The sequence below is a fragment of the Telopea speciosissima genome, chromosome 2 (assembly GCF_018873765.1).
Source record: "Telopea speciosissima isolate NSW1024214 ecotype Mountain lineage chromosome 2, Tspe_v1, whole genome shotgun sequence".
Lineage (NCBI taxonomy): Eukaryota > Viridiplantae > Streptophyta > Magnoliopsida > Proteales > Proteaceae > Telopea > Telopea speciosissima.
Window position 1 is genome coordinate 58,604,847 of NC_057917.1, and position 128,631 is coordinate 58,733,477.

The 128,631-nt window shown below is 38.2% G+C and overlaps 4 protein-coding genes and 1 long non-coding RNA gene across 11 annotated transcripts; 4 read left to right on the forward strand and 1 right to left on the reverse strand.

Moving 5' to 3' along the window:
* The first annotated feature begins 15,625 nt into the window (after positions 1-15,625).
* Positions 15,626-37,089, forward strand: LOC122651970 (NADP-dependent glyceraldehyde-3-phosphate dehydrogenase-like). 4 transcript variants are annotated; one of them, XM_043845562.1, is made up of 10 exons: positions 15,630-15,848; positions 16,386-16,579; positions 16,674-16,802; positions 21,669-21,788; positions 22,159-22,295; positions 22,401-22,556; positions 22,637-23,015; positions 23,398-23,514; positions 23,614-23,730; positions 23,790-23,909. In XM_043845562.1, exons 1-9 carry the CDS (start codon positions 15,701-15,703, stop codon positions 23,725-23,727), a joined length of 1,494 nt encoding a protein of 497 aa, XP_043701497.1. In that variant the 5' UTR covers positions 15,630-15,700; the 3' UTR covers positions 23,728-23,730; positions 23,790-23,909. The 4 variants fall into 4 exon arrangements, with proteins under 4 accessions (XP_043701499.1, XP_043701497.1, XP_043701498.1 ...); XM_043845563.1 differs by having other exon boundaries at positions 23,614-23,729; positions 23,786-23,909; XM_043845561.1 differs by having other exon boundaries at positions 23,614-23,728; positions 23,775-23,909.
* On the reverse strand, positions 22,211-22,480 carry LOC122651972. Its single transcript, XR_006331538.1, has 2 exons — positions 22,359-22,480; positions 22,211-22,317 (listed from the first exon to the last, which is right to left on the reverse strand). It is a non-coding gene; the product is annotated as an uncharacterized LOC122651972 (long non-coding RNA).
* Positions 37,090-37,104: 15 nt separating the features above from the next.
* LOC122650932 (muscle M-line assembly protein unc-89-like) lies at positions 37,105-74,496 on the forward strand. The gene is made up of 16 exons (XM_043844291.1): positions 37,105-37,239; positions 44,862-45,065; positions 45,202-45,383; positions 54,212-54,338; positions 54,421-54,576; positions 69,362-69,487; positions 69,612-70,043; positions 70,083-70,639; positions 70,725-70,847; positions 71,273-71,284; positions 71,367-71,435; positions 72,224-72,275; positions 72,376-72,462; positions 72,558-72,601; positions 73,528-73,602; positions 73,689-74,496. Exons 1-16 carry the CDS (start codon positions 37,135-37,137, stop codon positions 74,128-74,130), a joined length of 2,793 nt encoding a protein of 930 aa, XP_043700226.1. The 5' UTR covers positions 37,105-37,134; the 3' UTR covers positions 74,131-74,496.
* A 29,073-nt stretch (positions 74,497-103,569) lies between these two features.
* Positions 103,570-106,918, forward strand: LOC122652767 (bHLH transcription factor RHL1-like). Of its 4 annotated transcripts, none has more exons than XM_043846614.1 (8): positions 103,570-104,263; positions 104,356-104,454; positions 104,551-104,715; positions 104,848-104,913; positions 105,346-105,411; positions 105,559-105,627; positions 106,134-106,605; positions 106,707-106,918. In XM_043846614.1, the coding sequence occupies exons 1-7, from the start codon at positions 103,592-103,594 to the stop codon at positions 106,569-106,571; spliced, it is 1,575 nt and encodes a 524-aa protein (XP_043702549.1). In that variant the 5' UTR covers positions 103,570-103,591; the 3' UTR covers positions 106,572-106,605; positions 106,707-106,918. The 4 variants fall into 4 exon arrangements, with proteins under 4 accessions (XP_043702549.1, XP_043702550.1, XP_043702551.1 ...); XM_043846615.1 differs by lacking the exon at positions 106,707-106,918 and adding an exon at positions 106,686-106,697; XM_043846616.1 differs by lacking the exon at positions 106,707-106,918 and having other exon boundaries at positions 106,155-106,694.
* Positions 106,919-118,084: 11,166 nt separating this feature from the next.
* LOC122652554 (cinnamoyl-CoA reductase 1-like) lies at positions 118,085-121,599 on the forward strand. Its single transcript, XM_043846331.1, has 4 exons — positions 118,085-118,312; positions 118,407-118,561; positions 118,651-119,189; positions 121,394-121,599. The coding sequence occupies exons 1-4, from the start codon at positions 118,180-118,182 to the stop codon at positions 121,578-121,580; spliced, it is 1,014 nt and encodes a 337-aa protein (XP_043702266.1). The 5' UTR covers positions 118,085-118,179; the 3' UTR covers positions 121,581-121,599.
* The last annotated feature ends 7,032 nt before the right edge of the window (positions 121,600-128,631 follow it).

The following is a 128,631-nucleotide window of genomic DNA, read 5'->3' on the forward strand; positions in this document are numbered from 1 at the left end:
TTTTCTTTTCCTATATGTTCTGTAGGTGATGTTGCTCAATTATAGGACCAGTCCAGTTTTGGCTTGTTTGCCCATACCAAATCTTTTTCTTCATTACTTAGACCCACCAAAGAGGGGAGAGGCTAAGACAAACCCACAAAACCTGTATTACCTAGGGGAGTGGGGGAAGGGAGAAAGGGTGTCATTTAATGACAATAATATGATCAGGAAAATTAATCCCATGATCTCCTGGGAGGGCATGCATTTCAACTGCCAAGCCACCACCAATCAAGCAATTGGCTGTTCATATTTTGTGCCTCTATTAAGTATATTATATTACAGTAATCTTCCAGTCGGTCAAAGTTTCTCTGTTGTCGATTCTTTTTAATAAAAATCTTTGTTTATGAACAAAAAAAAAAACCTTTTATTTTATAAGTAGCATTTTGTTGTGGCCATACTAGGTTCCCCTGTAAAATCCCATGCTAGTATGGAAATCTGTAAAGTTCTTAAATCCCACTCACAAAAAAAAAAAAAAACCTCTAGAATTTATTCAATCCAAACCTAATCATGCTTCCTTATGTGATGAAGAACTTGAACTCAGTAAAAACCTTGAAACTCGTGCGATATATATATATTTTCACACTGCCACCTCTAGAAGAATGCACATAATCGTATTATTAAATGTATTATTTGGGTAATGATCGTCTTATTAAATTGAAGGGATATTTGGATGCATGGTTCCTAATCTCGGATCAGATCGATTGGATCGGATCGGTATCGGTCATGATCGATTCCAAGATTAGACCGATTCATCAAGATATTCCTGGATCGATCAATTCGATTGGATCGGTTGATCCTAACCGATCCAATCCAATACTTGCCTTTTTTTAAGGTTTTTTTACCGATATTTTTGGGTTTTTGACTTTTTACTTTTAAAATTTTTCACTGATTTTTTACCCATTTTTGACCGATCCAAACCTGATCCAGAAAAACCTGGATTTTGATCGTTTTTTATAGTTTTGATAATGATTCCCCTGTTAGAAGAGAGAGATAATGGAATGTGTCCATATTAACTTCTAGGGTGAAAGGATAATCTATTATCCCTAGCAGGCAAAGAGGTATTGATTAAAATTGTTGCCACTTGTCATCCGAGTTATGTTATGTCTATTTTTTCATTGCATGTATCCATTTGTAATTAGGGATGTAAACAGATTGGATTCGACTCGGATAGTGCTATATCCGTATCTGCATCCGATTAGATTTCAGACGGATTCGGATACTGCTAAACGGATACAAAAACGGATTTCAATTATTCATTTACATTCCTATTTGTAATGCTTCAAGTAAGGCTGTCTATCTTTTTGGGTGGAATGACAACTTTAATAAAGGCATCACTTGGATTAAATGGGAGCATTTATGCATAAGTAAACGGGATGGCGGTTTAGGATTTAGAGATTTTAAGTGTTTTAACATAACACTCTTGGCCAGACTATGTTGAAGGGGTTTAGGAAATAAGGATGCTTTGTTTTGAAGGAAAATTATTTTCCCACTTAAAATTTTCTAGAAGCCCCTAATACAAAATTTTGTTCTTGAACTTTAGTATAGCATTCTAAGGAGTAGAGACCTTCTCCTTAAGGGCATTCGAAGGAAGGTTGGGATTAATACTTCAATTTACATTTATAGCGAAGCTTGGGTTCCCACTCTTGGATCATTATCTTCTCATGTTCCATGTCTGGTACAGTGGTCCAGTTCCTCTCATAAAGGGCAGAAAATGACGACCTAACTCCCTACCCAAACACACTATCTGAGGGAAGGTTAAAACGTCATTTCCGCCTCCCTATGAGAGGAACTCGACCACTGTACCGAGCAAGAACAGGACAGGAAAAAAATTCCCCACTCTTCCAATTGGGAAAATTTCAAATCCTAGGATGGATGTTGTGACAACAGTGTCAAAATTAATTAATCAAGACCTTCTCCGATGGAATGTACCTCTTGTAGTCTTAAATTATTCTACTTTGGAGGCTTAAGTAGTTTTTAGTAGTTCCATTAGTCTGTTTTTAGTTTTTTCTAAAAATGATTATTAGATTTTGGGGCCCTCTAAGGATGGGATATTTTCTTAGTGAAAACTGCTTATCATTTTACCTTATCAGACTCTTATTTCCACCCTCATAGAAGCTCTTGACATTCTGATGATCCTTTTTAGGCACAATTTGTAGCAAGTTACTTTTTCTGTTGAAGCTCAAGCATTTTTTGTGTGGAGATGTTGTACGAATGCATTAGTAGTTAAACTTCTGCTAGTTAAAAGGCATGTATCCAAAGAAACTCTGTCCTTTATGTCTTCATACTAAGGAATCTATAATGCATGTTTTATTTCGTTGTGACTTGACAATATCTAGTTGTTAGTAGGGGATCGGGCTCTTCTCCAGCACACCCACGAGTTGGATGATGTCTGGTGCACTGGACAGGAAACCTGAGAGGATAAAGATCCTTGAGTTGAGCCCTATAATTTGTTTAAAGTGGGGTTCATTAGACCGGGAGGGGGGGCCTAGGGCTGAGCCGACTTTCGATGGGCTGGGCTGTGTTTAAGGTTGGGATGGACCCAAGCAAGCCCGAGATTGGTCCAAGAAGAGCTATTGCTAGGATTGAGCCCATCGACCCATCGAAAAATAAAGCAATATAGGCCCAGGCCTACAAGAAGTAGGGTTGATTCCACTACTAAAGCATAGTCACAGATTAAAAAACAAAGTGCACCTAATGCATATTTGGATCATAGTTGGAAACTGGATTTTGATTGGGGCGAGTCGTCCGAGTCGAGTAAAAAATTTTTGAAAATCTGGTTAAGAGTCATGTAGACTGAGTTGGGTAAAAAATGACAAGAATAAAAAATCCCATTAAATTATTCTACTTGAATAAAATGGTAAAAAACCTTGAGTCTTCCTATTTGATACTTTGTTGAGGGAAAATGAAACCTTAAGTCTCTTTGTACCTTATCGATGGCTAACAACCATGACTCTTTGCATTTGATTATTCCTAAACTAAATGGTCTACAAAATGGACACGTATAGAACTTGTACTACAAGAAGAATACGTATCTATTTAATCAATCACATTGGTGCTCATGAATGAATGTCCTCCCTTTTTTGGAGTGAGGGGGAGGGGATGATTTCATTTTTGTTTCTCTGTTGATGAACCACTATACATTTATAAACAAAAAAAAAATGATGAACGATAAATTCGTAACGTATACAATAGAAGCTTCCATAAATTTCTACCCAACTTTTCAATGAAAAACAATAAATTAATTGATAAAATTTTTTCTTGTATTTTTCTGATGTTTTCATATATTTTTTTTTTATTTTTACTAATTTATACATATTTATTATATTTAAAAATAAGAAAAATATGACTCGCCTTGACTAGGTTTGACTGGACCAAATCACCAGTTTTCTGAAAGGTGAGTCAAGACAGAAAACCGGCCTGATTTTTCAATTATGGTTTGGATAACCTTTTCAAGCTAACTCTATCCATCCAATGATTGTAATTGCCACATCATCCTACCATGTGGCATAAGTAGGTGGGTTGTCTAGGAACCCCTTCCAATGTGGGTTGTCCAAAGAGCATTTTCCCATGTGCCTTAATAAAAATGTCCTTTACTAAAAATTTTCCATGATTTGTATAATGATAAAAATACCCACTTTTATAGATAGGATAAAAAAGGGAAAAGGTTGGCACGCCGTCAGGCGGCCCAGCCATGTGTCTGTCTCTCTACCCACCCTTGTGAAATGATGCCCCTGCCTAGCCCATCCTGTGCTCCCCATTGGTGCATGTCCCTAGCTTGCGGAAAATGAGCGGCTTGCCCAACCCTCGTTCGATAAAAAATTACATTTAACAAATATCAATGTGAACTTAATTATGGGATGCACTTTTTTCTGATTAATTTTTTATATGCAATAAAAATACTTTTTGGTCCTTAGAAAATGTTTGAAACTCCCATCAAATAGGTTAAATCTATTAAGGGTAATTTTTGAATATTTAAGATGTTTACTTTTTTTTTTGTTTTGATAAAATATAGATTTATTTAGAAGAACATGTGGAGCTCATGGAAACCAAACATTGATCTTGGATCCATGGATTAGATAAAAGTCAAACTATCCTACATGTTACGGACAGGGCCCTCATTGCCAAGAAGTCAACGACAATATTAAGCATATTTAGAACAAATAGAAAATTACAGTACTCAAAGTAAGATTGGATATGGAGAATATCTTCTAAAATAGGCATAAGGAAGCGAAGTTGAAAAAACTCCAACCGTTGATCCAATCATGAAGGGTAACCTCCATACGTTCTGGGACTTTGTAGGAGAGACTACAACTCTACCAAACTGATTGAGTAAAATGGCAAGTTAGTAATATGTGGGAGATGGACTCCTTGAGTTACCACATCGGGCACAATTAGAGTCAATTGGAATATCTCAGTGACAACAATTCTCCCCTGCAGCTAATCCAGCCTCACACCCTCTCAATAAAAAAAAATTTTGATTTTTGAAAGAGTTACAATTTCAAATTCGTCTCCAAACTCGATCTAGAACTAGATCCCATGGTTTATGTGACGACAATGCTTGAGATGTTTACATGAGCATGTGCTAATGGAAAAATCTTGTTATAACCAAGGTTTGTCAAGAAAAAAAACCATAATCTTACTTTTTTTGCCCTTTTAGTATAACATATTATTTTTTTCAATGAGGATAAATCCTACCATTTCATTTACCAAAAAAACAAATTACTACCATTTCACATAAATAGTGTATTTTTTCTGTTCGGTTCCCTGTCTGGTACAGTAGTCCATTTCCTCCCATAGGGAGGCGGAAATGACATTTTAACCTCCCTCGGGCAGGGAGTTAGATCATCATTTCCGGCCCCCTATGAGAGGAATCGGACCACTGTATCGAGCAGGGGAACCGGAGACGATAATGATTCGTATTACATGCTACATTAAATAACTTTTAATTATTTAAAAATTCTCTTTTATCCCTTGCCTTAAGACAATTAAAAGAACGTTACAACTTCCTCGATCACCATTTTGGTGACAACAAGTTGCACCCTAAAACAATAATGAGGCGAAAAAAGACCATGTGTCGAAAACCACAGAGACACAAAAACGATTTCATAAAAGCTTTGGATGTAATGCACCCAAATGAAAAGCTCCAAATGGTAAAAGGCCAAAGGAAGCTGAGAGAAAGAGAGAGTTCATGGAGATAGAGCTCCACAGCTACCCATTGTTCTCTACCTGTTTTTCGGGTTAGCATTCCTCCAAAGTCCACACCAACCGCACATAGGTAATGTTTTGTTTTGTATGCAAGGTCTTACTCAATAATTATCGTCTCCAATTCGTAGGCACCTTCAATTCTTCCAATTCCTCTAATAGAGGGAGTAGACCCCACCTTAGGCAGTGTTTTGGCATGGGGTAAGGTGGTCATTTTTGCCACCGGTGAGAAATTGTAGGAATTGGAGGGGGCAGCGATTCGGTCTTACTCTTACCTAACTAGGTCACCTTTCAACAGTTCCCATGATGAGAAGGCGCCGAAGGCCTGAGGTTGGAGGAACAGCCAGCATTTGCCCGTTGGTAAAAAGGAAAAGATCCATACGACACAGAAGTCGTCCGACATTGCCTGATCACCCTCTAAATTGTAGGACGCTGGTACCCTTATGAGCCTCATCCAACTGGTCCCAGAACAAAAGATGGGAAACAGGTAAAGCTCTTGAAAAGACAGATTAGGTCCGTGGTCCTTAGTTGATGGATTAGTAGCCCAGGCAGAGTGAGCAAACCGTCAACAGCACGCTTGCCCACCCACCTGGTTTCCTGAGCAATTTTGCAAAAGAAAACATATATCATCGGGTGGGTGATCAGGATTGTTATTATGGGTTGCATATCTGAACCGCCGTTCGGCCTATGGGTGAGATTATGATAGTAACATAACCAACCATCTCCATCTGAGGTCATCAATTCAAGCAATGACCCACTACCCACCAAGTGTTTGATCTTTGGTCTCAGTGGTAATATCTGACGATGGATCAGTGTATGTTTTGGGGGTGAACGCAAGGCTCCTTTCAACTATGTGGCTCTCAAATAAAATGAAGTTTGTGGCGTACAGCGTTTCTATTCCCCAACCACCGCTGGTTTTTGAAAGATACATTCAAAGAGATTAGCTCGTTTTTGGAAGCATTTGACCTTGATCACTTCTAATCCTTCCAATGGGTATGGGTGGTTTCACTTTTACAACTGAAAATTATACTTAGCGAGTAATTTTTAGAAAAGTAATCCATGGGTTTAGTTGAGCAACTCTAAGAATATTCTAAATGGATCAAACACTGAACATGAAGCTCTATTTTTTTTTTTTTTTTTTTGGGGTCAAAGAAGATGAAGCTCAAGATCCATTAGTATGGACTTGTGTGCTATAGATTGAAATGCACTCTCTCTCACTGTGTTTTTTCGTAATTAAATTTTTTTTTTAGGTCTATCTTACTCAAGGGCCCAGAGGCCAACTACAAGCTAAGGGAAAGGCTAAGACAAGCCCACAATCTACAACTAAGGGGGGAGGGGGAGAAAGGTGCCTTTTTTTTGGGCACAAATGCAATCTAGAAGAGTCGAACCCTTGACCTCCTGGGGGGCATGCACCAACTTGCAATGCCTCCAGCCAACCAAGCTAGCGGTTGTTTGCTTTTTTGTAATTAATTAGGTTGTTCATCTCTTTTATAATCCAACTTAATTCAACTAAGCCTTATCACAACTAAATGGTTTGGCACACAAATCATGAATAACTCTCATTTGTAAATGAGAATTAGGACGACCCTCGAATTGGCTGTTGAAGATGCAATACATAGATGCTATGGAAATTCAAAATTAAACCACTTCACTCCGCATGGAAGCATATCGATGGGGCTGGCCCGGGTCCCAGATAATATATGGGTTTAAAAAAAAAAAAACTCCTCAAGAAAGCAAATGGTAAGGATATATTTTGAACATTTTCATTATGCTACATTTAAAGGGAAGAGAAGTAAAATTTTCACACTTAAAAAAGAAACTTTTGTAATGATTCACCCCTTTCAGTGTCAGCTACACCCCAACACCTAGCTCTCTCTCTCCACAAAAAAAAGGGTATGATGTAACTAAAATACTCTCACCCACGCCATAATTAACTCAAGACTTCAGTACCTTTTTTTTTTATTAAAAAAAAAATTTCTTTTTCCCCCTTGCAATGGATGGCAACATTAAAAAAAGAAGGGATACCTATCTTCTACTTTCCTAAACAAAACATGAAAAATCAATGTGACAACAGAATATTTGTGTAGAAATACAATTTCTTGTTAAAAATTCCTACCGTAAACACAAGGATAATAAAATAGTTAGGTCAACAACCTCATTTTCAAATAAAAATCTACCTTATAGATATCGTCGATTTCACTTTCAATGTAGTTATCATTGTTGTCGCTCTCTCTTTGCTTTATCTATTTGCGAGAATTGGATTATTTTATTATAGAATCTCTTCTATAAGTAGGTATTATTTGTTTCATTTAGGAATGATATGGGTAGCCGTTCCGTATGCAAGGCAAAAGTTTTCTTTCAACCATTCAATACTGAAGTGACCTCATGTTTAGGACTCTTAATTATCATTATACTCTTACCCCCTATCGACGAAGTCAAAACTATCCTCGCCTTTGACAACTTGATTGTACTGACACCCATGGGTGAAGGAAAACTTAGTCCATTATGCAATTATACACATCATTGTTTTTGGCAAGAGTGCCAATGTAATAAACAATGGACCAAGTTTCCTTTCACTCATTCTTTCACCATGACCTTCTATACTGGCAAATGGCCAAGAGGGAGGTTAGTTTTGACTTCGTTAATAGGAGGTGAGAATTTAATGATGACACATGAGTCCAATCATGAGGTCAATTAGCTAATGGAGAAGTTCGGGTGAAAGAAAACTTTCCTCATAAACAAATGAAGAATGTGCTAGAAAATTCATGTGATGTGATGTTTAAGACTTTTATGTTTTTGCTTCAAGGAAGAGAAAAAATTATATTATAGTAGGGAGAGGGGTTGGTATGACGCTAGAGTGTAGTTTCCCACCAATAAAGAGGTGGGAAATTGAATCGTCTAATTGGAGGTTCAATGAGGAGGGAGTGTAGGGTCCACAGGGGGATGTGAGAGGGTATATGCATGAATTAACACACTGATGTTGTGACAATCTTTTTGCCCATTATAGTACTTAGGGAAAATTACTAGATTAGCAAACATTGGGTTTTGGTTTTAATGACGTGGTCTGATAGGAGAGATCACTCTCACACGGACTCCTATATCCACATACCTGTTCCTATCCTTATCACATAAAATAATAGAATTCCAATTGAAATACAATTGCTATTATCGTATGTGATTAGAGATAGTTTCATTCCTTTTAGACTCATTTTTGTAATGCTATATAATAGCCACTTACTGTACCTCTCAATTCACGTGAACGTATTGTATTCAATTCCTCAAATTCCAGATTTATTATGGTATCAAAGCATTAGGATCGATCTTGGTCTCTTTGCATCTCTAAGAGTCCCACTTTCGGTTCTGTTTGTCTTCCTCAACTCATCATGCCGGACGTTTCTTCTCTCACCGTTGAACTCACCGGCGACATGCCTACTGAAACGATCACCACCTCTCCCTCCCTTGATCCGTCTTCTCCTTATCACCTTCACCACTCAGACAACCCTGGCACCATTCTTGTTTCTACACCCCTCAATTGTGACAACTACCCCTTTCTACCTTATTCGTTGTGATATTTGGGGGGGCTATCGGACTCCCTCCAATACTGGAGCTCATTATTTTTTGACAATTGTGGATGATTATTCCCGGTGTGTTTGGGTATATTTGATGCGATATAAATCTGAAACCTATGCTCTTTTGCTTTCCTTTTTTGCAATGGTAAAAACTCAACACAACACCACTGTTAAACAGATTCGGACTGATAATGGGTTGGAATTCCTTTCCACTCCCTTTCGTCAATTTCTCTCTCAAGAGGGTGTTCACCATCAACATTCTTGTGTTGGGACTCCCCAACAGAATGGTGTGGCCAAACGCAAGCATAGGCACCTTCTTGAGGTCGCCCGTGCACTGTGTTTTCAAGGCCACTTACCTCTCTCTTTTTGGGGGGATTGTGTACTCATCGTTGCCTAACTCATAAACCGTAGCCCCACACCTAATCTTGCAGGAAAAACTCTGCATGAGTTGTTATTTCACACCCCTCCCTCCTTTGACCATCTACGGGTTTTTGGTTTCCTTTGCTATGCTCACAATCATAGCCCCGATCGCACCAAATTCGACCCTCGTGCCACCCGTTGTGTTTTTGTGGGGTATCCTTATGGTCAGAAAGGCTATCGCGTCTATGACCTCACTACTCACTGTTATTTCATGTCACAGGATGTTATTTTTTATGAGAACATTTTTCCTTACAAGGTGTCATCCACTCCTCCCGATGCCACCTCCATCTTACCTCACCTCACCCCTGACATTCCCCTCTCTCTTCCACCACCGAGTTAAACCCCTCCCCCCCCCCCCGAGGCCCCTTCCCCTGCTGCCCCTTCCCCAATCCATCCTCCGGCACCTCCCTCCCCTCCTCGTCAGGCTACCCGGGTCCACACATGGCCAGTCCGTTTAGCGAACTACGTTTGTAATGCTGCTTCACCGGATTCCCGCCCCCATCACTTCGGGATTGCAAGGTACTACCCCATACCCCTTACATCATCACTTATGTTATTCTAAATTCACTGCCAAACATTTTGCATTTATTTCTACCATCACTGATGATCATGAGCCTACTTCATTTACTGAGGCTCTCAAGCATCCCCACTGGCGCCAAGCCATGAATGATGAACTTACTGCCCTGAAACAGAATGACACTTGGTCTTTACAGCCTTTGCCTGCAGGTAAGCGTCCCATTGGTTGTAAGTGGGTTTACAAAATCAAGCGCCACGCTGACGGCTCTCTAGAGCACTATAAAGTGCGCCTTATCGCTAAGGGGTATACACAGTAGGAGGGGTTGGATTACACTGGCACTTTTGCCCCTGTCGCCAAACTCATCACTGTCCGCAGTCTATTGGCTGTTGCTGCTATTCGTGGTTGGCATCTCTATCAGCTGGATGTCAACAACGCTTTTTTACATGGTGACCTTGATGAGGATGTTTACATGCGCCTCCCTCCGGGTTATGGCAAACAGGGGGAGACTCGTTTCTGCAAATTGCAGAAGTCCTTATATGGCCTCAAACAGGCTTCTCGTAACTGGTTTGCTACTCTCACCAGATCTCTCTTGGCTGTCGGCTTTCGACAATCTCAGGCTGATTATTCCCTATTTGTGAAGTCTACTTCCTCTATATATACGGTGGTCCTTGTGTATGTTGATGATATCATCGTAGCAGGCAGTGATTCCATGGCTATTCAGTCCCTCATTGCATTCTTGCAGACTCGTTTCCACCTCAAAGATCTTGGCACCCTCAAATATTTTTTGGGCATTGAAGTTGCCCGTACTAAGGATGGTCTCTTTCTCAATCAACGCAAGTATGCTTTGGATATCTTGACTGAAGTTGGCTTGTTGGGCGCCAAGCCTGCCTTATTTCCTATGGAGCAACACCATCACCTTGTTGTTGATGTTGGTGATCTCTTGGTTGATGCACCTCCTTATCGCCGGTTGGTTGGTCGCCTTATTTATTTGACCATTACGCTGCCTGACATTACTTACGCAGTGAACACGCTCAGCCAGTTTATGCACCAGCCCAGGCAGCCTCACTGGGAAGCAGCCCTGCACCTTGTTCGTTACATCAAGGGTTCCCCCGGTTCTGGCATTTTTTTCTCTGCAGCCAGTTCTCTCACCCTTACTGCGTTCTCTGACTCGGACTGGGCTGCCTGCCCCTCCACTCGACTGCCATCTTGTCCGTGAACGCATCCAATCCGGTTGCTTACAGACACCAAGCTGTAGCTGGCCGACATCTTCACCAAGGCCCTTGGTCGTGATCAGTTTTTCTTTCTCCTTTTCAAGCTGGGCGTTCGTAATCTACACGCTCCACCTTGAGGGGGAGTAATAACGTGGTCTAATAGGAGAGATCACTCTCACACAGACTTCTATATCCACATACCTGTTCCTATCCTTATCACATAAAATAATAGAATTCCAATTGAAATACAATTGCTATTATCGTATGTGTTTTAGAGATAGTTTCATTCCTTCTAGAACTCATTTTTGTAATGCTATATAATAGCCACTTACTGTACCTCTCAATTCATATTGAATTCAATTCCTCAAAATCCAGATTTATTAGGTTTACAAAATTAACCACCCAATGTTTATATTAACGGAACTACCCAGTTCGAGGTTGGGTATTACAAAAACAACCAAAACATTACCCCATCCTCACCCCACGCTTATCCGGTTGCCGTGGGTGATTCGAAGGTTCGACGGCGATGAAGACTCATTCCAATCTTTGGTCTCCATGAAATCCTTTGTCCCCAATTTTATCCCTGTTCTCTCTCTCTCTCTCTCTCTCTCTCCATCCCAGTAGAGCTTCTCCAACTCCCTCCAGCAACGGCTGGCTCTGGCTCAGGTGTCGGTGCATGTGGAGATTTTGATGGATCAGATTAAGGTGAAGCAATCTCAAGCACAACCTATTTGTGAGGATCGACAATGAGAGGCAGGGCAGCAGTGGGCGTACGCCGATAAATCCCCATGTTTCTCTTTCTTAAAAGGTGAGGATTTCGTTGGGTTGTGGCGGCATTTGAAGCATTTCACACCCAAAAGCGCAATGCAGATTGATTTGTTTCTCAGACAATAGAACTGGGGGAGGGACATCGGGAACTCTCAAATAGTTTCTCTCTCCATCTCCATCTTTGCTAAAAACTTCGGTTGGCTTCTGGGTTTTTTTCCGCATAAGTAGCCGATTTTGACTCCAGAACCTGCTAATATTCAATTTTCTATTGACTCACGTTTTTGGTTTCTCTGTTTGTCACATTTGGGTTCTCTTTCCTTCTCTTCCCCCTTTACCACTCTGTTCATATACTTTGTTTTTGGTTCTCATGTACAAAACTCAGAAAACAATTTACTTTTATATCTAAGGATTCTGATTATTTCCTGAATCTTCTGCATCTAGGTTCTTCATTTTCATTTTTATGCATCTGGGTCATCTTTATTTTCTTTTTTCATTCATCTATCTTATCGCTAGTGGTATTTGGGTAACCAGGTTTGAAGCTCCCAAGTTTTTTGAGATTTGCTTTGGTTTGCTCTCTCACGACAGGCATGAAGGGTTCCTTCTACATTTTAATAGAGAAAGAAATATTGTAGGAGTAGACAAACGATCTTGAGTTGATCGGAAAAGAGAGGCAAAAGAAAGCAAAGAGGGTTGGACTGAGAATGCGGTTATGAAGATCGAAGACTGCAATGAGTCTTCATCGTCGTCGATCCATGGAATCACCACGGCAACCGGATAAGGGTGGGGTACTGTTTTGGTTATTTTTGTAATACCCAAACTCGAACTGGCTAGTTTTGTTAACATAAATATTGGGTGATTAATTTTGTAAATCAAAATCCAATGTTAGCTAATCTTGTAATTTTCCCTAGTATTTATCCCCTATCTGGCAAGCGCCCAAAACACTATTGATGGAGACAAGGTCTAAGTTCGAGCAAGGCACTAAACTTGCGCTTACTTTACTATAAAGTATTTTAGGAAAAGTAATTATTATTTATAAATTTTTTATTCTATAATTTTTCACTTTTTAGATTTATTTGATTAATAAGCACATTTGAACAAGATTGAATGAGAGAAAGATTCCAACCCTATGATGGGTGGAGTCTTCCATGGATATCAAGAGTACTAATGATCCAATTACTATCACTATTTTAGGAAAACAACATCCTGAGTTTTTAAATGGATGTTGTTTTCCAACTTTTTGTATTACGTTTCAATAAAACATTTTTGGCACCTTTTAATATTTATATAATTTGTATTAATTTCCAACAAATCGCTTATAACATTTTATGGCAAAACAAAAGCCTAACTAACCACAAACTTACTTCAGCACTAGACCACAAATCACAATTCCCTCCCTTAAAAAGAAATATTATATTAGGAGAAAAGGTTATCACACCGCCTATGTGCAATTTTTCTCTCATATGATTTTTTTTTTATTAATTATTTTCTCTCATCTGTTCTGAAATTTTGAGTGCCATATGAATGACAAGATTCTAAAACTCAGATTTCGACTAGGTTTTGACCAGCTAGAAATCGAGTTTGTCTCGATTTTGACTATTTCTCGATCGAAACCTAGAACTTTCTTTAGGCTAACCCAAACCTTAGTTTCGAACCCAGAAGTTGTTTTTTGGTCCTGATTCTTGTTGTGTTGCCTATTTTTGATATTTTAAATCCAATCCATGCATTAGTTTCATATAGAAAACACTAAAAATAATACTTATGGTTTTGATCCAAGTTTAATACTGTATATTATTCTTGACCATGGTATCGAATAAGGTTTGACCGAAACATAGCACATTCAATATAAATCAGATTTAAGCAATCTTGGATTTGTTAGAAAACTTTGTTTTGACAGCTTTCCAACAAGTCCAAGATTGCTTAAATCTAGTTTATATTGAAGGAGTTATGTACCGATCAAACTTAATTTGATGTGTACAAATACTGTCAAAATCGCTCTAAATGAAAATATTTTTTGGACACCAAAACAAATGAATATTTTATTGCATTTTTTGGTTTAGCAATGTTTTACCATATTAAAATTTATGGTATATAAACATAAATTTGAGAAAACCCTCAACATTAGAAAATTGAAAATTGCACCTATCGTCAAAAATCCAGTTTTTTTTTCTTGAACTGGGGGGTTGACTTTTTTTCTTTTGGAATTTGATTTTTTTTAAACTATTTTTCTTGGATTCAGATAGGGTGGTATTTGCTTATTTATGAATAATATCTTAAGCAAATGTTACTTAACTGATATTAGGCATAAATGTCTGTCCTGATTTCTGGCCTAGTTACTGGCATATTTAAGTATTTATACTGGTTTCGAGCCAGGTTTCCCCAAGTTTGTCATAACTTACGAAACTACTAACATCCCGATCGAAACTGGTCGAAATCATCTAATTTCAATCAAAACCTTGGATTTTTTAAAATCACCCTTCAATTCGTTTCGAAAACCTGCGAAACCTCGTTAACTCGGTAGTTTTGACAGGCTTCGGTTGAGTTCTTCTTCCATGATGAATGATACCATTTTGGGACACTCATTGATGTGGTGTGTAGAGTCCTCCCCACACTGGCAGTATGGGGAACCTTCTCCCATTATATTATTAATGTAAATTTGTTGTTATTCGTAGATATACATTGTAAAGTTTCAGTTTTTATCAAACCAACAGACCGCCTATGTGCAATTTTCCTTTTAACAGGGTTCACTGGTAACAATCTGGAAAAACTATAATTCCCCCCTTATGGAACTCTCTGAGATTCTCAAATTTTTCGGATTAATAACTAACCCATTGGTTATATTCTCCTCCAAAAACTAAATTTTAATTCTTAATTTTTATATTTAATTAATGTATCACACAATTCTTGTATCTAGATTCTGTCAAAAATCTATGCACAGAACAAGATTGATATAGAAACGATACTAGTGGGCGTTCTTATTTATTCACAGAAGGCAATTCACTTTTGCTGGTTTTGGTTCAGCTGGGTGTGCAGGTGATTTTTATTGAAAATTATCATAAGACCATTTGATTCGGATCACTATCGTATCAGTATCGGTCATATCAATTACTAATCCCTACCTACCATTGGACGATGGATGGTTGGGGTAGATATCTTTCCTATTCCCCCATAAAAGGGCAAAAAAATATCAAGATGTTTATATACCGTATTTCAGTCTACACGATTGAATTGCATCGCACCACAGATAAATGATCCAATTTTGATTTCAAAGGTTTTCTTCCCGGTTCAATTAAATTCAAAATCGAAAAATCACGATTATAAACCGAATGGAATCAGTAAAATCGATATCTCTATTCGATACAATAGTCGTGTAAACTATAAGGGGGAGAGAGAAGCACTGTGGAATACTTAAGATACATTACTTAATAAAAGTTTTTGATTTGTTTAATAAATAATTCATGGTATGTTTGATTAAAACATTTCACATGACGAATATTAAATTCCGTAATACATAGTAAACTTAAATAAAGAACAAAGGATTAATATAATATTGAATGGGATTAGCATGTGGTTTGGGTGTGATTACAAAAAAAACCAATTCCGATGCAAAACAAATTTTAATTGGCGGGGATTGGGGAAACACTCGTTAACTAATGCTTAATCGAATGTGAAGTGGCAGTACGGTAAATTACTCCACAACGGGTGTCAAAGTGGGGAACCGGTGACGCTCAGCTCACTTGGCACGCTGAAGACCACCTAACTCCACTCCAGAGTCATTGGAGAAGCATGGCTCAACTCCCACTATAAATACACCAAACCCAAACCCACGGTTTCACCAGTCCCCCTCTGCTTCTTCCTCTTCTTCTTCCCTTCTCCTTATAACCCCCATAACCTAAAAGGAATATAAGAGAAGAGAAACCTCTCTGTTCCATTAAATCGTTTTATTTCTTCTATTGTTCTTCTCTGAACCATCGAGAATGACGGGAACTGGAGTGTTTTCAGATATCTTAGACGACGGTGATGTCTTCATGTACTACTCCGATGGTGAGTGGAAAAAATCATCTTCAGGGAAGTCTGTTTCGATTATCAATCCTACCACGAGAAAGACTCAGTACAAGGTTCAAGGTAATTTACTTGCCAAACTTTAATTTTGACCATTTTAGCTTGATTTTTTCATTTGAATTCTCTATTATTTGGTGCTGAGGTTTGATGGATTCTGGTAATGTGATGAACTTTCTCCTCTCTGAGTTTTCTTTTTTTTAGTTCTAATTGAAGAATTTGGGTTGTCGTTCAGGTTTGATTTGCATTTGTTCTTTCCTTTTTCAGTGACTGGAAGCTTAAGTTTGAGATTTTTACTTGAGTTCTTATGTGATTTTTGGACAATTAGGATCATTTATGGATTCTGTAGACGAACTAGATTTCAGCTTATATGTGACTCTACTTAATTGATCGTTGGTTTCTTTGGATTCGTAACTTGCTCCTTTTCACCTGATTCAGTTCAACTGATTTAAGAAAGAAAGATTGAAATTTCCTTCATGGAGACTCCGAGTCGACTAGCATTGCTAACTCGAAGAATCGGATCTGCCAATGAACCTATTCAACTCGTTCTGGTCTGCGAGTTTCCTAATCAAATCTTCCTTCTGGATTTTTTCCCCCTAACAGCTTGTACACAAGAAGAGGTAAACAAGGTCATGGAATCGGCGAAAAGCGCTCAAAAGGCCTGGGCGAAAACACCTTTATGGAAGAGGGCGGAGCTGCTTCACAAGGCGGCCTCGATCTTGAAAGAACACAAAGCCCCAATTGCAGAATGCCTCGTTAAAGAGATCGCAAAACCCGCTAAGGACGCTGTCACTGAGGTAACTGTTAAAGTTGAAACGATTCTTCAATTCTATTTCTACAATTCGATTTTTGAATTGACTCACTTGGAATTCGGAAATAATGATGATGAAGGTGGTGAGATCTGGAGATTTGGTGTCTTACTGCGCAGAAGAAGGGGTGAGGATTCTGGGTGAGGGGAAGTTCTTAGTCTCTGATAGCTTTCCTGGAAACGAGAGGACCAAATACTGTCTTTCATCCAAGGTATATTCTTATTCTCATTTTGATCCTCTCTCTCTCTCTGGTACTTCTTCGTTCCTTCCTCTTGGGCCTTTGGGGTTGTGGCCTGCAAATTTTATATGTGGTGCCAGCGTCACCTGAAATTGCTTAATTGCTAGATGGTGACGAGATAGCAACTGCTATCCGTTATACATGGGCCTGGCCCCATGATCCGGTGGGCAAGGGCAAGGGCAAGGGCAAGTAGAAATTGTACAAAACAATAAAAGAATTATGAAAAAAACCCAAAAATTAATTAATAAGAAAAAAGGAAGGAGGAGAGGAGACTGGAGAGAAAGAGCGTCTTTCTTACCCAAACCTGTCCGTGTCTATCTGCACCAGCAAGTTATACTTTTGGGGCCGCGTGCAATTATTTTTGGTCTACTATAGTCCGAATCTGCTACCCACTTGGGACGGTGGGGACAGATTTGAACACTCCGTGGGGCATGGGTCTCATAGTTCAACCGCTCCAGGATCAGGATCATCTCTAGGGAGTCCAGCACCCAGGGTGGTGCCAGGGTTATCCAGCGGCTAAGCTGGACCGCATATATCTTGGTACACACTTAGGGATGTGTGCGGCACAGCCCAACGGCTGGCAGCACCTTGGTGTGCTGGGCTCCCTGGAGACGAGCTAAATCGCTCCAAATATCGTACAAAGGCATCGGTTACATCTTCTCTATCTCTAATTCTCTATGTAGAGTTGGAGTGGATTTTTACCGTGTTTGTATTGCGAGAGGTTTTTACTGTTAAAAAAAATCAATGAAAGAGGTAGGGGTGTCAAATCCGTTTTGGTTGGGTTGAATTGGTTTTGGGCTATAAATGGGTGAAATCAAAGTCGACCCGATAAGGGGGCGATTTCAGTCTGGTTTGGGGTTTTTTTTTATCGAGCTGTTATTGGTTTGATATTAGGTTCGGTTCAATTTGGTTTACCATATATATAGATATTATGATAAATAAAAAAAAACACGTTTTATTATGATTTTTTGGGTTGGTATCTTTTAAGAGTTTTGATCTGGATTCTAGGTTGCAGTTGGTTTCATAGTACTTCAAATAAAAACCAATCTGATAGGAAATCAATTTGGTTAGGGTTTTTTGCTTGGGTTCGATCAGTTTGATCGGTTCGATTTAAGATTTGATACCTTTGCTTTAGGGAGAGGGTTCTATAAGAGGAGTACACCAAAGAGGTGCAACAAAACAGTGTCGTACATGGACAGGTAGCAAAGTCATTTCAGCCATGCTACTTGCTCGATGAACCTTCCTCCTTATAAAAAAGAAAAACAATGGGCTCCATGTCTACCACATATGTTAATTTTTGTTGGGATCAATGGGGGGGGGGGGATGGGGGATTGGGATCCTCTCCACTGAGTAGAGAGTCCAATGAGGCATTCGATAGCTGGGCTGTGTCACCCACATCCCGACAGCGCAATGGATGCCTTATTGGGCACTCATTGGGTCAGATAATCATTGGAAAGGATCCAAATCCAAGGGAAATAGCATCACAAGAGTTTGTCAAGATATATTAGTTATTTTGGGTAAACAGTTTGTCAAGAAAACGATCCTTTGTTAGTGTCAGAACAGAACACTAGGGTTATGTTTGGATGCCAAGAAAAGAAAAAATATAATAAGACAAAATTCATGATAACACAATGATTGTTTTATGTGTCTATCTATCTCCTGAAATTCAAAATTTTTTGAATCTTTTCTTTTTTTGGCATCCAAACATAGCCTAGAAGAATTAAAAATTCAGGATATACTGTGGACAGTATCATGTGGGTTTAACACAAAGAAACCAATAATAAAGAACATGTACAGAACTTAACCCCGTTGAGCTAATATAGCAGAAAGCGAGCCATGATAATAAACCACCATTTTTTTTTTTTGGACAGTTAAACTGAGCACCGAAAGTTTAAGCACACCTAATGGGGTGGGTTCAGTAAAACAGGATTATGCAAGTTCTAACTAGATTCGAAATTAAACCTGTCTAGGTACAATCAAATTTTTTTTAATATAGAACATGATTATACAAAATATTTAAATTTTTTATTATATTTATTAATGATACTTTTTAGATGTAATTTTTATTTCACTTTTCAAATCTAAGAGATATAGATGTAAAGTAAAATGAAATTTAATAACCAAATATGGAATGGTTTAGAGTTAGTAACACAATCATGTGGGATAATGATTATAAAAATTTATTTATTAAATTTACAAAATTTCACTTCTCTTCCTTTAATTTCCCTTGCAACCAAATAGAACATACAAATTTTCATCGTGTGACGCTGGGAATAATTCATGTATACATTTTAATTATGTGAAGATTGGATTTCTCATAATTTAGTTAACAGTACGTTTAACTCAAAAATAAGTTTGTGGTTTACAGCTATAATCAATGCGATCTATATTATAGATGGAGTATTTGAACCATTTATAGCTAGAGGAAGAATGGATGTTTTTAATTCGATCTTATAGCCCATTAACATGAGATTAGATTAGAGCTATACCAGTGGTTGGATTTTGTCGTGGCATTGACTTATTCTTTCTTCATTGGCCCAGCCAAACACATTAATTTGTCCAGTAAGCTTATATATCTTCAACGTGAACCACTAGAATAATTGTTACAGCCTAAGGCCAGGCCTAGATGTTAGCTCATGGTCTGGCCCTATAGAGTAGTTATGGTTACAACTGGTCTGCAGGCCTCCATGCACCATGGTTCTAAGTATCGGTACCGTATCGGATGATACGTACTAGTTTTGCTAGTCATCAATAGTAATACCGTATATCGTATTGATAGCATGATACGAAAAAGGGGTAAAATAGTTTAAAAAACTCATTTTTTAAGGAAATTCAGGGATAATTTTGTCTGATACAGCTGATCTAGGGTGATACCGTATCAGTATCATATCGGTTTTGTGGGTTGCCAATATCGAATACCGGATACCTGTTCCAATACCGTGTACTAAAGCCATGGCATGCATCCATCTACAGAAGAACGAAGCTAAAATGCCATCAGGGTTGCCTAGCTTTCATTGTTGTTGCTAGTCCAACTCTCCAACCCATGGTTTGTAATCTCGGATTGGATCGGCTGATACCAGCCGGATTGGATTGGTATCGGCCTTGACCGATCCGTCAAGATATTCCTGGATCGTTCCCTAGACCGGTCAACTCAATTGAATCGGTTACTTTCCATTTTTTGGGTTTTTTATCGATATTTTGGGTTTTTTAACCTTTTTTAGTATCGGTTTTTTATATTTTATTAATATTTTTGACCAATCTAAGCCCCATCAAAAAAAAAAATTTGGATTTTGGTCATTTTTTACCAATCCAAGCTGAGTTTGACCGATCCGGATCAGTATTGGCCGTGACAAATTTCGAGTCCGATATCTAGATTTTGAACCTTGCTCCAACTTGAATAAAGAAAAATGATGATGAATTACGTGTGGCGTATACTGGGGTAGACTTCGTCTCTAGATTTCAGAACCTTCTTCAATTCTTCAATACCAGGATGTAGGGATGTGAATGAATAGCTAAAATCCGTTTTCGTATCCGTGTCCGTATCCATTTAGCACTATCCGAATCAGTCTAAAAGCTAAACGGATATGGATACGGATAGGCTATAGTTATCCGAAAAGCTATATTTACATGTAAACGGATAAAAAATCCGATCCATATCGGCATCTGTATCTGTTTAGCACTATCCGAATCTGTCCGAAAACTAATCGGATGCGGATACGAATATAGCACTATCCGAGCCGAATCCGATCCATTTACATCCGACCAGGATGTCCACATCAGGTGTTCAGATTGACCAATATTTAGGAATTTTTAATAATCTAATCTGAAATGAAATTTCAGACAATTAACATGCATTTTTCCTTATTCCGAAGAACATAAATAATTCATATGTAATTTACATATAAAGTGCCCGAAAAAAATTTACATATGAAAATATTAATAAAATGATGATTTAACGAATAAATAAAATTAAATAATAAATGCAAAATTTTTAAAGCTAATAATAAAAATTAAATGGTGAGATGCGTTTTTCACCAAGCTAAGTGGAAAATTTATATAAAATAGGAATGGATAGTGGTAAAATAATATTATTGGCAACCTATTAAGATAAAAAGTTTATTAAAATCACTTCTTTTTTTTTGGATGAATAAAACATGGGTGGAAAAAAATCACATTTTTATCGATAAAAAATGTATTCCAAAAAATCCGAGAAAAAGAATGCATTAGTCATCCAAAATCTGGTATATTCCTTTAGACTTTATTTTCAGATAACTGGAGTGAAACCCTATAAAAAATATTTTTCATTGGATTGAAATGTTAGTAGTTCGGTGGAAAGACATCATTTTAGGGGAGGCAAGGTCTCCATAGAATAGACAAACAGAAAACAGTTGCAAATATTTTTATAACCAAAATTTGTTACACTTGAAACAATTTAGATGAGAAATAAACACATAACTATTACAAAATTTTCATTAGTATGTGGGATGCTCCAGAAATATCTTTTACTTATCCAATCAATTATCCTTCTTTTCATTTTTAATTCTATAGGGTCTTTTAGCTTACTGTTAGTAAGAATTTTCTAACCAAATCTGGTTGTTTATATATCCAGTGAAAACTTTCTATGAACTTTATTTATACATCAAAGATAACCATGGAACTGGAAGCTAGCATTTAGCTATTTATTTCACATTAATATTTTTCCGCCTTTTTTTGCATAAGATATGTCAATTAAAAATGAGAATTATTATCTTTCAAGCTCTAAGATCAGGAGGAAAGAAGTATTCAGATTGATTCCTTTACATTATGCCAAAGATTATGGATTTTGATTGCTTATTGCAGATTCCACTTGGGGTAATTTTAGCAATCCCACCTTTCAACTATCCTGTCAACCTAGCCGTCTCAAAAATTGCTCCTGCACTGATTGCTGGAAACTCCCTTGTGCTTAAGCCTCCAACTCAGGTATCCTACCATACAACTTCTCTTGGTCCTTGATAAGCATGCTCAAAGGTCATCTATGGGTGCACATGGGATCTAGATCTTCTATGGTGCGGTGCCCGTAGCGGGCTGAGTAGCGCAGACACATGGGCGCGTGCAATGACCGCCTTACCCCTGCCCGAGTGTCTTGCCCGAGCAGGGGTAAGGTGGTCATTGCGCTTGCCCATGTGTCTACGCCGCTCAGCCCGCTACAAGCAGTGCGACGCCGTAGAGGATCTGAATTGGTGCACATGTGCCTATATCAAAATCTTGACCCCATGATGGACTGTGTTATTGGTCCTTTGTTTTTTTTTCTTTTATAAGCTCAATTTCATATTTCCTTTGGTCTTTTCAGGGAGCTGTTGCTGCTCTCCACATGGTACATTGCTTTCACTTGGCTGGTTTTCCTAAAGGCCTTATTAGTTGTGTCACTGGGAAAGGTTCTGAGATTGGGGATTTTCTCACAATGCATCCTGGAGTTAACTGTATAAGGTAACCTCTTATGATCTATCAGCTCTTCAACACTCCATATGCTGGAGCATTACCCACTATGACTTTTACTATTAGTCACATTTTCGTGCCCTAAAATTCATTCAGCTTCACTGGTGGAGACACTGGAATTGCAATATCAAAGAAGTCAGGCATGATCCCTCTTCAAATGGAACTAGGAGGAAAAGATGCATGCATTGTGCTTGAAGATGCTGATTTGGATTTAGTAGCAGCAAACATCATAAAAGGAGGATTTTCTTACAGGTGAAGGAAAATCTCCATGCTTTTCCTCTGTTTTAAGTTTGCAGTTACCTAATGTCCTGATTGCTTTGCATCTGTAACAGTGGTCAAAGATGCACAGCTGTGAAGGTTGTTCTAGTAATGGAGTCTGTAGCTGATGCTCTTGTTGAGAAAGTGAAGGCCAAAGTAGCAAAATTAACTGTTGGACCACCAGAAGATAATTGCGACATCACCCCAGTTGTGTCAGAATCATCAGCAAATTTCATTGAGGGGTTGGTAATGGATGCCAAGAAGAAAGGAGTAACATTTTGCCAAGATTACAGGAGGGAAGGAAATCTTATCTGGCCCTTGTTGTTGGATAATGTTCGACCTGATATGAGGATTGCATGGGAGGAGCCATTTGGGCCTGTATTGCCAGTGATCAGGATCAACTCTGTTGAAGAAGGGATTCACCATTGCAATGCCAGCAATTTTGGCCTCCAGGTACAAAATGCATCCAATTGTTCATCATTTTCTGTTGAGAAATAAAGTGAAATTCCCAAGTTTATCACTAGATATGTTGTATTATTATTTTCCACGCTCCGGCTCTGATACCAATTTGTTGAGAACTTGGGTCTCATCCTCAAAAGCTAGCCATTAAGAAGAGAGTGTCCAAGTACCTATTAACCCACCCACATCCCCTTTCATGTTCGATGTGGGCACTATTCTCTTTGCCTTATGTGTGGATATCCCAACAGCAATATGATAGTATCACATTCACATGTGTTTGAGATGGTTTATTGGAATATATTTTCTAAATAACACTTGAATTGAAGGATAGAATTATTATTGATGTTCTTTTTTTCATGTCAATGATTAAACATAGGGTTGTGTTTTCACAAGAGACATCAACAAAGCAATGTTGATTAGCGACGCAATGGAGACAGGAACAGTTCAAATCAATTCAGCACCAGCTCGTGGACCAGACCATTTTCCTTTCCAGGTAAATTTACTATATAAACCCAATAATTAGTGTTTATGATTTTGGTTACTACTTTTAAGCCTTCATACTTAAGGTTACACCAAGCATTGCTTATGGCAGGGTCTGAGGGACAGCGGAATCGGTTCCCAAGGAATCACAAACAGTATTAACATGATGACCAAGATCAAGAGCACCGTGATCAATTTACCCACTCCTACATACACCATGGGTTAATATGTTGAGTTATTCAGAATTACCGTTAAGTTTTTTGGGTTTTACACTAGAAACTGGCATATGCTTATTAGGAAATTACAACTTCTATTGTAGTTAACTAGTAAAATCAGCAGAGAACCATTTCATTGTTTAGTTTACTTGTTCTCCTTGGGCTATAAACAATAAAGGAACACTTAGTTAAACCCTGGCCTTCTCATTGGCAGGAACTTCTCTTCGTTGTTTCTATAAATTCCTTTGGGCTGAAAAGCTTTTTAGTTGACTGGAAAAAAAAAATCTCAGCCAGGTTTAAATGAGCTGTTGTGACTTAACCATGATCATCTGCCAAAAACTTGAAGAATGCTTGCTTAGGAGGAAAATTACCAGAATTGTCTAGTTATAAAAGTACTTTCAAAACTGCAGCTACACAACAACAATAACTCAGCTTTATCCCAACTAAATGGGGTTAGCTCTTTTCAATCTAGGCGTTACTATGCCTAATGAATTATAACTCTTTACGATTTGCCACTTGACAGTACATGGGTTAGTCCATGTTATAGAGGATCTCACATACTTTTCAATGGGCAAATTTCAGTCTAAAGTAAGCAAGGAATATTGCTCAAAACTCTGATTTAAAGTTTTAATAAAATTACCAAAATATCATCAAATGGAGATGAATATAAAATACAAAAGGATCGAATTTTCCTGCATCTGCAGTGAATGGGATCCCATTCACTACGGAGTGGGAGAGGGCATCGGGAGGGTATTTAGGAAGATACTAAAATCCTATAGGGCTTTGTGAACCTTAGGATGGTGGGTGCACCGTCCTCTCTGGGTGGAGCCATGGAGGAAGACTTTCTCCAATGCAAAATGACCTCTTTTGTAATTATCTACTTTGTCTAAAATTATACCAATGAGATGTTTGCTTGGTCCTCTATTACATGGACTAATATGTACTGACATGTGGCTAATAGTGAAGCGTTATACTTCACTAGGCATAGTGATGGGGAAGAAAACCTTATTTTATTTATAGGAAAAGGGTTCATCATGACTACACTTGGAACCCTTTCCATCCTGCTTGCCACTTTTGAGCAATGTGGATTGATGACTTGATCGATAGGTTGACATATTAGGTGGTTACAAAAAATTTTCATAACAACAACTACAAAAGTTAAAAATGACTCTCAATTGATTCCTTTATTATTTTATAGGAGAGGGTTCTCTACCTGGCAGTGTGGCCCCTGCACCAACGTGGGAGCCAAACACAATGCACAGGAGCATCGATGGGGATGGGATTTTTGCATTTCATGAGGGTCACAACGGTCATTTCACCCTAGGCCGTGTCCGGGCATGACAACAATGATGCCAGGCAGTGTTCTTTTTTCTCTCATTTTATTTATGGGAAAAAGATTCATCATAACTGCAATTGGAACCTTCTCCATCACGCTTGCCAATTTAGAGCAATGTGGATTGATGACTTGGTAGGCTGACTATGTGTTTGATTTTAGATCCATGATAGGCCATATGTCAGGTGGTTAATATCAATTTTATAGCCTGACATGTATAGGTTTTACATCTTGGTTGTTCATGTGGAATTGATATTAAGTTTCACACTTGAGACTTGTCAAACTCTATGATGATACATGGGGAAGTTAGATTGATCTCAAATCTTCATCATAAATGATAATGATGTAACCACATCCACCAAACTTGGGCTCCGGCTTGAATTACCATATGGTAGCTATTAATGGCTTGATGGAATGTAGTTCAGGTCTAGGCGTACGCATTATAGTATTTTACTTTAAACTCTCATATTTTCACTCATACAAACCCCCCCCCCTAAAAAAAAAAAAAAACCCCATCTTTTTCCTTTATAAAAAACTCTTTGTAGGCACCACATTTTGTCACCCTAAGGGACACTCAGAGAGATGATGAACTTGAGTCTTGTAATGGTGGATTGAGGCCCAAGTTTAAGTGCAAAGACCCCCCATCTCAAAGTCCAACCAGTTTGGTACCCTCCTCGAATCAACGTCAGAAAAATTCCCTTAAAACGACCAAATTGCCATAGTAGGTGTACATCCATTGGGTGGAATATACTCGAGAGTGCCCCTCTTTCTTTTGGGAAAGAGAGGGGAGAAGGGTTTCTTTTGAGAGTCGCCACCTAGATAGGCATGTAGGGCCCATAAATGTTCCCCCCCCCCCCTGTTAGGGGAGAAAGTGAACTTTAAATGAATAGGCATTGGTCAGCCTAGAGGTTGGGAAAGTGTCAAGTTACGAATATGAGAAGGGGTTAGGCACCCAGTCTGCCCGGCCGAGGCTTGTCTTCCTAAACTTTATGCTCCTATAAATCTTAAGATATTTACAAATCTGAAGAGTATGCTCAACCTGTTAGATGTTTGAAAAGCTCCTATTTAAGGTTTTGAAACCATTTAAAAAGGAAAAATGATCTATGTCAGGATTTCCGAAAAATTTGGTAGCATAAAGGCATGTTAGGGAAAAGATAAGTAAAAAATCCAGCTGCATAATGATGCATTAAGAATGAATGAGTAGAAAATCCAACAACGTAATAGTCATTAAGAATGAATGAATGGAAAATCCGATAGCATATCGGCATATCGGGACAAAGTGAGGCGTTTCTGGAAATGACCAAAATACAAATATATAATATATTTGGAATGATTAATCAATGACATCATTGGATAGCGTGATGCCAGTGCCTCAGCTAGTCTGATTATATCGTTAGTCCATAAAAACACAAACATGCACTCTACATGGAAGTAAGGATCAACGATATCATTGGATAGCATAACGTCAGCACTCAGTCAGTCAGATCATACCATTACTACATAAAAAAAATCCAACACACGCACTCTACAGAAAAGTATTCATTGACTTACAACCCTGTCAAGTGCTAGGGAATACGATGAAAAGAAAGGAAAAATGCGTAATACACCCATCCATGTACATAAAAGTAAAACCCAACGCACACATTTTGCAGAAAAATAGACATCGACCTAAACCCTATCAGGTGGCAGGGAATGTGATGAAAAGAAAGAGAGAAAAAAATGCAAAGCGTGTGTTAAATAGTCATCAAATTACCATCGTCATGCCTCAATTGCTGCAAAGCTGAGCTACATATATAGACATGTTGAAATTGCAATGAAATGAAGTACAAATAGGTTTATGTATATATGTGTGAGTGATACACACACACACACATGCATTTTCAAATAAAAGGAAAAGAACTGTAAAATAAACAACAGGGTATTGCCTGATGTTTGTCAACTAATCCAGAATGTTGCTTGTACTGTACTAACCACTATACATTGGAGGTGTCCTGCTACACAAGTACACTATTGTACAGGCCTTTATTCACATCTGCCATCTTTACTGTTGTTATCTAGATTGTATGGCACCAAGATGCACTGTGTTGACAACAATGATAGCCAACACACAGACATTGCCATCGGTATTGTGTGTTCAACAATCTCCCCCTTTGGAATTGTTGTTAACACATCATGAGCAAAATATCATAAAAAATTATCAATGCTCATGAGTCTCTCTCTCCCCCTTGACAATAATTGCAAAGGGTTGAGAGAACTTTCTCCCCCTTTGACAAAGTAATCAAAGGGCTCATATTGGACTCCCCCTAACTCCAATATCTCCTCCTTGCACATGACCACATCAGCCTGAGAACTCTCCCCCTAACTGGAAGATCTACGTGCTCAACTGATGTCTCTCCTCAGTAATGTGAGAACACCCTCATCGCATTAGTACCAAAGAACCTATAAGGAAGATCTAAAATAACTAACTAGAAAAAAAAAAAAAAAAGTATCTGATAAATCCATAAGCTTTCATTGACCATAACATCTCTCTCTAGAGCGATCTCTCCCAGTGTGGAATACAAGCACTTATAGGAGTGCCCATCGCATCTTCCTATCCCATATGTGTGAATTCTCATACTACATAGGAGTGCAAGGATCACTAAACACCAAATATAAGGGAGTCTTGAAAATTTGCTCAACTTAAAATTGAAGGAAACAATCATAAACATTTAGCTATTATATAGTTTTGTTAACAAAACAAAGGAAAAGGCGTACATGTCAAATATGATTGTCCATCTCAATCGTATAGCACACCATGTATGTGTTGAACACATAGTACAAATAGCAGTGTCTGTGTGTTGGTTGTCATTGTTATCAACACATTGCATGTGTGTTGTTTGTTGTCAATATAATGTATCTTGGTGCAGTACAATCAACAAAGCAACAATACAAATGGCAGTTATGAGTACATGCATGTACAACAATGTAGTGGTATAGTAGGATACCTACAGTGTATAGTGGTCAATACAGTACAGACATCATTCTGGATGAGTAGGCAGACATCAAGTAGCATGATATGACAGTGTTCACAGGCTAAGATAGATATTACAAACTCAGTAGGTTTAGAACTCATGTGGCAGTATGTGTTAAGTGTAGTGTCAACAATTGTGGCCAAACAGTGCATATGACAACATTCTTAATAGTCTGGCATGATGGATGAGTTCCCATAGTATTAGGATCATGATTTGACATATGTATATATTGTATAGTATTCACATGTGATGTGACAGTGCTGGGAGTGTACTAGTGAGATGCTACAATTTTAGTGAGTGTTGTGGCAGTGCCAAATGTGTCAGGATTCATGTTTTAGTGTTTACATGTGTCAGGCAATGATTGGTATGGTCAGACAGCATGTTGGAGGAGTCGAATTAGCAAAATAGTGATTTGGTAGTGATGTGGAAAGTTAATAGTGATACAAGGATATCCAGGCTAATGTGGCAGCATGGGACACTTCATTTCAGGCTTATACAGTGTTTAGTAGCCTTTGGCAGCTTCAAATCAAGGCCAGAAGTTTCTAGAATTGAGATTTCATAGGTTCATGTGATGGCAAGGTGTTTGAGGGAAATTTTAGAAAGTGAAATAAAAATTTTGGAAGGAGGTGAAAACAAAAGAAACGTAGTTCTTCAAGTTACTGTTCTAGTGCATTTGGGTTTATGTCGTTTCGACACCGAACGGAGTAGATATAGTGATTCATGTGTGGTTGTGTTAAAAAGAATCAAATTTGAGAGGTTTTTAAAATTCTGAGAAGTATTATGGAAATCTTCTCTAAGATTGTAAATGTGGAGGATAGATCTCCTTGTCACGAGCACGATGCCACAAACCAAGTTGAAAAACTCCTTAAAATGAGTAAGATATGGCCTAGATATCCTTTTGGGTGTTCTGATTACGGTTGGTCGAAAGTCATTTAAACATAACTTCATCCGATGACATTTTGGAATCTTAGAGAGCTTTACACACAAAGAATAAAAAAAAAATATCAATGTAGCAAGGTAGTAGCCTCTGTGGTGTGGAGTTTCAAAAAACCCTCCCCTCGTGGTTGTGTGCATCAATCCTTGATTCCTACCGCCATTGAAAAGTGCAGCAAGGTAGGAAGGATTCCATTGTAACACTTATATTGTTTATTGCATACAAAGTGAAGAAAAAGAAAAGATAAGTAGAAGGAAGAAAGAGAAAGAAAGAGGAAGGAAGCAAGCTCCGGTTGTGGTAGCCAAGGAAAGGGAAGGGAAAAAGAAAATAAGAAAGAGAAGAAAAGAGAACGAAGAAGGAAAAAGAAAAGAAAAGGAGAGGAAGGAAAGAGCAAGAGAGAGAGTCTATGACATAGACCCATTGCCCGGGGGTTTCAGACATTGCCATATTCGGGTTCTACATTGCACTTGAAGATTCCAGTTCTCCATCAAATTAGGTGGAGTTGAAGATTGCAGTGAGCTACCAGAGTTCCTGGATTCCTAAAAGTTAGAGATCAAAGGCTCAACTTGTGAGATTCTCTATGCTTTATATCATGTTATATTTGATTCTATATTTACATTGCATGTGTTAGCTAGGTTATATTATCATAGACCTGTGCTATGTGGGATTGATTGTAGGGAATTTGTATAAACCCAATTTGACTTCATATTGGGGTGTTTCGTGGGTACTGGACATTGGTAGTGTAATCTACTTGAATCTACCGTGGGTGCAACCTCTTGGTTTTATGGTGGAAAATTACCGTGGGTCTGGCCTCTCAGTTCTATGCTGGGAAAATAATGATGAGTATTTGTTGAGCCCTCTTGGGCATTACTCCATGCATTTTAGTAATCTACTAAAGCACGCATATTCTGTGTTGTGGATGTATGGTTGTACATTTTAGAGTCATTGTCTGCAGGATGGGTGTGCACACCAGGTAGACCTTTCCACAAGAATTGTATACATGTTATAGATGTAAATGATGGTTAGAGGTATGTAGTAATGAGAGTGGTGGACAACAGTCAATATATATGCATCAGTATGAGTCAGAAGTTCAGTTGGTATCATTCTCAATTAGTGGTAGTTGTGTGAGTCCAACTTTTCAGTGAGTATGGTGATTATCTAACTTAGACAGAACTGGATGCTTCAACAGAGTGATATATTGTTTTGATTGAATGCATAGATTTATGATGGGCAGTTAGTGATTGTGTTGCAGTAGTAAGTTGCAGATGGTTTTAATGGTGAATATCTGCTTGGGACAACACTTTGCAATTGAGTAGTATTGAGTGGAAATTTGGTTTGAGTTTAGCAATTGAATTATTCAACTCATAGGGTAGGGAAGATGCATACGAGGAGATTTTCATGTGGAATGGTTAAAAAAAAAAACAATCTAGCACTGGATGCTGTCTTATTTATGTAGGAATACCAAGCAAGATGACAACACATTCATCTTCATTTTGTGTGTAATTTATGCCCCATTTGCAAAGAAGGAAATAATGAAAATAAAAGGTAAGAGAAGAAAAGACCAATCAATTGTTATATCATTGCACATATACCAATTAGAACACATGTTTATACCAATATATACTTGAGCAATGCTAGCCTAGCGATACAACCTAAAAGGGTCACAAGCACTCTCGACCTCTCAACAAAGTAGGTTATACTATTTTGCATAGCAGATGCGATATATTCGCAGGCTGAAAACACCCATAATCCTTTACAAATAGAAAATTTGGCATTTCCCAATATCCTTTATAACTAGTTGATAATCTCCCTTCACGTACACACACACATGAGCTAACAAAGAATTACTTGTCTTATCATTGAATTTAAAAATGTTACTTAATTGAGAAAAGATTTAGAGAGAGGTAACCAATTAAAAGGGACAAAAAGTATTTACCTAGTTTAAAGAGAGGAGGGAGAGATTTCAAAAGTTACCTAATTAAGAGAAGGAAGATTTTCAAAATTACTTGAGATAGGAGAAATTTTGAAACTTACCTAATTGAGAGGAGAGAGGAAAGGATTATAAAAATCACCTAATTGAGATTTTGGGAATAATGAGCTGTAATCATTCATGAATTTGAAAGGTAATTTAATTAAGAAAATATTGAGAAGACACAGTTGTACTATGTCAGAAGCGTTACTGCCTTGTTACCCAACAAAAAAAAAAAGCGTTACTGCCATCTAATGCAGAATTAATGACAATACTTAGGTGTAACGGTAGAATTATCTTAAATGGAAAATAATACCCTCTAGTGCTACATTTTTATAAAAAAATAATTTAAAAAAATATAAATCTCCTTCTTTTTTTTTATCTAGGGGTATATGTTGTCATTTTAGTTATTAAGAATAAAAACATTTGTATTTCCAACACTACCCTTCAAAATTTAATTTACATGAATTATAATAAAATATTTAGAAATTTTCAAAAGTAGTACAATTCAATATTAAATAAATTAGCATGAAAATTTTCAATTTAATACATATGGAAATAAACAAAATATATCTTTACCAAGAAAAAAAAGCATGAAATTTATATCGTCAAATAAGTAATAACTTGATAAGGCATGGCTATTACTTATTACATACATGGTGTTCTTCTCGCATTTTTCTCGTCCACCAATGTTTTTTGAGAGAAAAAAAAAATCTAGAAAATTGACAAAATAATCATGTGAACATACACATCCCTTCATCTTCTTCAATTTTTTTTCCTTTTGAATCCTACATGTGATATATGCAACAAGCCCAACCTGTTTTCTACTTATGTCTTAAAATTTCACCCTGCCCTTTCTCTGCCTCCCTCCCTCCCTCTGTCACTCTCCTTCCTCATATGTTTGATTTTCTTTCTCTGTATCTTGGAGTTCTCTGTTTTGAAAAAATTTTCATGGCTGGTTGAAAATGACGAAATCTTAATGCCACAATTTTGATCGAATCACAACCACCGACTGATAACATTCCTCCAACGATCTCCACACAATAGTCCAAGAGAAGTGATTAGAATTCGAGTTCATCTTTATGCTAGGTAATGTACTGAAACACTAATTTTCATCTCTTTGTTCTTTTGGATCTAAACTTATATCATTGTTTTTCGCAAAACTTTTTGTTTACGTTTTTCTCACAATTAGATGAAAATGATGGGACCCTCAAGCTAGAAATTTTAATTGAGAGAAAACCACAATATAGCAAGATTCCTTAAGTAAAACTCACATGAAGGTTCCAGTAATGGGATCCAAGTTCCAATTTTTGCTATGTCAGTAGTAGCCAAAGCCCTAATTTGTATCTTTGTTGTTTTATAAGGCTACACATCAATATTTTTCCTACTAAAGGACATGCATACTCCTTTACTATTAAAAAAACCCTAATTTTTTATCTTTTGCATATCATTGTGAACTTTGATCGAAGACCATTAACTTACCATAATCTTTATAGATCTTCTGAAGTATAACCTTAATTTCCTTCATAGCCTTTTTGAAGGTGGAAGCAAAACTTAACTCTGCTATCTAGAATAGTTTTGGTAAGAAATTGTGAATTGAAGAGACATTATCATATTGTGGTTCTATTTAAATTGTTCCAATCAATATCTAGTTGATAACTTAATAACATATATCCCTTTCTTATGTTTGATATATGGTTTATGAGATTAGACTATTTAAGCATTCTTATTGTTTTCTTAATGTATGTTGCTTTTCAACTTTACAAACTTCTTTAGGATCTAATTTGGTATAATGCGATTATAACTCTATCATTGCACTATATATATATTTTTTCATATGAGAATTATGATTGCGCTCTAACACTACATGTGTTCTTTAATAGGATTATCAATTGTTGGGTTGAGGATGTCGGTTTCAATCAACTTGGAAGCGTATGTGTTAGATGGTATGCTATTAGTCTCCTCATGAACCAATATTTTTTCTTATCCTTGTTTTCTCTTTTTATTTGTTGAATACTAAGTGATCATCGAAACTGGAAGTTGTGGTATTTGGGACCTCATATTTTAGTAGTACCAGGTTAACAAAAAGTAGGATGATAAATAAATGAATCAATAAACTTATTGGAATTCAGCTATGACTATTTTTAGGCATTTAATTATGTAATTTAGTTAGAGATTGTTTCATGATTCAAAATCTTCAAGGCACTAATACTTGAAAAATACTTGTTCTATATTATTCTATGCATTGGCTGATGTGTACATTTTCGTTTTTTCTTTTCATACTAAAAAGGTTTCCCCTACAACTTTTGCTTCTCATCTATAGCTTATGCTGAAACTTCTACTACAATGATATTTTTTGATATGTATAAAAGCGTAAACTTTCATCTCTCTCTCTCTCCACACACACACACCCCTCCACACCCTCCCACGCACATTAACTTTTTAATGTTTAACATAACTTATTTTTGTATACGAAATTTATAGTTTTTCGTACCGTTGTTGGACTTGATAGCATAATTAACAACCATTTGAGCAATTAACCTTCTCCACTCCCTATTTAATTTCAGTTATTGAGACATTTGATTTATTGGTAATACTTGCCTAACCAAATCCTTCGTTTTAAGTCAATGATGCTCATTCTTGCTCACTTACAAGAGCCTAATGATTTATACCTTTTGTACCTCAAAGTCTTCTGAAGTGTACAAACCAAAAATATTAAACTATAAATATTAGTATTAAAACACACTTTAATTACTGTAATAACAGTTGATCATAATTTGAGTAGTAGTATTATCCAACCTAGTTGTACTAATGTGGTTATGGTTGAACTAGTCATGGCACTATCTTCTTTATACTATCTACTTTGTAACTTACATACTATTATTTGTTGGTCTAATGTACTCAAATACTTATTCACTTTATGTTCTTTAGTTTTTAATGGCAGCTATTCCAAGGTGTTCCACTAAGGTTAGCTTTTGCAGCCCCCTCCCTCCCTTTTTTTTTTTCTAATGGCAGTGAAATTTTATAGATAGCATGTTCTCCACTTCATTAACTCAGTTCAAAACATTCTTGCCACATTGTCTTCTGAAGCTTTGGAAAATAGGGTTTAAAAGTTAGTCTTTTGTAAGTTGAGTGTATGGTTGGAAATACAAGTGAGAAATACCAAGACATGGGGAGACTGTATATGATTGGATAGGTTCAGAAAATTGTCATGTAGCTCAGAGGTATCCTATCTCTCCACTAGTTAAATGGGCCAGACCAATCGTCCATAGTGCAACCTAGGTAGGTCATCAAGGAAGGTATTTTAGCCTACAATTTTTTTTTTTGGTGAATAAAAAAAAATCACGTGTATTATGTATTTCTCTATTACCCATTGTTATATGTATTTTCTATTTAATGATAAAAATCATACGTTATAAACAGTTCATACCACAGTGAATACGGGCTATTAAGAGATAGAGGAGTCCATATATTGAGGGGATAACGACAAACTATATAGCAAGTTAATTGTTCTACATTCCTTTGGAGACAACAATGATCAAGGTATGTATATAAAGGGCCCTTTTTCTAGTTATTCCTTTATATTTACAATTTCAATTAGTTAATAACTCCAATAGATATTTGCCACATCTAATATTGACTGAATAACTAGTGCTTTTAGTGACATTGATAAAATTTATCTTGTTTTGTTTTATTTTTATTAAAAAATCTATCATAGAACTTACATGTATTTCACTTGAATTTTGCTATTTACACAAAAGGAGAAAAATGAATAAAAAACACATCGTTAATAAATTGACTGGGAATTTTGCATGTCCCTTCGAAGAAAAAATAATTAAATAGCCATTTTATTTTTAGGGCATAATCTAGTTATGCTTATTAATCTGCTTTTGGGGTTTTGAAAGCTAGCTTCTAAGAAGAAAAAAGGGCAAATCCATTGGAATTTTTTAGTTTGGCATTTTTTATTGCCTCTACTGCTAGAAGCCCTAAATCAGCATCTCCTAGCTTATTGGTTTAGTTATTTATTTATTTAAGCAATAATGATTCAAAACCGACAAATTCAATTGAATATTCTTTTTGCTCATAGAAATTGGCTTTTGAAGCTTGCCTAGACATGCATTTATGTGTTTGTTTCTTCAAATCCAAATTACCTATTTGATTCCTTTTCAATTTTGTTTTTTTTCCCCTGTATTTCTACTGAACTTCTTTACTTAATTAGTTTCTTAGCAAGTTATTTTTCTTATATATATATAATGCATTTAACTTAGATGCATTGAGCAAAATTTTCATTTTTAAGTATCCCTAGACTCTTCAATTTATTTTTCATAATAATACGAAAAGGGAAAATTCCAAAGGACAATGATTAACAAATAAAAAATATAGTTTTTAATCATCCTATTATTTATCAAAATGTTAGGTGTTGTTCAATGTGATCTCTTCTCTATTAGTCTTTTTGATAGAAAGAACATGTTGGTTCCTTTAAACATTTTACTTGTTCTATTTTGTAACATAAAAGAATGATAACACATTGTATACCTGCAATGATCTTGTTATTAACAATTTCATATTCACTTTTAGAGGTTTCTTTATCCTTTATTTGTTATAAAATGAACCTTCTAGGTTAACATTGATTATGTTATTTACTTCTAACATATATATGAATGGTTAATCTATTTGTAACCAAGGTGGTTACAACTTAAAGTTGTTACCTCTCTTTTATGTCCAATGTTAAACATCTATTACCTGAGCTATTTGGTGTTATATGCTTAATGAGGCTTGATCTAGTGTATGTGCATTATTAGATTGGGCCAACCCAGTATATGATAGGTTAAAGAGCTTGATTTAATGTGTTCCATTAGTTTAGTCAAATACATAATATTTAGTATTTGAGTCAAGAACCACATCACAGATTCGAGTCACAAAATGGGCAACCTAGGAGATGACTATCTGGAGTAGAGTGAAAGCTGTTACCAAACATGCTACTTACCGCCAGAGTGAGAGCTGCCTAGAGTTACTGTTGTATGTCTAATTGGGACTCGACCTAGTGTATGGGCGCTAGAATGGGCCAGCCTAGTATGTGATAAGTAAAATGGCTCGAGTTAACGTGTTCCATCAATTTTGGAACTTTTAAAGTATTATCGGTCAAGTTCCTACCTCTTTTATAATAACTGAATTAGATAATTAAAAAATTGAACTAAATCTAGGATGAGTATTGACATATACATAATGTTTCAATATTGGAAGTGCATGGATTTGCCCAGGCCAAACTGAACCCTGGTTGGCCCTTAAATTTTCTGACAGAGGCCAGGAGAATCAGTATAGACTGGCACCTGCAGCCAAACAGTTCACCCTGAAGGCCAGAGTAACATAGCAGGGGCATGCATGGACAAGAGTCGTAAAGTTTGAAAAGTGCAAAAAAGTACATAATCAATAATTAATAACAGAATTCAGTAAGAGAGGAGAAAAGAGAGAATGACATTTGAGTAATTTCACAGGGTTAGGACGACAGAATGGTTAGTTGGGTCTGGTCTTCACTGTACTACTATTATAGCGTGGAGTTGAACAACGCAGAGTCTAAAGGGTTACGAAAGCAGCAGAAGAGGCAAAAAAATTAAGTTGCGGATTCCAAAGCTAAAGTTTAGCCAAATTCCATAAACCGGGAGGATTCCAACCTTATTTAAATTCATTTTACCCTCTCATTTTTACATTATTTTTTTCTCATTTTTTCATTCCTTCTTTCATCTTTTAGAAGCCAAACCGTGAGAGAGAGAGAGAGAGAACGGGCCAGCAAGAGAGGGGGCTAGTGCCAAGTTTAAGCTAGAGACAGAGAGAGAGAGAGAGAAGGGCTTGGGAATAAAGAAAAAAAAAACTGTTTTTTCAGTTTACTGAGGAAAAAAAAAAAAAAAACAGGTACACACGAAACAGAGAAAATACTCGTCCCTTCTTCTTATTCTTCGTGTTTTTGGTTTTTAGATACCTGTAAAACCCTAGATTTTGGTTTGGATTCATTGTTACATAGGTTTTGTATCTGTAAAGCCCTAGCAGGGGTGGTTGTTGTTGTTTCGTTGTGGTTGTTCTTGTTTTGGATTCTAGGGTTTCATTTTTTTAGGGTTTCAAATGATGTGAGTTTGCAGTGAAGTTCGAAGCTTCGAGGATCTGGAACGGGAACAAATGGCGTCCTCGGAGAAAGACCTCGAAGAACAACTTAAGGAAGCTGGGGAGAGACTCCTCAATAGTCCTCCTTCTGATGTCGATGAACTCCTCCCACTTCTCGAGGTAAGCCCTGTTTTCTTTCTCTGTTTTATGTATATCTTTTAGTACCTTTGTCTTCTTTGTTCTGTTGGTTGGATCATTTTTGGGGTGGGTGGCATGCAGTTGGTGGCTTTGTTGTTGTATGCATGTGTTGTTTGTCTTCCTAGTTGTGAACTATGATGGTGATATTTGTTTGAATGTAATTTCTTTTTTTTTAATTTTCTCCTTCGAGGTTTCTAAATATGGCCTGACGAAGAGGTTATGATTATCTGAGTTCCTCTTTACGGTCAGCATCTTCACATGTATCTTGTTTGTGTCATTTTAAGCCGAGTTTAGGAGGAAAAATACTCACTTTTTGAGCTACAGTGATATGGAATATATTAACACATTGTGGACGATTAATCCTTGGATTTGCTGTTTGCGAGTTTTTCTCATTGTAGACGTGTGTTCTTGAGTTGACATACTCGGATTTTCAGTTTGAGAATCAGTAACTAGTTTAAAACAACTCTCTTGCCACCATAGTTCAAGATTATGGAATTGGGGACGGATCGGTACCAATCGGGATCAATTGGAATTGTCCCGGAATCGGTTAGAATTGTTTGAAACCCTAGAAATTGGATCAAGAAGAAGAACAAAAAAAGTCTCAAAATTTGAGTTTTTTGATTAAAAATCTTGTGGATCTTGCTATCAGAAATATTTTTCATTTATTTTATGCTATTTTACTGAGTAAAAGAAGAAAACAATGGAAAAAATTGAAGATCAACCATGAAACCAGGGAGATTCAAAAGAAGGTTGCAGAATTTTGATGACATTCAAGATGTCAAGAAAATAAAGAAGAATGACCGATCTTATAGGCCATTTGAACCAAGAACATGCGGAAAGCATATGAGTGAAAAGTGTAATGGGCCTTAAAGTCCAACCTAGATGCTTAGTCCTCCCAAAAGTGAAATTAGGTTTTCAATAAAGGAATTCCTGAGGCATTGTTCGGGATCGTCGGGACAATGCTTGGGATGCCTAAAGGTGGTTTTGGCCGTCCCAACATTTTTGGGTGATTGGGAATGGGACGGCAAAAACTGTTGATGGCCCCCCCTTGATTGTCCTGATTAAAAAAGCTTAGTGTTAAGTGAAGACGGTGATGCTAAGTTTTAAAAACTTGGAATTGGGTCATGTCGATTCTGATCCGATTTTGATTTGAATCAGTTGGAATCAATGGGAATTGGCCAATTCTGGCAACCGGTCCATAACCAAATGAAGTGTCTTTGAAATCGGTCAAAATTCATGTCTCTATGATCTCAAAGACGGCGGAGTTTTTCCAGCGAAGCACCCACCATGCATGCCAACTAGAAAGCTACTTTGCCTCCTCTTTCAATGTTCTATGAGCCCTCGAAACAAATAGCCATACACCATTTCGAGGACCTCTGTTTCAGCGGTGGAGGCTTGGCCTTTGCTTTGTTCCCTTCGGTTGAGAATGGAGGCATGGATGAAGAAAAAGAACAAGGAGGAGGAGGATATCAAAGAACTGGACTCGAATCGAGATGATGGAGCTTATCAGGCTTCGATTGGATATGGAACCAAGGTTTGTGAGGAGCAACAGAAAATCGGAGGTGTGGGAGGAGATCTTAGAAGCTCTGAGAAGGAAAGGAATTTGTAGAAGGTTCTTCTTTGGCTGACAGTGGGGGTGGTAATGTTGCAGCCTAATCCATCTGTGGCTTTAATTAATCGGGTATAATCGGAATTGGGGCTGGGCGATACTGATTCGAATCAGACATTTTGACTGATTTGGATCCTGTTTTTGAAACAATGGGTGGTGCTCAAACTCAATTGCAAAATGATAAGAGTTCTGTATGCTCCTATTTGGATAAAACTCAGAAACCCTTAATTATTCCACTAAGTAACACTCAGGCTGAACATCTTGTAAAATTAGATGACGAGCGGTAGTGCTGGGTGTCTTGTGTGCTGCTTTGGAGGTCCACCTTTTCTTTTTTTTGTTAGATCCGTATGTCATACATTGACTAATATCAATTTATGCTAGTTGCTTAGTAACTGTACCATAGTTTATTGCTAATTGTTAACTTTGTATGCTAACGTACTGGTCCATCTCTTGACTGTTTTGTCATTATTCTGCCACAATTGATTTACTGGTTAATTCCTAGCCTCATTATTCTGCGACAATGGATTTATTGGTTAAATCCTAGCCTTATATAGCTACCCTTGCTCCTAACACACAATTTGGTATGAGAATAACCATTCAATAATTGATCGTTTTGGCCACACTTTTGGGACACATTGTCTGAATCATAGTTGTCATGGCGTCTGGGCGACCCTAGGTGTTGGAGGAGGGAAACAATCAAAGGCGCTACCAGCAAGGCGACCAAGGCACCTGGAGACTAGGTGACGCCTTATCAACTATGGTCTGAATTGGCGTGATTCAGTCAGTTTACTTGGGTTTTACGGTTATACCTCCTCAAAGAGAGATTGGCCAACATATTTTGAGCAATTGTTCAATTGCCTTTATTGTTAGGATCTGCTGTAGAAAAGAATTAGTTGGCATATTGGAAAATAAAATAACTTTTATTCTTGGGTTTGGTGAAGTAAAATGTAATTGGTCTGCTACAGGTAGTTTTCTTATATTATCAAGGTTAGTGTAGTGAATTTTAAATAAATATTTGGTTACGTGGTACCCTTCAGAAAAAAGAGAGGTTAAAAATAGATAATTTGGCTCTCACTAATGTGTTTCTGCCAGGTATGCTTTTGGACGTCATTGGCGTAATAGTTTCCAGCGATCTTCTTGATATGCATTGAAGTTATCTTTACTACTCATGCTTTCTACAAATTTTGGATGATCTATTAAGTAAGCCCATCTTTTTTTATGGAGAGGCCCCTACTCACACCATGGATTGAACATACAATGGGACAAATCAGGTTGTTAATGTTAATAGTCAGGTTCTGGAACATGAGGAAATCAGATTTTGGCTTTTATCTGAAGTGCACTGATGCCGTTGCCTTAGCTTGGATAGACCAAATGACCCACTTTGGAGGCCCAAACCAAAGACTGGTTCTAAACCGGTTTTCTGATCTGGCAAAGGCTGGTAGTTTATTTAGGATGCAATATTTATTTTAGTTTATTTTTATTCGAAATGGGTAGATTACGTAGGAGCTTCTTAGGTAGTTTCCTTTCTTGAGCTATGGTTTATTTTAGTAGTTTCTCATTGTAATCGTAGTAGAACTCAGACATAAAGATTTGAAGTTTAGAAGAATTAAATGTTGAAAGTTGAAGCTTGTGCGTGTGTCTTTTCTCCTCTCTTTTCACCTGCAACTCTGATTCTCCTAGTTACCCTCTTCTCCTAACCGGCCCAACACCAAGTTGGTATTAAAGCCGAAGGATCCATCATCCTTCCCCATCAATCTCTTTCACTCCCTCCCTGTTAATCTCTCTCAACCCATTCTTCTTCTTCTTCTTCTCTATCCCTCTCTTCCGTTACTGTTCTTCGACCAGCAACAGTGAAAAAAAAATAATATATACATCCTTCGACTCCAACGACCACCCCTCCCCATTCCACTCTCTTTGCAAAACCCAACCCATCTTCCTTTTCCCTTTCCTTTCTTCCATGCTGTTATTAGCGAACCTAAAAAAAAAAATTGCCTCTGTTTAAACCCGAGCAGCCGAATCAACATTCCACCCCTGCGATTTCCATCGACAAAGCCCAAACCTCAACTCAAACCCAATCCCATCCCATTTGATTCCCTTACCAATTCCCCCAACCCACCATCACCCACCTTCTTGGTTCTGCCAGAACCTTAAAAAAATAAGGAAAAAAAAAGCAGAAGAGAGGCGAGAACAGAAGAGAAGGCAAGAGACAGAGATCAACAAAAAAAAAAGAACCCTTACCTGTTTCGAAGCTCTCGCCACCTCTTCCTTCGAAGTCGCAGCTCCATCACCCCGAGCTCTCCACTGACGAAGCTCTTAGACCCCTTTGAAGTTGCCGCAGCCTCCTTTGTCACAAGTTGCGACCCATAGCACCTTCGAGATTGCGAGTTCCCCTCCTTCTATGCTGTCCACATCTCTGCCATTTTTGCACTCTTCCTCTGGGTCGAGTGACAGAGTCCAAACTCCAACGGTAACCCCCAGTCCCCACCCCACGATCTTTCTTTTGTCCCTTTTCTTTCCTAAAATGCCCCTCAGTTTTATATTAATTCTGTTTTATCTTTTTTTTTTTCACCCACTTCTTAGTTTGCCCTTTACCTTATACGTGCTTCTCCATCGCCTTGTGTTACTTGCACTTCCCATAATTACAGTTCTGCCATTAATGTCATAAACTTCTTATTATTCACTGTTTTGCCATTATTCTTTTAAAATGTTTTGTTACTTACCTTCACCATGGTCGCCAATAGCGAGATTATCCAACAACTTAACTCATATAAAGGTGTGGCATCCTCACTGGACGTGTCAATACTCTCGTTATTGCTGTCAATTCCATCCAGTCAATGATGAAATCTTGCATGCTTCGATTGACCGACTGGTGGCTTCTGAGAAAGGAAAGAGTCCCATACTTTATGGAGATTCTTCCAACTCCACCCCACTACTACATTACACACTAGCACCATTATATGGGGTTGAGTGATATGAAGGAGTGGACGAGGCAGCAAGGGTGGGAGTCATTGATTTTTATGGGGACCATAACTTGGAGCAATATCTTGACTGGGTTCATAGTTTGGACATTTTCTTCATATGGTTCAACGTGACAGAGGCTAGGAAATTGATATTTGCAAAGGATAATTGAAAGGCACGACTCGGGTCTGGTGGATCAAACACCAGCAATAAAATCAGACTCGAGGTCTTGGGTAAGTTACTACATGGGCTGAGATGCAAAATGCAATGGACCGAAGATTCCAATTGACTGATTACAAGTAGCGTGAACACTTCAAATTTGTGCAGTTGAGACAGGATAGTTTGTCAGTTGAGGAGTACGTGGCCAAGTTCTATTACTTAGCCACTTGATCTGAGTTTGAGTGGAACGAGGAAATCTTAGTGGCTCAGTTCCGCAATGGCTTGCATCCACAGATTAGTGTCGTACTTGCCGTTAGTAGACTACCTACTATGGAGGAAGCAGTTCAGGTGGCATATCCGGTTGCGTAAAATTTGAGAAAACCTTACAATCAAAGAAATTTTATTGACACCTATTCTAGAGGTGATATAGCTTTCACCCACAACAATCCTCTTTTCAGCAGAAGTCAGTTTTGACTAGCAAACCACAGGCTAGTGGTTCCTTTATGGCACTTACATTACTGGTTCGTCCCTACCTCAGGGAGGTTCAGACAGACCTTATTCTCCACCTCGACGTGGATATGACAGAAATTCAGTGATGCCGAAAGCAGTTATTCAGTGTTTCACGTGCAAGGTGTATGGACATATGATTGCTCGGTGCCCTAACTTGTTGGTAAACCACTTTGATAAGGACAATTTCATACCATTTGAACTGAAGGAGCAACAGACAACATGGACAATCAATTTGGTGGCTGAGCATGAGTGTGAGCCTAGCGAGGTTGATGATGATGATGATGATAGTGGTGGCGAGCGACAATATTGTTATGTTATTTGCCCACTCTTGGCTATGCAGAAAGTTCCCAATGAGGAAGATAAAGATTGGCGTCAGACCAGGGTGCGATGTAATGACAACCTATGTGATATGGTGATTGACTCAGGCAGTTGTACCAACGTTGTCGCTGAAGATGCTGTTCGCAAGTTGGGTTTAAAGATGGGACCTCATCTGAATCCCTCAAGGTTGTGTGGGTGAACAACACAAACCTCAAGGTTAATGAACGGTGTTTGCTCACATATTCCATTGGTGACTGATTGATCAGGTGCAGTGTGATGTCCTCCCTTTGAAATTCTGCCACATTCTTTTGGGATGCCCATGGTTGTATGACAAGAAAGCCACAGACTCTGATTATGAGAATACTCCTTTTAGCATGGTGGACTTGAGATGAAATTCCTCCCAGTGAAGGATCTTCCATCTATCAAACTCAAGAAGACAGCATGTACATTTCTCGTACGACAAGTTAACTCGGACGAGATTCTTGGACCCTATTCTAACTCGTCGGAGTCGAGTTCTTTTCAGAGGAGGAAGCTGATGCAGTTGCCTTGGCCTAGCTGGACCAACATGACCCACTTTGGAGGCCCAAACCAAAGACTGGTCCTAAACCGGTTTTTGGGTCTGGCAATGGCTGGTAGTTTATTTAGGATGCAATATTTATTTTTGTTTGAAATTTGAAATGGGTAGTTCTGTAGGAGCTTCTTAGGTAGTTTCCTTTCCTTAGCTATGGTTTATTTTGGTAGTTTCCTCTGTGGGTTGTTTCTATTTAAGTTAGGTTTCTATTCCTATACAAAATTATTTTCTATTTATTCATTGTAATCGTAGTAGAACTCAGACATGACGGTTTGAAGTTTAGAAGACTTAAATGTTGAAAGTTGAAGCTTGTGCATGTGTCTCTTCTCCTCTCTCTTTTCCACTGCAACTCTGATTCTCCCAATTCCCCTCAGTTGTCAAGGCGTCGCTTAGGTGTCCAGGAGAATTTCTAGGTGCCTAGGCGGCTGTTGCCTTATTGTAGGGCGTCTTGCATTGGTTTAATTGTATCATTTAAGTAAATGTTTACTTGAGATATTATTCATAAATAAGCAAATACCCCCTATTTGAATCCAATAAAAATAGTTAAAAAAATCAAATTCCAAAAAGATAAAAAGTCAACCCCCCAGTTCAAGAACAAAAACGGATTTTTGACGACAGGTGAAATTTTCGACTTTCTAATGCTGGGGTTTTTCTCAAATCTAAAAATTCTATAAACCTTAATATGGATTGCTAAAAACCCAAAGTGCGGTAAAATATTTATTTGTTACGATATCTAAAAAATTATTTTCATTTAGAGCGATTTTGACAGCAGTCGCGGACTTCAAATAAGGTTTGACCGGAACATAACTCTTTCAATACAAATCAGATTTAAGCAATCTTGGATTTGTTGGAAAGCTGGTTTTGTGCTCTACCTAATTCAAAAAGTCTCATGTAAAAATAAAATCATTTGATCAATCAAAGTTCCTAGAGAACAAGAACATTTCTCTAAATCGAGAGCAGGTTAATTACTTATTGATAACATCATATTTTACAAGAATAGTATAAACCAAATGTGAGACTATGTATACTTGAAAATGACCAATGAACATATAAACCAAATGTGTGTTTTGATTGTTTCACACATATAATTAATATATTAAAAAAATAATATTGGAACGCGATTTAGGCCGCCTAAGCACTACTTAGGCGCCGCCTAAGCTCTTGGGGAGGGCCTCAAACGCCTTGGATCACCTAGCGACTTGACAACTATGCCATGCACCTTTGCCTCGTGCACTGGATGTGCCCCTTTTTTTTTTTGTGAACATATGATTTTGATCATAGACACTTATCTTTGATTGTGAATTCTATCTTGTTTTTCCAGGAGTAGCCTTTTCATCTGCTGTTTATCAAGTTTTCCTTATATTGCGGTCATCTTTCGTTTTGGGGTGGGGACTGGGAGGGATCCTTGTTCATAAAACAGGCTACTGCATTTGTATTTCCTCCTCTAACATTTGTATGAGATTTTTTTGAACTTTTCAGCAAGTTGAGACTTGCCTATCAAGGGTAGAGCAATCACCATCAAATTCAATGCAAGATGCAATTTGCTCCTCAATGAAGGCACTGGTTGCTGATGATCTTCTTAGGCATTCAGATATGGATGTTAAAGTTGCAGTTGCATCTTGCATCAGTGAAATCACTAGAATAACAGCACCAGAAGCTCCTTACGAAGATGAACAAATGAAGGTATTTTCAATATCTTAATGAATCTGAGATTCTGGTTGAGATTTTTTTTTTTTTCAGCTTTCTGTTGTAACAATGATGTAATGTTCTTATGACTGCTTCTACGAACTTAATCTGTTTCCTATTTGTTTCTATGCAGGAAATATTTCAGTTGATTGTTGGTGCATTTGAGAAATTGTTTGATACTGATAGTCATTTATATTCTAAGAGAGTTTCAATTCTTGAAACTGTGGCAAAGGTTCGATCATGTGTTGTGATGTTGGACCTTGAATGTGATGCTCTGATTCTTGAGATGTTCCAGCATTTCTTGAAAGCTATAAGGTAAGAGCTCCAACACTGGTGAGCTCGTCTCTTATTGCCTTGTTCATTTTTAGTTTAAAATTTTGGTCAATGAGAATGTAGTATGGATAAATTCCAGTGAAAATTTCAGGTGATGTAGAACAGGTTGGAATTGTTGGCTTAACTTTAACTTGTTGGTGACTGAAAATTGAAAGGCTAAGAAAGAAGAAAAAAACTGATTTGTTGTTGCATCTTTTTCCCCCTCCCCCTCTCTATGGTAGATATGTTCTTCAGTTGCATAGCTCAATTAGTGGAATCGTATGGTTTACTAACTCTGGGATTTAAAGCTCGATTCAAATGTCTCATCTCTTTCATTAACCTTCTCCTGAATGGTTCCTTATTCCATCATAGCCTTTAAAATTTTTAAATTGGCATGAACTGTTTATGGCATTCATCTCTTCCCTTAATGATTCCACCAGTCGTTTTGGACCTTTGGTCCTGCCATTTTCTGTCCTGAACTATTTGAATAATATTCTACTCAGTTTGGGTATTCATGACCTAGGCTAGGTGTTTTGAGTCATAATTCAATTATAAGTCTATAAGATTAAGTCTAAAGGGGGCTATGTGTCTTATACATGTATCACTGTAATTCTTAAGAATGGTATTTCAATGTTATGTAATGGAAATTATATGCTTTGAGGAGAGGGGAGTGGTTCCTCTCCTCTTTGGTTGATGGTTAACCTTTTTCATGCCTGTCATGGTCAATAATATTCTTTATTATTATTATTATTATTATTTGATATTAGGTATTTTTCTTTTTTTGGGTCTTTTTATAACAATCCAATTGGTTGGCATAAGGATTTGCTTCTTGTTCTGTTATTGCTTCTGATTTCAAATTTGTAAGTAGTTCTGGATTTCTTAAGTGATTCAAAACCCAAGAGTTGATTTTGTTTCCTATTTGGCCCATGCTATCAAATTGTCCTTCATCTTAGGGCTTCATAGCTCGTACTCACCAAGACAAATGTCGAATTCTTCAATCAATAAGCCAATTCTAGACTTTCTGCTTTGCTTTATTTTATATTTCAAGTATATTTGTTTGCAATTGTGTGGTTGTGAAGTTCTGTGTCCCACTAATTGAGAAAAGAGGGAAAGAAAAAAAACCAAGGCTGTGTATCATATTGATGGATCAAATTCGTTGAGATCTTATAGCTGTCATTAGCTTTTGGGTCTGACTTGTTTTTCTGCTCATGGTGTTTATAACAGCTGTTCTTTATGGTTAACCAAACAACAGATCCCATGGAGGGTCACTATATTTTCTCTACAGGGTTTGAAATTTTGGTTAGGCCATTTCGCCCTTTGCCGAAACCCAAATGTTTTGGCAAAGATTCATTAAATTTGGCGAAATTTTGAACATTGCATCTTATATGTCGTTAGTCATTTAATTTCAGTAATTTTGGAGCATTGTATGTGTGAGGCAAGCAAGATAACATCCACAACACAAGATAACATAAAGTATAATTAATTCGGCAAAAGTTCTTCAGAAGGCTTTCCTATATGCATGACCTACTTTTTGCTGCATGGAATTCCAACCGTTGGATGGATGGAACATGGTCCATGCATTCATGGTAGTTCATGTACCCTCTTGGTGGACTTAGATTTTCAAAGCATTATTTTTCCATTTGGCCAATTTCATTTGGGCTGACCATGATATGTGAGCAGGGGGGGCTTGGGGTCTATCCGTCCACAAAATTTGGGCTCCATCCAATGTGCCATGTGGAAGATATTTGGGCATACAACAAAGAACTAAAACTCGCAAGATCTCGATGTAAATCTCGCTTTTTCAAATGCTCGAGGCGAGATGAAGGGCGAAATGGAAAGTTACAATGTCTCGGCCAAGATCTCGGTGGTTTTGGACTTTTGGTCATCTCAGTGGGAAATTTTAGTAAACAGCCACCCATAGGTGTCACGGTGCCTAGGTGGCCCAAGGCGTTGAAGAGGGTCCAAAAACGAGGCGGTAACAAACAGGCGTCCAAGGCGCTTGGATGTTGCCTTGACAACCATGCAGACACCTATTTATGCAAACCTTGGTATATAGACACTTATTTATGCCAGAAACTAAGGCAAACACTTATTTATGCTTAATATCATTTAAGTAAATGTTTTTGTATTTCATTTAGTTAAGTTATTATTCATAAATAAGCAAATACCCCTTATTTGAATCCAATAAAAATAGTTAAAAACTTGAAAAATCAAATTCCAAAAGGATAAAAAGCATAGTTGTCACGGCGGCCTGGCGGTCCAAGGCGGTGGAGGCCTGTCTAAGCGCTTAGGCGGTAGAGCGGCTGCCTAAGCGGTAAAGGCGGTCTAGTGTTAGTTATCTCCCTCCCCTCCCCCCAAACACTCAATAGTCAATACATGATGGCATGATGCATCATAGTATCATACCTTATATCATTAAAAATTAAATTTAAGCCACCTCAAGTCATCAAAATGAAAAATCATACATGACACATAAAAATTCAAAATAATCAAACATCATAAATTAATTAAAAAACTAAAAGACAGCACAAAATCACAAATGACTAATGAACATTCTCTTAGTTAGTAATCACTAATCAATAATCACTAAGTCCTAGATAAAAAATGTGTTATTATCATCATTTTATAAAAGACATAGTTGCATAGCATACCTTAACCAAGATGCTACTAAGAAAATGAAAAAATTGAAGAGATGTCAATTGTCAAGACTCAAGACTCAAGAATCAGGATGTTCATGTTGTCCATGACTCCATGTATCAATCCTGAAAATTAACAATGCAAGTAAGCATGCTAATTGTTAAAAACAATTAATAGAGAAGAAAGAAGAAATAAATCAAATGAAGGTGGGGAAAAGGAAATAAGACGAAGAAATGAAGAATATGAAAGACTCAAATATCCTAGTTTAAGCAGTCAAATACTCAAATACTCAAGACTTCAAGAGTCAAGTTAAGTGTCAATGTTAAAGACTCAAAATATCCAAATACATATGTCAAATGATTTAATCAAAATCATCATCAAGTAAATTAGCAGCTGGTAGATGATCATGATCTTCTTCTTGTTGTTCCATGGAACCACGTGCCCTTTCTCCAAAATTATCTATGACATCCTCATCGTCATTCACATCTTCCTCTTCTACCATATCTCCATCTGATCCTGAATCATCTTCAACAATAGCCGTCTGGGCTATCCCTCGATTACGATGTGCGTAAGAGTTGATTGCTCCAGAGGTTGATGGTTGAGCTCTCCTTGCTCGGTTTTGGCCTTCAAATGATGTAGATGCCCCCATTGCTCTATCAGCAACGCCCCATGTGAGATCATCCTGGGGATGGACTAAATCATCCATTGGTTGGCTAACCATCCACTCACTAGTCCAGTCTAACTCATCAAGCAATAGGGGATCATAATTTCTATTCTCCTCACGCCTTTGTCGAAACCTTTCTTGAAGGCGGCGAATATATTGAACATAGACTAGATCATTCAAACGTTCATGTTCTAGTCTATTCTTCTTCTTGGTGTGAATCTGAATTCAATAGAGGATCCCAAGTCATTCTTCTATAAACTAATAACAAAATTAGAAGTCTAAAAATAAAAAAAATAAATGTAATCACAAAATACTTACAAAATCAAATGTGCTCCAGTTGCGCTCACAACCAGAAGAGGTACAACAAAGGCCCAGTAAACGCCGTGCAATCCTTGAAAGCTCAAAAGCATCACCTCCATGTGTATCCCACCAAAGAACTATAAAGTATAAATGTAATAAAAAAAAATTGGATTAATATATCATACAAAGTAGGTACAAACTACAAACAAAATAACTAAATAATATAAAATAATTAGGCAATTAGCTACTTACTAGGATTCATAGTTGTCCGTTGTCTAATGGCCATATTGCTCGAAAAAAGACCTCGAGCATTTCTATATTCACCAGCCTGATGTAATATCTTGTCTAGTAAAGATGGATCAGGCACTAATCTTGAGGTGACTTGATTAAAAGCCGTTTGTAAAGTTTGTCTCATTTGACAATCCTCAGCTTCTGAATACTGAAAAAACTTCCCAGGATTAAGAAACAATGCAGCAGCATACAATGGGCGCTCCATCTGACACTCCCATCGCCTATTAACAATATTTATGACTTTCTTCCACAACCTCTCTTTATCCCCAAAATTTTTCTTAATCATCTTTTTAGCCTCTACCATGGCAACATAGACTTCAAGCAAGGCAGGCTTCTCATCAACATCTACAATCCTCAAAACAACAATAAGTGGTTTTGATGCTCTGATACAGTCTTCCACACCATTCCAAAATGTAATAGCAAAGACCGTTTTAGCCACTTTCTTTCCTGCCTCTGTCTTTGCCAAATTAGAATGCTTCCAATCATCAGAAATAAATAAATGCCTCAAGTCATCCTTATGCCTCAATAAGCTCTGGAGTGTTAGAAATGAAGTTGCAAATCTTGTTACAGCAGCCCTCACAAGATCTCTCCCATTTGTTTTAGCTCTCATGGCATCTAGAAGGCGTGTGTGTCTGTAGATGAATGTTGTTATTTTCCTAGCCTTCACTATCACCTTTTTGTATGCCTTTAAGTTACCAATATCTTCCAACATAAGATCAATGGAGTGGGCTGCACAAGGAGTCCAATAGAGCCTTGTCCTCTTCTCCATCAACAATGCACCAGCTACTTTATAATTGACAGCATTATCTGTAACAACTTGCACAACATATTCTTCCCCAATTTCTTCTACCTTGCTATCAAGTAATTGAAACAAGGTATTTGCATCTTGTACATAACTTGATGCATCAACAGAACCCATAAAATAAGTCCCCTCCGGATAGTTGACAAGGAAGTTGATCAAATGTCTTCCCTTTTTATCTGTCCACCCATCAGACATGAGTGTACATCCAAACTGCTTCCAATACCCTTCATAGGTCTTTTTCATCTCTGCAGTTCTCTCCTTTGCTGACTTTAACAAAGGCACCCTCGCTTCATGGTAAGTAGGGGGCCTATATCTTGACCCATATTGTGCAACGGATTCAATCATCACTTCAAAGCTTCTTGACTTTAGTGCATTAAATGGAATCCCACACTCATAAAGCCAATCCACAATATGATTATCAACTCTCTTTTTCTCTTTAGCTGATCTCATCCGGTTCTCTATTGTAGTTTGGTTACGGCCTTTAAGCCTCCTATCGGCAACCACTTGTTCAGGTGTCCGTCTCACATGAGCATCCATGGGACCCCTTACTTGTGGCTGAATTATGACATTCCTCTTTCTCTTTGCAGCTGTACCAGAGCTTGGAATCACTTTGGAAGAAGATTGAGACCTACCAGTACTAGGACTAGATTGAGACTGTATCTGCTCAACCTGAAGAGATGTCTCTTCTCCTCCTCCTCCCTCATGATCATGATGATGATCATCATCATCCAATATATCTGCTGCCTTCTTCTTCCTATTGCGCATTAAAGCTTCATTCATCTCTTGAGCAATTGCTGTAGTTGTCTTGGTGCACTTCGCAACATCTCCATAGCCACCCACCAAATGTTGCTTTATCCTTTTAAGCCCACCTCTGAGATCTTTTTTGCACAGATTGCATTTGACAAGATTTTTGTCTGTAAAGTCAAGCCAATACCCATACTTCCACCCTAGGTCATTTGATTTGGCCTTCCTCTTTGGGTCTTTGAATGGATCATACCCGCAGTACTGCCATTATCAGCCCCACTACTAGCAACGCCAACATTACCACCCTCGCTGTTGCTATCCATTGTGTAATGAATCAATATTCAATACTTTGCAGGTTTGCAATGTGCCAACTGCCAAGGGATAAAAGTAACTACAAAAAAAGGAAAAGGAAAAACATAGAAGCAAGAAGGGTAAGAAAAAAAAAGGAAATCATGATTTTGATTCATCAATCATCATCATGATTCTGAAATCTGAATCTCTGATTCATACTTTCAAAGAAAAAAATGTTGCAAAGAAAAAAAGAAAAGAAGCAGCATCAGCATCCATTGCTCTAACATCAATTCATCATCACATCATGTCATTGCAAAGGGGACAAAAAAAATAGAGAAGCAGGGAAGCTACATCAGTGTCTAATATTCTAGATTTCTAGTATCTGACTAATCTATTTTAGTGATTCAGGTACTCTCCATTACAAAGAGAACATCAAAACAGAGAAGAAGAAGCAGCAGCAAGTGTTAGACTGTTAGTACTTAGTAGTAGTACAACAGAGAAGAAGAAGAAACAGCAGTAAGCAGTTAACCAATAAAAAAAACAGAGAAGACACAGCAGCAGTTAGAGGCTTAGAGCGTTACAGAGAAGCAGCAGGCAGCAGTTTACCAAGTTACTATAAGTCTATAATACCATTACCAAGCCAAAAAAAAAAAAAAAAGCAGCAGAGAAGAAGTAGCAGAACCAAATCTCTTGAGCAATTTCTGTAGTTGTTAGTACTACAGAGAAGAAGAAGAAGAAGAAGAAGCAACAGTCAACCAATAAAAAAACAAAAACAGAGAAGAAGGGGCAGAGCAGGAGGATGTTAATGCGTTAGAGAAGCAAGAGGTAGTTAACCATGTTACCAAGCCAAAAAGAAAAAGCAACATAGAAGAACCGGAAGAAGCTTAGAAGTTACGATTCTGGACTTAAAAATAAAAAAAAAAGAAGAGAGCATTACATGCTAGAGAAGAAGAAGGAAGAAGTAAAGAAGTTACCAAGCAAAAAAAAAGGAGAGTTACCGACTTCATCACATGTACTACGAGAAGAAGCATCGATAGAAGTTATCAAACAAAAAAAAAAAAAAAAAACAGGAGAAGAACTTACCGTTACTCTATAGAGAAGAAGAAGTATAGAAGTAGAACTATAGAAGTTGCAAAGCAATGAAGCCAAAAAAAAAAAAAGACAAGAAGTTACCGTTACAGACTATAGAGAAGAAGCATCATAGAACCATAGAAGTTACTAAGCAAAAAAAAGAAAGAGAAGATCAGAAGTTACCGTTACAGAGAAGAAGCATAGGGAGTAGAGACTTACCTTGCCGTAAACGTAGGAGGAGCCGAGGAGGAGGAAGCTTCGACTTTTGCGCAGAGGACTCGAGAGGTAGGAGGAAACTTTGCCTTCGCCTGAGTCGAGTTGCCGTAGCCGGAGCCGGAGCCGGAAAGGAAGGAGGAAGGTTGCAGTGTCGCACAACCTCTTGCGTAGAGGAGTCGAGGGTTTTACTTTTAATTTCTTAGAGAAGAAGTTAAAGGCTAAAAGCCTTTTACAGATTTACGTTTTGACCTTTAGGAATTTAGGGATTTTAGATTTTTAGTTGTAAAGGCTATTTATCGCATGTAGGAGTGTACGTGAGATAATTATGCACCAACCATTACCAATTAAACATAAAGAATAATATATAATTGCAGGAAAAATATAAAAAACAAATACAAACTCCATATTTGCGTCCGCCTTGCCCTCATGGCGTCCCAAGGCGTCGCTTTAACCGCCTTGGCGACGCCTAGATGGTCAAGTCGGCCGCCATTCACGAGTCTTGTTAAGCGTAGGCTCGCTTAGTACCTGGGTTTCCGCCTGGACGCCAAGGCGGCGCCTTGACAACTATGATAAAAAGTCAATCCCCAATACAAGAACAAAATTGGTTTTTCGGTGGTAGTGCAATTTTCAACTTTCTAATGTTGGGATTTTTCTAAAATCTAAATATTCCATAGATCTTAATATGGTAAAACATTGCTAAAAACCGAAAGTGCGGTAAAATATTCATTTGTTTTGATGTCAAAAAAAAAATTTCATTTAGAGCGATTTTGACAGCATTCCCGCACACAAAATTAAGTTTGACTAGTATATAATTCCTTCAATACAAAACAGATTTAAGCAATCTTGGACTTGCTGGAAAGCTTTCTAACAAGTCCAAGATTGCTTAAACTTGATTTATATTGAAGGAGTTATGTACTAGTCAAACTTAATTTGGTGTTCTCGAATGTTATCAAAATCGCGCTCTGAATGAGAATATTTTTTTGGACATCAAAATAATGAATAGTTTACCGTACTTTTGGTTTTTAGCAATGTTTTACCATATTAAGATTTATGAAATATTTAGATTTGAGAAAACCTCAACATTAGAAAGTTGAAAATTGCACCTACTTCCAAAAATCCAGTTTTGTGTTTAAACTGGGGGGGGGGGGGGGTTGACTTTTTATCATTTTGGAATTTGATTTTTAATTATTTTTATTGGATTCAAATAGGGGGTATTTGCTAATTTATGAATAATATCTTAAGTAAATGAGCATTTACTTAAATGATATTAGGCATAAATAAGTGTCTATCCTGGTTTCCTACTAAGTGAAACTCTTATTTGGATTTTGATTTTTCAAAATCTGATAGTGCCATTGTGTTTAAATGGCTCAAAATAGGATGTATACCAACTTTCATGACCAAACTAGGTCTAAAACCCACCCAAACTAGGCTATCAAGTTAAAAAAAAAAAATACCCTAACCTGTTGAGATCTCGACCCAACTCGAAACCTGTACTCAAGATGAGTTTTAGTACCTTGGTGGGATGTGCAGGAAACAATAGCCAATTAATTTAACCAGCAAATAATTGAAATACGGTCCTTTAATGAGATAATATTGTAAAAATTTGGGGAGGCATCTGGCATTAAAATTTTGATTGTAGTTGAGCTGAACACTGTTTTCACCATCGATCTTTTCTGTTGATGAGAATATTGTTTTTCATTTAATTTTCTTTCAAATAATGAATATGTACTTATTTACATATTCTTGAATTAGCCATACAGTTGTGTTACATTAATGAAATTTATAATTTTGTGAACATATTTGCTTAAATTTCAGGGATGATCACCCTGAAAATGTATTCTCCGCGATGGAGACAATTATGACCCTTGTATTAGAAGAAAGTGAAGATATCTCATTGGAGCTTCTTTCACCCCTCTTAAATAGTGTTAAAAAGGAGAATCAGGTAATTTGTTGTCTGCACATCTTTTTCGTTACTGTATTTTTTTTTCCATCTGTTTCTATCTTACTAGATTTTTCTGCATCAGGATGTTTTGCCTATTGCACAAAAACTTGGAAAGAAAGTAATTGAAAACTGTGCCGATAAGATTAAACCATACATGATTCAAGCAGTACAATCTTCGGGAATTTCTTTCAATGACTACTGTGACATTGTGGCCTCTATATGCCAAGAAACATTTCCGGTGCGCCTCTCCTTGTGATTGAGATCACTTATTTTATGGAATTATTGATTTTTGTGATTCTAATTGTTCTCCTTATAATCTTGCGGTAATATTTAGTTGGTTTAACTTTCTTGTTGCATCTGTTTGCATTCTGCCTGGGTTTATGTGGATATCGTCATCCTTTTTGCTTTAATCTAGCCTCTCCTTATGGTGTTTAGATAACTTATTTTGTAAATATTATTGGTGTCTGTTATTTTAATTGTTCTCCTGTTAGTCTTCCTGGCATGTTACTTGGTTCAAATCACCACCTTTCCTTAAACCTGTTTTTAAATTGAGGAGCCAGTGACTTCTTGCTTGGAAGCCTTATTTGAAATTGTTTCCTAATCTTGTAAGTTGTAACTAGGGTTCTTTCTTCGGATATGTGGTATTTATCTGCACAATTCCATGAGGGAATATAGAAAGAGATGATAAGAACTTCTTCTTGCCCGACACATTTTATTTTTCGTCCAGATCTTAGGCCAGAATGCTAATTTTTTTTTAGGCGGAATGAGTGGGTGTGTTGATGTCGTGACATGGGATAGTGATGTGGATTTGGTCAAACGATGGGGCTGCAAGATAGGCCAAAACCTGGCCCACTTTATGGGTTGTTTCAGCCCACCAGTTTTACCATGGACCAGGCCCATGGTTTGGACCACATTCAGCCCCTATCAGCCATATCGATTTGGGTTATCTTGTTTGTTTTTTAATTCAGTTATTTCTTATGCAATAGCTAATAGGTTAGGCTAGTTTCCAATTAAGAATAAGAGATCAATTTGATTTGAGTTTCCAAGTTGTAATGGGAAGATTCTAGTCCTATCGAATTAGGTTGTAATTGCATTATTATAAATAAATAACAAGGCTGATCTACACCCAAGTTGAGATTTGGAGGAAACACTGAGTTGGTTTTAAGAAACCCACAATGGCTGTGGGATACAGTTGAGGGGTGAGATACCTGTGCTATGAGAGGGTGAGAGGCCCAAGGGAGAGAGTGAGAGACTCAATCCTATTATCTTAGCTTCTACTTCCTTCTTTTCTCTGTTTTCTTTTATTTCCAGTTTTTCTTTTATAACCTGCAACTGTGCTACTGGGAGGATCTACCAACACACCCCTGAATACTCTTTGAAGTGCTGTTGAATTTCCATAGTCCAAATCCATCAAGTTCCTTAAGAGGTGGGTGGTTGGAGATTAGAATATACCTTGCGGCGTTCTTGATTGGATTCCCTGTTTCAGTCAATAACTTCAGATCAGGTCGGCAGTAGCTGAGCTTCTTCAAATTGGTTGCAAGATAATGATCATAGTGTCAAGGCGTCACCTTGGTGGATTTTTGGGGGCCTAGGCGACTGCCGCCTTAGTGGTATTGAGCAGCTTAGGCTTTTAGACCTTTATTTATGTCAAACATCATTTACGTAAATGTTTACTTAAGATATTATTCATAAATAAGCAAATATCCTCCTATTTGAATCCAATAAAAATAGTTAAAAAATAAAATTCTAAAAAGATAAAAAGTCAACACCCTAGTTCAAGAACAAAAACTGGATTTTTGGTGGTAGGTGGTGAAATTTTCAACTTTATAATGCTGGAGTTTTTCTCAACTCTAAAAATTCTATAAATCTTAATATGGTATAATATTCCTAAAAACCTAAACTGTTGTAAAATGCTCATTAGTTTTGATATATTAAAAAAAATTATCATTTAGAGCGATTTTGGCAGAATTCACACAGATCAAAGAGTGGTTGATCGGAACATAACTCCTTCAATATAAATCAGATTTAAGCAATCTTGGATTTGTTGGAAAGCTGGTTTTGTGTTATTCCTAATACAAAAAGTCTCATGTTAAAATAAAATCATTTGACTAGTCAAACTTCTCAAAGAACAAAAATAGTTCTCTAAATCTAGAGCATTGTAATTATTTATAGATAAGGTCATATTTTTTAAGAATAGTCTAAACCAACTGTGAGACTAGGGATACCAGGACAATGAGCAATTCCAAGAACAGTATAAATCAAATGTATGTTTTGATTGTTTTAAACTTCCAATAGCTTGCTTCTTCAGTACTGCTGTCTTCTTGTTCTATGTTGATTTTTGATGAGTTGGTGTGGCTTAATATTGATTTTTGATGACTTGATGTGACTTAATGTTTATTTTTGATGAGTTGATGTGGCTTAATGTTAATTTTTGATGGCTTGATGTGGCTTAATATTGATTTTTGATGATATAAGGTATATATTGTAGCATACTAAATAATGTTCGAAAAGAGGGGAAATAAAAAACAACACATGGGTCCCTTGGTTGCCTAAGCGCTTAGGCAGCTCTCCACCGTCGTGGGTATCCTTGCCGCCTTGACAATTATGATAATTATAACTATTGGGAGAGGTATTCTTATCATCTAAGAGTCCCTCTTGGGATCCGTTAGCAGAACAATTAGAGATGTAATGCTTGAATGATCTGATCACCCCAAGCCTCTTATTTACATTGAAGAAGAAATTACAAAGAACAGTAATATCCCTACTATAGTCGACTCTACTAGGAGAGTTGGCTACACAGAAAAATAAACCCCAAAAGACCAGAATACCCCCACGGTATTTTGGTGTACATAATTCAACACTCCCCCTCAAGTTGCAGCATAGATGTTTAACATGCCCAACTTGACCAGAATAGGTTGAAACAATCAGCTAGTCAGTCCTTTAGTGAAGATATTAGCTAGTTGGTCACCAGATTTTACAAACGGAACACAAACCAGTCCTGACGGAACACAAACCAGTCTTGCTTCTAATTTTTCCTTGATAAAATGCCCGTCATTCTCAATATGTTTGGTACGATCATGCTGTACCGGATTATGAGCAATGCTGGTCGCTGCCTTGTTGTCACAATACAAAATCATATGAAGATGAACGGGAACACCAAGGTCTTGTAGTATAACCTTGAGCCATAAAAACTCACAAATAACTTGTGCTATAACACGAAATTCTGCTTCAGCATTAGATGAGCAACTACATTATGTTTCTTACCGCGCTAGGTGACAAGATTCCCACCTACAAAGGTACAATACCTAGAGATAGACTTTCTGTCGGGAGAACCAGCTCAATCAGCATCTATATAGGCCTCTATCCGCAGCTGATCATGAGGAGATAAAAGAATCCCTTTCCTTGGAGTTGACTTCAAGTAATAAAGAATATAAAGAGCAGCCTCCATATGAGAAGAGTAAGGGTCATGCATAAATTGAACTCACCGCTATAGCAATGTCAGGACGCGTATGTGAAAGATAAATGAGCTTCCTTACCAAACGTTGATATCGACTCTTATCAGCAAGTTCACCCTCTTCCTTGAGCCGTACATTAACATCCATAGGTGTATCAGAAGGATGACATCCTAATAACCCAGTCTTGGACAGTAAATCCATGATATACTTTCTTTGAGAAAGAAAGATGCCCTTTGAAGATCAGACAACTTCAATTCCAAGGAAGTACCTTAGTTTTCCCAGATCCTTAATTTTGAACTCCTGTCCAAGAAACCTCTTCAGCCGACTGACTTCATCACCATCATTTCCTGTTACTACAATGTCATCGACATGAGAATGGTGATCTTATCACCCATCCTTTTGATAAACGAAGTATGATCAACATTACTTTGTTTACATCCCACAAAAATCATAGCCTTGTAAAACCTTCCAAACCACGCTCGAGGTGACTGTTTCAGTCCATAAAGTGCATACTTCAATTTGCAAACCTTGCCCTAGGTTTTGTCACATGAGAAACTTGGTGGAATATCCATGTATACCTCCTCATCAAGCTCACCATGGAGGAAGACATTCTTCACATCCAACTGTTGTAGATCCCATCCCAGATTTACAACACAAGACAATAATAGGTCTCCTGATAATCAATTCCATATGTTTGAGTGAACCCCTTGGCCACAAGTCATGCCTTATATCTATCCACAGTGCAATCCACTTTCGGCTTTTCCCTGGAGGAAGATCCATAAGCTCCCATGTATTGTTTTTTTTTTTGTAAGGCACGAAAAAATGGAGAAAGTGAGTCATAAGAGACAACGTGAGATGTGGGGAACTGAGTACAAGCCCTAGTACCTTTGCGAAGAAATCTTTCCAACAAGTCTAAGATTGCTTAAATCTGATTTATATTGAATGAATTATGTACCGATCAAGCTTAATTTGGTGTGCGCGAATGCTGTCAAAATCGCTTTGAATGAAAATATTTTTTTGGGTATAAAACAAATGAATATTTTACCATACTTTTGGTTTTTAACAATGTTTTACCATATTAAGAGTCATGGAATTTTTAGATTTGAGAAAAACCTTAGCATTAGAAAGTTGAAAATTGTACCTACCGTCGAAAATCCAGTTTTTGCTCTTGAACTGGTGGGGGTTTGACTTTTTATCCTTTTGGAATTTTATTTTTTGACTATTTTTATTGGATTCAAATAGGGGGGTATTTGCTTATTTATGAAAAATATCGTAAGTAAATGAAATACAAAAACATTTACTTAAATAATATTAGGCATAAATAAGTGTTTGTCCTGGTTTATGATGTAAATAAGTGTCTGTATATCAAGGTTTGCATAAATAAGTGTCTGTATACCAAGATTTCCCGCCAAGATGACGAAAACCGAGATTTCGCCTCTTGGTTGAGATCTGACACTTATATATTGGTGTTTGGGTCAAGATCTCAGTCAGGTTGAGATCTTGAATACTGGTGTTTGGGTCGAGATCTCGGTCGGGTTGAGATCTTGACCCGACCGAGATGGGGTAAAAAGAGATTTCACCCTTCATCTTGTCTCGAGGTCTTGAAAAAGTAAGATATTTGCGAGTTTTAGTTCCATGATGTGAGATGGTCAAGTCCTTCTGTGTAGTGTCGTGAAGCTTCTTACGTATTGCATATACTTGAGCATCATTCCCCACCTGCCCGTAGGTTTCCTTTGCAGCAGTCCATATTTGGGTGGCTGTATCAAGTAATAAACAGCCACTAGAAAGTTCCGGTTGCATGGAGTGCAGCAAAAAAGACATGACCATAGCATCGTTGGAAACCCATCGATCCTGAAGGGGACTATCATCATCTAGCTTCACAGTAGTTCCAGTGAGATGTCCAGTAAGACCACGACAAGCAATAGTCAAATATGTAGATCTGGACCACATCAGGTAATTAGTACCATTGAGTTTAATGGTAGCCGTGAAAGGGAGATGGTCATTCCTTGTCTGTCCTTCAACTTTGGAGGTAGCAGTAGTAAGATCAGACATTATCACACAATCGAATTACCAAAAAATGAAGTAGCAGATTTGTGGAGGAAGAAAACACCAAAATTCAGATCGATATCTGGGAAAAATCTATCCTGAAAGAGGTGGAAAAGCAATATCTTTGATGAAACAGGCTGAAATTCAGGTCGAGTTCTAATGTAATTCCAGATGGATGTCAATCCAACTAAAACCAGAACCAGAATCTGCTTGGGTATAATGCAATCGGTTAGGGCAGAATGGAGGATTAGATGAACTGAGGGTTAGGGTTTGATGGTACGGATAGGAGAAGAAGGGTTAGGGGGTTGGGATGAAAGCTTACTTGTGTTGGATGGATCCTTGGACTGAGAACAGATCTGAGTAACTAATCTTTGAACCTTCACACAATCGGCAGCAACAAACTTGACAAACTTGAATGCACTCGAAGGAGAGAAAACAGTGAACTAGTGAAGGCTATCTCAGCCTCACCTTCACAGCCTATCTCAAGACAGTGGAATGCATTAAAGCAATAATCTTCTTCTTTAAATCGTCAGGGGGCTCAATGGAGCTCTTTACATTATATAGCCTTCAAGGCTGGACATAAAATAAATCCTAACTATGACTAGGACTCAAAATAGAAATAGGAATGCCAACTAGGACTAGGACTCAAAATAGGAATGCTAACTAGGACTTGGGACTTCTAATTAGGATTCAGATTTGCACTAGGAATCCTAATTAGATTACAACTCAATAAAAATAAAACAAATACTAAAAATCCCCACGATTGTTGCTAGTGTAGGGACCTACCCGATGGTTACTTAGGCTGGTGTAGGGAAGAATCCCTACACCTGCGGCTGGTTTTAGACAGCCAGTTTACATCAACTCCCCCCTTCTCAAAAACATTCGTCTCCGACGAATGGATGAAAGACATGTAGCGCTCGTAGAGATCGGGATCAAGGCGCTGAAGTCGTCGGCGTGAATCCAGTCATCGTCACTATCGGGCGATCCTTCCATTTCACAAGGAAAGAGTAATAGCCACGGCCACCCCGCATAGTAGTAAACTTGTTATCAAGCACATTCTCAATGACATCAGCAGTCGGAGTGGTAAACTGTGGGAGGTGGAGAGCATGTGCAGTATCACCGTCGTCTGAATGGTGGCCGACATAAAGAGTGAGATCGGCCACATTGAAAACATTGTTAATCTTCATAGACGGAGGAAGCTCGAGCATATAGGCATTGGTCCCAATGCGTTGTTGCACCTTGGAAGGACCCATTTTGCGAGGGTGGAGCTTGTGATTGGTTCCAGGAGGAAGTCGCTCAGGAGAAATACGAACCATCACCAAATCACCAAGTTGGAATTCCACGTATCGGCGATGACGATCAGCTGCTGCCTTGTAACCTTCATTGTTAATAGCAATGCGTCGGCGAACGTCGGTATGGACCTCGGTGATGTAGCGGAGGAACTCATCAACGTCCACACTAACACGAACATGAGGAGGAAGAGGAAGCAAGTCCACGGGGCGCTTGGGTTGCAGACCCAAAACAATCTCAAATGGAGTACGACCAGTGGTCCGATTGACAGAACTATTGTACGCGAACTCGGCAATATCAAGGACGGAAGGCCAATCTTTCGCATGATCACGAACAAGACATCGGAGGAGATTGCCTAAACTGCGATTAACCACTTCAGTCTGCCCATCTGTCTGAGGATGAAAGGCTGTGGAGAACTTCAGCTTGGTATTGGTCTTCATCCATAAGGTCTTCCAAAAATAGCTAGTGAATTTGACATCACGATCAGAAACAATAGACTCGGGTAGCCCATGAATACGTACGACCTCTTTGAAGAAGAGCTTGGCGATGTGACTGGAATCAAATGTCATCCGACAGGGAATGAAATGAGCCATTTTCGAAAACCTGTCCACCACCACAAATATAGAGTCATGACGCTCCCGTGTAGATGGGAGGCCAAGAACGAAATCCATGCTGATATGTAACCAGGGTGCATGAGGCACTGGAAGAGGTGTGTAGAGGCCCGTGTTTTGCTTATCACCCTTGGCAAGCTGACAATCTCGACAACGCTGAATCACCTGTTGGACGTCACGCTGAAGATGTGGCCAATAATACAAATCAGCAACTGCAGCATATGTCTTGCTAATGCCAAAATGCCCTCCCATGCCACCGCCATGTAGTTCCCTAATGAGGTGCTGCCGAAAGGATGTGTTAGGGATACATAGGCGTGTCCCGAAGAAGAGATATCCATCACGTAGGGAGTATTTGGCATCAGTTCCGCCTTGCTGTAATGTAGTATGAATGGGGGAAAAATCAACATCAGCTGTGTACTCATCTCTGATATGTTCGATGCCTGTGCTGTGAGTAGAAGAGGTGGATAGGGTGAGAACTTTCCGACTTAGCGCATTAGCGACCTGGTTCTCTTTGCCTGCCTTGTACTTCAGAACGAAATAAAACTCCTGGAGATAGGCGATCCATTTAGCATGGCGGTTGCTTATGGATCGCTGAGAATGGAGATACTTAAGGGCCTCATGGTCAGAGTATAGAATAAATTCTTTGCCCACAAGGTAGTGTCTCCAATGCTTTATAATCTGGATCACTGCATAAAGCTCCAAATCATAGGTAGAATAACGCCGCTTAGCATCATTGAGTTTCTCACTATAGAAGGCAATGGGATGATTTGATTGCATGAGAACTCCTCCAATCCCAACTTGGGATGCATCTATAGCCACCTCAAATATGACATCAAAGTTTGGGAGCCGTAGAACAGGTGCCTCGGTCATCTTTTGCTTGATCAAGGAAAATGCTTTGGTAGCAGCCGGTGTCCACTGGAATTTGCCCTTACTTTCTCTCATGCACTCAGTAATGGGTGCCATGATGCCGCTGAAGTTCCGAATAAAACGCCGATAAAAAGATGCTAGGCCGTGGAAACTCCTAACCTCTGTCAAGGTGTGTGGCACTGGCCAATCGACTATGCTTTGCACTTTCTCCGGATCAGCTTCAACCCCGGCTGAAGATATAATAAACCCAAGGAAGATAACCTTAGGTAACATAAAAGAACACTTTTTGAGGTTGATGAAGAGTTTCTCTATACGTAACACTCTCATCACTTGCTTTAGATGATCGAGATGCTCCTCGGTGGTGTGGCTGTAGATAAGAATGTCATCAAAGTAAACCACAAGAAACTTACCGATGAATGGACGAAGTACTTGTGTCATTACACGCATGAAGGTGCTTGGAGCATTTGTAAGACCGAAAGGCATCATCTTCCATTCATATAGACCATCCTTTGTCTTGAAAGCAGTCTTCCACTCATCCCCTGGGCGGACCTGAATCTGATGATATCCGCTCTTTAAGTCAATCTTCGAAAAGATGGAAGCACCTGTGAGCATGTCTAACATGTCGTCAAGTCTTGGAATAGGAAACCTGTATTTGACGGTGATCTTGTTTATTGCCCTGCTATCAATACACATCCTCCATGTACCATCTTTCTTTGGAGTAAGTAATGCTGGAACAGCACATGGGCTCATGCTCTCAACAATAAACCCCTTGCGAATCAGGTCATCTACTTGTCTCTTGAGCTCGGCATGCTCGGTGAGGGCTGAGACGATAAGTGGGCAGATTTGGTAGCACCGAACCTGGTACTAGATCAATGGCATCTTGAATATCCCTCATAGGAGGTAGCTCATCCGGAAGATCGTCCGGTACTAGATCCGAGAAATCATCAAGCAGATCTTTTATGGATTTGGGATGAATGGTGGTAGGGGTTGGTGACACTGCTCTTGTGACCAGGGCTAGTATCAACCCTGTCTCTTCACTTGTAGTAAAAGGAATTCTCGGTGAGGCGGGGACAGAATTCGTTGCTCCATGGGTTGTGCTTTAGTAGTACTAGTACTAGCATGTGGTGCCTTCTTTGCTTGACCCTCCTTTCATTGGCTGTCTATTGTCAATAGTTTTCAAGACCTGTTGTCGCTCATGGGCAGCTCTAAGCCTTGGCCTCATCAATGGTTCATTGAGGGGGTTGAGAACCAGTGGTTTCCCTTTGAAGTCAAAGAAACACTGATTTTTTGTACCTCCTGTCAATACATTGTTATCATACATCCATGGTCTCCCAAGTAAGACATCGATCGGAATCATAGGAATTATATCGCACGACATTCTCCTCGTAACCAGAAATCTTGAGTGGCACTGAGCATCGCTGATTAACCTCTAAAGTATCATTATTAAGTAAGGATACCTTGTATGGTTGTGGGTGAGGTTCAGCTTTAAGCTTCTCTTCAATGACAAAAGCTTTGGAAACCACGTTGACACAACTACCGCTGTCCACGATCACTTGTGCTGTTGCTGTCCCGCTATCCATCAGTGTATAAAAGATGCAATGTCGACGCCAGTCCTCTCCTTTAGATTCGGCAACCAGAATGCGAGTTACTACATTTACCTCATAAATTTCGTTTTCCAAAGTATCATCATAGTCTTCTCCCTCAAGAGCAGCATTAACGCCCAATTGTCATTAAACTGCGGGTCACAAACTTGGACATCCGGACTAGTTTCCATGGCTGCAATCATCGAATTGGACTTCCCTCTTGGGGGCGTACCTTGCATAATGACCATCTTGTTGGCAATGGAAACACTTGTTAGGTGTTTGACTACCCATGGGGGCCTTACCCTTTTCCTCTGTAGTTGGTGGAGCTCGGGTAGGGAAACCACTAGATCGTAGGAGTAAAGGTTCTCCTAATATCACCTGGACTGCGGTGTGAATCTTCGGGGCAGCCTTGATTAAATCTTCAAGCATCCATGGCCTTTTCAAAACAATGATTCAAATTATATATTTCAACCACGCCTATCTTGTCTTTAATGTCAACCCTCAATCCCAACTTGAAACGGGATATAAGCTGGTCATCATTCTCATCGACACCCGTACGTGAGAGTAAGTCATTGAATTTATCAATATACTCCTCAACTGTTAAGGTACCTTGTCGTATAGTGTTCAGTTGATCATGCAAACGCCTCTAATAAGAAGGAGGTAAGTACTTCTCTTTGAGAATCTCTTTCATAGCTGCCCAAGTAATTGGTTCCATGTGACGACGGATCAACTTTGTCTTCATGTGTACGCCACCAATCTCCGGCTCCTCCAGTTAACTTAGTCGTGGCCAGCTGCATCTTTCGGTCTTGGACAACCGAAACCACTTGAAGTAGTCATCTAGAGCACTCAACCGGTCATGGAATGCAATAGGGTCATGTTTCCCGTTATATTCCTTCAGATCCAGTTTGACCTTATGCTTATCATCACGGTAATACTGATTTCCATCGTGATCTTCATCTTCTTCATAGGTAGAATTGTTATTGATCCTGTGTGTCTGTAGTGTGGGAACCCTCTGTGGTAACCTACGTGGATGTCGGTTGTTAGTGTATGAAGCAGCAGCTTCAGTTTGTGATATTTGCTGTGGAGGTGCAGTAGGACCTTGTTGTGACAGTACATCAACCTGTTGCTTGATGGTCTTCACATCTTCAGATAAAACCTTGACTATCTCAGCCAGTTGCTGTAGAGTGGTTGGATCACTTGATTTTGGAGAACCCATAGCTAGGCTTTGATACCAAATAATGTAATTCCAGATGGATGTCAATCCAACTAAAACCAGAACCAGAATCTGCTTGGGTATAATGCAATCGGTTAGGGCAGAATGGAGGATTAGATGAACTGAGGGTTAGGGTTTGATGGTACGGATAGGAGAACAAGGGTTAGGGGGTTGGGATGAAAGCTTGCTTGTGTTGGATGGATCCTTGGACTGAGAACATATCTGAGTAACTAATCTTTGAACCTTCACACAATCGGCAGCAACAAACTTGACAAACTTGAATGCACTCGAAGGAGAGAAAACAGTGAACTAGTGAAGGCTATCTCAGCCTCACCTTCACAGCCTATCTCAGGACAGTGGAATGCATTAAAACAATAATCTTCTTCATTAAATCGTCGGGGGGCTCAATGGAGCTCTTTACATTATATAGCCTTCAAGGCTGGACATAAAATAAATCCTAACTATGACTAGGACTCAAAATAGAAATAGGAATGCCAACTAGGACTAGGACTCAAAATAGGAATGCTAACTAGGACTTAGGACTTCTAATTAGGATTCAGATTTGCACTAGGAATCCTAATTAGATTACAACTCAATAAAATAAAACAAATACTAAAAATCCCCACGATTGTTGCTAGTGTAGGGATTCATCCCTACACCTACCCGATGGTTACTTAGGCTGGTGTAGGGAAGAATCCCTACACCTGCGGCTGGTTTTAGACAGCCAGTTTACATCAAGTTCTCCTCTAGGAAGGGCAGAACTTCCTTCAAAAAAGCAGAAACTTCTGACAAGTGCACCCCTAGAATCAATGTGTTAGGGTTTTGCAAAACCCTGATTGTTGAGATCGATATAGGGGAAAAATTCTGTTGGTGATGAAAGAAGACAATAGATGCTGTCCACGGTGCCTGATATGGATCTCCAACAAGAGAAGCCTCGATCTCCAATAGCAGAGCTTTGATCTCCAAAAAAAGTGAAGACTCCAAAAATCCCAGAAGAGGAACAGCATCTATCAATCCAAAAAAAATTCCTAAATCATTGAGGTAAGGTGGAGGGCAGCAACTAGATAAATTGATCACCTCATTAGTGCTGCCCTTTGAGAAGGTTGAGAACCAAGGGAAGGAAGGAGAGAATAAAACAAGAAAGGAGGAAGGAGAGAGAGACGATGGAAGGGGGTGACTGTTCTGGAACCTAGATTAGAAGTTTTGGCTCTGATGCCATGTTAGCAGAACAAGTAGAGATGTAATGCTTGAATGATCTTATGATCACCCCAAGCCTACAAATTACAAAGGACATCAATATCCCTACTATAGCCAACTCTACTAAGAGAGTCGCCTACACATAAAAATAAGCACCCAAAAGATAAATTCTTCTCAAATCATTTTCCTGTGATTCAACAGGATCAAATTGCTGACCCGTATTTTCTGTCAAAGCTTATTATCATATGGGAAGAGTCCAAGCGAACTTCCAAATTATGTGGATTGCTCTAACAGTTTCTGTTTGACTCAACCTTCCTGATCCCTGCCACATCAGACCAAGAAAAGGACCTGTCTGAAGCTGTTGTTAATTACCCAGCTTCTTTCCTCATGGATGCTCTGTTTTAAAACCTTTTTGGGCAGAATCAAGATCCAATTTTGAGGGAAATCTAACCGCCAAAACAGAGAGATATTGTGGAGCCTTGTGCACTGGGTATGCCTTTTGTGTTTTCTTTTATAAAGTGCAGTCGAAGACTGACCTTGGACCAATCCTACTTGTTCATCAAATCATCTGTTCTGATTTTATCAGAAATCTCCTGTTTGATCTCTGTTTTCTGGACCAGACCTGAAGATTCCTAAATTATTTCAAATCCGGCTATTGAATTTGAATCAGATTTTGAGATTTGGTAACATACCTAGAATGAGACTGGATCTGAGTTTGGGGCCATTCTGATTCTCGGATTTGGGTTAATTTGAAATCTATTTTTTCTGGAATTTCAATTTTGGGATTTGAATTTTCTTTAATTATTTTTAATCCCACCGTTGGATCTCCCTTATAGTCTGCAGGAACCTTATTCTACCTATTTGTGATTGATGTCTGAAGTTTGACCTTCATCTGAGATTGTTGACTTTTTGGGTGATTGGACTGTCATATTGGGATCCTGTGGTGAGACTAGGTCTACTGGGTTATTGTAGATCTTGTATTGTATTGGATAGGATGGTGACCCTGGCCATTTGGGTGTTTTGAGAGTTTTGCTGAAACTTGCAAACGCATTATAACACGGAAAACATGAACATGAGAGCCACAACATCAAGGGCCACTTCAATTTATCATGCCCTTACATGGAACCTTGGGATGTGATAAACAAAAAACCTGTCCCTCTCTATATAATTTATATTGACAGGGGAGGCTGCATTCTTGTTTGGGTTAAAGATGCACAAATATTGGAGGATGGGCCCAAGTTGTTAGTGGAGAAGAGGCTCCTAATTACAGGGGATTTCTTATATTACAAACTCAGATAAATTCTTCTCAAATCATTTTCCTGTATATGAAAAACTAGTTAGAGTAGTGTGTTTCGCACACATGGTTCTAAGTATCGGTATTGTATAGCCCGTATTGGGTGATATGTACTGGTTTTGCTAGTCACCGATATCGATATTGTGCCGATACCGTATTGGTACTCGGTAGCACGGTACGGACAAGGGGTAAAATGGTCAGAAAACTCATTTTAAAGGAAATTCAGGGGTAATTTTGTCCGACACAGCCGATGCAGGCCGATACCGTATCGGTTTTGCGTGTTGCCGATACCCGTTCCTATACCGTGCACTAAAACCATGTTCACACATGAACTTGAATTGGCATATGTGGCAATTTTATTGGAAACCATGTCCTTCATGCAAAGTTATAGAAGTGCTTATGGTGGGTATAATTGGTGTAATATTCACGAGGAAAAAAGGGTTTAGATGTGGTTGTAAGGAGCCCACATAAGCTTGTGTTATTTAATATTTTAATGGGTGGGAGGGGTAGAAAAAGAAAAGAAAGAGTGGTTAGTTATTAGTTATAATAGAGGTAATGGATAACATAATGTATTGTAGAATAATAAAAGCATGGTTATTAGGAATACACATGCAAAATATCTTTTTAATGAATGTCGGATCAAAAAAAGGAAAAAATGGACTGTAAAAACCAGGCAAACTTCTTTTTAGAATGTTTTGAGATACTGTAAAAACAAGGAAAGATTTACTGTGGCAGTGTTTCATGTCCTTGCATATGATAATGCATTTTTTTTTTAAAGTTTAATCATAGAAAATTTATAATAGAAGTATAATACAATACATTATTGGAGAACACAGCTGGGATTGTAACATTTGTCTTCTGTTTCAACCATTTACAGACAGTTAAAGTAGGTTTTGAAGTCATAATTTTTTTTAATGATTTTAGTCATTCCTAGATTCCAGTCCATGCAAAATAGAGCGTCTCCTCCCAGAGTGAAATTTCAAGCAGAACACATGATTTCCCTTTACTCAATGAAATTTCTCTGATTTGGCCATTTTTCGCTGATTTTGATGAAAGATTTTGGTTTTTTTTTTTTTTCTTTCCCATTTGGTGAAATCAGTCATTTTGGTAAAATTGGAACCGTGACTAAGAATTTTGATAGTTTTTACTTTTTACTCGACATTTTCTGGAAATATTTGTGAGATTTTTAGAGCTTCCTTCTTGGTGGGGCTTGTTTCTGTTTCTCTGGGTGTACAAATTTTTCTAGTTCCTTTAGGCTGCCATGTTTGGGTTGATGTGGATGATTTATGCTCAGCTAATATTATGATTGGTGCTACGTGTCCATTTGTCAATTTTCCTTCTAATTAGTTTCTCTAATTGAACTCCATTCTTGTTTAGTATGTTATCATTTTTACATGAGCATATTGCCAAAAGATTTGATGACTTATATTCTGTTGTTTTAGGTTACTCATATAGTGATATGCACAGCTGATATGGATATATTTTTGGTGGAGTTTTTTCCCATATTTATTTAATTTTAACTCGTTTATTGGCATGTTTCAGGTAGATGGGGGCGAATTGTCAGAGAAGACTAGTGTAGATGAGCCGCCCCAGGCATGTGATCCTATTCCACTGTATTTCCATTCTAGCATATTTTTTGCCATGCTCTTGTTCACATTTTGTTGAATATTTCAAGATTTTGTGTTGACCATGCGAACCTCAACTGCTTATATCTCAGGCGGCTAATGAACTCCCACCAGAAACGGCCGGTTCTGGATCAGTGGATCCTGCTGTGGATAAATCTCCCAAGTCAGTGATGAGCAATGGTAATGCTCAAACTGGAAATGAGGACTCTTTAATAGATCCAAGTTCCCCAAAAAAGAAGCCTGAGCGTTCTCGTCGTACTAATCAATCCAAAAGCACGGATGGAACAGCCAATACTGAACCTGATAGTTTGGAACCTGAGAAGGTAGTCAGACCAGAAAAAAAGCCAGATCAAGCTACAAAGAAAACAAGGGGTAGGAAACCTAATTCTTTGATGAATTCTACAGAAGGCTCTGACCGTTCTCGGATTGATCGTGAGAAAGGATCTGTAGAACAGCCTGACCGCAGGAAGAGTCGCACAAAGGAAGCTGATAGTGCAACTTCTGAAGGCCCTTCTACCAAGGAGGTCGCTGTGTCAACTTCTGAAGGCCCTTCTACCAAGGAGGTGACTGTTTCATCTGAACCAGAAAAGGAGAGTGAGGCACAGGCTTCCTCTCCAACAGCATCACCTAGTATGGCAATTAATGTTTCATCTCCAAAACCGACCCATACTGATGGAACTCCCTCCAAGAAGGGACGACGTGGGCCTAAGAAGAAAGGAAGCAGGAAACATGAAGCTGAGCATGGTTCATCACTGAAGGGAGCTTTATTGAGTGATCATGGTGAGGATGAAGCTCCACCTTCTGCAGCTGTTAGCTCCAAGAAGGAATCAGAGGGCATGAGTGATTCTGAAGCAAAGCCACATAAGCGCACAGGGAAAAAAACACTTACTGGGAATGCCAATGAGAAAACTCCAACTCAAGTTGATGTTCCAAAGAAGGAACCTGGAGCTGGAGCCACAAGTGATTCAGATGTGATGTCGCTGAGGAAGTCTGGCAAGAAGGTAGATGGCAAAAATGCCAATGAGGATGAGTCATCAGGAAAACAAGACGGTAAAAAAAGGAGAGGCAGGGGCAAAACTGACTCCGGTAAGAATGTGGTTGAAGAATCAAGTAAGAAGGTACTGTCATTCTGTTTTACCTTGTCATTTTGTGCTTGTTATGCTGTAAACTTCTTTTGAATCTGACAAGTTCTTTTTGTTGCTATGCATTGCAAAGGTCACAACTTCTTCACCTAAGTCTGCAACAAAGTCATCGAATAAAGATGAAAGTCAAGTCGAAAACACCCCTAAGATATCTTCCAAGAGAAAACGTACTCCAGGGAAGGAAGATGTATGTAATCTTAATCTGCTATTATTTGATGTGTATCTGAAATATAGTACTCCTTTCTGTTTTCTCTCTCTGTGTGCTTGTTAATAATTATACTACATTATATATGTCTCGTGATTGCTTGTATTGATGCTCGCGACCATGTCAACGTCTATTGGTTAAGAAAATTGCAAGTATTAGGTCCATTTAGTGTTGGTCTTTTGATTTTAGGATTCTATTTTTTTAAAGGAATTATGAAATGTAGTAATAAAATATAGTTGCTAATGGGGTTCATGCCAGTCTACAGGTGTTTCAATGCCGTTAGTAGTCATTCTCCTCAGGAGATCTAATGAGATCTGCTTTTCCTGGTTAATACAATATTTTAATTCTTGGATTGCATGGAATTCTTCACTTGTTCTGAACTCTTTTGCTTGCTTTCTTTCCAATCGTTAATCAGTAATTATTGTCTAGTATAATACTAGTTTTCTGTCTTTTGTCATTTAATCGCTTTCTGATCCAGAAGATCATTTTCCTTGTCAGACTTCTGAAACACTGCATGGTGAAAATCTGGTTGGTTCCAGGATTAAGGTTTATTGGCCAAAAGATCGTATGTAAGTATGGTTTTCTATCTCGTATTTTTTTTCTTACTGACACATGTTATTATGCAATTGTGTGGATTGATTTTGTTTATACTTGTTAGGGCAGTGGAATTTATTCTCTCATTTTCTACTTTTTTCTTGGTCATAGCAGCTTTTTTTCTACTGTCATGAGTCTCATGACCTTACTGATTGATTGCTTTTGGTAGTTTATTTTAATTCCATCTCTCTTTTTCCATTCAATAAGACAATGTTGTAATGAACTTAAGTTATTTTCATCTTACAGCACTTGTTAGAGTCAGGTCTGCCTTTTTACGATTTGATACAGGTGGAATTTAGTTTCCCCTAATTACCGATGTGTCTTGTCAAACATTCATGTGCATCCTAAAATGGTTCTCTTAGATTTGGTCTATACAATGGTATTATTCTGGTCAGCTGTCTATTCTATGTCTCTTCCTATGCCTTCAATTGACATACTTATGATTCAAGAGGTTTTCATTGAGTTGGTTAAGATGCCATACTTTATATATTCTTTTGTGGCCTGAAGCATATCTTATTCTGTGTAATTGGATACTCCCTGTACACATTTCTGCCCAAGATGTTTGGCAGAGGAACAAGTGAACAGTGTTTCATTAAACACAGACCTGGTATGAGTGGTAGGCCATGGGCTATCAGCATCTTACTGGGTTTCCGTTTGCTTTACAGTTTTCTCATTAGTTATGTACTTCGATATTCGTAATTTTGTTTCTGAGATGAAAGAATTTGATCCATCTTTGCTCATATTTCAAGTTGTTATCATGCAGTTATTATGCAGGTGTCGTATCATCTTTTGACCGTGGTAAAATGAAGCATAAGGTAAAATGGGCTTTCATGGATATATGAAAAAATATATTTTACTTTCTTTTCCTGCTTAATTCGCTTCTTCCTTACCTTAATGTTTGTTGCTTATACACAGGTTTCTTATGATGATGGAGATGTGGAGATATTGAAACTTAGTAGGGAGAAGTGGGAGTTTATTAAAGAAGATAATTTGGCAGATGGGGTAGGTGTGGTGTATTGTGTATTGAATTTTCTTAGCTTCATTATCTGTAATACTTGGCCTTATTGTGAAAATATTTTTTTTTCTTTACTGAACAGGAACAAGAAATTGATCTTCCTAGTCCTGATACTTCTTCTGACATGTAAGTATTAGTTGGTGGCTGTTAAATTTTTCTTTTTCAGCAGAATGTCAGTTGGCTGCTATTTTTCTCCGTTCATGAGATTGTCCCTTCTTTTTTGGATGAATTCAGGAGATTGTCCTGTCATACTTCGTTAGTGTCATACATTGAATCAATGTTCTAAACTTGATTTTGGACTCTGTCTTCTGAATTTTCCAATCTCATAGCTTGGAGTAGTGAGTGTGACTTTCTTCTTTTAAATTACAATTTTACACGTGGTGGAAGTAGTATATGGGGAAACCCTTGCTGGCTAGTGTTATCATGTAAATTTTGTACTCCCTCTGTCTCACAAAGATAGACCTGTTTGAGTTTTTTCACTGTCCCAAAATGTATGTTCATTTTAAATCTAGATGAAGTTTTTTGGATTCCCCATAATGTCCCTATTTAATCATCCACACAGTTGCTTGTCATAATTGTTTTCCTCTATTACATAAGCCAAACTAATAGGTGTAATGTTGGAAAGAGAGTTGTATTAGTGGGTGATTAATGCATGAACAATCCACCAACCTCCTTAAGATGATATTCACACCCCCCCCCTCCCCGAACAAGTCAGTCTTTCTGGGACAGATGAAGTAGTTGATTATATACTTACAATATGATAGTTGCTATCTTCTATGACATTGACTCTCTCTGATTGTGGGTTACAGTTTGTTTATTCTGGGTAATTCTTTATTATGTAATATTCTCTTTGTGTAGTTTGAGGTAGCTTGGTTCTTTAGTGGGATTTTTACTGCTGCTGATAATGCCTGCCCTTGAAACCACTTCATAGATGATGTAAAACCATTTTATTGTCACTTTGTTCTGTCTAGATTTCTTGAAGTGGGTAAGATAAAATTTAGTTTACTTGTGCCTAAAGCTGTACTTATGCTGAATGATGTTCATTTGATAAGGCACCGAAAGAAGAAAGCGAAAATGAATTCAGATTCAGAAACCAAGCAAGGAAAGCCAGATGCTTCTGCTAAAAGGTGACTGGATTATGCTTGCTTCCATCTATTTTCTATTTGGGCCCCTGCAACTCAGGGATTTACAAATTTTTGTTTTTTTTTGGCAGCACTGGTGGAGTTTCGACCAGCAAATTCAAAAGCGAAGTTTCAAAAACTGGTGGTAAATCCAAGGACGATGTTAAACTCAGCGGCAAGTCCAAAGATGACAACCCTAAAATTGTCAACAAATCGAAGGTTGAAACACCTAAAACTGGTAGCAAATCGAAAGATGATGTCCGGAAGTCAGGAATCAAATCGAAGGAGGACACATCCAAGATGAAGTCCAAGGATGAGACAACCAAAACAAGCACCAAATCTAAGGTTGCAACCCCAAAAACTGCCCCAAAAACTGGTGGCAAGACCAGTGCTAATGGTACTACTGCCAAAGGGAAATCCAGTTCATTGAAGCTACAAGAAAATGAAGATTCTGTGCAAGAGAAATCAGATTCTACAAAGGCACAAGAAAATGAGACAAAAAGTGGGAAGAAGCGAAGGAGGTCAAATGGTTGATGATGTAACTGAGACCGATCTGATTCTTGAGGGAAACTGATTATCTTTTCCCCAGTGTTTCCTAAGGTAAATATGATCTTATTCACTTTCAACTAGAGAGGAGTTCATCCCTCAGACTGCTTCTTCACTGCACTAGTTCCAGGTGCCGTGTGTATCTGGTAGTTTGTGATGTTTGGCATATCCCCATGCTGTTGTCAGTGGCATTGGATTTCGCTTTTGTAGGGTTTGGAGTAGCAGGGATGATTTAAGGGTTTGAGGGTTTCTTGTCTCTACAAAGAGGGGGGAAAAGTCTTGTAGTGCGTGGCTGTAGTGACTTTAGAGCCTTCGTTAAATTACTTTTTGCAGTTAGTGTATAAGTTAAACCAATTGTGGTGTTTACTATTTATCTTTTACATACCATAGGAGAATTGCAAACATCTCTTGTCTGCTGTTTGGTGAATTTTATTTTTGCTATGCGTCACAGAAATTTCTTAGTTATGTTTGGTTGCAATGGAAGTGGAGAACGGGTAGTGAAGGGAAATTTTTACATTTCCTTGCAACCGAAAACTTAGTGATTTTTCTAGTAAAATATATTTCACTTTCTTGGAAAATATTTGCATTTGCTTTGGAACCAAACGATGCCTGAGGCTTTGTTTCTTCAATGTTGAGGTTTCAATTGTTCCAGCATAAAATTGTAGGAAAAAAAATATTTGCTGTTAATTATGTTTCCAATGCTTGTTTTTAAACTTGTAACATTTTCATGGCCACACATTTTTTGAATTTTTCCCTTTGTTGCTTTGGATGGATCTTATGACTTATGTTTATGTGACATATCCATATATAGTTCTCACGAACATATGATAGTGTCTACATGAGTCAAATTTGGTTATAAAAACAATTTATGTAATCAAAATTTAAATTATTTTATCATTTAAAATAATGGCAAACAAGCATTGGAAATTTTTTTTACAATGACATCTATGTCGTATCTTACCTCATATAATCAAACAGTAGAAAAATTTCTAACATATAAAAATTTACTTGTGAAATACATGTAATATTTTACATCCAAACCCACGATTTAAAATTGTAAGACTAAACCTTGGTACTCCAAAATAATTAACTAGGACTCTACCCAAGGCAAAACAAAATAATCTCCACTCTCTTGCTAATTAATAAGCTCATCTTGGCTAGCCATTGAAGAGCTTGTATTCTAAAGAAAAGGATGTGGTGAAAAAGAATCAACACAAAATCGTAGATACTATTTTGCTTCTTTGTAGAATTCTGATTATTATCAGGAATAGGGAGATTTAGTCAATTATTTTTGTAGTATGGAGATGTGGCTAGTGTGGCACACTGATCAGATCTTGGATTATACGATAAGGTTGCCCATTCTCTGGGATGGGTAACCTATTTAGTACTGAGGGCTTTGTGGAAGGGATCCGGATCCTCTACTTCCAAAGCTTGTACTTCCATCCTACCTGTGTGAGCTCATAGTGGGCCACTTGGCCTGACAGGCATCCAATGGTTGAGATTAAAAAATTCAAAATATTTTGAAAATCTCATGACATCCTGTTTGAACCATGTTAAACTTCAAACCAAATGTACCTGATCGGTTCAACTCATCAACCCAAATCCATTTCACTCAAACTAAACCCAAACCTCTCATTTGCCTAGGATTTCAGAATCCCATGAAGAAGTAGAGATCACTGAAGCAATCATCGATGACGACGGCACCGAAGAGGATAATTGCAAATGGGTGGCACACTGTGTTTCATAATCTCATAATTTCCTTTACTGGTACGGCGTAATTTAATCTTTGTCTCTCATTCTGAAAATCCATTCCAAAATAAATTGCGATTTGTTGTCCTCCATGGTTACTGCAGTTCTCCGCTCATAGGATTGAGTTTGAGTCTATTGTAGTAGAGATCAAGAAAAAGATGATTTGGGGTTGATGAGTCTCAAACTAAACCCACCCATTTGGGAATCGACCTTTACAAGGAGTCTAATTAAATAACAAGAATTGGAAATCGACCTTTACAAGAAGAGATCTTGAGAAACTGTTTGATTACTTTTCGATCGACGAGACTATCGTCAACGGCAAGGACATTTAGTTCTTGAGAATCCGGTGAGGAAGGATCAAAGAACTCATTCATCTCCAGTACAGAAACCTGTGGAAGCACATCGCTGCTCGCCATTGCACTAAAAGTACTTTCTGAAACATAGTTTAATGACCTGATTCATGGTTTGGTCTTCCGTTTTCTTTTTGAAAGTGGAAGTAGAGGAGGAAGAACAACAAAGGGATCACAGCAGAGCATAACAGGTTAGGGTTTTAGTTGTGATTGGTTGTAATTAATTAACCTGCACTTTGGTTGTGGCGGTGGTGTTGGTGGTGGGAGCTCATGGAAGTGAAACCCTAGGCTGATGAGAGGTTTAGGTTTAGTTTGAGTGAAATGGGTTTGGGTTGATGAGCCAAACCGGTTGGGTGGGTTTGGTTTGGGGTCTAAGGTGGCTCAAACAGGATGTCATGAGGTTTTCAAAAAATTTTGAATATTTTTTAATCTCAACCATTGGATGCATGTCAGGCCAGGTGGCTCACTGGGAGCTCATGGAAGTAGGATGGAAGTACAAGCTTTGGAAGTAGAGGATCTGGATCCTTGTGGAAGCGGTTTCCCTGGTTGCAATATGGGATACTGTGGATTGGGGGAGAAGGAAATGTTGGTTGCTTTAGCTCAGCTTCTTGGAAGCAGATGTCACATAGGTTCCTATCCCAGAGTAGAACTAGATCTAGCAGATTTCCTTTCTTTGTATAACTGTTGTATTTTAAAGAGTTTGAAATGAATTTAAGATTCAAAACACTTATTGTTTTGTTTTTCAATTTCCACATGATACATGCATGTCTTTTCATCACATGCATAGTTTTAGTCTCCTGGTAGACCGGTTTGGATGGGTGGTTGATCGCCCGGTTGACCGGTGTATACTGATCAATGTTTCCTGAGAGCAATTTTTGTCAGATGATATGTCCATTATATGATCATTGGAACTTCCCAGTCGACCAACTTATCTAGGCGATCGACTACATTCGGCCAAGTCATAAATTATTATGGCGGGAGTCGCCTCCTTTGGGGTGTTTTGGACAGGTATGTCCAAGGGACACATCCCCTCTACATATAGAGGACAAATTGGGAGATATATTTTGAATTATTCTCTTGCTCTCTTATGCCCTTTTGTTCATTTATTCATTGTTCAAGATTTTCTTTGTTGTTTTCACTTTCATTGGAAATTTTACTGGTGTTGTTGAGCACAATCCTAGGAGTTCTGACAAGGTCTAGTTGTTGAGTACAATAAAACTGAAGGGGTTTTCTTGAGGCTTTTTATCTTGGGGATTGATTCAAAAGAATCCTTTGCACCATAAGGTGTAAATATAATCTTAAGGATAGTGAAAGGCGGTACGACTTAGCCCCACAATCACTTTGACGTTATGTGTTGCAGTGATGAATTGAAGTTCAAGTCCGATTGTACACTTGTACATCAAGTAGAGTCTTCACTCACATCCTGTAGTGAGTGTTTTAATTATTTTTTAGTCTTCTATTGTATTAAAGTCTCTCAAATCATCTATTTGTTTTTATCTTCAATTTTGAATACTTTGAAAGATATCATAGATGTGAATAATATCATTTGCGAATTGTTAAATAACAACCCACTTTCAAAGGAGGTCTCTCATGTGTCTTCAAAGGATAACAAATTGACGGATGATTTGTGCGACATAAACCTTGAAAATTGAAGATGAAACACTTCTCTTAAACCTTAACAAATTAAAGATGAAACACCTTCAAAGGAGGTCTCTTATTCTTCACCTATGAATAAGGGTAAGAATTGAAAATTTGTATATCCGAATTGTAACCCTTGGAGTGCTTATAGCAACTTACATTCACAAAATCCACTTTCTTACAAGCTAATTTTGGTGGTATTTTATAGGCTTAAAATAGCTTAAGAAAAAACAAATATGTCTTTCTAATCCAAGGGTTGAGATTTTCTCATAAAAAATGAAAAATATACTATAGTATTCTTCTCTTCAGGAGACCACAAAATCAGTCTTCCAAGGACTTGAATCTTGCTTTTATGTCTTGGGTAGTACTTCAAGGTCTTGGTTCTTGCATCATGTTTTGAGTCTAGCATCTAGGAGAATAATTGAATTGATTAAGAGAGTGTAGTTGAAGGAGTTTGGACCAATAGAATTTTTGGGAGAAAGGCTGTCACATCATCATCCACTAAGGAAGTTCTCCACATCATCAATTCACTAGGGTAACACAAAAGGCATTGTAGAGATTCTCCATTAGTAAGGCTCTTATTAATCTTGAGTTGGTTTTTGTCCAGTGGTGATGGAATTGAGTTGGTTTTAGCTAAGGGCCAGCCTCGTTTGGGCTTCAATTAATTTTATGATGCGGGATGAGCCTGCATCATATTCTCCTTGTTGAAAAAGAGTCCATTCTCGAACTCTTTGTCCGATCAATGAAGCTCATTCTTCACTAGGGTTGAATGGGAACCAAACAAAGTCATTGGTGATATATCCAATTGAATATAACAAAATTTGCATATCAATTTCATATTTGATAGTGATATTAAATGAGGTGCTCATGGCTTGAATAAATGATGCGTTCAAATATGGACTATAGGTAACGTAAATATTTCAAATAAATTGGAGTATAAATGGGTATGTACTAATGTTCAAAAGTAGATCATCATACGCACTGAAGGTACTGTTGTATAGCGCATGTGTACATCCGTCTTTTCTATTATACCCTCACCAAATATGAAAAGAATGCGACGCACATACAATGGCTCAAAATATGGATCTTGATATGATGTCGTGTTTGTTGTTTGCTATACGAAAAAAATCTCCTAAAATGAAAATGTGATGTGAGAATTGTTGCGAATTTGATGTTGAATTTAGTTTGATGCTTTCACATATGTTGTATTCATTTAACTTTTCATTCAAGTATTTGTCAAATATTGGAGGTGTGCTTCAATCGGCGAATGTGGTGCAGTGAAATAATTGGCTGAAATCTAGTTCATCCTCTTTTCCAAAGCTCTTATACGAAATGATGTAACCACCCCAAGTTGATGCAGGCACAACTTGCATCTTAAAGACCCCAATCAAACTCCATCGTGTGGGCCAATGTCATCCTATTCAATCTCATAAAACCCACAATTAGCTCAAGATCCAACATCAAGTCTTGGTCTAAAAGGAACCAAAGGCCAAGGCCAATAAATTGGCCACCCAAAGTTGACCAATGAACAATTTAGAATTGTGCCTGTGCACATGTCTTCACTTCAAGGGAAATTTCGAGTTATCTTCGTTGAGAATATGGAAAAACATAAAACATAAAAATTGTATCCCTTTTAGCCTTCATTAAAATGATTTTGAAATGAGGTTAATTTGCCCTAAAACAAAAGAGTTATGCATTTTATACTGCACATATATAGTCTATCTTACCCATGGCTTTCATTTTCCGTGTGTCTCTTCATTTCCACATAAAGCTCACATTCTTCATGAACTCTCTTAGGAAGCAAAAAAAACATCTTCTAAAGTCTTCCATATTGGGACACTCACTTTAACCTTTGAGCTTGCACCAAGGCACATTGGAGCAATTCCTTTGTTTTAGATTTTACTTTCATTTATTTAGTTTTTAGAGTTTTTCTTTTTTGAGGAACTAAGCATATAATCTCAACCTTTGACAGTTAATAATATAGTTCAACGGCTAAGATATCGTAAGAACTTTTAGGATTTTTTTTTTAATTTTTTATATTTTATCTATAAAAGGCCTACCTATCTTGGTTATAATAGATTGAGTTTGATGAATGAAAATTACTTTAGGAAGTATTTGGTTCAGTTAATTTGAAGAATTAGAATCTACGAAATCTTGATTCTTACAAACAAAGACCATTTGCTTGATTTTGAGATGGATTCTATGAAATCTACATGATTCTACATTTCAACGTCAAATTGATTTGCCTAGGAATTTACCTCATGAGGTGAATTCCAACGAGAAACTCACTTTTGAGGTACCTAGTATATAAATGGAAAATTTGAATGATTCTAACCCTAAATCTCAAATATTGATACGCTAATTCCAAAATCGCAAGACTATCAGTCGAAGGAAGAATCACTCGATCGCCTTCAACCTCCAGCACGCCACCGCCTTCAACCTCCAGCACACATCGCTTTCAACCTCCAACCCGCCATCTCGTCTGCAACCTCCTTTGTGTTCAAGGTCACCTGCGAGTTGAAGCCCTTTCTTCAACCTCTAGCCTGCCCGAAACAAGAAACTCTTGAAGAAGAGGAAGGAGAGGAACCCTACGGCTGAAGGAGGTACCCACTTCTCACTGTTCTCTGCTCTTTGCTATCTCTCTCTCGTGCTCTCTGCTGTTTCTCACTCTCTCTCTTTTTCTCTTTGTACTTCTCTGCTGTGTCTCACTCTCTCTGTTGCTCTCGCTCTTGTCTCACACTATCCTTCTCAGCTATTTCTCACTCTCCCTCGCTCTCTCTCTTCTCTCAGCTCAGACCACCGAGGTATATATTTCTTTTCACAAATCTATGCTTCTCTGTCCGAGTTAGGGTTTCTAGATATTGATTATAATTTTTGTTGTGTTTTTCTTCCAGGTGGTTTAAGGTGGACAGTGAAGACCATGTCAGGCAAGGTATTTGGTTAAGACTTCTTCCTGCTACTAGGGCATTTGGTTAAGGTGAGTTTCTTCTTCTCTTCTCTCTCTCTCTCTTCTGTTCTGATTTTTCCTCTTTGATTTGTTTTTGGATTTCAATTTCCAACTCCAATTCTTAAGAGCTAAAGGCATGCTCATGGCCAAAATTTATCCGAACTTACCATTAATCATTGGTACCTTGGCCCTCAGGGAAAAAGGTAAAAAATAATCCCTTATTCAAGATAGAAAGGATTTTTCATTGAAATAGAAAAAACAAGTAGAAGAAAATGGGAAGAGATGGGTAGTCTTTTGTTAATTTTTTTATGTATCTTATGAATTGATGACTTGTGCTTTGTGTGGATGAACCTGTTGAGATGTGTGATAGGCAAGACTAGGTTATGTATGATGATGACACTAAGCTCAAACAAGGATACATTTGGTTTTCAGTCAATGAGGGTTGATAGTAGAGAGTGAAGCTGTAAAACAACTTGACCTGAACAAGTAAAGAAGTGTGGGAAGAAGGAAGAGAAGATGAGAAGGACCATGTCTACCCTTGAATGCATTGCCTTGGAACTGTTAGATAAAAATTTATGAATATTTTATGTGATTGAATTTAATTATCATGTGAATGCTAGTGATGGAGACATTGAAACCAAATAGTTAAATGGGGTGTTTATGGTGACTTGGATTCATTATTTTGTTTTAACTTTGAAGCTTTATTAGCTAGAAAGTGAGCAACAGTGAGATTTTAAATCTTTGATGGTTCTAGTCTTTTTAAATCAAAGAAGTTATATCTAGAGACAAAAAAGATATATGGTATCTATAGTGGCACCAGATGTTTTGATTGGAACCCAAACCAAATACCTAACAAACATAATTCATATGGTAGGGAAATATGTGAGCAATACTGTTCCGAATTCACGAACCTTTGTTCAATTTGAGTTTAGCACAAAGGATGTTGGTTCCGTTAAAATACTTGGCCATGAGTAATTGACACCACCAGATATGCCAAATTTTAACCACAAAATTATTTTTACTAAGAATTAATAATTTGGCCAATATCATTTCCACATGATTAACTAGACATTCTTTTTTAGTTAGATTTAGGATGAATCCAATTGACAAACTCAGGGTAACCAAACAATTATTTAGATAGATTTAGGACAAATCCAACTCAGGCTCAGGGTAACCAAATGGTTTTCATATAGATTCAGGATGAATCCACATGACAGACTTAGGGTATCCAAACAGTTTTTCAGGAAGAATCAAGACATAGAATCAGGGTAGCCAAACAATCATTCAGGAGGATTCACGTTACAAAATCCGGATAACCAAACAGTTAAAACTCAAAGTTACGAATCCATAGAAACTGATTTCATGGAATCTGATTCAGAATCAGAATCTAATTCTTCAGAAGAACTGAACCAAACACTTCCTTAAGCATTTCTCAGAACCATGATGGGTTCTCTTTTTTGAACCTAGTAGAGGTCAACCTACAAACCCTTGAAGAAGTTTCTCTCATTCCTAGAAGAGTAGGAGTTTTTTTCTTCACCTACATACTAGAAGAGTTGTAGGTCACCCTTGGAGTTGATTTGCATCCTAGTAGCTAAGTAAATAACTCTACCCTTCGCTTCATCCAAGTTACTTTCTTGTTCCTGCATTTTGAAAATTTTCCACAATCTGTCCTTGCATATCCATCGACTTCAAGACAATTTTCGAGTGTATATTGAGAAAGATACACTTATTTTCTAAGGTCGCACAGAATTAAAAAAATTTATGTATCAACTTTTAAAGGAGAGAATTCATTTTTACCATGATAATAAATGAGACACATGCCAAAATAAGTTTTTAACCATGATGCACTTGGATTGTATTCTCATATACAACACAAGTGCATCAGATTGTTATACAAGAACCATTTAGGAGGTTAGATCGTATGAAGGCCCAAACCCATCAAATCCACAAGGCCTGGGGCCAAATCAAGACCAAGAACCAATCCCTATACATCGGCCCCCAACTAGCTCCAAAAATCTAGCCCAAATAACTTGAAGAGTCACCTCCTTAGTGTTTGATGATGTGGCAGTTCTTCTCCCAAAATTATTTGTCCAAACTCCTTTAAATATTCCTCCTTAAAGACTTTCTTGAAGATTACAAAGAGGCTAGAAGCATCTGACAAGTGCAACCCCTATGTTATTTTGTGGGTTTTTGTATTCTTCTTTTAATCTCAATCATTGTTTATAAAAAAATTTTATATTTTTGCTATCGTTTATATATATTCACTGATATATTTACTCGACTTACACAGACTCACCAATAACTTGTCTGAATTGACTTTTTCAACATACAATGAGTGTCACACCCCCATCCCAGATAAGGAATATAATATCGTATAAAGGGTGACTAGGACGACGCGTGTCATCCCATTAAGCTGCTAGGACCTCTGACACAGTGTCCCAACGCACAGTCATAATCAATATTAAAGTAATATAATATCAGAGTGCGAAAAAGAAATATTACATTCCAAAATATCAACAATTTTGCGAAAGCGTATAAAATCAAATAGTTACAAGATGTTCAAAGGCTAAATGATAAATATTGTAATTAATACATTTCCCATGACCATCCAATAACTATCAACAAAGTTATAACAATAAATGTTTATACATGGGCTTTAAGCCCTAAATAATCAGAAAAGGGACCAAGTCCCAAGTATTCTCACGGCCCATAGGCGCAATCGTCACAAGGACATGCGTCGCCATGTTCCTCAAACACAGCTTTCGGCTTCTCCGTACCTGCATCATAATCTAAAAAGTGTCTACACGAGGGGGTTAGCTCCACTGAGCCAGTGAGGGGATGGGGATGCACAAACACACAATTCACATAGTCCAATGATGCATGCACATGTTAATTTTATTTTTCCACCTATCACACAACTAAATCAGAGGTATATGCTACTGTGACAATTCGGGAAGCACTGTGGGTCACTTCTATTCATCACTACAATGAATCCTCAATTGCCACCCGGGAGCCTACGCCGAACAATGCCACCAAAACATCCCAGTGGCAAGCCCCAATATAACCATCACTACCATGACTGGCTCTCTCTCACACCACAGAATCCGGGCTCTGGTTATCCAACACCTAAACCCCTGTTGGCAAGGGTCGTAGCATAAGGGTACAAAAGTCCTAGCCGCAAGTATACTACATGCAAATCCTATCGTCCCGAGAGATAATCCGGGCGCATCAACTTTTCATCTGGTTTAGCACCCGGGTATCAGCACGGCACGATGCATACAGTTCAATATGACATTCAATCAAAGGTATTATATATGTATTTCGGGGTTTCGACACCGGCATTCACGACACCGTAACCCAATAAAGAATGAAAAGCAACCACAACATCATCATATCAATCATTTAATAAAGTATGCAAAATGCACAATCATGCTTAATAAATATACTAATAGCATGGTACATATGAAATTAATAATAATAGCAAGCCCAAACAAACCAAATCCACTCACAATATAAGTTATGTCCCGAAGTTACAGTTGTCGTCGCGATTAAGTAATATGTTACAAGATGGAAGTTTTAAACCTAGACAAAGAGTAAGAATAGGGTTAAATAAGTAAAGGGACGGATCCCCAAAATGTCTCTCTTAATTCTTTTAAGTATAAGATTTCAAAGACATGGTGGTTTCATGCCCAATTCCTGAAACCACAGGTAAATCCTGGAAAATCAGGGGCTCAGAACAGTCTCAGTCAAGTGCGGTTGTACAAGTGGTTTATCTCAAAAGTGAAACCGTACATAAATCCTAGCTTTCCAAGGGCCTTCTCAGGGAGGTAATTTCAGGGTGGTTTCTTGCAGGTCTTAAGCCACATGTAAAACCTCACATCTGTAGGTCCAAAATCCAAGGGACCTCCTTCCAAGGGTTCCATTTCCAAGTAGTTTAAAAGCATAGGAACACCAAGGAAGCTCCTTCCTATGTCCATTAGGGTTCTAAGGCTTCATTAGGTCTATTCAATCCGAGGGATTCAAGAGGCAACCCAAGAAGAACCTAATCCAAGGCACAGTAGGGTAGAAACCCTAGATTTTTCAAATGGAAAGAGATTCCTTAGGCTTAGAGCTTGTAATGGAGTGAAATAACTCCACTATAGCCTAGGCTTAGAGGTTCCATCGATTCCTTGGGTTCCAAGAGAACCCTAGGTCAAGTCTCTCCCATTTCTCCAAACCTTAAAACCCAAAATAGAGGAAGAGGAGTGGGATTTAATGGTTTACCTATCCTAAGGTAGAAGAGCTCCATGTTGAGGCTCCAAGAAGTGAGATCTTCAAGTCTCCAATCAAGCTTCTCCACCCTTCTTCCTCATTTTTCTCCTTCCTTCATTCTTTCTCTTCTTTTCTTCTCCTTTCTTCTTTCCCTTCTTCCCACGTTTTTGGTTAGAGGAGAAGTAATGAGAAAATGAATGCTTCTCCCCCCTTTTTGTCCTATTTATAGAAAATGGGCACTGGGTCCTTTAAGTTAAATGGGTCAAGAGCTAAATGGGTCGACCCATGATTTTATTTGGGAATTAGGAATGGAATAACTCATCCTTGGGTCAAATAGAGTTAAATGAACCCTTAAGTTAAATTGGCCATATAAGTTAAATGGCCACTTGAGTCCAATGGGCCTCTTAAACTAAATGGGCATGTCCACTAGTTATAATTAGGAAAGAGCCTAATTAAAAGATGGGTTAACATGATATGGTTTAAGCTCTTCACATGTTTCCTGAGGTAAGTGGGACCCTCCAATAAAATATTTCCTATACAAATAAAATAGCTCGGACGGTTCAAACCTTGACCCGCACTTCAAGGACATCGAAGGAAAGGGTAAATAAATACATTAAGGGCTAGAACTTACTTCTCTAATTGTCATGGTTTGTCACCCATGACCCCGAATAGTTTCCTCCACAGGCAAACCCGTACTGTGGTCAACAATTTTGTAGTTGGGTTTGACCACCTGCGAGAACAGCTTACCAACATACGTGGTAGTGGTAACTACACGTCACGGAAAGAAAATAATAATAAATTATACTCCTGGGGTGCAGGTATAACAATGAGCCTCAAAACCTAGTAACACTTATAAGGGATTTGTTTATGAACTCTACGAAATCAACCAGAGCATTGGTGCAAATGTTAAGAAGTGTTGAGCTAGGATTTTGAAAAACTTGGCCCAGCCAGGGTTCCCAAGGCTCTAACCAAACCCGACTTAGCTATAGGTTGGGTTGAGATATTTTATCCCAAGTCCGGCCCTATTAGGCTCAGGATGGGCTAGGCTGGCCTTGTTTTATCTAAAGACCATTTGGTTAGCTCAATAATGACCAACTTTATATTTTATAGGAAGGCCCCAAGACGAGTTGAAATCATGAACTCTTAATGGGGAAGTATTGATTCTTGTCAACTGAGTTATCTCCTCGGAGTTAATTACTAACTTTGAAAATATCCATCATCTTTCCCTCTCTTTAATAGATTCTCATTCCTTTCTCCTCCCTGAGCAAAGAGAAGTGTTATTTTTTTTCAATCTCACGTTGAAAACTTATAAAAATGAATAGAGAATGTAATGCCTATAAATAAAGCTAAACAATCGAAGTCACTACATTATTTGTGGTTTTGATTTATTTATATATAAAAAGTGTAAATATATATACAAGGCCAGGGTAGGCCGGTCCCGCTCAACTCAAAGCACAACCCTAGCCTGCCCTGTTTTGTTAGGACCAGAAGGCTCAACCTGGTCAGGTCACCGAGTCAGTTGACGCAGAAAATAAATTAGGATAATGGAAGATTTAAATTGAATTTCACTCAATAATTCATATCTAATGAACCAGTATGCCCAAGGACCTATGTTTGTTCTCATTATTCTCAAATGAGAACTAGGAGTGCTACGTACTTCATAGTTGTTGAAACAAATAATTTATTCTGTAGATATTTTTTAATCCTTTTTGAATAATTAATGTAATGCATCATTAATTATCCAAAACTTAATTAAGTTGTAATTAAGAATGTCTTATCATTCAGTTATTTGTCAAAGACCCTCAAATCAAGGTCATGTAGGTTTTGCAAACTTGATGACATTTCATACCTCAATCATACATATATTTTAAAGCAGTAGTTAGTTAACTTAATTAGGGCTTAACATCTAAGATTATAATTATTAATCAAAAACTACTTTTCTCTTAACATATTATTATTAGCATGACCGCACTTAAGCACTTCATTATTGGCTACTTCATATCATTTGAATAGATAAGTTTCTTGGACTTTTGCCATCTCCTTTCTTATCATCAAAAGAAACATAAAGTTTGGATGGGTAGTTGGGGTGGGGGGGTATTTGGGAAAATCTCATTGGACCGAATTTTTAAAATTCTTAATTTGCAATTGAGGCCTTGAACTTGAAATAAAGAATTATCCTACTTTAGATTAATGTTTGCTTAGAAGCTCTCATCCCTTTTTACAAATCTCTCTTTCAAATCCAATTTAAAAAATGATGTGTGAAACGCACTAGGTTTGCAAAATTTGACTATAATTTTCTTTCTCTGACAGTGGCAAAATTTAGAAGAGAAGAAATAGTTTGATATCAAGCAATAATGTAGTGAAGCAAATGTGGAAATATTTTTCTGTTATTATAGATCATTTATATTTATATTCATAGCTAGGATAAGTATCATATTCGATAAGGAACATAGTTATAAGAATTTATAATATAATGGATATCCTAAAGAAGGTTACATTTTTTTTATTTTTTTTTGAGGCAAAGATAAGCATGGTAGAGTTTTTATATAAAGCTTCCCATAGCATCACCCTTATAAGGGCACTAATGTATTGATGAGGTGTAAAGACTGAGTCTCTCATCTGAAAAAAAAAAAAGTGGAGATGTGATTGGTACAAGACAAGGACATATACCTACATGTTTGGCCACGACAAGGAGCTTTCTCAAAGTTAATTCTACTCTTTTAGTATTCTCTCTCTCTATCTTTGCATTATGTTAGATTTTAAATCTCAAGATGAATATATAGATTAAGGCAATGTTTGGTATGCATTCTTAGAATGCATTCTAGGTTGTTTTTGTATTATCGGATGATAAAAATAATTGTTTTATCATCCGAGAATGCGAAATCAACCTAGAATATAATGATCGAATTCCAAGAATGCATACCAAACACAATCTAAGAAAAACTATTATATATAATAAACAAAATACAATGCATATCTGAAATCGAAATGAACACCGACAAGCGAAGCTTTGGATCAGAATTGGAACTTCTACTCTATACAACCTTGATCGCAAGAGTGATAAGACCTCCGTATTTTGCAGAGTGTTGCTAATCTAGAGAGCAACCTCATATATAGCCTTAAGCCCCCTAACCTATCATAGGAAGACAATATTTGATAAGTTCATTGAATATACACACAATAAACTTAAACCCAAATTGGGGATTTACCTTATATGCAAATTTCCTTATTGAACCCAAGAATAAAATCTAGTGTATGCACTAATAACATACGCAATTGAACCACTTAGGAAACTTTTAATACATTATACTCTAACATTTGGACTTGAAAGGGGAGTTTGGGCAATTCATGTTAGTTCAAATATGAAAACTTAAATTTTGTCCGCACATAGCATTCTCTAAAATTTTGTACTTCTTTGAAATTGTTCAATAATATTGAGAAGCGTCCATTAGGGATTTTGCACATGTCTAAATGGTATCGGTCACTTTCAAAATCATATAGTATCAGCCGTATCGGGCGATCCAATACCGATACCTCAAACCATGATGTAAACAGGTCGGGTCTTATCTCTTAACCAAAAACCCAAAATACATACCCAAGCACCTCATGAGATGATATCCTTCCTAGTAGGACAATGTGCACACACACACAAACACATGCATACACATGACTTTAGCTTTGTGGAGTTTCCTTTCTGGTTACAAACAAAAGGGTTAAGTTTCTCTGTCAAATCCTCATATGTTCCTCAATAAGGTAGAAGATGATGTCCTTCCTTTTAAGTTGTATTATTGTACTCTATCTACTTCATTGTCACCTCTCACTAACAAAACAATATTGATAAGTGGCTTAACTGTTAAGTAGCTAGCTAGTATCATTTTCCACTTCTTATGGCCACATGTTTGTGCCACTACGTACCCCTCTGTGACTTCAACCACTTCAATCAGCTCCTTTTAATTGATGAGAAAACTATTACTGTGACCTTCATGTTTAATTGGAAACAACTTAAAAAAATCTTGAGATGCGAGAATTTGAAGGACAATATACTGTTGAGGTTTTTCGTGTCTTGACTTCTAATGATGGACTATATGGGTATTTCGATAAATTTTTTTTATAGGGTTTCACTATAAATCTGTAGTAAAATTTTTTTTTTTATATTACAAATCTAAGAGAGGTGTGAGGAACGAGCGATTGTAATTCTATTCTCCATTAATAATGAAACAGATCTCATCTCACCGTGGATATAGATAATCTTACTGAACAATGTATATCCTTGTGCGCATTGTGTGATTGTATTTGCGATTTCCACTTTTCTTTGCATTGGATTAAATTTTACATACACATTAAAGAGGATTATTAATTTTTTTTGGGGGGGTTTTTTAAAGAATATATAAGAAGAGAATGGTTTGCATGGAATGGATTTTTTAAGCTTGGCATGTGATTCACTTAAATGTAAGTGATATGAATGTAGCCTTCTCTCCATTGCATGAATAAGACAATGACAGATGCTGTTTTGGAATTCCAGGAGGAATTAAAGATCTTCTCACGATCATATCATGGATGTTGTTTGTTTGACTAAAGGACATTCATTAATGTCCCATGACTATCAGACACCAAATGCTTCTCTTTGAACTTGTTTTTTATTTTTTGGGTAAAAGCTTCTCTTTGAACTTAAATCTGACGTTTTGTGTGTATTAAGATATTAACTTTTCCATTGATGTGTTCCAACCAAAAAAAAAAGCCTTTTCCATTAATGTGTCCAAAGGAGGAAGACCTATTTGAATACCAATTTGAATGTGACGTGCCATGATAGGGAATTGCACTGTTGTGGTCAAGTAATTATCTCCTACTTCATTAAATGACCCGGAGTACTAGTACCCATTTAATATCAGACAAGATTTTGTTTTAATTTTAATAAATTGAATTGTCAATCATATTTGATTTGTTGACTGAGATTAACATGATAGTTTCAGGGTTTTTATACATATTTCCAATCATCTGTTCCTACATCATACCTATTACCCCTATGGAAACCTGAGAATTCTACCTTTCGATAAATGTCTACTCTCTCAAATTTAGTGTTTCTAGTGAAATCAAATGTTTTTTGAGAATTGGTACATTTCTAACCCCAATAAAGTTCATATAATCCAGTCAAACATGTGAATCCAGACACCCTTAATTTAAAAATCTTTCTTTCTTCATTATTTTTAATTCTAACCGTACCACTACCACATTCATGATATGTTGCAAACAGGTCCCTAATTGAATACGTATGAAATGAATAACCTGAATCTAATATTCAATTTGAAGCTTCAGACTGATGAAATAGTGAGATAGGCATTTCAATCACTTTAGGATATAGCAGCATTGGATGATTTGTTTTCATTATTTTTTTCCTCCTCATTTTTATCCTCCTTATGCTTTGGAAAATATCTCTTTATATGATCATCCCTGTCATAAAAGTTATGTTACGATTTTTTTATTTGAAATGATCCCTATTCTTGCCGATTCCTCCAATCTCTCACTTGAGTTGTCTTTGCCTTAACCAAAGCGTTATTCTCTTCTAATGACCCCTCTCGCTATTTCTTTAACGTGTTTCATTTATCAATAAAACAATAATGACTTTGTCAAGTCCGAGAGTATTATTATCGAAAAAAATGTAGTCACAACGTAATCAAATTAAAGAGGTAACGAAACCAACAAGAGAAGTGTTTTGTCTTCTTCTTTGAACTTAACATGTAGAGTAGACAACTTTGTCAGTATCCTATTGAACTCATTTAAGTGCATCTTAAGAATCTGCTCTCTCTAGCAATCAAAAGCTATACAATTGGTTCTTAAAAAACAATCAATGTGTCGTGATCTAGACTTGTACGTGCTTTCCGCTTTGCCCAATCGTTCCTGAATCCTCTAACCCCGATAATCTCCTTAGAGTGTTATCCACAAGACACAACTAAATCTTGTTATTCATTGAGTCATTCAACCCTAACCACTCATCTTCAAAGGCTTATAATTGTGTGGCCCTATAGAATACAACTACAAGACACAACCGATGCTAGGGCATTTGGCATATTGATCAAGTAAGGAGTCAAAGTGTTAAATCCTCACCTACTTTGGAAATAATAGATGAATATTGATTCTTCTCCGAGATCCTCCCATAGTTCTCTCGACGTGCTGTCTGTAAATTTGGGCTCATACACATCATAAAGTGTGTTTGATAACCCATTGAGGATGTAGCCCTTGCACATGACATGCTTATCATAGCTTGCGCAGTGGTGTCTCGCCGGTGTCGGGGTGTCTGCACGGCTTTCTATCGCTCAGGACATGAGCAAGTTTCAGCAAGCGTGAGGAAGAAATACATCTTCCCTTTCCAACGTTTGAAAAATGACCCATCAAACTTCTCAAGTTTGCTTATCTCGTCCAGTGTATCTTCATGATTGCGTCTCCTCCATTGAGTAAAAATGTCTTAAGATTGTTAAAAATCAACAAAAAGGAGAGGACAGAAAGAAGAAGGCACGAGTCGAACGAAATCGTTTCGTCCCTTAAGACATTTGCACCCTCCAAATCCCGCAAAGGGTTGCGGCAAACCCGCCTCCCAAGATAAATCAGCGGATCACATCGTTTGCGCAGACAAGTAACACCGTGAAGCTATCGTGAGAATCTTTTTTTAATCCCCTGGATCGAGAGAATTCGTGGCCCATTTATAGGCCCACAAGGCCTGTTCGGATGGGTCACACCCATTGGCTCATATGGCTTGACTCGACAGGTCATGACTATTGGGTCGAGCTCCTTGGTCTGTTCGTGTGGGCTGCAACTCTTGGGGTCAATGTTAAACCAAGGGTTGCACTCCTCTTTGATCACCACCCATCCAACGGTCGGATCGATCCTAAGCACCCTTTGATCGGACACCGTCGATCCACGAAAAGATTAAGGTGACATGCTGCGACCGTGCGCGACGCGTGCGAAGTGCAAAGTGCGCCATCAAAGCGCCACATTGCGCCTCACGCACACGCACGCAGCGCTGCAGACGCTGGCGCGCTGACGGTATGCCCTCGCCGCTCACTAAGTGCACCGTACAATCTCTTCTAACATTACATGTGATAATAATAACTACTTACTACTAACACATATAACCAATGAGCTTTCCTTTCATAGCCGATGTGGGACGTAAAAAATCTTTCTTTCTTTCTTCATTATTTTTAATTCTAACCGTACCACTACCACATTCATGATATGTTGCAAACAGGTCCCTAATTGAATACGTATGAAATGAATAACCTGAATCTAATATTCAATTTGAAGCTTCAGTACCTGATGAAATAGTGAGATAGGCATTTCAATCACTTTAGGATATAGCAGCATTGGATGATTTGTTTTCATTATTTTTTTTCCTCCTCATTTTTATCCTCCTTATGCTTTGGAAAATATCTCTTTATATGATCATCCCTGTCATAAAAGTTATGTTACGATTTTTTTATTTGAAATGATCCCTATTCTTGCCAGATTCCTCCAATCTCTCACTTGAGTTGTCTTTGCCTTAACCAAAGCGTTATTCTCTTCTAATGACCCCTCACTGCTATTTCTTTAACGTGTTTCATTTATCAATAAAACAATAATGACTTTGTCAAGTCTGAGAGTATTATTATCGAAAAAAAAATGTAGTCACAACGTAATCAAATTAAAGAGGTAACGAAACCAACAAGAGAAGTGTTTTGTCTTCTTCTTTGAACTTAACATGTAGAGTAGACAACTTTGTCAGTATCCTATTGAACTCATTTAAGTGCATCTTAAGAATCTGCTCTCTCTAGCAATCAAAAGCTATACAATTGGTTCTTAAAAAACAATCAATGTGTCAGTGATCTAGACTTGTACGTGCTTTCCAGCTTTGCCCAACTGTTCCCTGAATCCTCTAACCCCGATAATCTCCTTAGAGTGTTATCCACAAGACACAACTAAATCTTGTTATTCATTGAGTCATTCAACCCTAACCACTCATCTTCAAAGGCTTATAATTGTGTGGCCCTATAGAATACAACTACAAGACACAACTGATGCTAGGGCATTTGGCATATTGATCAAGTAAGGAGTCAAAGTGTTAAATCCTCACTGAATATTGATTCTTCTCCAATGCTTATCATACTTTCTAGTTCATGCAGAGATGCCTAGTAGACATATACCATTAACACTTCAAAAATCCCACCCCAATCTTATTTGGTTATCTTTGGGTGGTGAACATACAAAAGCACAGAGGACATCATTAAATGCTTTGTCTTCTAATGTGGCACTTCAAAATCCCACCCCTATCCTATTCAAAGTCCCTCGAAACCAAATTGGTGGGACTTTGATTACTCTTCATGGGAAAAGTAACTTTACCTCAACAAAATCCTACCAACATATGAGTCCTATCATCCCAACAATCCCACCCCAACTTCCCCTCTAAACAAACGGGGCCTAAGGTAATTAATGGTGATGATGTTGTCACTGTTGAACTGAGCAATATGCACTCTCCAGTGAGGCATATGTCAATAGGATTTGCACATGATGAAAATTGAATTGAGCTCCTCTCCAGGGAGCATCCAACCGTTGGGCTGTGCTGCACACAACCCTAGGTGTGCACCGAGATGTGTGCAACACAACCCAACCTTTGGATGCCCCTGGGCACTCCCTAGGCCTAAGCTCCTTGGAGAGGAGCTAGATCCATGAAAATCTTTTTGTGTCCATGTGTTTGGAAGTTCAAACACTTAAAGGTGAAAACGTCCTCCTTGATGCAGAACTCCATCCATAGAGACATTCACTAATCACCAGCGCCATATGATTACATCATCTTCCTATGGGGCATAGCACCACGTCTGCACACGCATAATTCGCATAAAAGTGATCTGAATCATAACAATTCACACGTAACATGACCCATGGCACGACACTCAGCCTCCGCACTCGAACATGCAACCCCTTAAAGTACTAAAGGCTGCTTCTTACTTCTCCATGAAATCAGATTACCATCCACACTTTTCCTATTACAGAATCAACTCTGAATGCTGTTCATGGCACGGTTAGCTGTGAAAAAGAAACAAGGGGACAGAAACACACACACACACACACAATAGAGAGAGAAAGAAATTTACGGTTACTCTATAGTCTGACCAACAATTGAGCAGATCTATTTTGAACCAGCCCCAAAACCTGGTTGAGAATTGATGTAGATTTGATAATTTATGTAAGGGATTGTCTGAATAACACCTCTGTAGCCGAATTTAGAACAGAAATAAAAAAGAGATTTTTAAAATAATTTGAAATTATACAATTAAAGGACTAATTTACTGTTCAAAAAGGTTTCAATGTGAATTCCCATAAAAAATGGTGATAAGAAGAAATTCTAGATAAATTATTCCAATCTCTCTCTCTCTCTCTCTCTCTCTCTCTCTCTAGGTGATGTTGTGGTGGTGCAAGTCAACATCGGCGGTGGGAGTGGAGGAGGAGAAGAGATCATTGTTAGATAAGTTGAGGAAGTTGGTGATGTGGAAGAAATCAGAGGGATAGTCCATAAATATCCAACGCCAAATCTAGCAGCGATGCGTGACACGATAGATGGAGTGAGAAACCAAAAGAGAGTGACAAAAAATTGAAATAAATTAAAAAATAAAAATGAGATTATTGTAAAATATCCTATTAATTTAATGTATTTTATCGTAATTATCTCCCAACTATTTGTTATCCTCAAGTGTTGTCATTGTCTCAAAAACTTTCCTGGAATACACATGTGAAATAATGATAAGATTTTACCATTACTAAATGTGCTATAAGGAAGTACAAAAATATGATTACAAATTATTTGACACCTTGAGGTCAAATGTTAATAATAAAATTCCTCTATCGTACGTGGTCAAATGCCATTTACTTGTTGTAATTAGGGATGTAAACGGATTGGATTTGGTTCGGATAATGCTATATTCGTATCAGCATTCGCATCCACATTCAATTAGCTTTCGAACGGATTCGGATAGTGCTAAACGGATTCGGACACGGATACGGATTGGATATTTTATCCGTTTACATGTAAATATAGCTTTTCGGATAGCTATAGCCTATTTGTATCTGCATCCGCTTAGTTTTCAGACAGATTCGGATAGTGCTAAACGAATACGAACACGGATACGAAAACGGAAACGGATTTTGGCTATTCATTTACACCCCTAGTTGTAGTACACTTTTACTTTGGTATCAAAATTTATAACTGACGATACCTACTAGACCGAGTTTTCCTCCACCAACGGTGAAACGGGAGAAAGCATCATAAGGGTCTTTTGGAAAAATACTAAAACCCTATTGGGAATTGTGAATCCTAGAATAATGGGTGAACCATTATTCTCAATGAGTGGAAGAAAACTTTGTCCATATCTACTATGCCTTGGAACAAATTTTTTGTTACTCATATTTTAAATATTAAATATTGACCTAGTTAGTAAGAACTTAGCAATTTATAGTTTCTTTTCCAACAAAAGTAAAAAAACACTTGAGTTGGAAATGGGTCGGTTTGATCATGGACCCACATCAATCAACCAACCAACAAAAAGGTAGGTCAGGTTGAACCAAAGATTGACAAAGCAACACCAATCACTCAATCGTAAATGAATAAAGGTTTTAACAGTCAATTAGTGCTACAATCATGTACGTGTCTGCTATCCATTGTTCAGACGGTTCCCAATTATCTGATTTTGCATTTTTTTTTTTTGGAGAGAGAGAGAGGCTTGGAACTTACGAATGTAAGTAAGATATATATCCTAAGAACTTGGGTTGATTCCGAGATTGAAAATCATGATGGAAACATAATGAAATTTTGCTAATTTTACACACACGTTTGCTAGTTCGTGTCCTCTTTCTCTTTATAATTTATTGGTTTATAGAATGTATTCTAAGAATGGATGGAGGTCCCCCGCCTCACATCCTCTTTGGCATCAAACATTAATAAGACCACATTTCCAATGAAGCGGCAGCTCCCATGTCAGATGTTATTATTATTATTTTTTCTGTAAAAAATTGTTTTATTCAGACAAACAGCATGAGTTATACATGATTTTTTTTTTGGTAAAGATGAGTTATACATGATTTAGATACAAAGTATCAAAGACTAAGGAATGGAATATGGCCAAAGTGTCCCACATGTCATTGATTTAATTTTTCAAACTATGGGATTGATAATACAATCAATAGATTTTCTAGAGACAAAGCTGTAAATATATCCAACAAGACAACATGATACACGAAAAATATCCTTATAAGATGAAGAAACCATTAGTGGAGTAATAATGGTGGACAAAACCATATGGATGTCTATTTTAATATTAGAGATCTTCTTTGGTCCCAAGGATAAAAAATGGCCTTGTGTAGCTTGAACTGTAAAGTTTCCATTCAAAAAGTTCGAATTGGTGGGTAGAGGGACTCACAAGTGTATTAGGGAGCTGTTAGGCTAATTAGTAGCCGTTGTGGGACTAAACTCCCACCACTCCCCCACACGTGTGGCTGTACGTACTGCAGACACGTGGATAGGATGAAAATCTACTCTGATACCATGTAAAGTTTCCATCTCAAAAGTTCAAACTAGTAGGTGAAGGGACTTGCAAGTGTATAAGGCGGGGCAATAGGCTAATTAGTAGCCAATGTGGATCTAAACTCCCAACATGAACATGGCAACCAATTGGGTTTGGCCTCGAGATTCTCTGGTCTTCTTTGCCTCCACCACTGGATATGTGGACAGTGAGCACTACATCCTCGGGATCCTTATTATAGGGAGAGTTGATGTAAAATCCATCTATGCGGGGAAGGTTCTCCAGCGTAGATGGATCACTATTGATTCATCGAGCTTCCGACTCAAATCCACGAAACAATGGACTGAGACGATGGAGAGGAAGGGATGGACAATGGTTTTCAACAGAGCCTCCATGATTTGTCTCATGCTTAAGCGGGCTTCCAATCCTGCACCGTTACTAACGGTATTGTCGGTGAAGGGTAAAGCTTGGCTACAAGGAGAAAAGTAGGATTGACTAAGTGTGGTAACGGTAGGTGGGTAAGAGAAATTGTTTGTAACTGATGAAAGAGTTTGAAGTGGAGTGGTAACTAATGGGAGTGCTTGAAGGCCATTACGATTCATAACTGTCTGCGAGTTTTTACGAGGAGTTGAAAAGGGGAACTGATGGCTATTGTTACCGTTTAAGGTGGGAGAGATGAGGTGGCTATGCAGATAACGCCTATGAGTTTTTGTAACCGTTGTTGGGGTGGTAACAGGCGATAGTGAACGTGAGACATGCGCCAACTATCGTATAGTTAAGTTGAGGAATCCTATAGTGGTGGCTTCTCTGGAAATGACAATCATGGTACCATGGTGACACTACCCAAATTTGACCAAAAGTCAACAAAGTGGAACTCCCATTGATCATCATCTCTCTACTGTTCAAGAACTATAAAACATTAAGGGACATGAGAAAGTGTACTTACAAGGTGTATGCCTCTCTAGCACAACAACGAGAGAGACCGCCTCTCAGGCCTCCCCGATTAATTGATTCTAGGCCAACGATAGACAATAACTCCCCCCCGAACATTGCTTACAAATTTCATCGTACTATGCTCTCCAAAGAGCAACTCTTCTCAAAATCTCAATATGTGTTAAGTTGTAATCCCATTCTGAGGATTCTTGCAGTTCCAGAGAATCCAACTACAAGAGAACCAAGAGCGAAGAGCTTTCCCCCCTTTTCCACCCGACTCTTTGGTCTTAAGAATTCTGGTTTTAAGAATGACTGATTTCCCTTCGTCGACCCTTATTGCCCAACCTGAGAGCAGACAGCTAATACATTCCACTTATTGAACATGGTTCTATGGTTGGGGTACTCAGAGAAAACACGGATCTCGTTGCGGCTTCTTTTGTGTTGAAGTTAGTTGACCACGCACCACTCGCAGATCAATCAATGTTGCAATTGTTCGATCTAGAGTTTCTCGCAGAAAGGGAGTTGGATATAGGATGAAGAAGAGGGGTTTATGTAAGGAAAACACACACGAAGTCGGAGAAGATCACGCGCATGGGCAGAGAAGAACACACATTGGGGCAGAGGGACTACATCTTGAGAGGTTCCTGTAGATTCCTCCCCACACTGTCTATATTTTTTTATCCTCTCATTTTCCACCTTTTTTTTTTTTTTTTTTTGTAGTAAGAAAAAAACTGACTCTCGTAATATGCAATGAATAGAATGGATTTGGAGACTCTAAATTCTTCATTATGTATCTTATGTTCGATATATCAATACTCATACTGATATGGTTGATTAGATCTGAAACATTATGTAGGATAAAAATTTAAAGGTTAGACACTCTTTGCTAAATGGTTTTTAGTGTATTTTCTCTGTAGCTTTAAATACATATGTTAGGCACTTGACCAATACACCAAAAGCTGCAGAGCTGATGGAACATGTTAAATCAAGCGCTTTAACCTATCCTATACTAGGCTGGCTCAATTTAGCGCTCATACACTAGATCGAACCCCATTAGGCACATAATTGACCACCACGCTTCCGTAGTCGTCATCCTCGGCGGTTCTCACTCTAAGCAGCTCTCACTCTGGTAGTAGGTAGTCCTTTCCAAATAGCTCCACTCAGCCTCAGGGTTTCTGCTTGGCAGCAGGTAGCCCTTTCCGTGACTCGAACCCATGACGTAGTGCCCGACTCTGATACGAAATGTAAGGTACTTGACCGATACGCCAAAAACTCCAGAACTAATGGAATGCGTTAAATCAAGTCCTTTAACCTATCTCATACTAGGCTGTCCCAATCCAGGGCCCATACACTAGATCGTACCCCATTAGGCACATAACAACACATATATAATTATAAAATAACTATAATTGGATTAGGTTAAAAGAAGGCAAGAGATCGTTGCAAGGTCACGTGGCCACTGCACCAGTGCGGGGTCAATGAGAGCACACATAGGCATTAAAATGGATGAGATTTTTTATTTCACTAAAGGTAGTGTTGTAATTTCATGCGCTCTGGTGTCTGGGCGCAGGATCCATGCCACTAGGTAGGAAAAAAAAGCATTAGATGATTTTCTAACTACACAATCTCTATGTTGGGTCCAGCTTTTGGTGGGTTAATCCTTTTACATGAGTTACATGTCACATAGCCTCTAAGTAGAATTTGCCAGGAGAAAAATGTCTATACGTACATGCTTCTATGACTAAATGCCCACAACCTTTGCTGTGCATAGAGTAAATGAAATGGCATTCTAATCAAAGAAGTAGATAATCCATGTTCAATTCACAACATAAGCAGTTGCGTTTCATGGGTGGAGGAAAGAAATTTTGAGAGGTGTTCGGATAGTTAACATTGTTTACTGATTGAGAAATTCAGTAATATATGCTTTATAAGCGATTTTGATCAACCACGTATATTTAGGCTCGTAAATTCCCTATTAACCTCTTGATATGTGCTCTCTTTAGGCTCACTTTGGATCATGAAATGTCATAAAATCCATGAATTGTTTTATTTTTGTCACCATTTTAGCTAGAAAGATTACATTATTCATGATCGAGTTTTCCTTTAAGCCGCAATGAAGGAGGAATTCCTTCACCGATCGATCATCATTTCATTTGGATGGATACCTGATAACAGTAAATTAAGAGCATAGCGAACCTCCAACAAATAGGAGCAAGGTTATAGGTATCGGTGTTTGTATTAGTCTTGACTGATACCATTACGAATCTGCTGGTATTGGGTGTACTTTCAAAACTGATACCCTTTTTTATAGATGCACTTGATCCATATCAATATTGCATCGGTATTGAGCTCCAACGATACTCATATGTATCAACCTATAATATGTACTTAGAATCATAAATAAGAGAAAAGTAATAATGATGATAGATTTGTAAGTGAAGACAAACTTCCCCCTAGTCCCTAGACCCATGAAAGACTGAGGCCTATAAGAAACATAGAAACCTCATGTTGATGGATCCAACGGGTGGAAAAGAGTTGAGCTGAGGACCTCCGCTTCCTCAGTGTGGTCCTTTGCCATGTAGGTCACGGTTGGTAATACTTGGTAGGAGTACCAAACCAATTTTTGTATTCCCACGAAGTAAACCAACCCTTTCCACCCAAAAAGAGAAAAAAAAAAAAAAAGTAAACCAACCCTCAAAAAGGAAAATGAAAAAGCATTTTAGAAAATACATTACACGTACCACAAAAGATTTTTGCAAGGAAGGCCTTATCAGTAACATGTACGATAGTATGGCCTAGTTCTGATCCATGGTTTCTTGAGTTATGTAATTCACAACCATGAGCTCTCACGTTTCTTCAATAAATAATTTCCTTTTACAATTTTTTTTTAATTTGTTGCAATATAAAAATTTCTTACGTTCAATTATCAAATGTACTATTATCTTGCAAAAGGTAATCCTTATAAACAAAAGCTAAAAATCCCTACTAGGTTAGAAAATACTTCTTCAAATACATATCACCAAATGTGGTGTGAGCTGTAGTTAAAATGGGAAAGACAAAAAAAATTTGTTGAGTAGGACATGCTTAAAAAGGTATAAATTCGAAAGAGATTGTCAAAATATGTTTTCCAAAAAAGGGAGAGGATGGTATGAGTTTTGAAAAAGTTTAGACTAAAAAATGACAATATATACATATAAATTGTGAGAGCAACTCATGTTTTGTTAATTAAATCTTAATATTTGATGTGCAAGCCATAATATTACATAATATTAATTATCTTTTGTAAATTTTTTTAAAAATGTAGCTTTTAACTAAAACTTGTAAACCATTTTTTACCGTATCATGGAGATTAATTTGGAAAATGATAAAAAAAATGTTATTTAAAGGAATTTTCTTATTGACACCCCAAAAGGTGTCAAGTAATTTGCAACCTTAATTTTTAACCATTTAATTATCGCACACTTTTATTTTTCCAATGAGGGTGAATCCGTCATTTCGCATGTACACTCGAAATTGTGCAAGACAACGATAGTTTTTGATAATGGAGTATCTGAATGACACCTCCATAGATGTATTTAGAACTTGAGACCTTTTTATTTCCCTTTGTATTATTTCCAAACGTTCTTTAAGATAGGATATAAAGGGTTCTAAAAAATAATTTGAAAGTGATATATCATTATTTCATTATCAAAATTTGTCATTGTGACACATTTTTAAAAAGTACACGTTAAATGACACTATTATCCTCATTAAAAAAATGTGTCATACTAAAAGGGCAAGAAAGTAAGGTCACAACTTATTGGACACCTTGAGGTGTATCAATAAGAAAATCCTTTTTGATGATGATATAATGATAAACCATTTTCAAAATATATTTGAAAATCTATTTTTACTCTTGACTTAAAGAAGTCTTGGGAGTAATTCTAAGGGGTAACTAAAAGCTGTTGAGCTCTAAATACAACTATAGAGGTGTTATTTAGACACTCGCTTATAGGTGTATTGAGAACTTGACAATCTCATTTAATTACCCTTTGTCTTATTTCCAAAAGTTTTATATGTTACGAGAATATAAAAGTTTTTCTAAAATAATTTGAAAATGACTTATATAATTGTCATTATTAAAAATTATCATTGTCTTGCACATTTTTTGAGTATACAACTAAAATGACAGTAATTACCATCATTGAAGAAAAAAAATGAGTGTGTGATAGAGGTCGTATCTAACCTCCAGCGTTAGCCAGACACGTGTCACAAGATCGAACCGCAGTCCGGTACAAGGAGAAAACACTCACGGACCAATCGAGTCTCTCAAATTGACATCAGACTGGAAGGATGCACAAATAAACTTTACACGTGGACCACCAAAAGGCACAATCGTTGACAATCACTGACAATGCAGTTAACGGTTCCGACTCAAATCATCAGCCTGCCTTGAAGACTACATCACCTTAAGTGGCAGATGAGGGCATTTTAGGGAATAAAGCCAAGTATATATAGGAGAAGCACAAGAAAGAAGGTAAGACTCAAAGATCCATTTTCGCTACAAGGGAGGACTGCAAAACCAAACTCTCCATCTCCGGCCCTGACCCCGTTATCCGTTGTTTTACTTCGAGTTCTGACTGGGGCATCAGAGGGACCTCCCCTGGGACACATCACCGAGGTGTTAACTCTCTTTGCCTTCCGATTCTATTGTTGTGTAGGATTGCGTTGAACCAGACCGGAACAAGGAAGGAAGAACCATGTAGCAACAGTGTGTTAGGGTGTGCAGTAGTAGCACTACTGCAATGTTAAGATCCTCATATATCTTGTAGTATAACAGCAGATCTACTATGTGGTTAATCTCAATTGTCCATGAATTTTTACTCACAAACTAGTTCTTTGCTGTTACGGTGACAGCCTCATGGCCTCTCTCTCTCACAAACTACTAGTTCTTGGTTGTTACAAATTAAGCTAATTTGCAAACTGGGATCAATGTGATTACAAATTATTTGACACAAAGAAAAATGTTAGAAATTCACGATTTTGATCATTCATTGTCGACTGCCCTTATTTTACTGTGAGATCAGAGCCGTTGTTTTCTGATCCAACAAATGATTGGCTTTCATTTCACACTTCACTTTTGAGTTTTGTATTTTTTTGGGGTAAAGGCTTCACTTTTTTTACCTCATCTTTCCTTTCCTTGCCACATTTCTAACCTTCTTTTTTATTTTTCATTTTAAACACCACATGACCAACTTCACAATCCATCAATGGTTAATAGTTAATCAGTTATTATCCCTGTAACGTTCCAATCATTTCTGCCTCTCACCTTTTCTCTCTCTCTTTTATTTTTGTTTCCTCCGAAATTGGAAATTCAAACCTTTTTCCTTTATCTCTCCTCTGGAAAAATACGGAACCTTATAAGTAAATAAACCATTAAAATAATAAATTGCAGATTATATATATAATGAAAGCTAAATAGAGGGTAGTCTAGTAACTATAGTGACCTTCCAAAACCAACCCTAACCAGATCGGCCGACCAAGTTAGTAAAGTTAACCATAGTAAGGTCAACATAGTGGTGAACCCGAGGCGACTCTGAGTCGCTCGAGAGAGAGAGAGAGAGAGAGAGTATTTAATGAAGGGCAAAGGCTCGCAAAGCTGAAGCGAAATTTGCTTTCGGAATTTAGTATCGAGGGAGCGACGGGATCCGAAACCCTATATGAAATGCTATCTTGTCTCTCCTTCAATCTTTGTTGCCTTTTTAGTGTCAATTGAAATGAGATAAGAAGCACAGACTCTTATGAGCACAGCTTCGGTTTCTGAAATTGGAAAGACTTGCGTTTCTCACTTGAGTCAGGTGAGTGAGTGAGTGAGTGAGTGCGTGAGTGAGTGAGCGAGTCTATTATCCACTTTTTCTTCACTTTCTTTCTATTGGTTTTCTAAGCGTTTTCAAAGAAATTCAAAGCCAAACCCATTTCTCTTACTCTTTATCTGTAGATCTGGGTCTGTCCCTTCCTTCAATTCACATATTTTTGTTGAAGTTGCAGAGAGAAGTTGATTAATGCAAGGGATATCCGTAACGGCTCGCATAAACCCGTCTCAAATAGCAGTTCAAGAGCTTCAGAACGGTCAACAGCAGCAGCAACAGCAGATCTCAAACCCTCAGATGCATCAGGTCCAGGGCTCCCACTATGATCATCCCTCTCAGGATGATTTCCTAGAGCAAATGCTGTCTAATATTCCCTCCTGGCCTGAGCTTCCTGGGAACCCTAAATCCCCCTGGGACCTTAACCCCCAAAACCCTAACGCTAGCGCCGCCTCTAGCAACGGCACCGCTACCGCCAACGGTGGCAATCAGAAGCTCTTCAACATCCCAATCGGCGCTTCGAGCAACAAACCGTCGGAGGACCAGTCGGGTTCGGAAAACCTTCACTACGGCTACGACGACTCCACTCTGCTAGCGTCTCGGCTGAGGCAGCACCAGATAAGTGGGAATTCACCGACTGGGAAAGCGATGATGCTTCAACAACAGCTGCTTCTGTCTAGAGGCGTAGGTGGTGGTGGTGGCATGGCGAGATCGCCGACCTCAGCTCCAGGAGGCGCCGCTTCTCTCGGCGGCGAGCACGGGCTTCTCCCGCTTCCCTTAACCCTAGGCAGTGCTGATTCTTCTGATTCACGACTCCTTGTCGATCGTTCTCGCGACGATGTTGTCGACGGTTCCTTCAAATCTCCCGTGAGTGATTATTCTATCAATCAAAACAAACACTTTTACTGGTTGGAATTCAATTTCTTATCTGATTAATTTTGTTTCGTTTTAATTTTAAGACCGGAGAGGGTCCAATTCAAGGTCTTTTTAACGGATTCACCGGATCTCTGCCTCGAACTGCTCAGGCGGCGAACCAACAGCATTTCCACCACCCTCAGGTGCTGCTTATTTCTTCTTCTATGTATAATTACAATTTTAGGTTAATTTATTCTTGCATATTTCTCATTGTTTTGGCTTAATTTTGATTGCATTAGAACGGCTCCATTTCGACCCAAAGCTTCGGTGCTCCGGCGACTGGAATGAACCAAGCTGCTCCGGCGGCAGGAACAAACGGTGCCGGAAATGGCCAGGCTCAACCGAGACAGAGAGTTAGGGCTAGGAGAGGCCAGGCAACCGATCCTCACAGTATCGCTGAAAGAGTAAGTTTACAAAATAGAAAATAAAATAAATCTGGTTCTATGTTTACTTTATTATTCTTTCTGGGTTGGCCGGTTTCTATTCTATTCGTTTTGTTTTTTTAATACTTCTGATCAATTCGTTTTCTTTGTCAGTTACGGAGGGAAAGAATCGCAGAGAGAATGAAGGCTCTGCAAGAACTTGTTCCCAATGCCAACAAGGTCCCTGTCTCTCTCTTTATCTCTATTTGTTTTCAACGAAGAAAATTACTCTTTATAAGGGCAATCTCGTCATTTCATATTCGAAACATTGATTTAAGCTGGGTTCACCTTATCTTGATATTATCACAGCTTTTTTGGGTTAATATTATTTTAAAAAACAGCAGAAAAGAAAAAGAGAGTGGGCGATTACTGTCTTTTAAGTTCCGTAATTGTATCACTTTCTGTGCCTAATCGTAAGCAAAACTGCAAAAGACGTCCATATTTTTTTTCTCTCTCTTTATTACGTACCTTTTTGTTGTATTATCCTGAGAGAGGATACCCATATAGGTCTTTTCACTGTTTCTCTTCTTCTTCTTCTTCTTCTTCTTCTTCTTCTTCTCCTTCCTTGAGGCACCGATGAGTTGTTCTCTGCTTTATTATGTGGGCATGCAGACGGACAAAGCTTCCATGCTGGATGAGATCATCGACTATGTGAAATTCCTGCAACTACAAGTCAAGGCAAATATCTCCAAACCTTCCCTCATTGAACCAAATAGAATTAGTTCCTTTTGGTATAAAATTAATTCAGGAAATCAATTCTTCCAGACAATTTTGTTCCTTAGCTTTTGGTTCTTTTCTCTTTTTTGTAATTTTCTCTCATATCAGGTTCTGAGCATGAGCAGATTGGGCGGTGCAGCAGCTGTTGCTCCCATGGTAGCCGATATGTCCTCAGATGTAAGTTAATTCTACAAACTAGAATACACCAAAATAGCTTATGAAGATTGATTAAACTTTCCCATAAAAGGAAAGAAGATCATCAGCACCAGCAGCAGCTGAAGAAAAAGAAGAAGAAGAAGATGAACATGGAATTTGTTGGTAGTGGTGGAATTGGTGGTTTAGACATTAATTTATTAATTAATGTTTAAAGTTAGAAAGAGAGAGAGAAGGAAATTTTCAAAAGACCCACTCATTAGTTTTCCAGTTTTTCTTGAATTCTCCAGTCGGAACAAAACGACAAGGGGATCAGCATGCGTGCGTGCTTTGCTTTGCTTTCCGGATTCCTAATATGCCCTATAAACTTTCCTCTACTCCATCTTGTCCTTACTTGTCCTTTTAACTTTAGCAGTTTTGCTTCCTTTGTCTTTCTCTCTTGTTAGCCTTTTGAGTACTTTAAATAATAATAATTATTGGGATTATTATAATATAAATGAATTCTGGGTTTGGTTTTTGTCTCTGATCAGGGACGTGGTGACTGTATCCAAGCCGCCGGCGGTGGTGGAATAGGACGAAGCGTTAACGGTAACATAACGGCTCCGTCAAACGACAGCATATCGGTGACGGAGCACCAGGTGGCGAAGCTGATGGAGGAAGATATGGGTTCCGCCATGCAATATCTGCAAGGGAAGGGTCTCTGCCTTATGCCAATCTCTCTCGCCACAGCCATCTCAACTGCCACTTGTCATTCCAGGAATCCTCCAGGTGGTTCCTCAGCCCATGCCCTTCTCAACGCCGGCAACAACAACAACAACAACAACGGCAACCACCCTCTACTCTCCTCCTCAAACGTTGACGGCCCTCCGTCACCGAGTTTATCGGTGTTGACCGTTCAGTCGGCGAATATGGGTAACGGTTCCGGTGATGCGTCCGTCAAAGATGCCACGTCTGTGTCCAAGCCGTGACGGAAGAAGATGAACCGAGGGGCCCCACAAACAGGTGGATTGCCACTACTAGTACTTACTACTATAACAATACATTTGCATATTTTTCTTTTGTTCGGGTTGGGTGGTTGGTAGGGCCCAGTGTGAGAGTGAGAGTGAGAGAGAACAGATAAAGAGAGAAACAGACAAAAGACAGAGGAGGACACGCAGAGGCCGTCAAGTCTAGGGGAATAAGGAGGCCCCTTTTTATATGGTTTGACGCCATATTTGCTTAGACTTGGCTAAAGCCATCACCACATGCAGCCAACAGCCTAACCTAAAACAGCATCTTTTTTAGCCCTTTTCTCTCTTTTATCCTGTTTCCTGGTCTTTCTCTTTCTCTTTCTCTATAGTAGGTTTTCCTCTTTGTCCGTCCATGTTTCATTGATTTCCTTTTTTATTTTTCCTTCCTTTAGTTGGTAATCTTTGAAATTCGAAGAGAATTTCCGCTGTGATAATGATGTATTATCAAATTTTATGTTAATAAATTAATGCAGAAAATTATTAATATTGTGATAAGAGATATGGGGAGATGGGCTAAGTGCGTGTGGATTCATTCGGGGTGTACATGTATTGTGCATGGAGGGGACTTTCAAAGAGAGGAGGAGGATCCATGCGATGCCAGAATGCAGTTTCCCACCAGTGAGGGGTGGGACACCGAATCGTCCAATGGCGGAGGAGAGAGATCTACAGGATGTGGTTTTGTGACTTTTTTTTTCTTATAAAATATTAGGAGTGTTCTGTGTTGGGAAGCCCAGGGTCATGCGTGCGTGAAAGCCAATAAGAGTGTGTACTTTTGCATCTTGGGGTCAGGACAGTCATTTTGCCCCCATTGTGTCTAGATGTGGCCTTCCTCTCCTCCTATATTTTCCCATAATCTTATACATTATATTATGTCTAATCTCTTCACAGTGCTGAGTAGGATTTCAGCTCAGGTTCTTGTAGGCATCCAGGCATATGAGAACCTGAGCAAGCCTCCATTGAGTAATTTATAATTTGTTTTTTTTTTAACACAACACTACCATGATTTATTAATTCAAAAAATTCCAGCAAGGTGGGGAGTACAATAAGGATAGAAGGGGGAGGGGCGGAACTAACCACCAAACATTAGAAAAAAACAAATTTGAAGCTCGAGCTTTAGTGTTAAGCTTCCGGGGAATGTAACGAAACAAAACAAAAGAAAACTATTTTATATCAGCTACAATATCCGACGTAGCCCAATTGGTCGCCACTAGAACTTGGCAATCAGAGAAAATAACCATGTTTTGCAAACCCAAACGAAGAGCCAACAAAAGACTATCATGCAATGCCTCAACTTCCATGGCTGAGGGGGTGCTCTGTGCCACCAAAAAACTTCCAGAGCTATTCCATAGAACCACTCCACGTCCACGTCTATGAAAAAAAGACGACCATGCACCATCTGTATCGATATGTATGTGTGTGTGTATTCAACATATGTACTAACGTAGAATGAAGAAAAAAAAGACATCAAAAGGGTGTAGATCTTCTATATTAGGTACCGCTACACAGAAGAGTGTCTAGAATTGGTAAATGTTAGGATAGCGTCTTTGAAAAAACTCCTCTCTGTTTTTTAGAAGGACAAATACTATTGTTACAATGGTATACTACTTTTCCAAACTTCACAAGACATATTTTGTCATTTACACATGACTTACAAAACTTAAGAAACCACGAGAGATCCTGGGTATTGGACGGGAAGTTGGGGTGGGAATAAACTGGAGGGAGGAGATCCCAAGTTAGTAGAGAGAGAGAGAGAGAAAAGTCGACTCCTTGCATCACGAATTCAGTATAGCCATCGTAAGTATAGCGGGGACCAATACCAAATTACCAATACTAGTACCGATTACTAAAACCCTAATGATATATGAAAAAACCGAATGGTAACATTAATCACTTAAGAGAGAGAGAGAGAGAGAGAGGATATTTTAAGGGACTTAGGAAGCACAGAATAGGAACTAGGAAGGAGACTTAAGGGGAGAAGATCTAGGAGAGAATCATGGGGAGAACGTGGGAGTAAAGGAAACGTGGGTAGGAGAAAGTGGGGGCCCACTATATAGATGATATGAACTCTGTCCACGTAGGTTGCCACGATAGCCAAACCATGATCTTATGGAATCAACAGATAATTTTCTTAAAATAGTTAGTTATTTACACAAATGGTACATCAATCAATAACGGCCAGGGTCAACGAGTTATACGGGTTCTCTCTCTCTCTCTCTCTCTCGCGCGCGCGCTTATATAATGACGAGGCCCACAAGGGTTTCTTCCCCAATTTTTAGTTTGGAAAAATCTGGCTGTCGCCAAATGTTTTTCTTCTAATTTTTATCTCTCTTTTGAGCAATTTGAAGTTAAGTGTCAAGATAATTTGCTTTTGGATATGGTTCAATTGGTTTAACTCACTAAATGGTTCAACTTGAGCCAAAACCACAAAATGTGGTTTACTTAACTTAAAAGCCAAAACTCAATTAGATGGTCGACAATACTTGGAAGACCATATGAGATTCTTCAAATCTTCTTTACATTTGATGACCAGTTCTTCCCCCATTTGACCTCAAAAGTCACTTTTGTTATAAATTTGAAATGATTGGGTGGGAATCAGTAGTTAGACCTTGATGAGGATTAGGTTTGGGAATGAGTTCTCTCATCAGCTGATCATTACTTGTAGAAGAGATTTGGTAGACGAGAAAATCTACAGGTTGGATTAGGGAGCCATAGAGGAGCAGCAGTTGTGGTGGTTTTGGGATCTTGTTAAGGGATTAATGTGAGGTTTGAAACAAGAAGTCTCTACTGATGTATTAATGATATTCTTTCTACCCAAAAAAAAAAAATAAAAAAATGATATTCTGAAATTCTGAACTTCGAAGGCTTTTATCTGTTTTGGGTGTATTTTGTCTTTCAATATCTATGATTTCTGAAATTGTTTTGGGTTATCATTAAAAAAAAAAAGAAAAAAGGAAAATAATAATGATAAAATTTCAGAGAGAAATAAAATTACTAAATAGTCCCTTAAATAGAATAAATATTGGGAGGGTGACCCTTACATAGCAAACCCTTTAAAATTGTAACCACGACCTATAAAAGACGACGACCCTTACATAGCAAACCTTCTAAACTCTAACGACGACTACTACTAAAAGCTTCCACTAAGAAGACCCAGACTTAAAAGACCCAGACTTAAAAGACATACTATGTAGACTCAAACTACTACACCTAATAAATAAGCTTCTACCATTATCATATCATATCATATCATTTCAAGGTTAATCACAGCAACCACCCCTGCGGCCTACATTAACTTTGATTTGCTCTTCTTTCTTACAGCAGCAACGCTAGTCTTTTCTTCAATTTTTGGAGACACCAGACCAGCAGCAGTTCCACAAGGAATGTTATCTTTGGCATCCTTAACAGCTTCTTGCTTTGGATTGATCTTGGTTTCCTCCTTCTTCACTGTTGTCTTTGCTGTTACTCCACATTGTGAGGAATAGGATCCGCAACAGTTCTTCTGTTCCATCTTCGTATTCTCACTAGCTACTTCAACAAAGAATCTTAGAATTTAATAATCTCAATCAGAAACTTAGATGCTTGAGATTGGGGTACAAGGGGAGTATTTATAGTTGGGGACTGTGGTTATTGGATAACTAATCCACTTCATCTCCATTAGTGCGTCCCGTGCTTCTACGAACCTAGTCAGCCTCCACTTCAATCCTACGAACCCAATGAGCAATTACTCTAAATTTACAGAACCAACGGTTTCACTTTTTGAGGATAAAAATCTTGATTTCTTCACCCATCGACACCACTTGTGATTGGTTTATTGGTTCCTCACTTCCTTGGTGGTTGATCTAGTAGTTACTTCAATGTAGATGATTTTCTAGGTTTTAGGGTCACACGTTGTTACAGCCCACGGAGTCCAAAGACTATTCCATAACTCTTTCATCTACCAATTTGTCCAACATCTTTGGAAGTAGAGAGAGAGAGGGAGTGACCGTTGGCTCTGATTAGCCAATCTCCAAGCATCACTTTGAATTCCAAAGGGTTAACAGATTGTGTTTCAAATTAAACCAGTTTTAATTGGTGCCAACATGATCTTAAGAACTGCTAATTGGTTTAATACGCTGTCTTTCAAACGTACTGATCTTTGGACTCAAATACTATTATTAAAGTATGCAGGGCCACACATCTTGTGGCGTGTTAAGGGGGCTCGCCATGTGGATGAACTCCCATTTGGACGGCGTGGATCGAACTGGGAATCCGAATTTCAAAATCCAGAAATCTTCATGTACATCGCATGTGCACCATACTCAGTTTTCCCAGCTCGATCTCTACCGTCCAAATGGGAGCTCGTTCACGTGGCGAGCTCCCCTGTTGCACCACAAGATATGCGGCACACCCTTGCACCATAGAGGAGCCCGATCCGTATTAATCACAGGTCATGATAAATTGATCTTTGGACCCAAATACTTTTTTTTTTTTTTTGGGTTAATGGACCCAAATACTTCATGGAATACTAAATACTGGTCATGATCAATGAGCCTAAACGGTCAATACTTGTATCATTCGTACTAAAATTGGTGGGTCCATGTGTTAGAGGGCCTCACACCAATATCGAGTTCGAATCAGGTCCCCATCCGAGAACATATGAGGTCAAATCTGGACCCTCCATGGGGTGTGGGACCTACAACCCCATCCGAGAACGTATGAGGTCAAATCTGGACCCTCCATGGGGTGATTTGACCTCGTACGTCCCTGGATGAGGACGTGATCCAAAATCAACAATATCATCGGTAACTATTTTGCGAAAAACAAATATAGAATATCTAAGTACCCGCTTGATAAGGAACGATTTCCCCTTCATCTCTCTCTGGTTTCCCAGTCGATGGTTGGAGTTGCAGGTTGAAGGAGCATTGAGTGAGAAGTGAGAGATGTGTATCGTGAAGTGTTTATCCAAAATTTCCTCCTTTTTTATCGGGCACACTTTTGTAAATTTCAACCAAGAAACGTCAGAACATGTATTTGATGTTCTGTCAAAACTCTTCCACAGACCATAAATTTCGATTTCTGTCCCCAATAACACTCTGTTATCAAGCGCTTTTTATGGTGTTTTCCCGTTTCTCTGCTTATATATATTTTTTTGGCTAAGTATCCGCAAGAGATTGTATTATAAATTAGAAGTTAATTTGTCCAACATATTTGGGAGTAAAGAGATATGCACAATAGAAATAAGTAAATAGAAATAATAAATGGATAACATACATAAATAATAAAACAATAAAAGCTTTCACATTTCTTAGGGATAAATTTTGGCTACAACCTATCTTCCTGTTGCCTCCCAATAGTAGGCTCAAACTTGGAATAATCCCTTTGGATATTTTTGTATTTTTTAAAATACCCTTCTGGATTCCAAGTAGGCGCCTACAATTGGGCCAGGGCAGCAGCCAATATTCGTCCATTTCTTAGACAGGCATTGACCATTGAGGAAAGTCTTTTAACACCGCCCAAATTTCTGCCATGTGGTAATTTGATTGGTCGAAAATTTGGCAACGTTGCGCTATGTTTGGATGCTAAGAAAAGAAAAAAAGTTATTGAACAGTCTTTTGATTCCGTGGGCTGTAACAACGTAAAACCTAGAAAATCATCCATGTACATTGAAGTAATTACTGGATCAACCAAAGGAAGTGAGGAACTAAATTCCAAACCAATCACAAGTGGTGGGGTGAAGAAATCAAGATTTTATCCTCAAAAAGTGAAACCGTTCTGTAAATTTAGAGTAAGTGCACATATGGCTGTTCGTAGAAGCACGGGATGCACTAATGGAATGGGGATGAAGACGATTAGTTACCCAAAATCCACAAACCCTATATCTATAAATACTCCTCTTGCAACAGAGAGCTATACACAATTGTTCTGTTTGAGATTAAAAAATTGAAATTGTTTGTTGCAGTAGCTAGTGAGAATACGAAGATGGAAGGGAAGAGTTGTTGCGGATCCTATTCCTCACCACGTGGAGTAACAACAAAGACAACAGTGAAGAAGGAGGAACCCATCTTCAATCCAAAGCAAGAAGCTATGAAGGAGGCCAAAGATAACATTCCTTGTGGAACTACTACTACTGCTGCTGCTGCTGCTCTGGTCTCTCCAAAAATTGAAGAAGAAAAGACTTCCGTTGGTGCTGTTAAGAAAGAAGAGCAAATCAAAGTGAATGTAGGACACGGGGGTGGTTGCTGTGGTTAACTTTGGAAATGAAATCTGGATGATAATATGATAATGGTAGAACCTTGTTTATTAGGTATAGTAGTTTGAGTCTACATAGTATGTCTTTTAAGTCTGGTTTTGAAGTAGTTATGGGACTTTTCTGTGTTGTGGTTCTCAGTTTTTTTCATAGGGAAGGTTTTAGTTGTCTTCTTTAATTAGGGTTTAAAGGGTTTAATATGTAAGGGTCGTCCTTTATTTGGGTTTAAAGGGTTTGTTTTGTAAGAGCCGTCCTACAATTATTATATTTAAGGGACTATTTAGGAAATAAATCTAACTCTCTCTCTCTCTCTCTTCTTTAAACCCTAGCCCAACCCTAAGTTCTCTTAGCTCAACCCAAGCCTAATCAGGCTCTGATTAACCCTAATTTGACCAAGTTGGGCGGGGTTGGCCCTGATTTACCTTGATTTTTTATATGCCCTGCTTGGACATGATTGACCAGTTTCGAGTGATTGGGTATTGGTTTGTTTTATATTCAATTGAAATATATTCAATAAAGTGTAAAGTGTCAGGCCTGGCTTAGCCAGAGACCTCAACCTTGTCCCCAGGCCTTAAAATGTCAGCCCTAACATGCCCTCATAGTTTAAAAATTCATCCTAAGCCCTATTTGGGCTCAGGTTGGGCTTGTTCCAAACTTACACCCCTAATTTCAAACTTACAGAGTTACACCCCGGCCTAATTATATTTAAGGGACTATTTATGAAATATCTGTCTCTCTCTCCCTCTCAGCTATTATATTTAATGGACTATTTAGGAAATATTTATCTCTCTCTCTCTCATCTGTTATATTTAAGGGAATTTGGATCCTCTACTGCCGAGCTACTTAGCAGGACCGTGGTTCCCAGACACGGTGTTGAGCGCAATGTCTTCCTTATCCCTCCCCCAAATCCCTTGCCTGAGTGGGGATAAAGTGGTCATTCCGCACAGCATCGTGTCTGGGCAGCACTGTCCTGCCGGGTTGCTTAGCAGTAGAGGATTGGATCGTATTTAAGGGACTATTTAGGAAATATATCTCTCTCTCTCTCATCTATTATATTTAATGGGCTATTTAGGAAATATCAATCTCTCTCTCTCTCATCTATTATATTTAAGGTCTATGTAGGAAATCTCTCTCTCTCTCTCTCTTATATATGTAAAGGAATATTTGGTGAATAACTTTGGGACACAATTAGTAATGTGTGTTTCTTAGATTCTAAGTCGTCTTGATTAGGTGATTCACCAAACCATATTTCCAATTTCTGACCTTCCCTTTCCAGTTTACATCCAGTAAGCGGAGTTTTATGGGTCAATACATTTATAGATTCAGACCCATATTAAAAGGTCAGGCTCCATGCATGCTTCGGTTCCTCTTCGACCTATTGTAGTAGGCCCAGATATTTTCCTTCACCGTTAAAAGCTCAATTTCTATTTGAAACCTACTTGCTGATTACTAACACACACATCCATTAAATATTAAGGTGATTCTCAATAATATTGATATTGAATGGTTTATGTTTTCTTAGTAGTTTTTTTTTTTAGAGCAAGCTAGAAATCGTTGTTGGGTCGTGTAGCGCTTGGATCAGCGCGGAGGTCAATGAGAGTGTGTGTGTGTAAGAAGAAGCATTTGATTGAAGGGCATTTTTAAATTCACTAAAGGTTGAACGGTAATTTCATACGATCCTGTTTCTGGACACAGTAACCACGTGACTGGTTAGCATTCGTTTTTCCTTTTTAAAATTTTAAAGTTTATTTAGCACCCTTTTCAAAAAGAGAACACCATAAACTAAGAGAACTTATTGCTTAAAATTTAACATTCGTGAACAGAGAAAACTTAACCCTTTGATAACTTTTTTTTAAATCATAAATGATTTTAAATTTTAAAAGAATGAGCTATTATTATAATTAAAACATTTTTTTAGCATTGAACCAATCAATTGGCAAAGATACCTCAAATTGAGATCATTTTTGGGAATATTTTATCATAATTAATCTTGATCAAGTGGTGGCTATTGAGATTAAGCATTGGTTATTTTTTTTAAAAGTTTTTAATAAATATATAAACTGGCCGTATCGTTATGTGAGGTAGTATATCCCTTAGACAGCCTTTTCCCTTTTTTATGAACGTCAAACAAAATCAAACCTTCAGAGGTTTTGGCATAATATGGCCGTATCGTTATGCTTGCATCCTTGAGCTATAATAATGTGTCCAATGGATATATAAACCAATAGTTTTTCTGAATTTTCTATCTTTCTTTATAAGCATAAATGGTAAATTGATAATGGGAGGGGGGATCACTGCCAGCCTACGTAGCCCCTGCACCAATGCAAGAGTCAATAACGCATGGGGGCATTAAACAGAGATGAGATTTTTCATTTCATTGGGGGGGGGGGGGGGAGCACGCCATTTTTGTTTCTAGATGCAAACGCCATTCATCCTGGCAGCCTTCTTTCTCCCATTGATGATACAGAAATAAGGAAAAATCATTCATGAAACATTTCTCTTGTTCCGAGCTATAGTTCCACAAGTAGTATATATATCATCTTGTATCTTTGTTGTCCACCTTTCATTACCCCTTTGTAACATTAGGAAAAAAAAAAAAAAAAATCCCTTGGAAAGTGGGTTATATAAACTAGGGGTAAGAGATCGATATCTGATCATGTAACGCTTGCAATTTTTTATTTTATGAGGGTAAGCATTGTACTTTCACATGCTCCTGTGTTTGGATGCAGAAGCCACATGACTAGATAGCATTCTTTTTCTCATAAACTAGAGTTAGAACTAAATGTACATTGGTGTAGCTGGGTTCAGGATTTTAGGAATCAATATCGAATCGACCGTATCAATATTACCAATACCAAATTTAATGTTATGATGGTTTAGGGGGTAAAATAGTAGAAAAATATATCGAAATCTTGTAGGGTAAAATTGTTTGATCCGACCGATACAGCCACTACCGTATCAATATTGGTATCGATTTTGGAATCGACCAATACCCAATCTGATACGTGAACTAAAACCGTGGTTGGGCAATAGTATCTTTTCAAGGGAATCCTCTTATCATGGTTTTAGTAATCTTGAATAGTTGAATCATTACAAGTTATAACATTTTGGGAAATTTTCCATCCCTCCTCTATACAACTATGCATACCTCCTATTTATTCGAACTCCCCTGCTTGAATTTTCACATCTAATTCTAGGGCTGTAAACGGATCGGATTCGACTCGGATAGTGCTATATCCACATCTGCATCCGATTAGCTATCGGACGGATTCGGATAGTGCTAAACGGCTACGAACACAGATACGAATCGGATATTTTATCCGTTTACATGTAGATATAGCTTTTTAGATAGTTATAGCTTATCCGTATCTGCATCTGTTTAGCTTTTGGACACGGATAATGCTAAACGGATACGGATACGAAAACGGATTTCGACTATTCATTTACACCCCTATCTAATTCCCTAAAAAATGCAAATTCTTATATTTCATTCTCCTATGTTAATTTAAAAAAGACCCAAATTACTCTCGCATGATTCAATCATCTCATTTCATTTTTAATTTATATTAACAAAACTGGGTCTCACTTCTTCTTTGTCTTCCGCCGTATCTCACCTTGCCTCGCCACTCACCCCCTCATCTTTGCCCGTCGCTACAACCCCCTCACCTCTCCCTTCCATCCTCTTTCCCACTGCCTCACCCCTGCTTCCTTGCACTGCCTTGTTACACTCCACTCCTATCTACTTAATGGAACCTTAACTATCAACTACAAGAGAATCTATTACTATCGAGTGAGGGGGTGCAGCGGCTGAGCCAAGTGAGCTAACAAGAAAAAAAGAAGTGGGACCTATTTTTTCTTCCTCTTCCTCTGCATCTCACCTTGCCTCGCCACTCATCCCCTCACCTGGGTCCGGCGCTACAACACTCTCACCTCTCCCTTCCATCCTCGTTCCCATTGCCTCACCCCTTCTTCCTTGCACTCCCCCATCACCCTCCGCCAGTCCGCCCCCTATCTACTCAATGGAACTTTAACTATCAACTACAAGAGAATCTACTACTATCGGGTGACGGGGTGTAGCAGCTGAGTCAGCTGAGGTAAAGAGAAAAAAAGATATGGGACCCATTTCTTTTATAAAAAAAAATAAAAAATGAAATGAGACAATTGAATCATGAGAGGGTAATTTTGGGGTATTTTAAACTAACAAGGGAGAAAGAAAGGTTAGAATTTACGTGTTGAGGAAAATTTACAACTACAGAGAAAAGAAGTTGATCCCTTGATCTCCTGAAAGATGCACTCAACTGAGGACCTTTATTTGGTCCATTTCTTGGGCAGCTCCATTTCCCCAAATTCCAGTAATAGAAGAGACAAAAATAACCATCCTACCCCTATCCGAACACACTGCTCGGATGGGATCCATCCTTTTATTAGTGGAAGTTGGGAAAATGGAACGGACAAAAAATAAAGCATATATAAATACAGGGTATCCTCCAAAAGTATCTAACCCAACATTATGAGGGTCCCACTATCCAGAGACGTAAGAGACTAAAGACCCATCATTTTTTTTGATAAAATCCATAGACCCATCAGATGGTGGTCAAAACTCAAAAAGTATCCGTCCTTGATTTGTAATTCTTCCACAAGCAAAGATCTAGTGCCAATGATTATGTTCACCAGATCATAACACGTGGCATTATTTTCCTCCTATGATTTGGCCCCACTGTAAGCGAGCTGGTTTAGTAGAGGTGTTATTCGGTCAGTTCAGACCTGTTTCGGCGTGGTCAGGGTGAATCTGAAACCAAATTAATAAGAAAAGTTTTGATTTCGGTCGGTTAGGGTTTGTTTCGATTTGGTTTGGGTTTTTATCAGTTTCTCTAATCGATTTGTTATTAGGTTGATTTTAGTTTCGGTATGCAATACCCAAGCCCAAAGCTGATCCAATATGGATCGATTCGATTGGATCCGATTTCACCTCTTCAGGTTAGGTTTTGTGTTTTGACATTCATACGTTCTACCTGTTTTAGTGTGGAAAAAGGAGAGGTTCTAAACTTTCACGTGTCTTATACTACGGTGGAGTTTGAGTTGGATTGCATCAGAAACCGTCCAATTGGAATCTATCTCTAAGGAATAAGTTAACCATTGGTCACCCGATCAGTATCCAGTCGTACTCTCATAAACATGGCTCGTGTTAGGTAAGGAATTTCTCATATAAATAAAGGATATGGCCGTCCTCTTTCCTAACATTCGTCCGCTCTTTCCGCTCTTTTTTTAATTTGCTATAGTTGCCGTACTCCTAACGTCTCCTCATTATCCTCCGACGCCGGAAAAGGGAGATCTGTCGAGATGCCGATGGACGGTTTACCAGGTTCAGGCCAGACTATATGCGTCACAGGTGCCGGAGGTTACATCGCTTCGTGGCTCGTCAAGTTTCTACTAGAGCGAGGCTACACCGTTAAAGGAACGGTAAGGAACCCAGGTCTGTCTTCTTCATACTCTTCTTTTCTTTATCTGTATTTCTTGTACCAAATACACAACTTAATCTTATCTGGGTTTCGATTTTTCGATTGCAGATGATCCGAAGAACTCTCATTTGAAGGAACTCGAAGGTGCCAAAGAGAGATTGATCCTCTGCAAAGCCGATCTTCTCGATTACGAAAGCCTTCGTAACGCCATCGATGGATGTCAGGGGGTCTTCCATACTGCTTCCCCTGTCACTGATGATCCAGTGAGTTAACTCGCTCTCTTCCTTCTCATTCCTTCACCGATTTACCAGATCAGGTTTCTAACAACCGATGGTTTTGATTGATTGATCAGGAAAAAATGGTGGAACCGGCAGTGAATGGGACCAAGTACATAGTGAACGCGGCGAAAGAAGCCGGAGTGCGTCGAGTGGTGATGACGTCATCGATCGGGGCGGTTCACATGGACCCGAACCGAGATCCGGAGAGGGTGGTAGACGAGTCTTGCTGGAGTGACCTGGACTTCTGCAAGAACACCAATAACTGGTACTGTTACGGAAAGACGGTGGCAGAGCAGGCGGCGTCAGAGGAGGCGAAGGAGAAAGGGGTGGACCTGGTTGTGGTTATCCCGGTTCTGGTTCTTGGTCCGTTGCTCCAGCCCACCATTAACGCCAGCGTCATTCATGTACTCAAGTACCTGACTGGTTCGGCCAAGACCTACGTTAACTCGGTCCAAGCTTACGTCGACGTGAGGAACGTGGCACTGGCCCACATTCTAGTCTACGAGTCGCCAGCGGCAGCCGGGCGGTATCTCTGCGCCGAGAGTGTTCTCCACCGAGGAGATGTCGTCGAGATCCTTGCCAAGCTCTTCCCTGAGTACCCGGTCCCTACCAAGTAAGCAATCTACGGTTCTGATTGCCAAATGTGGATCCGCACACACAGGGGCACTTTTGTCAATCTGGTCACCATTAGACCGGAATGTCCCGTAGTTAGTGCATTTAAAGCTGGAAATTTATCCTCTCAAATGTGATGCACCACACACTTAAGAATCTAACCGTCCACCCAACACTCGGCACTGTACTTGAGAGGATGAAAATCACTTGAAACTACAGTCTGATTTAACTGTACTGAACCAATCGGTCTGATCCTTAATGGGTCGGACCAAAAGCAACTCAGGCCGTAATTAGATGTTACTTGTACCCAACTCTGAATATTCAGTTCTTACCTTTACCAAAAAGGACTGACCATGGAGAGTCTCAGCCATGAGCCACACTCTTGGATTCTATGGGGTGCAGTTCCTCTGCACTTAAATGCGTGTATAAGTTCAGTTCATATGCACGTATTTGTGAGAGATAACCATTTGTCCCATTTTTGCCATTTTTGAGGAGAGGAGGGGTACTAAAAGAAACAAAAAAGACAAGTGATTACCTCTTATATGTTCACCTGCAGGTACGTGCAGATGATTCATTCTCCTCCACTAGTAATCCTCAGTCCTTAACTACATCATAAATGCCCAAATGGTAGGGATGTCAATTTTGGACCTGAACTGATAATTAGACCGAAATCGTCCCCCTAGGAACTAGAACAGACTCATCTAATAGCTTATTGGTCTGGATCTGGTCTTAGTGATAGATTATTAGTCCAAGTCTGGTCTGGTCCGGTCCCCTGGAATCTGGTCTGGTCCGGTCCCCTGGAACCATTAAGGAACCGTAAGAAATGCATACACTTGAACTTTATCTTGCACTAATTTTTTTTTTTTGTTTTAAAATGTTAAATGATGATCTTTGCAATTTTAACATATAGTTAAAATGACTTTTATTATACGGTTGTTATCCAATTGTTTTGACCCAAGACTAAGCAAGACACTTGGTTTCTCAAATTCTAATATTCTATTCCTCTCATATCTGTTGCACATAGAGGACACACACACCAGTAGTTAATGAATTGTTTTTGAAAGATTCTAGTTTACTTGGAGATTTCTAATTCCAATGGGAAAAATGTTTTACATTTGGCTACTCAACAAGGGTATGTTTGGACCCAAGTAGAAATCGGAACTGGACCACCAATTAGCTAATGGTTTTGGATCTCATATTCGAAATCGGTGAGCTTATTGGTCCGGATCTAATCTTGACACCTTAGAACTGGAACCATTAGAGAATCAGACCGATAGTCCAAAACCGGACCAGTTGGCACCCCTACCAAATGGTTATTGTTGTCGATATGTAATAGGTATACCCCACCTGACCACCTTGCCAAAGAAATGTCAATCTGTCTATTTATCTATTGAGAAAAAGGGACTCTTCCTCGAGCCTTGTGGTTTTGAGTTATGACACACATAATGGGGCATAGGCCATGTATTCATAATGGGGCAAAATGATGCCCCACCCCTAGAAATTCTGCGTCTGTCGTCTGTCGTCTGTCGTCTGTCGTCTATCGTCTATCGTCTATCGTCTATCGTCTATCGATGCTCCTGCCTGTCCTCTTTGGATAGGAATAGGGCTGGGCACACCGTTGGTATATATTTTATAGTAAACTAGTGTTGTTGGTATATAGTAAACTAGTGTTTATTGTGTCACTTTCCTTTTTTTTTCTTTTTCTTTTGAGTTGATTCGCTGCTCTTGGATAATGTCTTCGTGGTAGAATTATGAAAAATTTCACATCGCCTAAGAGTGTTATGCTTTGATCTCTATATGTATATGGCGTTTTTTAATACACTGAGGCCCATCTATCAAAGCGGATAATATATGACATTAATGAGGTCAGATTCGTGACACTTCATCATCGCATGTCCCTATTAATGTTGCCCTGCTAAGTCAGTGCAAGCGGGCGGTTTGCCCATCCCTCTCCCGGTAGGTATATATTGGTAATTAAGAAAGAAGAATCCATCACCAAATGGATGGGCCCTCCTATTACCAACTCCTCCCACTAGCTTTTTACCTAACACTACTCCAAAAGTCATAACCACTAGCGTTTTTGTGGTCCCACAAAGCCCACTCATTTTGACAAACCCTACCCTCAACTATCCTCTCTTTTTCTCTTGCAAGTGTGAATGCATTTTTTTGATTAGTTTTATCTTGTGGTGTTGGTGGTGGGTGCAGGTGCTCTGATGAGGTGAAGCCAAGGGCAAAACCGTACAAGTTTTCAAACCAGAAGCTAAAGGACCTAGGGCTTGAGTTCATCCCAGTGAAGCAAACTATGTACGAAACCGTCAAGAGCCTACAGGAGAAGGGACACCTCCACATCCCTACACAGGCAAATGATCCCATTCGTCTTCAATCCTCATGATCTTCTTCTGCCTTCCTTGGCCCAAACAGTACTTTTGATTAGTGAATAATAAGAAAAGTTAATTTTGGGGGTTTATTTGTTAGGAAGCTTCTTCATTTGTGCTTACTTTGGAATAATTCCCTAAAAAGATTAATTAGAACATTAATGTAAACCCCTATTAAAATGGGACCTAACCCATTTGGAGAAAGATAAAATCCCTTCTCTCCCTATTGTACGAAATATGTTTTTTTTTCTTCTCCTGAAAAAGATTATATGAACAGTGTTGTAGTTGTCATACTTGAGGTTTTAATTGAATGCGCATTCTTAGTAGATTGACTAACGAAGGAGTGAGAACTGAGTCCTACACCATTGGTGTGACATTTGGCATCGTGCAATCAAATCATTCATTGCTACATGTCCCACATGGTAGCTTAGGCATAATTTGGTATTATTTCTATTTCAATTTTAAAGGGTAATTTGTATATAAGTGATAGATCTCTAGACATATCCTTTACTGAGTTTAAAGATTACTTATGCCTAGCTATAGTCCTTAATCTTGCGACCTTTGCACAAGACAGACAATATGTATTCTATCAGGTTTCTTAAGTAATTTTCCTTTCTGTTCTCATTAAAATATATATATATATATATATATATATATTTAGAAGGTGGTTTTTTTTTTTTGGTTATATTTTTTAGAAGCTATTTGACTTAATTTTTTGACTTTATTTCAGTGAAATAGAAATCAAATATCGATGAAATTTTGAAATAGAATTTGTATTTGCTCTTGCCTTTTAATTAGCTCATAACATTTTTTTTTGTAAAACAGCAACTGAATTTTAAAGATAAAACACCATCCTTTTTCTTCTCCAAATGATATACCACCACCCAATCATTGTCACTACCACTGCCACCACCATCTTTCTTAGCCCCACTCCGCCTATTATCCAGCCATTACCTTTTCCCAAAGAACTATAAATTTTTATCTGCTGCTGTGCCATCGTGCGGTGCAGCAGCAGCCATGTGTACACAGCAGGGCCAGTAACGGATAAAGGTCCAAGAACTATAGAAAATCTATTTGTAGAAGTTGAATTACCAAATGGAGGATTTCTTATTTTTGAAATAATTCAGATTGACGAAACTTAACAATTTCAATTTCTTGACAAAAATTCTACTTGTTGACTATTTCGTGAAAATCAGTCCGAAATTGGAATAAAAAACATACCAAATCAGGCCTTAGTTGATACCAATGTTTCAAGAATCATACTTGGATCGATGGAACCAGCCAATTTAGAATTGGACCGGCCGATTTAGAATAAGATGTGTTGAATTCATGGATCAAAATCGTTCATGACCGATTATGTGGTTGATTCTAAGGGTGTCAATCGGTGCGGTTCTGGCTATTCGGTTCAGTTGCGGTACAGTTTACATTTTGATAAGGTGAAATCAAAACCGAACTAGATAGGAATCAACCAAAATCAGAATCATTTTGCATACAATTTGGTTTTATCGGTTTCTATTCGGTTTTCATTATCCGATTCACAACCAGTTTACATATGGTTTGTGTAGTGTTGGTCTTGGGAAACAGTAATGAAGACAACCTCATTTTTCAAAGCATTTATATTCCTGTGTTTACCGGTTTCTATTCGATTTTCATTATCCAATTCACAACCGGTTTACATATGGTTTGTGTAGTGTCGGTCTTGGGAAACAGTAATGAAGACAATCTCGCTTTTCAAGGCCTTTATATTCCAGTGTTTTCCCATTCTCTCGCGATCTCCCTTATTCATCATATTTTCCATGCCTATGTGATTAAAACAAAAAAAAAAAACTTCTCATCTTCACTCGTCCTTCTTTTCCTTTCCCGTTCTTTGTTTTTCCTTTTTTTTTTCTTCTCCACTCTCACATGATAAACAAATTATTTCTTCTATTAGAAAGTAGTATTTTGTCAATCCATTTTAACATCATCCATCATTTTCAATTCATATTTGAACAAATATAATATATAGTTAATCCAAAACATTTTACTTATTTTTTGTTTCAAGTATGATGCAATAATCATGTTTATTAAATTAATTATTATGTTATTAATTAATCCAATTCATGCATGAGCTAGTATTTGAGTAAGAGATAGCAATTTCTATTTGGTTTTACCGGTTTCTTATTTGGTTTAGAACCGCAGTTTTGCGATGCAAATCAAAACCGAACCAGGAAGAGAACCTATAAAATCAAAATCATATCATTTTTCAACGGTGCAGTTCGGTTCAATCATAAATGGTCGGTTTGGATTCCGATATTCGGTTCCGATTCCATTTTGACACCCTTAGTTGATTCAACATGGCTAATTCATGGTCCAAATCCTAAAATCATTGAGTTTTCAAATCTGAGGGCCAATTTCTAAGGTTTTTGGGACTGATTCCATACAATTCCAATCCAGATCAGACCAAAATCAGCAAGAACTGATCTGTTCCCGATTCCATGTTTTGAAACCTTGGTTTGCACCTAAAAATCATCCATGTCACCCTCCAATCTATGTATGAAAGAAACTTTTTTAATTTTTTTTTTAACTTGTTTTTCCTATGTTCAATCTGCAACACACACTTGATAATACTTTGTAGGGGTTTCCATCAAGCACAAGTCTCATGCATAAAAGATTTGGAATCTATGTTGGTGGAAACCCATCATCAAATGGTTATCATTTCGATTTCAGAATAAGTATCAAAGTGAACAAGTGTGAAGTTTCCAAACTTCTTACTTTTGGAACTATGTACTCATTATAGAGATGAGAGCTGATCTCATATCTCATGTGTGTTGTCGTCTATGTGGACGAAGAAAACAAGTGTAAGGTAACTTTTGGCTTAAACTATTTTTTGGGACCGGATCTTTCAGATATTTGGTAGGTTTATCTTGATTAAGATGGATCATTTTATATTGGGAGAGAGTTTGAGAAAGTGGCATAGGAGAGTGCACCAATGAGGTGTGATAAAATGATATCTTATGTGGGAGGGTAGTAAAGGCATTTTATGCGAGTGGGAAAGAGATAGACTTAGTGGTGTCTGCCCGGACTACTCAGAGAACCTTTTCCTTATATTAATTTGCCTTCCATTCCAAAAGAACAGTCATCGATGTCTCTCCCAAAAAGAAGTCATCAAAATCTTAAATATATAGTCTGAAAAATTCGAGATCATTATATATATGCCTTTCACCTTACAAAATGTTGGTAATCTTCTAGGCTCTTAAGCTTGACTTGCCAAAGGCCTATGACAGATTAGAATGGGTTATGTTCGAGTCATTTTTTAATTTTTAAAATTTTTGGGATAAAGGATCAGCAAGATTATATTAGAAAGAAAAAATTATACAGGACAAAAGCCATCCAAAAATACCCAGGTGAATACAAAAGACAGACAAATTGAATGAGATTGGAGACCCCACCTTCAGCAATGCCATCAGTAGGAAAATCAAACTCAACCCATATACAAACTAGCCAAAACAATATCTCCGTCTACCAAATACATCACAAAGAACTAATCTTTAATAAAAGAAGGAAAGACAATCTCCGTCGATGATAGAATACTTTTAGCCACATCTTTAGCCAAGAAGTCCGCAATAGGATTTGCTTCTTTGAAACAATGTGAAATTTTTCAATGGATGGACGATAAATAGCTTTGCAAGAAGAGCCAATCTTGAATCACATAGCAAGGAACTTGTTTAGCTTGTATTGGAAAGACCACTGGAACTGAGTCACATTCGATCCAAAGGTTTTGGATGCCTAGACTCATGGGCTTAAATATGCCATGCAAAAATGTTGAAAGTTCTGCCTCAAAGTTTGTTTTGATACCGAGGAACATTTGGTGTGATATTATTAGCCATCTGATATCCACTTGCTCATACTCCATTAAAATCAGGCTAGCAATTGGGGGTGAAAATGACCGTCTTGCCCCCCAATGTGCCACCACACACGTTCTCATTGGTTACCACATGCTCGTAGCCCTGTGCTCCCATGCATGCAGAGAACGGTTTCCCATAATTTACATTCAGATTCAATCAATAAGAGATGTGATTACCAAGAAGGTAGGATATCCATGGAAACTAATTTATGCTCATCTTACTCCACCATAGCTAAAACTAGAAAAAGAAAAGGATAAAAATCCGTTTACAAACTAATAAGACCAGTCGGGCCTTCTCTACTTAAGGGATAAGTCTTCTAATGCCCTCTCACAATCTCTCTCCTCCTTGAGACTCTCTCCTCAAATACCTATGTCCACCATTTCCCGGCTTTGCCAGTGGCCGAGTGTGAGACATGTTCTCTACAATGGCAGCATGGAAAACCCTCTCCCTATTCTTAGATATGTTACTCATGCAGTATTAACAAGTCAATGAAATTGATAAATTAGAAACAGAATTCTCCTACAACACAGACAACACCACCAATAGGAAAGCATTTTATGTGTTTGGTTAGAGAAAGATTCCACACAGGCAATATGGCTGGTCCACATTCTTCTCCATCCAAACTCCAAACCCTAAAAAGACTGCAATGGTTACCCTCAAGTTTCTCCCACTTCATTCCTCTCCCCCCAACACAATATGGCTGGTTACATTTATTTGTAAAATAAGTAACCTGAAAGGATCTAACATCTCTGGTTGTTGGGGCTATACAATAAAAAATATCTCCCATTAGTCAAGCCTTTGGTTTACTTCTTAATTTTTTCTTCAAAGAAGAGCCAATGTCCACTGAGTAGGCTCCATGATTATAGCGATGGTGGTGGTTGGTCTTCCTTAAGTTGGTAAAGTGAAATCAAATTAATTTGTACTGGTGGATTAGCTAGCTAGCTCATCTGATCAAATAAAATGGCAGGGAAAGGCATCAAGAGATATTTATGTGAACACACTGGTGGGTAAGTGTGAACTGAAATAGGTTAGGTAGGTTCTACTGTGTCCATTTGTTTCCACATAAAAAGGAGGAAAAACTAAAAAAGGAAAATTTTCTGCCAAAATAAGGATTTTACACTTTCTGTTTACAGTAAAATACAAAACTTGTGTTCTAATCTTTTAGGGTTCAGTATGGTTTAAGTTCGGTTCGGGTTTGAGTTGTACGGATTACATTCATTGGATTTGATTCGGTTCAAACCGACAATCTTTAGCCTAAATCCAAATGAAAGAAATTTCAATTTTCAAAACCAAAATCGAACCATAATTTCAGTTCAACTCGATTCGTTTTAAATAGCCCATTTTACTTTCCAATTTTTAACACCATTACTATTAACATGCCACTAGTAATAACAGCAGCAGAAGGAATGCTAACACAACAAAGCATTTGGTCTACAAACTCCATAAACCTACCTACTACTAGTCTTTCCTTAGTATTAATAGTAGCAGTTAGAGCTGCAATCAGGTCAGATTAGGCCGGGTTTTTTAAACCCCAGTCCAACCTTGAGTCCCTCTAGCTGAGCCCAGGCCTGGCCCTAAAAAACCCAACTCAGGCCTGCCCTCAGAGCCGAATAGGGTTGACTTTGATTGACTTTGACCATGGGGAGGGGGAAGGGAGAGCCCGGGACTGGGACAGGCAGGGGATTAAAAGAAGAAGAACCGACTCAGGGCCATAGATTATCAACCCCAACCTGCCCTGAGGGCCTAGGTGTCTTAGCCCAGACCTTGTTTGGCTCAAGGAGGGTCAGGGCAGGCTCAAGCTGATAGGGCCAAACTTGCATCCCTAGTAACAGTAGTAGCACTGGCAGAAGCCATAATGAACAACCATAGAGAGGTTAGACATATTTAGACCAATTTTCCAAAACCATGACTTTAAATAGAGTTGATTGAAGGACAAGGCTCAATACAGCCAACCCCATTTAATTAGGAGAAGGCTATGTTGTGTGTCATGTCATAAATCCCTCCAATGTGATGAATTTGTGTGTGTCAACGGAAACCTCTCTTTTAAATATAAATATTTGTGAATGCTCCAATGGTACTAGAAGAAAGGTTTATGGCCTATCATGTCCAGACTCTGGGATCTAGCAGACCACACCTCCCATTGCCTTGCACCATATCCCTCTATTTCATTGCCTTCTTTCAAGAAATGTTCTATTCGATTATTTCAGTAAGATCATGATTTGAGGTATTGAAATTGTATGGTTCGATGCATCGGATTTGCAAGTAATCAATCCCAATACGGTGTCGATACCATATCGGTGACACGACACAGACAAGGGGTAAAACAATCAAAAAACCCATTTTTTCAAAAAAAATTCAAAGGAAAATTTGTCCGATATGACCGGTCCATGCAAAGACCAATCGGATATCATATCAGTTGACCGATACTCGTTCCAATACCATGCACTAAAACCATGGGTAAGATTCAATCCAATTCAAAGGACCACAAGGTCTCTTAAACATTTTCCCATTCAATTTTCAGCAAGGTCCAAAGTTGTGTCAACGAAAAATAATTCCCCTCCCCCTCCCCTTCCCAGGAAAAAAACGCTTATAATTTGAAAGCATATGTTGCATTGCTTTGTCATACTTCCTTGTTAAAGACAAAAAGCATGACAAGGGTTTGGACCTACTTGACAGAAGGGGGAAAAAATCAACCATACAAGGGATAATGCCCTCCATAGATGGCAATTGTATGACTAAAAAAAAACCATTTTTTTTCTATTTCGGCTCCTTTTGTTTCATTATAAAAGGCAGAAAAGAAAATATTTTTATCAAATGAGATTTTCCACCAGTAAAAACTATAAAATGACATCTTTTGTAAAAATATTTTCTACAAAGCAAGCCTTGTAAAACATACTAAATTTAAAATTTTTTCCAAAAGTTCGGTAAAATTTATTTTCTTCTTGTTAATAATTAATATCTATTGTTGGAAGAAGGCTGGGCACACTGCCAATGTAGCTAACACCCTTTGTTTCTATCTCTCTTCCCCCTTTTGAAATGAACCACCCTGCCTCTCTTGTATAATGCTGTCACATGCTTCCAGTGCCACCTACAAGGAAACTGCTCCTCCACCTCCCTGAATCAATCGATTCGGATCAGAATTGGACAGCACAGAATTCTGGTTTCAGCAGATCTGAAAGGAATC

What these genes read in the sequence shown, in the direction of transcription:
- LOC122650932 (XM_043844291.1), top strand. Translation starts at nt 37,135, where the DNA reads ATGGCGTCCTCGGAGAAAGACCTCGAAGAACAACTTAAGGAAGCTGGG. An exon ending in AACTCCTCCCACTTCTCGAG is followed by an intron (nt 37,240 to 44,861) that starts GTAAGCCCTGTT and finishes TGAACTTTTCAG; the next exon opens with CAAGTTGAGACTTGCCTATC. An exon ending in CCTGATACTTCTTCTGACAT is followed by an intron (nt 72,602 to 73,527) that starts GTAAGTATTAGT and finishes TCATTTGATAAG; the next exon opens with GCACCGAAAGAAGAAAGCGA.
- LOC122651970 (XM_043845562.1), top strand. Translation starts at nt 15,701, where the DNA reads ATGACGGGAACTGGAGTGTTTTCAGATATCTTAGACGACGGTGATGTC. An exon ending in GACTCAGTACAAGGTTCAAG is followed by an intron (nt 15,849 to 16,385) that starts GTAATTTACTTG and finishes TCCCCCTAACAG; the next exon opens with CTTGTACACAAGAAGAGGTA. An exon ending in AATACTGTCTTTCATCCAAG is followed by an intron (nt 16,803 to 21,668) that starts GTATATTCTTAT and finishes TGCTTATTGCAG; the next exon opens with ATTCCACTTGGGGTAATTTT.
- LOC122652554 (XM_043846331.1), top strand. Translation starts at nt 118,180, where the DNA reads ATGCCGATGGACGGTTTACCAGGTTCAGGCCAGACTATATGCGTCACA. An exon ending in AGGAACGGTAAGGAACCCAG is followed by an intron (nt 118,313 to 118,406) that starts GTCTGTCTTCTT and finishes TTTCGATTGCAG; the next exon opens with ATGATCCGAAGAACTCTCAT. An exon ending in CCCCTGTCACTGATGATCCA is followed by an intron (nt 118,562 to 118,650) that starts GTGAGTTAACTC and finishes TTGATTGATCAG; the next exon opens with GAAAAAATGGTGGAACCGGC.
- LOC122652767 (XM_043846614.1), top strand. Translation starts at nt 103,592, where the DNA reads ATGCAAGGGATATCCGTAACGGCTCGCATAAACCCGTCTCAAATAGCA. An exon ending in ACGGTTCCTTCAAATCTCCC is followed by an intron (nt 104,264 to 104,355) that starts GTGAGTGATTAT and finishes TTTAATTTTAAG; the next exon opens with ACCGGAGAGGGTCCAATTCA. An exon ending in TAGCCGATATGTCCTCAGAT is followed by an intron (nt 105,628 to 106,133) that starts GTAAGTTAATTC and finishes GTCTCTGATCAG; the next exon opens with GGACGTGGTGACTGTATCCA.